This window comes from Pollachius pollachius (assembly GCF_949987615.1).
Source record: "Pollachius pollachius genome assembly, chromosome: 1".
NCBI lineage: Eukaryota > Metazoa > Chordata > Actinopteri > Gadiformes > Gadidae > Pollachius > Pollachius pollachius.
In genome coordinates this window covers 44638797-44746497 of record NC_136934.1, presented here as the reverse complement: position 1 = coordinate 44746497, position 107701 = coordinate 44638797, and the positions used below count along the sequence as shown (strand labels likewise).

At 44.1% G+C, this 107701-nt stretch overlaps 8 protein-coding genes across 15 annotated transcripts; 2 read left to right on the top strand and 6 right to left on the bottom strand.

Moving 5' to 3' along the window:
• Positions 1 to 6031: 6031 nt before the first annotated feature.
• Positions 6032 to 9177, bottom strand: cUnh8orf76 (chromosome Un C8orf76 homolog). 2 transcript variants are annotated; one of them, XM_079738719.1, is made up of 8 exons: positions 8993 to 9177; positions 8555 to 8716; positions 8315 to 8458; positions 8053 to 8103; positions 7587 to 7731; positions 6986 to 7127; positions 6499 to 6631; positions 6032 to 6349 (listed from the first exon to the last, which is right to left on the bottom strand). In XM_079738719.1, the coding sequence occupies exons 1-8, from the start codon at positions 9095 to 9097 to the stop codon at positions 6158 to 6160; spliced, it is 1074 nt and encodes a 357-aa protein (XP_079594845.1). In that variant the 5' UTR covers positions 9098 to 9177; the 3' UTR covers positions 6032 to 6157. The 2 variants fall into 2 exon arrangements, with proteins under 2 accessions (XP_079594845.1, XP_079594846.1); XM_079738720.1 differs by having other exon boundaries at positions 8615 to 8716.
• A 2095-nt stretch (positions 9178 to 11272) lies between these two features.
• On the bottom strand, positions 11273 to 23825 carry zhx1 (zinc fingers and homeoboxes 1). The gene is made up of 8 exons (XM_079738751.1): positions 23405 to 23825; positions 22153 to 22524; positions 21146 to 21717; positions 18822 to 19046; positions 17761 to 17976; positions 16818 to 16982; positions 15415 to 16644; positions 11273 to 14444 (listed from the first exon to the last, which is right to left on the bottom strand). The coding sequence occupies exons 2-8, from the start codon at positions 22385 to 22387 to the stop codon at positions 14157 to 14159; spliced, it is 2931 nt and encodes a 976-aa protein (XP_079594877.1). The 5' UTR covers positions 22388 to 22524; positions 23405 to 23825; the 3' UTR covers positions 11273 to 14156.
• A 515-nt stretch (positions 23826 to 24340) lies between these two features.
• Positions 24341 to 41667, bottom strand: atad2 (ATPase family AAA domain containing 2). 3 transcript variants are annotated; one of them, XM_079729055.1, is made up of 30 exons: positions 41351 to 41667; positions 40589 to 40749; positions 40297 to 40352; positions 39648 to 39831; positions 39142 to 39229; positions 38777 to 38864; positions 38078 to 38299; positions 37810 to 37930; positions 37467 to 37481; positions 36815 to 36928; positions 36443 to 36551; positions 34836 to 34951; positions 34370 to 34544; positions 34084 to 34172; positions 33548 to 33707; positions 33047 to 33137; positions 32211 to 32388; positions 31858 to 31994; positions 31003 to 31129; positions 29494 to 29680; positions 28945 to 29130; positions 28552 to 28687; positions 27900 to 28096; positions 27284 to 27443; positions 27074 to 27196; positions 26531 to 26704; positions 25863 to 26420; positions 25594 to 25757; positions 25090 to 25218; positions 24341 to 24866 (listed from the first exon to the last, which is right to left on the bottom strand). In XM_079729055.1, the coding sequence occupies exons 1-30, from the start codon at positions 41543 to 41545 to the stop codon at positions 24825 to 24827; spliced, it is 4482 nt and encodes a 1493-aa protein (XP_079585181.1). In that variant the 5' UTR covers positions 41546 to 41667; the 3' UTR covers positions 24341 to 24824. The 3 variants fall into 3 exon arrangements, with proteins under 3 accessions (XP_079585181.1, XP_079585183.1, XP_079585182.1); XM_079729057.1 differs by having other exon boundaries at positions 25594 to 25727; XM_079729056.1 differs by lacking the exon at positions 37467 to 37481.
• Positions 41668 to 42105: 438 nt separating this feature from the next.
• On the bottom strand, positions 42106 to 45455 carry psma2a (proteasome 20S subunit alpha 2a). The gene is made up of 8 exons (XM_079734983.1): positions 45383 to 45455; positions 44777 to 44853; positions 44479 to 44611; positions 44160 to 44282; positions 43576 to 43657; positions 43314 to 43387; positions 42970 to 43027; positions 42106 to 42680 (listed from the first exon to the last, which is right to left on the bottom strand). The coding sequence occupies exons 1-8, from the start codon at positions 45421 to 45423 to the stop codon at positions 42564 to 42566; spliced, it is 705 nt and encodes a 234-aa protein (XP_079591109.1). The 5' UTR covers positions 45424 to 45455; the 3' UTR covers positions 42106 to 42563.
• Positions 45456 to 45753: 298 nt separating this feature from the next.
• On the top strand, positions 45754 to 47181 carry mrpl32 (mitochondrial ribosomal protein L32). Its single transcript, XM_079729462.1, has 3 exons — positions 45754 to 45895; positions 46251 to 46450; positions 46676 to 47181. Exons 1-3 carry the CDS (start codon positions 45799 to 45801, stop codon positions 46922 to 46924), a joined length of 546 nt encoding a protein of 181 aa, XP_079585588.1. The 5' UTR covers positions 45754 to 45798; the 3' UTR covers positions 46925 to 47181.
• Positions 47182 to 47312: 131 nt separating this feature from the next.
• LOC307070725 (coiled-coil domain-containing protein 127-like) lies at positions 47313 to 50652 on the bottom strand. The gene is made up of 4 exons (XM_079729338.1): positions 50604 to 50652; positions 49784 to 49915; positions 49211 to 49455; positions 47313 to 48808 (listed from the first exon to the last, which is right to left on the bottom strand). Exons 2-4 carry the CDS (start codon positions 49905 to 49907, stop codon positions 48365 to 48367), a joined length of 813 nt encoding a protein of 270 aa, XP_079585464.1. The 5' UTR covers positions 49908 to 49915; positions 50604 to 50652; the 3' UTR covers positions 47313 to 48364.
• Positions 50653 to 50950: 298 nt separating this feature from the next.
• sdha (succinate dehydrogenase complex, subunit A, flavoprotein (Fp)) lies at positions 50951 to 58961 on the top strand. The gene is made up of 15 exons (XM_079749099.1): positions 50951 to 51037; positions 51416 to 51499; positions 51643 to 51804; positions 52033 to 52176; positions 52403 to 52567; positions 53179 to 53327; positions 53667 to 53791; positions 54552 to 54720; positions 55227 to 55422; positions 55813 to 55984; positions 56348 to 56466; positions 56908 to 57019; positions 57162 to 57292; positions 57760 to 57873; positions 58135 to 58961. The coding sequence occupies exons 1-15, from the start codon at positions 50972 to 50974 to the stop codon at positions 58219 to 58221; spliced, it is 1995 nt and encodes a 664-aa protein (XP_079605225.1). The 5' UTR covers positions 50951 to 50971; the 3' UTR covers positions 58222 to 58961.
• A 541-nt stretch (positions 58962 to 59502) lies between these two features.
• Positions 59503 to 99502, bottom strand: LOC307076630 (uncharacterized protein). Of its 5 annotated transcripts, none has more exons than XM_079737697.1 (3): positions 99183 to 99502; positions 98542 to 98817; positions 59503 to 60125 (listed from the first exon to the last, which is right to left on the bottom strand). In XM_079737697.1, exons 1-3 carry the CDS (start codon positions 99336 to 99338, stop codon positions 59979 to 59981), a joined length of 579 nt encoding a protein of 192 aa, XP_079593823.1. In that variant the 5' UTR covers positions 99339 to 99502; the 3' UTR covers positions 59503 to 59978. The 5 variants fall into 5 exon arrangements, with proteins under 5 accessions (XP_079593823.1, XP_079593825.1, XP_079593822.1 ...); XM_079737699.1 differs by lacking the exon at positions 59503 to 60125 and adding an exon at positions 63982 to 64281; XM_079737696.1 differs by lacking the exon at positions 59503 to 60125 and adding an exon at positions 66661 to 67502 and having other exon boundaries at positions 99183 to 99501.
• Positions 99503 to 107701: the final 8199 nt, after the last annotated feature.

The window sequence follows — 107701 nt, the reverse complement described above, 5'->3', positions numbered from 1 at the left end:
GAACAGTTTGGGAAAATCGCTCACGAGTCTCCATGTGCTCTCTGATGGACTAACAGCAGCACAGGATTCAGAACCTCAAACGGAATAGGCCTATAATCAAAAGGATCAGCTATTCCCCTGGATCACAGCCACAGGGTCTTCTACTCTATACTCAGCACCAGTGTTTTGTCAATGGAGGACAGCACGCATCTGAAGACCCCTGATGTAGGCTGAACGAAGGACTCCAACCAGGACAGGAAATTGGACACGTTCAACTGTTGTTTTTCCTCTCTCTCTCTCTTCCCCCCCCCCCCCCCCCCCCCCCCCCCCCCCCCCCCAGTTTCCATCCAGGAAACCCCTTTATTGTCCCAGCGCTTCTTTGGGGGATAGGCTTAAAATAACAGTGGGGCTTCTATCTGGTATCGTTCTATCCATCGTTTCAACAGACAGCCATGGACCCACACGGCCTCTCCGTGCTGTCCCATCTGAGGGCCAAGCCGGTTGGCAAGGTGAGGCGAAGGGTCCGGGAGCTCCGAACCGCCACCGCCTACTATGGTGAGGGAGGTGGAGGGGGTCCGCCGACCCTGGACCTCAGCCACAGCGAGAGCCAGCGTTTGGCCGTGGATGCCCTGATGGGGGAGGGCGGCGTGCAGGGCTACCGGGCTCTGCTGACCACGGAGGGCGAGGTGGACTTTCTGTCGGAGCGGGAGAAGAGTTACATTCTGACGAATCAACAGGATGGACGCGTGGGCGGAGGTGCGTGACGAGTTTATTTTGTGTTTTTGTCGAGCGAATGAATAGTCTCCCCGTTGTTAGATATTTTTACGGAACGTATGAGCTATTGTCCTGCATCTGATGGAAATTACATTAAACAGAAAGCGACACGGTAGATGGCGAAGATGAAGACGGGACGTCCCAGCCGTGTCGGGGGCCGCTGTCTCTCTGCCGTCTCTCTGCTTCGGAGGAGTCCGCTGATGAATGCGCCACCCTGGAGCCCAGTCTGCCCCTCGGGAGTCAGAATGGTAGCTAACCAATAGTAGTACTAGGCCTATATGAATTGACTCTGAAATTAAACAAGAAATAGGATACATTAAATAGATGAAAATATTCATAGTTATCTCCCAAAGCTAAAAACGATTATGGCTTAACTAGTTGAAAGGCTATTACATTTCTCCCAGCTTTAATCGGAGCAAAAGTTTCTTTTTCCTACACGTTTCGCAAAGCACTTTTCAAAATAGTCTAACCAGATCAAACTAAATAGGCCTGCAGAATATAGAACACAAATATCCACATTTTAATAGAATAACTTAACTAAACATCTCTGCATTATGAGCTCCTCTTAAGGCAGCATGCCGTCTACTTCAGTCCTTTGAATGTCCTCATTTTCCCCCACTGAGGCGTGGAGCCGAGTGGATCGGACCAGCAGAGCCAGTCCAGCGTGGAAGTGTTTCTCCAGTCAGACATCCGGGAGGGCAGCATGAAGGACCTGGTCAGAGAGCAGATCCGAAAGGCTCACACGGTGTGTGTGTGTGTGTGTGTGTGTGTGTGTGTGTGTGTGTGTGTGTGTGTGCGTGTGCGTGTGTGTGTGTACGTGCGCGCAGCCGCGCAAACATTGTTCTTTTAGTAGCAAGTCTGGCGCTGTCTTTTCTGAAAAATCGGCCCCTTTAACCCCACAATGTTCCAGTTTTCAATCTTCTTGGCCAAATTACAACAACATGTGCTCTGGTATGTTCCTGGAAATGAAAAGAAGATTGCGGCTATCAAAGTTTGTAACAACAAACCCATACTTCTTTGGGGTCTGACATCCTCAGGCCCTGGTGGTAGTGGTGGATACCTTCAGTGATGTGGAACTCTTGTGCGACATTCTGGAGGCGTGTGCCCTGAGGAACGTGCGTGTGAACGTCCTGCTGGACCGCCTCAACGTGCAGCAGTTCCTCGACATGTGTCTGACCTTGAATGTCAGCGCCAAACACTTCCCCGTGAGTCTCCGCCTTTTGGAAGCTAACCACCTACTTGTGCAGCTGTTCAAGTTCAAGTTCAAGTTACTTTATTTTGTAACCAAAGGTAGATTTTGTCCTCATACACACTAATAGGGAAAATACACTTTTCTAAACTAAACGAACTAACTATTTATAAATACTCTTTCCAAACACAATTTATTAGAGCCCGACTGATACTGGATTGTAGGGGCCGGTATCGATATTGGGGAGTAAATAATTATCGATATCGATATATCGGTGATATTCAAAATATAAAAATATCGGCCGTTATTCTATATATATATGGTATCCCAGGGGTGGAGCCAGTGTTGCCGCCAGGGTTACCAGACTGGGCGGGAAATCTGGCCCAATCTGGCAACACTGGGTGGAGCTGGTCCCTGGGATTGGCGGCTCACCCTCCAGCAATGCTTTGGGCGACAGCAACATCGCATTCAAACCATTAGCTAAAGGAACCAATGACCTGTGGTGTGTGGAGGAGCTACTAACCATCACACAGAACATGATGTGAAAGTGTTAGTGTTGGGAGTGTGTACATGGACAGAGGTTCAACCACCACAGTAGAGGGTTTATATAGAGGGAGTAACACTTTTAAATTGACACCATTTCAAAACTTTTCCTATCAGCAAACATACGCTGATATCGATGTATATGTTATAGGTCAATATCACCCATTAAATATCACCCGATATATAGGTCAGGCTCTACATTTTACACAGATGAAGTGCCTCAAATTGTACAGTACACATATAAAAACGCTCAAGTACTTAGTAAACTACTAAGTAGTTAATAGTAGTAGAAAAGTAGAAAATATAGTAGAAAATATGTTTATGCACAACATCAATGCAGTTAGGGCAGTGGTGGAGGATGGGTGAGGGTCATCTGAGGTAGTGTGTGTGTGTGTGTGTGTGTGTGTGTGTGTGTGTGTGTGTGTGTGTGTGTGTGTGTGTAGAGGCTGTCAGTGCGTAGTGTCAGTGGCCAGGGCTACTGCACTAAGACAGGGAGGTGGCTCTGCGGGCAGATCACCCAGACCTTCATCATCAGCGACTGGACCCGGGTGCTAACCGGCTGCTACAGGTACGAACGAAGGTACTCCTGTTTCGGAGCTTCAGGACATGGTGTGACGTTCAGAAAGAACTTTGATAAGTGATATTTATGTGTACTGGAACTTGTCGTAGCAATTTCCTTTAACAGATATTGCGTCTAGGAAAGATGAGATTTCTTAATGCAAAAAGCACACACTTGTAGAACAAATAGAACCTAGGTTAAATGCATGCATACATTAGACTCCTCTCTAGCAGAGGGAGTCCAGAACACAGGTTGACAGAGCTTTTTATACAGTTTCAGATCCTCCCCACATTGCAGATGTCAATAATCAAATCAGGTAATGTTTACTCAAGACACAGAGTTGCCTGTGTTCTCATCGAGCAGAAGAGAGCACAAGGGGATGCCCTGTGAACGTTTTGCCCAAGTACGAAGGTTAACATCACGATTGATTTTTAGGAAGGCAGGCCGGTTACCCATAGCAAAGGGCTTACATTTAGATGCCACTGAGGAAGGTGGGACAGCTGACCAGAGCGCAAGGGTTAACATTTTGATGACATCACTCCCTCCAGCGGTGAGGTGGCTGAACCAAGCATAAAGGGTCAATACATAGATGGCACTGAGGAAAAGCAGGGTGGCAAGACAATACACGGAATGGAAAATAAAGCCTATATGACTGAAAGGTAGCAACATAATAGATTTTTCCATCACATACTGTTCACAGAACCACTAAGAAATACTAAACTTGCATTTCTGATTCCTATACTCTGTCCAGTTCTACTTACGTGAAGCTAGGTTGTGCAGGACAATATCTTTTTTGGTAGCTACTCCAAGTTAGATTGTTCTCTGCCTGACTCGGATAACCAGTGTCAAGTAAAAGTGTTCAATTTTTAATGTAAACACTAATTAATACAAGCAAGCTTCAAGGGACTCCAAACGTGTCACTTGAAGCTTCTCGAATGAAATAAGACCTTCATAAAAACATAATGTTAAAACCACTTTAGTGTTGTTATGAAGCTCTTTTTTGAGATGGTGTCATAACCTGTGTGTGTGTGTTCCCCTCCGCAGTTTCTCCTGGCTTTCTTGGAAGGTCAACCGGAACTTTATTGTCCTCCTGGAGGGTGGCTCGGTGACGTCCTTCCGTCAGGAGTTCCGCCGGCTCTACCTCAGCTCCCAGCCGGTCCCCCCTCTCTTCCCCACCGCCATGACCCTGCCCCCTTCTGCTCCACGGCCCACCCCACACCCTAACACCTCTGACTCTGGGCTGCGGAGCATGCTGAAGAGTCAGAGGTGGGTCAACACCGGCGACCACAACGGGACCACAGACAGACAAAAAGCAGAAGCGGCAGCGGAAATCCCAACCGCTGCGGATCCGACCCATTTGGCCTTGTCCGAGTTAGAAGTCGAACACGACCGCGCGGAAGCGTATGTGATGAGTCTGGCACTGGACGAAGCGCCGACACAGACGCAGGCGGAGAGCCTGTCTCGATGGCACCGAGAGATGCCGCAGCACCTTGGCAAAGCCGAGGTCGACCACCACGGCCTTAACGTCAGCGCGGGGCGACGCTGGCGGACGCTGCAGGCGTACGCGGCCCACGCCCCGCCCTCCGACCCCATCGGCCCGGCGTTCTCCCGCTCCTACAACGTCACCGGAGTGGACGCAGCGCGGAGCCCACGCGGCCCGTCCACCTCAAGGACGCCGATGAGTCCTCGAGCAGGTACGACGAAGCCCGCGACGGGGGGCGGGCGCCTGTACCCGGATTACAATAGGAACCGCCGAGCAGCCATGGAGTCGGGGACGGCCGCGGTGAACCTAGACACGCTGAGACGGTCGCAGAGGACGGACCACAAGGCCCAGCCGAGTGACGCACAGCCTCTGCACAGGTCTCTCTCGCAGCGAGTGCACCATCAGGGAAACACACAGGGCTTCTTTATGCACACTCAAAGACAATGGCCCGCGGCCCAGCCGTCGCCACAGAACGCCGGGTGCCGGACACAATCCCCCAAGCGTCTCATATCCCCACACCCCCATCATCTGGGGCCCGGAGCAGCGTCCAAAGATACGCAATCCTGTCGATCTGACACCAAAGCCGATTTCAGGACTCCGGTGAATCAGCAGCCGGAATCTGGGTTTTCCGTGGCAGCTACTAAGGGCCCCCCTCCAGACCACCAGAGCTACCTCGGACAGCAGTTGGTGCCGTCTCAAAGGTTGCATTGGATATCCCAGTTGCACTCCAGGCAGGTGGTGCAGAATGGGCCCGGGGTCAGCGGGACGTGGGGGCCTAGGAGGGTGATGGAGGAGCCCGGACAGAGGGGCGGCCAGAGTGGCGCTGGCACCGGGGCGCGTGGTCGGACCAGCGGAGGGATCGGCAGACCAGCGGCGCTCCGAAGAGGAGCCTCCTTCAGTTGAAGGCTGGAGGGGGATCGCTCGATGGGACTCGGGGGCCAACAGGGCCGCTCAGGGCCGCTCAGGGCCGGTGGGGCCGCGCCTGCTGTCGAAGCTGGTCACTCGTAGCGGGATTCTGCACCACCGTTTACATTTACATTTAGGGTATTTAGCAGACGCGTTTATCCAAAGCGACTTACAAGTACATATGTCATAAGAAAGTGAAAAAATATATCGCTGTCGGTACAGTGAGGATGTCCATAGAACCGGGTGCAAAGCACTAACAGTCGCTAGGTTAACCCGTTCCCTGTGTACAACAAAGATAGCTAGGATTTTGAGCTCATGAATGAGCTTAAAAACAATGTGCTTGGCATGAGGTGTGTTTTGTTTACAGGGTCACGTATTCTCAGTGCATGATGAAAATGACAGCCATTGAACAAAATACCCTGCGTTTTCGTGCTTGTCTTATTTAGAACTGAATGAGTCGAGACGGATCTGGTTTACAGTAAATAAAGTATGCTTCATGAACATAGTTACGTCTGACTGTTTTGTCCAGAAAAGCTTCATGTTTTATTAACAAATAGTTTCACAATAAATATTCCAAAATAAAAATGTAACTGTTCATTTTAAGGTAGGCAGGTTTTTAAATTGTAATATACATTCTTATGGACTCCCAGAAAGATGAGGTATTTACAATGTTCCACTAAAGGTACAATCCTCCACTAAATCGGTTTCCCCTCTCAATGTTAAGTCAGCCTTCTAAATCTGTTGTGGCTTGGCATCCATCTACGGCTGGTCTGTATTGGTCTGCTCCTGTGCGCTGGCTTTCCAACACCTTGTTCCACCAGCAGTCCCTGAAGCTCAGTTCACCAACACTGGCCAGACTCTCACCATCCTGGCTGTCTTCCCTCATCTTCTCTGTAGCCAGGTCCTCTGACAACACCTGGAAGCCAGACAGTAAGGAGATTACTCCACTTAGGATGAAAGAACCACAAATGTACCTTCCAGACCAACATATCCACATCCTACCCAGTATTCATAAAAACATTTTTTAAATACATATGCTTTAATTTCCTTATCACGAGCCCTCACCGCAGTCAGCGTCTGCAACGTCTCCTCCGTAGGGTTGAGCCGCTCTAGTGCCTCATCCGACCTGCAGAGGGCGCTCTCGCTGCGCTGCAATACAAAGGAGGACTGCTGCGGGCGAAGCATGCGCAGTAAGAGTCTGAAAGGTGGAGAACATTTAATGGTCAACGATAAATAACAAAACACACATTATCCCGTACAATGTAATTCCATCATTAACAACTAAAAGTAACTATTGGACTCAATACATGCATCTTACCGCCTTGAATATTTATTATGTTGAATCTTCTATTATATGTAGGCCAATAAACAGTCGATTAAATCAAAATGGAGAAGACCCCAACGGAGAAAATGAATGGTGCAGCGAAGAGCTACGGTCCAGTGTGGGCGGGGCCTTTAGAACATCGGTGGAGATCGTTTCTCTGTGTTTCATCATCCGTAGCCGTGGCGGCGCTCATAGCAAATTCCACATTGGCTCCCCATGCTCCCTTACCGTGTTCTGATGAAACACACGCAGGCCTCCAGCCAGGCTCGGTCCTCTCCCCCCCCGTCGCTCCCCTCTCCTCCCTGACCTTCCTCCATCCTGCTGCCATCAGTCTCGGCTCCGGCAGCTCGCTGCTGCAGGGAACAGGGGCCTGCTTCCGGGACACAAACACATTGACATCCAAGCTGTAAAAGGCATCAGGTCAGAGCAGCATGCATTAATAGGTGTATTTTTGCAGTTGTATCTTAATGATTGATTGATACCAAATCCAAGCTGAAAGTGATCCAAAAGGTGACCTATATTTATACCACCAGGTGTGAGTGTGATTAGCCGTTACAAGCCGTTTTGAAAATAGGCCTCTTCTGACATCACAAGTGGGCGTGTCCCCCTAGATGTGTGCCACCCAGTGCACTCCAGCAAACGCTGCTCATCTATCCGCCATACATCTAGGTGGACACGCCCACTTGTGATGCCGGCAGACTTTCAGAACAGCTTGTAATGGCTTTCACACTCACACCTGGTGGTGTAATAAGTTACCTTTAATGGAATCGGTACATCGCTAGATGCTCACAAACACTGCACTGACTTCATCGTCCACCTCCAGACGTACCGAGTGATGCATTGGCCTCTAGCTGCTGTAGGCAGGTCTGTCCCAGGTTGTACCAGTGCCAGGGGTTATAAGGAATCAGGCTGCACAGCTGCTCCAGTGCCGCCGTCTTGGCTCCAATTGTTCCAGAATGCTGATGGATGCTGACCTGGTCGATTCATTTACTGTTTAGCACTTAGTGTTGTACAAAGAATTATCTTTCGCTTTGCTGCAATCCTGAACAAGCTTTGATCTTACAAAGACATAGGATTAAGAAGGTGTGAACTATGCAATATACACGAGTACTCTGTACAAAGTAAGTCACTTCAAATTACATTTGATTTTACATTTGATTTGTACATTCACCTTTACTGTGAAAAAGGTCCATGTATTTACTCTTCTTTATGTGATTATTTCTCAACATTAAACCTCAGTATATAGAGCCCTTGCAGTGGAAGAAGACAGGCTGTGTATCTGTTCTGTTGCTTACCTTCAGTAGCAGCAGGCTGGTTAAATGGCAGGTGTTGGAGGCTTCTTTGCTCTAGGGAAAAGAAACGTGCAGACATGCAGTGACACTCTTTTACGTACTGCGTTCTTAGCTGAATAGAATGGCAGCATTAATCCAAACAGTTGGTCAGGGTAGCCCTAAATAGTGCACTATATAGGGCACAAGTTAACCATTTGGAACACTTCCACTATGTGGCTCAGCGATGTAGTGTATGACTGAGTGTTGGGTCTGTAAGTGGACATACCAGTAAGTCAGCAAGCTCCAGGGCTCTCTCCCATTGTCCTAGGTTGGAGTAACATCGGGCCATTCCTTCCCACACATCTCTTCGGATCGTCAAGTTAGTGTCAGGGACCCATTCGAGGCAGCTTTTGTACGCCTCCAGGGCTTCCTAAGACATTGCAGAAACAAGAGGGTTGTTATCTTGCTGTATACTTATGGGAGCGTGTTTTGTAATAATGGGTTTGAATTGAGGTGATATAAACACATGTAATAGATGAGATTCTAGGTTAAATTTAGGTAATGACGGCGGGCCACTATTAAATACTTTGTAGTTCCTCTGCCTGCAGGCGAGATCCCCTCGGAATTTAAAGACCTTCTGCTTTTCCAACGAGTCTTCTGTGTCAAGAGCTGAACTCTGACAAAACCACTGGGGAAATAAACACAAACTTACATTGATATTTTGAAACAACCAATTTATGAATAAGTTGTAGTGGGGAAAGATTCGTGTTGGCATTCATGTCAGTGGGTAAAATAACCAGTATAACCAACATATTCACCCTAAACAGAAAATATACCACGCTGTCAATTCGTTTTGTTTGCTGCTTGTGAGGCCCGATTTTCAGACTAAGAACTGAGATTAATTATTTTGTATTTACTGATCAGATGTCGTGCAATTTGTGTATTCAACAGCGGAAAGTCTCACCTGCGATTCACATAATTTCGCTTTGTAGGGTAACAGACTGACGGACACCTTGTCCTTAGTTTCGCCAAACATAGAATCATCAAATGCACTTCCAAAAATCTCCATGTTGAATTACTTGTGCCCAAACCTTATCCAATTGTTATTTACGAACAAGAATGCTACAACTATTTGACGTTCATGTTGCGCGCGGCTATGTCGGCATTCAGCACATCAGTAAAACACCTCGAGTAGAATCATGTAGGAAAACAAGGTTCCGCCTAGAGGTGTTCCTATGCAGCCTTCAACCAGGGCGTTGAAGGGGGGGACAGGAGAAGTTCCCTTATTTCTCTAGAGGTAAGTGATTTGGAACAGATTAAAACTCAATAGACCCATTTGCCTTTTGTTATTATTATATATCAATGTATCATGTCCTGGCTAAAGGAGCACACTTCGATTGAAAGAGAAGACAATGAACGTGGAGATATTAATGAGTGCATGATGAAATAATCACAGAATTTTAATTTTTTATTTATCTTCTGAAATGTATGCTGAAAAATAAACAATCTAATTCAATAACAAACTATCCACACATCCTATTGTGTCTCATGGAAGGGCAATGAAATACCTCCTCTAACAATGAAGGAATATCTACTTCTAGCTGGAAATTCAAAATATTGGATTAAAAGAGACAACATTCAGGTAAAACAGATTTACTTAAAATGTTACTTGTTGCAATGTTACCGGTTGTAACAACAAACAACAGACTCATAGCAAACACTGGACTGGTCCACCACCATCATCTATCAATACAATGTGAAAATCACTGGGCCGCAGCAAATGATAGGGAAAAAGAAACAGAAAAAGTGTTTGAAATGTAGGAATTGTCACTACTACTACTAGGCCTTTACCTATCAATACAACATCCCAAACATGTATTACAAAATCCCAGTTACGGGCAGGAGGACCGTGGAAGGAAAAGCCAATTGTATATGGCTGCGGATTCGATCAACATCTCAATTCTAACATTACTATTGTCCATCAACATTCAACCGTCCAACATACTGACAAGTGTATATACACAGAGAGGACTATTGCGATAACAGCCAAAGTATAAGCTAAAGGCCAGCGATAGAACAGCAGGTCAATCACAATGTAAACTTAGTTATACTGCACAGGGTTAACTGGTTTAAATGACAATAGCAATCAGCTCATTGAACAGATATATCACTACAGCAGACCTAGCACAACTTAGAAGGAGCTGGAGCATCTCATATTTCATCTCTATTATTGGTAATAGTAACAGAATTTAATAATACCGTATAACAAGGCAGAATATTCAGTCACACACTCTTTGGTTTTTGGGTCATAGGTCATAACTCCCAATTCTTTTTTTTATAAGACTTGACTATATATTATTTTAACTGTTACATACAGACTAAAATGAAAATACCATTGGCAAACATAAGCTGCTATCGTTTAATCGTAGTCGATACTTAGTAGAACATCAAAAGTCGGCACACATTTTCCTCAAGGAAACAACAGAATGCATGTTGATCCCCCTAAAAAAAACAGACACACTTTGCAACTTTTGTTTTATTGGGTTCTGGCTAGGAATATGTTGCACAGAAAAGACTAAGTACCGTGACGCTACTTGGGCGGCCCTGAAAAACTAAAGCAAAACTGAAAGCAGAAAAGAACACCACTCCATTGTACATACTATGTGTGTCTGTAGAACTCAATCCAATGACATGTGGACATTTCTGTTACCGATGTTATCCCTTAAATAGAAAGATATGAAACCATAAACTATGGGACCGTCTAGACTAGAGCATTTTGACTGGGGCTGATAAACATGTTGATCCTAACAAGGGAAAGACTTGGCATGTAGCTAGGTAAAACAAGCAACACTCACATTAAACCACAGGACAACATAAAACACTGATTTCTGATCTGATTAGACTTGTGCCATTGGCTTAGCGGATAAACTCACTTACTTCCACCCGCTAGGACCAGCATGGGCAATAACCTGTGTTTTACCAGGGACAGCACTGTCCCTGCGCTGTGATTAACGTTTGGTCATTCTTGAATATAAGACAATACATTCATGGAACCGGCCCTTGGTGCTGAAATACACATAGAGATGTGGGTCAAGTCTCGACTGAATCAGCCTATATCCTGCACCAGGCAAACTAACCCCAAATATTGTATGTACAAAATGAAAAGCTGTTTGTCTTTGTTATTGCATGCAGTACAAGATTTACGGGATACCTGGCCAGATACAATTAACATGTTTACAAGTAACATTGCAAGGCACTTTACACATTATGATAAACAATTGTACAGTTGAACACAACATCAAATTATTGATTGTTAATCTACAGTAGTTTTTTTGGATTCCAGATTGAAATTGAAGATAGCTTTTTGGATTATAGCTAGCAATTTATGTTGGCTTAGAAAAACAAGATAGAAACAAAAAAAAGTTTGTTTTTTTAAACCTTTTCTCAGTTCAAAATATTAATTTTTCAGTTCTTCCTTAAAGTGTGACAGGGCCTAATGTAAATTCACCACAGTCCAAAACATTTTTGAAAGTCAGACACGTCGTGTCCACGAGAGACACACAGCCACTTAAAGAGTGGGTACCAGTGGAAATAATGCAGCACTTGGTCATGCATCGCAACTTTTGTTTTCAGCCAACATATACAAAAACGTGTGAAGTCTTTCACAGTGTCCTCCTCAGCATGTCTGAAACCGCTGGCGATCTGGCCAATCAAGAACGTAAGCCACAAGGGCCCACTGTAGGTTCATCTAGTGAAAGATTCAGCGGTAGCCATCCATTGCAGACAGAGAGAAGCAGAGGTGAGACTCGGTGATGGCCATCTTCATACAGGAGAACATGGTGGCATCTTGAGGATCTCCCATCACAAGGTTTGTTTAGCGCAACACCAACAATGCACAGTGAACAAGTATTTTCTTTTTACATGGAACGTGCACCCAAGAAAGTCTGAAGTCCAAAACATGTTAGCGGGAGTTAGTTTCGATAAGCCGCTGTTCTAAAAATCAGCCTGCCCCCTTTCTTTAACCCCCTTCTCGAGTATGTACAAAATGGGTGATTGGTAGAGAAAGTTGGCATAAATAACACAGAAGCCCACAATACAGATGAGAAGAGCCTTAAGGTAAAGATGTCATGGACAGGGAGGGTAAAACAGAACCGATGCAAGAAGAATGAATTTTGTATCACAATAGAAAAACAAAAGAACAATCAAGCATTTCTCTCTAGCGACTGAGCTTGTAAAATAGCACTCAGATTGTGCAACTTTGAAAAACGAAAGTGACGGATGACCCAGAACAATTGCTAAAAGCGATAAAAAACACCCAACTCTTGGGTAATACATATCAATAGAAAAATGAGACAATTGGTAGGATTTCTCCGTCTTAAAACACACCAAGTAAAAAAGGCAAATATTTGTTTAGACAATAGTATACAAAACAGATTTGGTCTCACAGAGCCATTAAATGGTATAATATGAGATAAAGGTGCCTAATGGGGACTTACTCCACGACTTACAGAAGTGGATAAAAAGTGCATGCTTGCTTTACTCTTTCACCGTCAGTGCAAAGCACTAGCCTATTGGAATACCGAATGGTTTTTTAAAATCAATTAATTAGCACCTATTTCTGTATTTCATAATTCCAATAGCCTTGAACAACAGTAGTCTCAAAATCCTCTTCCGCCTTAGATAGAAATAAAAAGGATACATGAAATAAAAAATAAAAAAAATCCAGATTTTTGGTAGGCTTCGAAAACATGTCAGGGGCCTTTCTCCGGGAGAACATTCACAATAGGGGTCCACTCTGGCTGTCAGTCTCCACACTCCATATTCGACCAACATACCTTGATGAGTACACCGGCACAGTGTGTGGAGAGAGTAGGGCTGAGCCACATGTTTACGTCCTATACTTTGGCACAGGAAGAGGCCTCCATTTTAGTTACTATCTTTCCAATTTGGTTTGAAACAACATATTTGGTTGGGCGTTTAACCAATCTTAAGAAATGTAATAAAAAAGAAAGGAACTCGAAGGCATGATTGTTTTTCGCATCATAATTCAGATTTGTGTGTATGACTTTTCATATTATGAATATATCACCAACAAATGAATGTATGTTCCAATAAAAAAAAAATGGGAAGACTCATCGGAAATAAAAGGAAGAATTATGCATTCTGCATCATTATTATTATTAATAAAATCATTATTATTATTATTATTATTACACTCAGAGCATACATTTCCACTAAGGTGCTTTTCCTCATCCATTCCACGTACCTTTGGGAGTCAACCACACGTTCCTATGACTGATTGTACATAAACATAATACAAAAATGTCAGGAGCCTTTTTTAACACAAGGCCTGAATCAGATAGATGTCTTTCCAATGGATTCTCAACTTGTATTAAGGCCTTATTTCTCTCTGTACTAAAAGTTACAACCAGGTGCTACATTTAAATGTTGCGTCAGTCTGCTATGCAAATCGACATAAGCCAGTAGTAAAGAAAGGTGCACATGCTGTGGTTTGTGTTCGTTGGAGAGTTGAGCGCTACGATGAAACCGCCGCTGGATCAAAAGCCCCTCAGACGACCACAGCAATGTCTGCGGGGCGAAATCGAACTTGCCGCCTTTTAGCAGAGAGGCAAGTGTGTGCTGCCAATATAACCATGGAAATTGTTTTGGCAGCGTATCTTCTAAAATAGGAAACTGGGCTATATCAAATCCCTATGGATAAAAAAGGCACACTTTTCTAAAACATGTTTATAATAAAATATGTGGCAATTTCTAAGGTGTGCTGTTTGGGGTCGTACTGTCCTGTCAGAGACCCTGTTCATCAGATCTCTTGTCCCCTTCCCTACGGTCAACAAGCATAAGGACAACGAGTCAGTCTCTCAAGCCTTCCTCTACCGTCACAACCGTTGCCAACATAACTCGACCGGGGGAACGCTATGAAACTCGTATCGTATGTAGACATGAAAAGATCGTTCACATGTGTCTTGACAGTATGGTTTCGATTCATATGACGAATCAAAAGACATGCAAAAAAACCCCCACAGCTAGGAGAGCGGCTTTAGCTGACCACTGCATGCTCACACTAGGGACTATATTTACATGCGGGGTGGCCCGGGGACGCTCCACCGCTAGTCCTCCGACCCCGACAGGGACTTCCTCACGCTGCGGGACGGCTGCCACACCTCGCTCTCGTCCGATTCGTCTTCGTCCTCCTCTTCGTCCTCCTCGTCTTCGTCGTCCACCTCGTCCTCCGTTGTCATGGCGGCGGCGGCCTGCCCCCGGCTGGGCGTGGCCGGGCCCCCCACGGGGGACTCCTCGTGGCCCTCCTCGGCCTGGCCCGTGGGCTCGCCGTGGTCCAGGAAGGGGTCCAGGCCGGCGTCCACGCGGCGGTGGACCTCGGCAAACCACTCCCTTACCTGGACGGGGAGGAGGGGGCCGGGGACACACGGCGTCAGATGATACTTAAGGGGCCCATCTCGAAGATGTTCATCTCAATAAATGTCTGTTAAAGGTGATGCATTACACCACCAGGTGTGAGTGTGATTAGCCGTTTCAAGCCGTTTTGAAAATCTGCCTCTTCTGACATCACAAGTGGGCGTGTCCACCTAGATGTGTGCTGGATGGATCAGTCTACCCAGTGGACTGTAGCAAACGTTGCTCATCTATCCGTCATAAATCTAGGTGGACACGCCCACTTGTGATGTCAGAAGAGGCCGATTTTCAAGACGGCTACGGATAACAGCTAATCGCACTCACACCTTGTGGTACAATCTGTCAACTTTAAAGGGCCCATCTCGATGGTTTTCAAAATAAATGTCTTTTAAGTCACGATCTGTTGTTGAATGCTGAGGTAACACGATGGTGATTCATTCCTGTGGCCCACTGAGGAAAGCTAGCAAGCTATTCAAGTGTTTTGGGGGAGAGTCGTTGGCAGGAGGTCTGAAGGGAGGGGGGGATTCTTCAGTTGGATACATGAAATGTAGCTTACTCAGGCTGGTTTCTCCAAATTGCCTACCCGAGCTTTAAAAAAGGTACAATGTGCAACATTTTTACGTTTGAAATGTGCTGTCCAACCGATTCTATTATGTAGACACTAACTTAAAGGCTACACGGATCTACGTTCATAAATCCGACTCTGGAGCAGCGTAGAAACGCTTATTCAGGGCTTGAAGAGAGTAGGGAGAGGGAGAGCTGAATAGCACAGTATTTCTATTGGTGTGATCTTTACAATCTAGAGTGTTGTTCTTGTGGTAGATTAGGTTTACGTTGATTGCTTATAAATTGGTGATAGTAATGATAGTGATGATAGTTACATCATTTGTTAAAACCGCTGATTGAGGAGAGAGAGATAAACGAATGTGATGAGTGTAAGCCTTTGAATGGTACCTGTTCGTAGCTCATGTTGCTCTTGGACACCAGCTCGTCCAGATCCAGCTCATTGAGGAAGCGGTGCCTCAGGTAGTACTCCTTCAAGATGTCCCGCCCACTCTTGAACTTCACCAGCGGCGGGGACCGGTCCAGCTCCGAGGCGGACCTCTTGGGCTGCTTCCTGGTGCGGGAGCGGCCCCAGCCGCGGTTCCGGACGCGCCTCTTCCGTCCGTTGTTCCCGCCCCCTGCCGCCGCCGCCGCCGCCGCCGCCGCCGCCTTCCCGCCGGCCCCGCCCGCTACGCCGCAGCTCAGCGCGTCGCCGCCGCCGCCCTGGTACTGGAAGAACCACTTGAGGTTGCCGTTCTTCCAGGAGTAGCGCGAGTCCCCGAACCAGTTGACGATGTAGGAGCGGGGCAGGCCGCTCTCCTCGGCCAGCCGGTCGTACTCCCCCGTGGCCGGCCACTGGGTGCGCACGAAGGCGCTCTTCAGGATGTGCAGCTGCTCCGGGGACTTCTTGGCCTTGTCCCGGCCGCCCGGCGGCGTCTGGCCCCCCTTGCGGAACAACGAGGACGAGGAGGGGGACGGCGTGGGCGAGCTGGGCTGCCGCGGACTCGTCCTGACGCCTCCGTCCCCGCCCTCCGCCTCGGCGCGGCCCGGGTCCGGGGAGCGGCGGGACGACACGGCGGTGGCCGGCGGCGTCTTGCGGCGCTCCGTGAACCAGGCGTCGATCTCGCGGCGCGTCAGCTTGGTCTCCGTGCGCAGCCGGCTCAGCTCCTCGTCCGCCGGCGTGCCGCTCTTCTCGAAGCTCTCCTCCAGCAGCACCAGCTGCTCCGGCGTCTTCTCCTTGAACTTCTGCAGCGTGAAGTCCGGGAAGGCGTTCCACGTCTTGGGCACGCGGGGCTCCCGCGCGGGGGGCGTGCGCGGGGGCGGCGGCGGGAGGGGCGACGTGGGCTCGTCGCTCGAGTCGATGACGATGGGGCCGCCGCCGCCCCCGCCGCCCGCCGTGCGGCCGGCGCCCTCGTTGAACACGATGACGTGGCTGCTCTTGGAGTTGCGCTGGTTGTAGCGCGTGTCGCTGAACCACTTCTTGATCTCGCCCTTGGTGAGGTTGGTGAGCCGCATGAGCCGGGCGATCTCGGCGTCGCTGGCGAACGTGTTCTTGGTGTAGCTGGCCTTCAGCTCCGCCAGCTGCTCCTTGGACTTCTTGGGCCGCATGCCGAAGGTGTCGCAGCTCAGCGCAGAGTTCTCCTGCTCGTCCGGAGAGGGAAGAGTGACGGAGGTATGGATTAGGATTGGATCCCGTAAATCATTGTTTGGACGTTTCTTAAGCGCCGTTCAGAGACGGAGAAGACGCTTGCGAACAGAGACGGCCAGCAGAGAACCAACGAGTGCGCTGGATGCAATACAAGAGGACTGCCCACCTGCGGTGAGAGGGATGGGGGCTGGATGGTGGTGGCCCTCTTGAGCTCACTGTTCCCTGGGCTGGGCTGACAGGAGAAGCCCTTGGCACTCTGAGACTGGTTGGGCATGCCGGCAACGGTCAAGGTGATGGGGCTGGTCACTGGCAGGTTGCCCCCTGGACCCACCTACATGGAGCCAACACTGACACATTTAAACCCTGTTTCCCTCCATGAAAATGCCAAGTAAAAATAAAGAGGGTCAGAAGTTTTTGTGAAACTAAAATGTATGAGATAATTTGATGCCTAGTAAGAAAGGAGAAGCATGGGATGTGTGAATAGCACAAAATCACATATAATCATCACATAATGGGGAAACTGTAGAGTGGAAAAGGCAGACACCTAGGACGTCAGCATGTCGATAAATGCAGACAAAGTTCGGTCAATATCGACCAATCTAAAGGGCTGAATATGGTTCCACGTCGACGCAACGCAAGGACCACGGTCCTGCTTCGGTTTGAGAGAGCGGACCAATCACAGCCATTGCTGCTGCGTCGCCTCGACGCAAGGTTAACATTTTGAGGGCGTGCACCTCAGGCCCTTGTGGTGGACGCAAGGAGGGGCCGCAAGGACGTAACGGGTCCCTAAACCCCCATGGCATGCCACCAGGTGTGGTGTGATCAGCCGCTACAAGCTGTTTTGGAAATCTGCCCCTTATGACATCACAGGTGGGCGTGTCCACCTAGATGTGTGACGAATGGATGAGCAGCGTTTGCTACAGTCCACGGGGTAGGCTGGTGGACTGATCTATCCAGCACACATCTAGGTGGACACGCCCACCTGTGATGTCATAAGGGGCAGATTTCGAAAAAAAGGCAGGTAGCGGCTGATCGCAACACACACCTGGCGGCATGCCATGGGACCTTTAACTCGTTGCGGGTCAGAGCCCTGGTCGCGCCGGGCCCACCTGGGTGAAGAGCAGGCCGTGCTGGCCCACGATCTGGCAGGTCTGCAGGATGGACTGCAGGCCGTTGGCGGCGGCCGACAGGTGGTGGGCGGGGATGACCGTGATGGTCTGCGGCACCGTGTGCACCGTGCCGTTGAACTGCTTCCTGCGCGCTTCCTCCACCTCCTCGGGGGTCCAGCTGACGCCGTGCTTCAGCCGCTGGGCCGAGAACCATACCTGGGAAGGGGGAAGTAGGTAGTAGATTCAAGGTTCAAGATTCAAGATTCTTTATTTGTCACATGCATAGTTATACCTGTACAACAGTGAAATGTTGTCCTGACTTCCCTCCAAGAATGCGCTGACACTCAATTTGATAGTTTAAGTAAAATATTAATATAATCAAAAACAGGTTTAAAAAATACATAATAATCATAACATAGTCCAACAAAGCCTAGACTACTAAAAGTGCTTGCTTAAAGTGCAGGGTGCAATGAACAGTTTGAATTCAAAGGAGGGGTACGTTGAGTGGTTTAAAAGCCTAATGGTTTGTGGATAAAAAATCCTCTTAAGTCTCTCGGTTCAAGCTCCTGTAGCGTTTGCCTGATTTCAGAGGCTGGAATAGGCTGTTGGGAAGAGTCCTTGCCTCTCACCATGCAGTAGGCTAAACTAGTGAAGATAACACATCACAAGTGGGCGTGTCCACCTAGATTTGTGCTGGATAGATCAGTCTACCAGCCTATCCAGCACACATCTAGGTGGACACGCCCACTTGTGATGTCAGAAGAGGCCGATTTTCAAAACGGCTTGCAATGGCTAATCACACTCACACCTGGTGGTATAATATATCTCCTTTAAGGTTAGGGTCTACACGTGTGTTAGTCCTGCTATGATAGCGCTGTGAAACAGATCTACCGTCAGTGTGTTGTTTGTTTTCACTAGTTTAGTCTACTCCCCGGGCCCTGGTACATAAATGCGGCAGACCCATAACTAGCCTTCCCTGTACTTCCTCTGCGGTGGACTATTGCAGAAAATGAAATAAATGCGAAGCAAAACAAAACAACACCCAAAAACGGAGCCTCTACCTTAATCTGCTCCTCTGTGAACTGCGTCTGGGCGGCCAGGCTGGCGATCTCGGCCATGGAGGGGTAGGGGAACTTCTTGTAGGTGTTGCCGAGCAGGGCGTTGTTGTCCATGGCCGCGCTGTAGGAGGGGATGCTGGTGAGGGGGACCAGGAGCTGGGGCTGGACCACCGCCGCTGCCGCCGCCGCCGCCGCGGAGCTCTGCTGGGCCTGGAGGGCCGACAGCACCTGTGCGGACCCGACGGACCGCCAGGGGAGGACTGAGGTTAGCAGGGGCTCAAACGTACAGACACCAACACATATCAATCCAGTGGACAGCAATGGTTTCACTATCAACCCAGTGGACAGCAATGGTTTCACTATCAATCCAGTGGACAGCAATGGTTTCACTATCAACCCAGTGGACAGCAATGGTTTCACTATCAATCCAGTGGACAGCAATGGTTTCACTATCAATCCAGTGGACAGCAATGGTTTCACGATAATTCCAGTGGACAGCAATGGTTTCACTATCAATCCAGTGGAAAGCAATGGTTTCACTATCAATCCAGTGGACAGCAATGGTTTCACGATCATTCCAGTGAACAGCAATGGTTTCTCGTTAAAAGATCAACCAGGTAAAGCCTGATAATGATTTTCTAATTAAACTACGGGTTTATGTTCGGGAAATGTTCATTTCAATGGTCAGGATTGCCTCTTAAACATACAAAATGTATAATGACGTATGATGTTTGTATCTTTCGTACCTGGTTAGGTTAGGACAAAAGTTAAACAACGCTATTCTGAAACTAGTAGTGGGAGCAGCACTGTTACTACTCATACTGCATTTGAAACATCACACTAAAGTAATTAGTCCTACACTTGCAATTAATGCTTATTTATGATTCATGCATCTATGCTTTTCTCCATATCCAAACCTATGGCCACACATACAAAGACAATTTCTAGAGTAAAAAAGATAAGAATATATATGAATATTGATTATAATATATTAATAAATATATACTTGATAATATATATTTATAATAAAGGCTAGTAAGTAATTCCTAATAAACAGCCCCTGATGCATGTGGCAGTGGCACTGACTTAAAGAGATATTTGGTCAGTACATTTTTGAACCACAATCATAACCCATTAAACCAATGAAAAAACACATGTGCCAGCGACAAGAAATAAAGTACACATTCACGAGTTAATCAAACCAGGCAGCTTGGCAGTTGGAAAATGGACTGTGTGCACCGTTTGGTAGCATTCCTCTCTAAACTGATGTTAATTGTGAACTAATGTACCTGAATAATCGTTTCACAGCTGCAACAAATTGTGAAACATGCTCGCTTAACATTCAGCCTGAGCACTTCTGGCAGTTTGTCTGACTAATTAGCAAACCTGAGTCTGAATGGGAATGTGTAAACTGATGTTTTTGAACGTGAACTGTTCCATGTAGATGACCGTGAACTGATAAATGTGTTTGAATGGTAACTGATCAATGTGTCTGAATGTGAACAGATGAATGTGTTTGAATGTGAACAGATGAATGTGTGTGAATGATAACAAATGAATGTGTTTGAATGGTAACAGATCAATGTGTTTGAACGGTAACAGATCAATGTGTTTGAACGGTAACAGATCAATGTGTTTGAATGTGAACAGATGAATGTGTGTGAATGATAACAAATGAATGTGTTTGAATGGTAACAGATCAATGTGTTTGAACGGTAACAGATCAATATGTCTGAACGGTAACAGGTCAATATGTCTGAACGGTAACAGGTCAATATGTCTGAACGGTAACAGATCAATGTGTGTGAATGGTAACAGATCAATGTGTGTGAATGGTAACAGATCAATGTGTGTGAACGGTAGCAGATCAATGTGTGTGAACGGTAACAGATCAATGTGTGTGAACGGTAACAGATCAATGAGTCTGAACGTTAACAGATCAATGAGTCTGAACGGTAACAGATCAATGTGTGTGAACGGTAACAGATCAATGAGTCTGAACAGTAACAGATCAATGAGTCTGAACGGTAACAGATCAATGAGTCTGAACGGTAACAGATCAATGAGTCTGAACGGTAACAGATCAATGAGTCTGAACGGTAACAGATCAATGTGTGTGAACGGTAACAGATCAATGAGTCTGAACGGTAACAGATCAATGTGTGTGAACGGTAACAGATCAATGAGTCTGAACGGTAACAGATCAATGTGTGTGAACGGTAACAGATCAATGAGTCTGAACGGTAACAGATCAATGTGTGTGAACGGTAACAGATCAATGAGTCTGAACGGTAACAGATCAATGTGTGTGAACGGTAGCTCCTCACCTGAGCCAGGCCGGCGGGCAGCACTGAGGAGCTGAGCGCTGACGACTTCTTCCTCTGCTGCTCTGAGGGGGGAGTGTTCCCCAATAGGCTGCCCCCCCCAAACCTCATGGAGTCCTGGAGGAGCATCTCCACGGGGGTCATGGGCCCCAGCGGGGCCTCGATAGGCTGCTCCTGCTCCCCTCCTCCCTCCTCTCCCTCTCCTCCGCCTAGCCCTGTCCCGAACACATCGGCGGCCTCCTCCCGGGACTTGAGGGACACGGCTATGCGCTTGGGCTCCGCCTTGCTCTTCATCCTCATGATGGGGGTCTTGCTGAGGGAGATGGCTGCGACGGCGGCGGCCGCCTGGTCCTCCACGACCTCCCGGTCCTGCCCCTCCTCCTTCTCCTGCCCCTCCTCCCTCAGCAGGGGCAGGGCTCCCGGCCCGGGTACGGCGGCACAAGACGGCTGTTCGGACAACACGGCCGACTCTCCGTCGCCACACAGGACCTCCTCTAGAGAGGGTTCTGCTGGGCCTGGCTTCAGCGAGGAGGGGGGCTCTCTGTGGCCTTCCACAGGGGGGAAGGCAGGCTCATCTGCAACAAGTGTTTGGTTTACTTCTTTTTTTTCCCCCTATTTTAAGTCAAGTGACAGAATTTGCCAAGGCTCGACTAATGAGCCAAAGCCTTACTTTGTAAACGCGGGATGTTCCACTAAATGCGATACACTCAATTTTGTATGATCATCCGTGGGGACTTTCTGTTCTGGCATCATTTATTTGAGTCAAGCACTTGCAAATTAAATTCAACAAATCAGGAAGAACAATCAAGGTTTAGCTTATTATGGCTCTCAATTATGCACAGATGTAAAAACATTTCTAAGAAAATTACACACCGTGAATTGAGGAAAATGATAGAGTTAAATGATATAGGAACTATAGAGTCTGTCTGGGAGACTGGAATGGGTGTAGATAGCATTCAGCCTTCTCAACGGGTATTGGGGTATTTCAGGCCACACGTCTACAATCTCACCTGTGTCGGGCGGCGTGGGTGCAACCACCAAAACGGTCTCTCTCATCTCCTCCAGAGCCACCGCCGCTCCCTCCTCATCGTCCTCACAGCTCTTCTTCTGCCCCGCCTCCTCTACCTGGACCACTTCCTCCCCCGTCAGCTCCTTCCTCCCCAACTCCTCCTCTTCCTCCACCTGCTCCACCACGGTGGACGGCAGCACCATGCAGGGCGTGGTCGACTTCCGGCGGCTGGACATGGCGGTGCCGAACACCGGAGGCTTTGGTAACGGCTTGAACCGGGGGACAGGCGGGATCCGCGGGGTGAGCGGGCAGTGGTCTGGAGGGACTCGAACAACACGGCTGTCCCGTGCTCGAGTCCCCGATGGGTGGAGGTCTATTGAGGGGGAGAAAGGGGTGAGCTGGCCGCACTACAGCGGTGGGCCGATGGATCTTTGATGTGGAACACAGACAGGGGTTTGTGTATATACTTGATTGAAGCCAATGAGACCGCCACGGTCGAGTAGATGGGCTATCGTATTCACACCATCATCCTTATGTTTCAAATGATTCACACCGGGTTCGATTCCTCGCGACATATAAGGACAGACCAAAAGAAACGGTAGCTAAGAGAAGTATTTGAAATGATTGAGCAATCTTCACTCGATTCTGTTTAGTCCCAGAGGTCTGTAATCTTCCTAAATAGCCAAATAATAAACACATGTACATAAGGAAACATTTTTTTCCCATTTTGATTCATATTTTGTGTTAGGATTCTTATCTGTAGAATAACACATAAACGTTTGGGTTTTTGTATGTTTATATCAATTGTTAACATAGCCTATGTAAAGAAAATAATATAATAAATCATTCTGTTATAAGCTATTGTCATTATCCATGTGGGTTCAAGGGAAATGAGCTGTGGGCAATAGTAATAACACAGTAGATGATATAACATTATCTAGAATTTGGTTTCTAGACCTCCTGATTTTAAAAACAGGATGTAGGCAGACCAGTGAAGAAATCTCAATTCATTTTTTAAAAAAATTTTGGCAGGTGGGCTACAACTTTTTCTTAAATTGGCATTTAAAAAATGCTCGTACAATGTTTCCCAATAATCAAGAGCATGGTTGGATTTATCCCCGCTAATTAATGTTAACAGTTGAATATAATTAGATATCTAGCTTTTTAATAGCATCTAGCCTGCATGTATGGTGGGCTAAACTAGCCAGTTAGCTGGGCCACTCATTATTGATTATGTCTGGTGGTAAACTTACTGTAACAACTAAATGTGCAGTACTGCCACCAGGCTATTGTGATGAAAAGTAGTTTCTGAGTCAGGGCAAAAGAGCTTTCGGGTTCTCTTTGTTCGTATCGCTTAGTCCTTCCTACCCTGGTTGAATCGTGCAAGCCTAACCCGGCCGGGACTGCAGTATTTCGGCTTGCGGGTCTCCCAAAAACAGCGGAGGCAGACAGACGGACCGACGAGACTCCCGTCTATCGCTTCTGTCTGCAGATGCTGAAAACATGAACCATCTCTCGCTCTGCTCACACTTCGCCTTCCCAAGCGCCGCTTTAAAGTTCTTTGAACATTCCCATCACCACGATAGTTTCGCCATGTCCGCGGGTTTTGTGGCGGTTTGCTGACCCATTTCAGTTATTTTATAATGGCAGAATTTCTTTAATGATCAAACGGCGTCATTATTCAATGTGATACGTCCTGACGTCATTCCTGGGCGACTGGCTGTGCGTTTTTTGCATTTTCAAACTTGTCGAGATTAAATGTACAGGGGTTTAAATGCCTTCGATATTAAACCTTATTAAGTATTATATACACACGCATACAAAACACACCCACCCACCCATGTGCTCTGCTCTGAATACATGGACGACGCTGGAACTATCTGCCCGCAAACTGAACCAATGCTGCCAAAATGTCCTCACATGACCCGTCATTTCAGAACGCTCGTGAGGCACCAGAGGCTACTTGAGGACACCATTAGACATGTACCATGACTGGCAATGCTCTGATTTTATACTGTACGGGGTTGTATTTTACCACGCTTAAATAAATCCCGATTATAAAAAAAATCTATATCGAAAATAATGCATCTCTATTAATATCCGCAAGTGCAACGATGTTAGAATACATACTGTTTTTATTCACCACAAAAATGCGCCAAAGGTCTGTCGTTTTATTTTATTGTGTCGTTTTTAAGAAAAAAAACAAAAAACATTCACCTCTTACACCATGGAACATACACAATTGCTCTTTGGATTGATGCTACTCTGTATATTAAGTCATTCAGCACAGGTCCGTAGCCGTTTTAAATGCATCTAGACACTTTTGGAAACCACTGGAGACCAGATGCAGAAGCTCATGTTGTGATACTAAACAGGAAGATCTTTAAACATGCACACATGTTCCATTCCATTTATGAAACATGTTTTTTATTTTTCCTTCAGCAAACAAAAGAAATACATAAGAATTAGGGGGGGATCTATTTAATTAAATATACATTAGAAACTAGTTTTTAGAATAAAAAACTATTTGTAGTCCTATAAAAATAGAGTTGTATTGCTTATTCTATCCAACTAAATAAGGAAAAAAACAACTACAAAGGGAAACATACTAATCAGTCTCACAACACAATTCACACAATGAACTAATACAGGTCCACGTGTTTAAAAGGATGGTCAAACCGTTGCAGTCAAGTCATCAATCTCTTGTTCCATCTCCTGCAGACAAAACACAAAGCACATTGTGTGTTGAGTTATTTCAAACCACATAGCATGCTTATAGAACGATTAAACAATACAAAAAGCCACCTCCCTATGCAAGGCTTTTCAAAGTGTTACCTGCATTATGACATGAAAGTATTTTGTGCCGTCATTCTTTCATTGACCATCACTCTTGTCCTCATCCCGTCACGTTTACCCTCCTGTTAACGGATGAACTCACCTTCAACAGCGTGGCCTTGTTGTACTCCTGTCGGTGTCTGTAGATGCTCTGGCAGAGGAGGGCGTAGAGCTTCTGCAGCTGCCGGACCTCGTAGCTCTCCGTCCTCAGCACAACCTTCTCCAGCAGGTCCTGGTGGTGAGGGGAGTACCAGAGCAAAGGTGTTTAACCACCTCTTTTGTTATACCGCCGATAAAGAATACTAGTGTGGGCCTCGATATAGATGGTAAATGGACTGCATTTATATAGCGCTTTAGTCCAAAGTGCTTTACAATATTGCCTGACATTCACCCAGTCATGCAGAAATTCACACACGTACATCCGTGCAAGGCGACAGCCAGCTCCTCGGGAGCAGTGAGGCGGAGGTGCCTTGCTCAGGGACACCTCAACACTCGGCTAGGAGGAGCTGGGGATCTTACCAGCAACCTTCCGGTTACCAGCCGACCAGCTCTGAACCTCCTGAACTACTGCCGCCCCCACAGCCTCGACATAGACCCTGTGGTATACCTTGAGCTTATTTCTGTCCACCTCCAGCGGAGGAGTCTTCTGGACCAGCAGCTGCACAGCTGCGTCCGCATCCACCATCTGCTGCTGCTGCACGGCCGTCTTCAGCCCTCTCGTCACACGTCTCACACTCGACTCTGGGACGAAACGCAAAGCCGTTGATGCATCTGTCGGGTGTCAACAATCCACACATTGCTCTTACGTTGAACATGAAAATAAACAAGCAAACATCATTCGTTGTACATCCCCCGCGTAAATAGTGGCAAACAGACCTGCATGTGAAACCTCCTCTATTTTCCCCGCTGTGTCGTTGTGGGTAGGCTGCCTAGGAGGCACGCAGCCATCCGAGCCGGCCACGCTGCCCCCCTCCCAGCCCGCTACATCCATGGGCTCTGCTGGATCCGTCTCCTGGGACGGAGCGAGGTCTCCCTCTGCTCCAGAGGTCACGACATCGCTCTGCTCCTCCGCGGACGCTTCTTCGAGATCAACATTCTGGCCACCATTTCCGCTACTTTGTCCGCCCGCAGGGTGGTTGATGCTTTCGTCGATCGCCCCCGTGTTGTTTTGTGTCGGAGGGCTGTTATTGGGCTTCGGGGTTGCGTCCTGTGGCCCAGCCTCTGTGGGAAGTCCCCCCCTACGCCCGTCTTCTCCTTCCTCCTGGGCGGACTGGTCCATCTCTCGCTCTCCTGCAGAACCCTCGTCGCTCTCCGTCCCACCAGCCTCTTCCTCCTCCTCTTCCTCGTCCTTGGGGGTATGAGGGGAGCACGTGGACTTCTTCTTTGAGGACACGCCCTTGGACCAGCGGCTCCTGCGGCGTTTCTTCTTCTGGGCTGAAAGGGAGCAGGAGGGAGAAGATATCTCAACTCTTGATGTGTTCCATGACCCATTACGTCTGATCCGTTTAATCTGTCATACGTCTAGCTGTTTTGTGGGAACTGACCTGTGTTTTTGGGTGTAGTGTTGACAAAGGGACTGGACGAAGAGTTGGCGCACGCGGGTTGGACGGGCTCCAGAGCTGGGGCTACGTCACAGGTTTTGGCCTCCGCAGCACAGGCTTTGGGCTGCTTGGGAAGCACATGGTAGAAGGACGGGGCCGAACGAGACGTGGACCAATCTGCAGACAGGACCAGACACAAAGAGTTTGCTCAAGTGTTCCTTGGTCAATAAAAAGGCAAACACTTCCGTTGATCAAGAATCCAAAAAGGCAGATAGGCAAGATTCAAGAGCTTTTATTTGAGTGTCATTTGTTAGAAATGGCCTCGCCATCCGTTGGCTATTTGTGAGGGGAATGCGCTTTGAGAAATCCGTTTGGAGATTACTACGCCGGCCTCTGAATGACAATTGTTCTGCCACTCTACAATTGAGAGTGGCAGAAAAAGGTAAATAGGGAGGGAGCAGAGAGGGTTTCGTTTCTGCACTAAATAACTCTTGAATCTTACCAAAGAAAACCTCTAACAATAATGTTTCTTTGTTTGTCATTCACCTCTTTTACTGCGGGACTCCTTGATCTCCTCACAGATCTTTTCAAAGTCTTCGTCCAACTCGTGTTTGATGATGGCGTGGACGGTGTCCTTCAGAGCACAAGCCCTGTGACGGATCTGACGGTCTACACACACACACACACAATGAAGACTTGGTCTATTTCCAGTATATATATATAAATAAATGTATGGTATTCATGTATATTAGTTACCGGAAGGGTCTCGGTCGGGGTTGTACTCCAGGCAATTCTTCCAGATGAGGTCGACATCATGGAGAAACTCCCTGACCGTACCGTACTGGTGGCGATCGATCTTTGAGAGAACCGTCGCCAGGTCCATAGGCTCCTTGATGACCTCAGCATAGTCTTCCACCTGCAACACCACACGTGGAATGGTTGCTAGATTTTAAACACAATAAGCGCTACCACTGACTATTTACAATTTTCTTATACAACATATCACAAGTTATACACTACAGCACAACGATGTGTTGTTTAATTAGGCTAAATGTGCTGTAGGTAAGAAAGAGATAGAATCTTTGTTCGTTTTTATAAGGGATGCCATGTCCATGTCTGTGCTTAATGATTTGTGAGTGAAATGCTCACAAATCAATGGTTTGTGAGCCATTTTATTTTTTGTGACCTTCTGGCTCATTTCTGACCAATCAGGGCATCTCTTCTCTGATTGGTTTGCAGTCAGTCACATGCACGCACAAAGGATTCTCCTTCTGTCTTTTAAAATCTTTCAGTCAGTTCCATTTTCTCTAAATCTTGCTCCTACTCCTACTTTAAGCAGACAATGATCTTTTGGTGGAGAGAACAAGCCTACCTCCTCTAGATCCACAGGTTTTGTGAAAGCCTTAAAGCGTTTGTCTAGGGAAAGGCGGTTGGTGACATCACGCAGGAAGAGGCGGAGCTCCCTCCACGTGGCCTCCTCCTGCTCCTCCAATCGCTCGGCCTCTTCCTTGGTCAGCTGACGAGGGGCGGAAGGCGGGGCCACAGGCAGCACCTCCAGAGACTGGAGCACTGAGGAGGGGGGGAAGAGATGGTCAGAGTCCATTAACTAGCCTATCAAGGAGATCTGAGTCAAGTAGCAGCTGTCAAGAACCGTTCAATCCAAACAGAGTCAAAGGGAGACCTGGCAGCTGGTTTTGACTGTGGGTAATAACTTACCGTCAATTGTATCATCATATTTAACATAACAAATTAAACATGCTTGTCATCGCTTGGAAAAAATAGTCCAGCACTGACATAAGAAATTAAGGTCTTCTCAATGACAACTGAAAACATCCATCCACTTTCCATTCTTTCTAAGTCCATTATTCAAGAGCAGACCCAAGAGGAAATATATTAGCTCTAATAAGCAATTTATAGCTCAGTCAGCGAAACACTACTACAACATCAGTGACATTTCTTTAAAAATATATATATTTTTCAAAATTGTATCAATATTTTTACAAATCGCGAATCCCGTTTCTTACCAGCCTTTTTCTTGGAAGCCGGGGCCTTGGCTGCCTGGTTGAGGATCAAGTCCTCAAAGAAGGTCCTCCTCTCTATGCTGCTGGGCGCCGGGACGTTAAACACCTCGCCGTAGTCCAGACAAAACAACTCCTTCAGCTGGAAAGACAGGAGTGGAGCACTGTCAGCACTGTAAAAGGAAAGCACTCTTGCATCACTGCAGCATTCTGCCAGGCCGCCCAAGCAACCTTTAAAATAAAAGCGGTAGGGGACATAATAGATTAAAAACATTATATGCGGACAATGTACAGATGGTTTTGCCTGTTTTTATTGGGGTACAGCATGGCTTACAGCTGGAGGATTATTATTATGAAAGAGCTTTGCGCAGCAGTTTGCTGGGGGGTCTGTCCGTGTACCTCTGGACTGAGTAGGTGGTAAGGCAGGTTACAGGTGGCCAGCAGCAGTATGGGGGAGAAGGAGGGGATGGAGCGCAGCAGGCTCAGGAAGGTGGCCCTCAGGGCGGGCCCCACAGCCTCCCACCACTGGCCGATGTGGGGGACGTACAGGATGCTGGGAGAGGTGCGCTTCGCCTCCAGGAACATCTGCAGGAAAAACATTCGGTGCCACAAGGTGAACGCCTTTTAAAAGTACGGCTGGATTTAGAGGTCTTTAAAGGTCCAGAATGATGGACAGGTAGGGTAGTTAATGGCCCCGACCAACGTGGGGTTAAAATTATTACCATTAGCGATGCAATTCTGCTGCTGAAAACGTTATCATGTCAGATACAACATACCGTAGCCCAAGAAAAGATCCAAACAACAAAGACCTAAAGTGAATATGTTACGAATTGCACAGCCCAAGAAGTAAACCAGCGCGTGTGTGGAGCCTCCCCGTTCCCTTCAGTGCCACGGTTTATCTTTAGCGCCCGGCCGCTCAACTATGCCCGGCTGGACCCTGGCTGATACCTGAGCACAGGTCTCCTCCGGCGCTGCGGCGCTGGCTCCAAACAGGACGGCCACGTCCAGGGTGTAGACGGTGAACTTCTCCAGGGCGTGGAGCGCGGCAGGGGCCAGGTGGGAACTCTGCCCGGAGCCCGGCCGGCCCTCCAACAGCAGCCGGGGCCGGTAGGAGGTGGGCTGGCTCAGCGCCGTGCTGGAGTGGGAGGCAGGAGAACCAGGAGGATGGGGGATGGTTTTAACTCAGAGTGGGGACAACAACCAAGAATAGACAAAAGAAATTCACTTCATTTACAAAACAGGGCAGGACAAAAGCGTATCTTTCGGGCAGCAAGTAAGGAACAAGTAGCAACTAGGGGTCTTCACGGGTCCAACCAAACCCCAGGATCTACTGGTAAGGGTCCACATTGTGTTAAGGTCAATTGGGTCCGGGTCCGGTCCTGTTCCATCGCTGCAGGTCCTGGGTCCCTTTATCATTATGTGTAATGCCTGAGAGGAGCCGAGAAGACCCGTGATCAGCACTGACCACGGGAGAAACGCAAAGGAAGGGCTGGGTGTCTTGGGTATGCTCAGGGAGACCATGAGGATCCGATCACAAGAGTGGGATATAAGGTGATAAGACCACAGGAGCGCGAAATAAGGGGGAAAAGCACCAGCGAGCTCAGTCAGAGCAGAGGACAGACGTACGGTGAAGACTGGATACCTTCTCGACTAAGGGAAAGATAAGCTCAAAGAAAATGAATATAAAAGGGGTCAAACCTAGGGGCAACTCTTCTGTATGGGCCGCCTTCATGCAAATTATGGACAAGGAGGAAAATAAGCGCCATTAGGTGTGATATGGGTGGTGGACGGTTACGGGTCGACTCATTGCATCTTTAAAAGTCTCCCTGGAGCCTATTCATGGTAGGGCATTCTGTTATTTTGATCCCCTTGCATAAGGCTATCATAAGCTGATTCTGACATGAGACATTTTCAGTAGAACTACATTTTTAGTAAATGGTAAATGGACTGCATTTATATATAACTTTCATCTAAAATCGCTTTCAAATATTGCCTGACTTTCCCCCATTCATGAACACATTCACACACCAGCAGCGGAGTCTACCATGCAAGGCGACAGCCAGCTCGTCGGAAGCAGGTAGGGTTAGGGGACTTGCTCAAGGACACCTCGACACTCGAACCAGCAACCATGCGGTTACCAGCCAACCCTGCCAGCTATTGCTGCTACTGCTGAGCTACTGCCACCCCATGGCATATCTATTAGCCATTTTAAGTTCCGGGTTTGTCAGGTCCATAAAATACCCTCCCGGTCACAGAAACCAGTTCTCCCTCCTCTCGGACCGAGAGGAGTTAACTCGGTAAATAACGGATCGGTATGTGTATGATATTTCTCGAAGTAATCGGATCCAATTAGGTCTCAGAGAGTATTTCCCGGGTCGATCATGTTTTGGGTCTGTCATTTTAGCCCTGTGAAGACTGGTTACACCACTTGCTCTTCTGAAGATCAACGCAACATACCGGGTGAAGTCCCGGCATCCCTGCGCATCGGGGGTCTTGGGTTGTGGCCGAGAGGCGCAATAGGACAGGCCCTCTTCATCCTCACTGAGCACCTCCTCATCGTCTTCAGGCACCCCACAGGGGAGATCTGAACACAAACACTTTACAGGTTATTCACTTCCTACTCTATAGTGTTCTGCCATGTTGTGATCAGCGACCAGAACCCAGGCTTTCCATGGTCATTACTGCGTTGTCGTGCATATGATACGATTGACAACTTGTGACAGACAGGATGTAACAGACGTATTCAAAAGCATGAGTCAGGTCTGTACGGCTCAGTAAATGTAATTATATCAGCGTCATGGACCCTTGTCTCGTCGTAGGACAAACACAGGCGTGGCTCATAACAGTCATTGTGGGTCTGCGTACTGTATGCCCCAGGGGACTGGTCATAGACTCAACTATGTGATGAGACCTTTGTGAATACTGTCCATACGGAGACCAATCTGCAAGTGAAAACGAAGGCTGTAGTCTATGTTTGCTCTAGCTTTCTGCTAAAACTTTGTCTAAAATGCTTTTATTTTATTGTTTTACTTTGCCTTTATTTTCTCTTACCTCTTTCGTGTTATTGTACATTTGCTTTAGCTTTCAGCTAAATCTTGAATACATTGCATGTTCTACAATGCATTTGTTCACTTTGCCTTTGTTTTCCTTTACTTCTCCATTATATTTTATTTTTTATTTTATTAATGACGATGTTTCTCTGTGAAGCACTTTGAGTCTGCCTTTCGCTATATAAATAAAGTTACCTTGCCTTGCCTAAACCGCTCCCTTCAACAGTTATAAAGGCAAAGGGCCAACGGAAGGAACAACTACCTGTGAGCGCTCTTTTCTTGAGCCCCAGCTCCACGTGAGGGAAGACCCGGGCCAGCGCGTCCAGGAGGCTGTGCAGGGAGGCCCCCAGCAGGGGGACCAGGGCCGGGATCAGAGCCCGGGCTGGGGTCACCACCGCCCTACAGCCACAACGCTAACAGTCAGTACGCACACTTTGAACCAGGCGGACGTCAACACTGTTCTGGACGATGAGATACAGACGCAGACACAAACCCTGACCAAGCTGGTAAATGAAGTTACATGACTTACTTTTCGGATTACGAACCGATTAAGCGGTCGCTCTCAACACAACGCCCGGGTTTTCCAGAACCAGATAAGCTCTCGGAGCGGGTTACCTCTGAGCGGCGGGCACCATCTTGGTCATGGCGGACAGGAAGTCCCTGCTGCCGATGGTGATGGAGTCGACATCCAGCAACAGCTTCTGGGACGAGGAGTAGATCTGGGGGTAGCGGCGGCGCAGGGCGCACAGCGCAGCCTCGGAGCACACCGCCTTGATGTCCGCCCCGCAGTAACCTAGGAGACAAGGCTCACGTTAGGGACACCGCCTTGATGTCCGCCCCGCAGTAACCTAGGTGACAAGGCTCACGTTAGACCAAAGACCGAATTCAAACAATTAAACTTAGACCCTAGACTCGGTACCCCCAGCCCATTCTAACGGCGATTTGAATTCGCCCTGAAGAAGGGTCTGGAGAGGAGCAATACATTTCTTTCTGCTTCTGATACACTTTTGTGGGAGCCGATCACCAAGCTGGCTTTTACCCCTGGCACGCTAATGGCCCGGTTTAACACAGGGACGACAGGGAAGCGACGGAAAGCAGCCAATTGAGTCATTTGAGCTAGGCCTGTAGATCACGCCTCTTGTGCTGAAGAAAATGACAGCAGCTTCCCCAGACCAAGTTCAATCTACGATTGAGCTTGGTCTGGCAATAGCCAGCCTATTTAGACCCGGCAAACAATATTTTATCAAGCAAGCTAAAAGCAATTCATCGAAGTGGGTTTTTGGTACGTATAATGCCAATCTTTGACAAACATTGCAACAGCTATGATTCATTAACAACACACACCTGTGGATTCTACGCTTGAGTCGTCCCTTGGCAGGCATTGCCTCATTGATAGGATTCATCATGCCATCCTTGTTAAGTGTATATAAGGATAAATAAGGTATGCATACCAACACATTTGTCAGCCAGTTCCTCCAGGAAGGCATCACAGGGTGGAGGAGACCACTGTTTGGTGTGAATCTTCAGAATGTCCTTCCTGGCCTGAAATGCAAACATTGAAAAATCATTCACTAGAGCAAAAAGCAGTGAGCCTGTTTGCGTGTGAAGGCTTTTTATGAACAGCTTATGCCAGTCTGCTTTTGATTTGTGTAACATTATGACGGCATAGTAACAATGAAGAGTGCAGATGTCGTTGCAAGTGAAGTTCTGGGTCAGACTCTGTTCCTTCATTTGCTCTGCATCAAGACAAGGCCTCATGTAGTGTGATTGCCCGCTACAGTCACAAGCATGATGCACACGTAGACGCATGTTGACGTGGAGATGTCTGTTTGGGCCTCAGAGGGTTAGATCAATGGAGGAGGACACATAGACACATGTTGACGTCTGTTTGGGCCTTATAGGGTTAGATTGGTGTAAGAGGAGGAGGAGGAGGACGAGGTAAGGACTCCTACCACTCTGTCCGGGAGGCCGAAGAGGTATTCCCGGTCGAAGCGTCCCGGTCTCCTGAGAGCAGGGTCGATGGAGTCTAGTCTGTTAGTGGCTCCGATCACAATCACCTCCCCCCGGCTGTCCAGCCCGTCCATCAGAGCCAGAAGAGTGGACACTATGGAGCTTTTGGGGGGAAAAAAAAAAACATTTAATTCAGAGGGTGTGAGAGGACAGATGGTGCTCTAACACATGTCTCACATTCCCATTCAAGGGACATTTAACTGTATTCAACTTCTGGGATAATTTTCACATCCAACCAGGCTTGTGTTTCTGCCCTAGACAGATTTTAGGTTGCTTGCCTCAACATTTTGATACTTTATACCAGTGCGGGCAAATTTAAAAAATTCCTTAAATTGATCTTCAAGCATGTTAACTATCAGGAGAATCAAAATATATCAAAGATTGCCAATTATCTTCAGTGAAAGTAGAGGTTCAATGTGTCTTTTATTTGCTATCCTCCATGTGTATCAACAGTCACATAATACAAACAGATGCTCACCTGTGGATCTGGTCTTGCCGACTGGACCGGACCGGGGCCAAGCCATCAATCTCGTCAAAGAAGATGATTGCTGGACGCATCTGGTACGCCTGTGGACCCATTCCACGGGGCACCAATTATCTTACTGACCTTCTCCAAAACAGCTTAGGTTTAAAGAATTGGCCTAACAAAGGCAAATGGCTGGCTACGTATAATTTTGTGACAGACAATAGTTGAATAGCATTTCAGAGGGACTTTTATTTGTAACACATTTTGTTGTGGCTGGTGATGTGATGCAGGAACCCACCTGGTCAAAGAGCAGTCGTAGCTGCCTCTCGGACTCGCCCACCCACTTGCTGAGGCAGTCGGCCCCCTTCCTCATGAAGAAGGCCACCTTCTTGTCCCCCTGGCTGCACTCGTTGGCCAGAGCTCTGGCCACCAGGGTCTTCCCTGTGCCGGGAGGGCCGTAGAACAGGCAGCCCCTAGTCACGCCAGGAAAAACAGTTGAAGACGGGCTGTCTTCTCACACATGTTTTGTGGTCGGTACCTCCAAAGCTGGTTCTATCTGGTTCTATCTGGTTTCAATACAACTGCCTTTCAAAAAGGTGTCAACACCAAACAGTGGTACGGACAGTTTTTATGACAAACGGTTTTCAATCTAATATCAATCTGTAGTAGGCTGTTGTAAATCTACTAGATCATTTCATATAAGCTAGACAGAGGATATACTTCATCTAGTAAAAAGTAAAATAAAGAATTCAAACACAAACTACCTGGGTGGTTGTATCTTGAACTTTTCAAAGACCTCGGGGTAGAGAAGAGGAAAGACAACCATCTCCTTCAGGGATGAGATGTGTCTTCCCAGCCCCCCGATGCTGTCAAAACACACCTGGAACACAAAGACACGGTCAAACACTTCTCTTCAGCACGTCCTTCTTCAAAAACGTTCTCCTTCCAAAGGCAGCTTTCTAAGATCATCTTTGGTCAGAGAACCGAACATTTATTTCAGAAAAGCGCTTATAACGCTTATTAGAAAAATTACATTGTGCAAACAAAAATCAAATAAAAAAAAATAGCGCTGTCAAGTGATTCAAATATTTAATCGCGATTAATCGCATTAATGTCATAGTTAACTCGCGATTAAGCGCACATTTTTCTCTATTCTAAATATCCCTTCATTTCGTGCTGCTAGCCTTTTAGTGAGATCAGAGAGTGTTGAGAAGGACAGTAAGAAGAGAGACCCGCAGTGGTAGGCCTATCGTGATTAATTTGTTTCAATCACTGATCTTTCGAACAAAACTCTTGCTCAGCAAAGATGGGAAATACTTTAACATTTATTATTTAAACCAGTATGAATATTCCTACCATACGTAGGCGTATACACATTACCATGCTATTGAATAACGCCTACACACACACACACACACACACACACACACACACACACACACACACACACACACACACACACACACACACACACACACACACACACACACACACACACACACACACACACACACACACACACACGGTGGCGGAGTGGTAATCGGGAGAGTCGGGAGAATTCCCGGTGGGCCATTAATGTTTCGGGGCTGTCATGCTGATTACTGCGGGATAACAATGTTGCGTTTATAAAAGTTCCTTGCAGCGGCGTCCAGCAGCCTGAGCTGTGCGCCGAACCTCTCACTCACTCAACAGACGCAACCAAGTCGATTTTGTCTAGAGGGGAGTAACTGAGCGGCCCCTCCCGAAGTGGTACAGCCCAGGTGGGCCTTCAACTGCGATTGGTCAGAAAGACGTAACAGCATTGAACTCTCGTGCAGGCTCCAACAGAGTGAGACGCACGAACACACACGCACACGCACACGCACACGCACACGCACACGCACACGCACACGCACACACACACGCACACACACACACACACACACTTAAGGAGTTTTTCATCCACTCCGTATCCTTGCTTGCCCCAATAAGTTTGTGCGGCATGCTTGTTGTTTTGTTTCCGGTGTAGCTGGATCTGGTAAGGTGTTGTAGTCTTTCTAACGTGACTTGTTGTTGCTAGACAGCAGGTGAAAAAACTACAACGTTTTCCAAGCCAAAAGAGCGTTAATCGCGCGCTAAAAAACCTAACGCTGTTAAAATTGGTTTGCGTTAACGTCGTTAATAACGCGTTAAACTGACAGCACTAAAAAAAACTGTTTGCCATAGTGTGAACGGTTCCTCATTCCAGAAGAGCTCAGTCCCGTTCATTCTCAATCTCTGAATCTCAGCATGTTCCATTGAGCTGATGTTCAATGACAGGTGTGCCTCTGATCCATCCAAGACTCTCCAGTACATGATTAAAGATGGAGAGGTTCTCCATAAAAGGTCCTACCGTCTTGTCTATCTGCATGGGGTCCACATCGGCCAGACTTGCCCCGATCTTCATTCTGTCCTTGTGGATACCCAGTAGGTCTTCCTTCACTAGGTTCATGGGTAGACATCTAAATCAAAGAAGCGATTATGTTTGTTAAATTAATTCTCTCTCATTTGAGGGGAGTAAGGCTTTGGATACTCATTTCTGAATGCTTTCTGAATGAGTACATAAATATTCATTCTCAAAACCACGTAAACACTAATATTTAGGTTTACATGAATTAGGTAATCAAAACTATGCTTATTTTGACGTTATGGAGGTCACAGACAGTGTTTGGGCTAAGGTGTGCAGGTCACTAGCACTCTGAACAGGGGTGCTGAGCCGACTCACCTGTTGACCGGTTTGCTCCTGGTTTTACTCCTCCTCCTCTGGAAGGTCTCCTCATCAGAGGAGGAAGAGTCACTGCTGAGCGTGGAGTCACTGCTGTGGATGGCATGCCTCCTTCTGATAAGGAAAGGAAAACATGCTGCAATATCTGCCAGTGGATCCATTACTACATGCACCCTCTGGGGTTGCACCCAAACCCCACATAACAAGGGCTTTTCAGGGAGAAGACAGACCGCTTTAATATTAAAAAGCCGTCTATTTTAAAGGCTAAAGCTTTAAAGAAACTTCTTGCAAAACCAGGATTTGGGCAGATTTACAAGGGAAGCGGCCAATTTATGAACTATAGTTCAATGATTATTTTCAATTAAAAACTACCTTCTGATGTTGATATCAGCATTGTATTTAAACTATACCTTAGGTTCAGCAAGAACCCAACTTATTACCACATTTGATGTGCAGGGATTTGCCTTTATAAAATACTGAACACCACCAGGAGAGGTGTGAACAGCATAAGGTTTACTTAAATTAACTGATTGTATGATGAATCAACACCTTCCCCAAGGCATGCCAAAAATTGTAACGAACAGTGCGACCCTGAGACACAAACAGAAAGAAAGAGCAAAGGAACTGAATTAAAGAACAGAAGCTGTCTTACCTGTCAGAACTACTCCTAAGGATACAGCAGAAAGAAAGAGAAAACCAGAAATAGAAATGAAAAGTACGTACATGCATTAATGCAAGCTAGGGCTAGAACATTCAAACGCAGATGGCAACACACGCTTTAAAACTTGGGGGACTTTAGCAATATTCTGGGACACATTTATGACTTTTGTCCTGCAATTTTCACACAAAATGCACCCTACACAATTGCTGGTTTGTAGACACAAAATGGCACATTGAACATAGGTGGCCACGCTCACTGGGACAGGGTACCGTGCCTGCTTCAGTCGTTGGGGCAGAGGATGTTGATTGGCCGGTGGCTGGGCTAGAACACTAACCTGCTGCTTCTCCGGTGGCTGTAGGGGCTTCTTGGGGCGTTGGCGTTGAACCTAAACCTGCGTCTGGTGGGAGAGGAGTGGCTCTTGAAGTACAGCGAGCGCTTCCGGGTCTCTTTGGGCTCTGGCAGGGCATACAAGACATGGTTGATGGAGATGAGATCAAGGGGGAACAGCTAGAGAGAACATCAAGAAGAGAGGCGCATTTTCTGTTATGCAGAGGGAGCAGTGATTAAACAATTTTGATTTTACCAGAACCAAAGCCACCTACCCTTCTGTGGGGCTTGATAGCGATCCACAGCCTTTCTCTTCCGGAAGTCGTAGCGTTTCTGGTTGTCTCCTTCCTCATCCTCGCCCTCTTCATCATCATCATCCTCGTCACCATCTTCCTCCTCCTCCCCCTCTTCCCCTTCATCCTCGTCTTCCCCCTCTTCTTCCTCCACCTCCCCCTCCTTTACCACATTGTCGTCTTCGTCATCTTCTTTCTCAACATCTGTGAATTGTTTAATAAAAGCATGAACAATTATGAAATTAACCGTAGCCAACAATATTTGGAGTTGAACAAAAATGATGGATAGAAATAATCTTTATTTAAACAAGCAGATTTACACCACTCTTTTATTATTTTTTTAAAGATTATTTTTTGAAGGTTTTATCCTTTTTATTGCAGAGTAAGATAGACAGGAAGGTATAGGGGAGAGAGGGAAAGACATGCAGCAAAGGACCTCGGTCAGGCATCGAACCCGGGTCGCTGCGGTAAGGACTGAGCCTTTAATGGTACGCGCTCTATCCGCTGAGCCACCGGGGCGCCCTGATTTACACCATTCTTGTGAGAAACTTTTAATTAAAATGGCGTTCAGAGTATAGTTGAAATAAATAAATAATAAATAAATAAAATTCTATAATTAATTATTAAAATTATGATTATTTATGCATTTAAAAGTGGAATGCATAAAAATGTCTGTCTCACCTTTACTGACTTTCTCCTGGGCATCAATGGTTTTCAGAGCCGTCCGTAGTGAATGTCGCCTCCTGTCATCTGAACTGTACATTCCAAGCTTCAGGAATAGAAAGCCAACAAGAGGAGAATGCATTTAGTTTCACTGTTACATATATGGTAGTGCAATTTTCTGCAAAGCCCAACACTCTCCAATAGTACACAAGAGTTGCACAACCAAAGCTGAGACCTTCCAACATGCTAGTCTCCGTTTACACCAAATTCTTGCATGCTGTATAGTAAGTGGGGCAGGCACACACACACACACACACACACACACACACACACACACACACACACACACACACACACACACACACACACACACACACACTCACCTCTTCTGTAGTGTCTCTATCTCTGTTTCGGACTCTGCGTCTCATCTTCTGCATGTCGTCCATCTTCTGGAGAACTGCTTCAGCAGTGCTGTGAGATGCAATTAGATTAACAACCGATGACCAAACTATCACTGCGTTTGCTCGACACCCCTTCATGTGTCATAAAAGTAATTTAAAAAAAAAAGTAAAAAACAAATCCCACTCATTGGTATTATTATGTTAAATTGATGAATACAATGTTTTATGCTCATGACATAATGTTAACATCAACAGGTTTAAAACATCCTTTTTTTGTGGGTTTTCTAGACAGTACGGTTTCTCAAAATGTTTTGAAATGTGTGTATAGTTGTAGTTTGAGACATAACCCAAAGAAAATCATAATCTTTTTATGCCTATGCATTATGCATCTATTTTGAACCTTTTCATATTTTGTTATGTCGTTCATGTAACGCCAAATTATCTAAAATAAATTCTGCATCTGCGTGACGAGGTCCGACCGGACCTACTTTGTGATGAGGCGGTCGTAGAGCACCGACTGCTTGCGGGAGTCCAGTCTGGTGATGCGTGAGCTTCGTCGCACCGAGTGGTCCTCCCCTTCCTCGTCCTCCTCCTCCTCATCCACCTGCTGGCTCTGCAGACTGAAGCGACACCTTTTCGGGGTGGAGGAGCACTCCACCTCATCCGAGACATCTGAGACACACACAAAATACATATTAGGAAAAACATGGAGTTAAGCATCACAGTTCATGCTTTTTTTTGTAATAGTTTGTAGCTTTTTCATAGACATGCTTTTCAGGATTTTGGGGCTTTTGCCAAATGCCAAATTTCTGAGGCCAAAAGTAAGAGAGTAAATTAGTAAAAGCTAATTAGTATTATTATGTATTTCATAATTTGGTATGACTTAACAATTTGCCTACTTTCGCTGGACTTATCACCAATTGTATTATCAAACTGTGCCACAGTACTGGAGGAATAATGTTTTAAAATAACATTGTGTAATAGATTCACTGAAAACCCAACATAAAAAAGGCAAACGAGAATGAAATAAAATTACTTTCAGAAACAAGCCATTTGAACATCACAACTCACCTAATAACATATATTTACTACATTTACAACTACAAGTCAGTGCAGGCTCTTTTGTTTTTGACCTACCTGCTTGCTGCCTTCCACTGCTTGCTTTACCTTCTCCCTGCAGACGAGGGGACTTTCTGTTGAAAGAAATCATCAATCACCTCAAATCCCAGTTCTAACCATCAAGAAGAATTGACAAATAATTAGTGTTTCCATATGTGTCATGCTTGAATTTCAAATAGTACAACAACATGTTAGATCGCTTTAATGACAATGTGCATGTGCATAAAAGCATAACGGCACTGAATGAATGAAGCATGTTTTTCTGACTGCTTTAACACATGACATGTATAACAGGGCAGGCTGTTTTAACCTGGTGCAGTGTACGCCGGCCTTGTCATCAGTCAGAGATGGGCTGGTTGTCCCGTTCATTTTGGAAAAAGATGTCTCCAGTTTAACTCGACGGTTACGGGTAAAGCTGGTTTCTTCCTGTGCCTTCTTCCCCTCAGCTCTCTCCATGACAACAGCATGACCCTGTTGATATGACATTAGCCAAATAAACTCTTAAAGTTTAACGTTTGAGATGACAAATACAAAGAGACTTGTTTACCTGTGCTCAAAAAACGGTCAAATTACAGCATTATTAAGAAACGACATAGAGCACATGTGGTTAACGTTGTTCTATAGACGCTGTTTAATGTATGGGAATGGTATGGTACTTTGATCTCGAAAATGTATGGACCATGACTGCCACTGGAGATCACTTGCTAATGTATTATTATATGTTCAAGGCGCAAATCTAGTATTGTAGTTCAGGTAACGGATTTTCTACAGAAACAGGACGACATAACTTTTTAGAACTTAAGATACGTCACATAGAAAGTCAACACAAGAACGATATAGGGCAAACTTCCTTTTCAAATATTATATTTTCGTTACAGAAGAATAACAACATCTGGAGGACAGATCGCCAGTCAGGAAAGTGAACAGACAATTCGGAGAGGGGCTACTGTTGTGATGCTGGCTAGTTAGCCTGCTAACGCGGTTAGCTACTTCACCCGCTCCGTTAATTAGTTGTTTATCTGGGTCAAACAGCTGTCATTCGGTAAATAACTCTAACGTTACCCATACATACATTTGTGGCGATGTCGGTGCCGCTATTGGGGCTGTCATCTGGGCTCCGGGTAGACCTGGTGGCACTTCGGACGGACCTTTTCTCAAACGCGGGAACCAGCGACAGAAACTCGGAGCTAACGTTCAGTTCGGCTGATCTATTGAAGCTCGTCGCCGACTTTGCCACGCCACTGCCACCGCTTCGTAGAAAGACCATCTCGACTCACAGGGTTACTTTACTCGGCATCAATGACAACCGAAGAACCTTGATCAAAAACAATGCTACGCCGTTAAAATAAGTCAGACAGATGTAAATAAGCCATAGGACACACACCCTCTTCTTCCAGTACCCCTTGATTCTGGCGCCACAAACGTCATCGGATGTCGAGTGGTAGCGCGGGTAAAAGAAAATCCGATGGGAGGTACATGTATGCCGCGACCATTGAATAAAAGAACAACCGATAGATAAATTCTACTGGATATGAGCAATGGAAGTCCAGCGGATAATTACCTTACAACATCAAAAGGGATGAAAAAAAACAACTTTTAAACAGCTCTAAGATGACATACGCGGAACGATCTATCGTTCGAAACAACGTTCCGGCTATGGTAGCGCGCTACTGTTAGTACTTGTTCGCGTTCAAGTGCACAAGATGTGATGAGCTAAATAAGAGGCAAAAGAAAGAGTCCGCGTCTTCTCTAAATCATGTAGTAGCCAACCACGCACTGAATTTAACGTTTTTTTCCTTGATTTTAGAGAAGATCAAACACCAAATGTGACATGAAGACCTTTTATTAAGTTGAACAAATCAACGTACAGAGAAAGTAAAAAGTGTATAAACTGGGAAAATACTTGAAAAACCGCTACACAATGATTGTCAGTAAAATCTCAAGATCTTCCTTTATTCCCTCTTGTGTATGTGCGATGGGATGCATACACTGAGAACCAATCCATGAACTCCCAATTCCCGCTATGGTTATAATCGTTTTAGTTGCATTATAAATCACATTTGGTGTATTATATTCACATGTACATTGATTCAATCAAGGGAATTATGTGTTCAAAGTAGGAGAATGTTGAGATTTTACTTGAACCATAGTCCACCTTCTCATTCAGTTGAACTGCAACAAGCGGATAGAGATTCGGTTTTTACAATGCCAATTGGTGTAGTTATACACTGCCATGTCTTTAATTGAAAAAACAGGGTCATGTAGACAGGAAAAAAACAAACAGTTCACGCAATGGCTGCCAGGTAGTCTTTGACCTCTGCTGGGGTGAGCCGTCTGAAGCCAGCCTCGTTGCAGATCCCGACTTCGATGTTCTCCTCCGTCATCTGGCCCTCAAAGCTCTCCTGCAACGTGAACCGTGGAGAAGGAGGAGGTCAGGATCCATTTTAACAAAGCTTTGTTGAATACACGTTGACCTGACGTTAACTAGGTCAACGTCACGAAACAAACCCCTTCAGTTGATGCACGGCCCATTCGCCAACACCCTTTCAGGGTTTATTTCACGATAATGACCGGCTTGCTTAGTAACTGTCCACCATCATTGTTTACAAACAGTGTGTGGTGTCCCTGCTAGTTTGGAGTTAATATTAGACATAAAGGGCATATGAATGTGGAAATAAATCCATAATATACCTTCAGTGTCAAGATCGCAGTGTGGATGGCATCTTCCAATTCCAGGTCATTGTTGTACCTTAAGGGAAAGGGAAAATAAACGCAACGTTATTTTATCTTCTCATTCCATAATACCTGGTGATAGTACCACATCATCACCTCATCTCTTTTCCTAAACCAATAAAGTAAATATCCAGTATACATATGGTTATGTCAGTTTGTAACTGGTTTCTACCAAAAATAATATCATTTAGTTGACTTTGATGCCTTCAGTTATATGAACAGTTCAGAATGCCTTCAAAATAATTAAGATAGGAAATGTAAAAAAAATATATTACAGTTCATAAATTGCAGTTTCACAATACCTTTTTTCTAGGAATGTTTTGCCGTTTACATAGTTCTTCCCCATGGCTGTGGCCTTCCATGCGAAGTACGCTCCCTGTCAAGAGCAAAAAATAAGTTGATTTGGATGAACTTGAAACGGTTGGTAGGCTGACACGGTAGTAATAACAGATTAGCTAAACAAGTACAAGCCATGACATTTCAACAAACGTGATGACTGCAGTACAAGTTGTTAAATGACCCTTTATATCATTCACTTAAATGACTTTGATAACCGACACTTACAGAAGGATCAGACTGGAACAAGTAGGGTTGATCTTCATCCCATCCGGCAATCAGCAATGACACACCAAATGGACGCACCCCACTAGAATATTAAATCAAGCATTTGTAAAACAAATTGCAGTAGAAAATGAACCGTGTGTCTGTTTCTCCAAAGTTTTCTATTCCAGGCACATGAATAGTACAATATCAGTGTCACTGAATGACTAGAAACACGTGGTAAGAAAGGATCACTGTGCTCAAGCAGTACACTGCACAAAAAAAAAATTGAGCTTTTGCCGTTCCGGGAAATTTGGAACATCTTTGAAGTTTACATTCACAATTCAATGTGTATACTAACAATTTGCATACGTTACTATGATGATATTAAGTTTGGACCATTGGACATATTCAACCTTTTTGTTTCAGCAATACCAACAGGTTCAAAATATAATGTTTTCCAGGTCTGTGCTCATTTGCTTGATTAACAATGAAGCCCCAATTATAAATATGGATACCCAATTATATAAAAAAACGAATATGTTAACACATTATCTAACTTGTACATTCACGTGTTGGTACAATGTTACACATGACCCACAACTTACCCAGACTGTGTATATTCCTGCATGACAGAGGCAATTCTCTGAACCAACTGTCCAGTGGGGATGGGCTCCTGGTAGACCAAGAAGTACTGTTGGGCCAATTTTCTGGCTCGACGTACCAAAACTCTAAAGGGCAGATTGAAAGGTTGCGTGAGTCATGAACTTAATTGAGCAATTCATAAAATTGCTCAAAACATTGCCTCGGCTAATGAGGCCATTGCAGAGTCCTATTCAAGAATGTATTATCACAAGTATTACCATTGCTATACATCACACATGCAATGGTAAAGATTGTTACATTAGTGTGCAGACACATACACACCTGTAGTCAGGCCCCATCCCACTGTACACCATCCCTATGTGCTTGGTGATGGGTTCCACCTTATGAACACTCTGCTCATCGTAAAGGATGGACTTCTGTTTCTTTTCTGTTGCGAGTACCACGCCATTGGATGCTGGAAAACAAAGACAATTGAAATAAAAATGTGTTGCATTCAATGATCCATTAAAAAAAATGTCACTATACCTCCAACATTTTCCTCAATTATCATATCACTTTTAAGTGGACATACAGAAGAATAAATTGTAGGAAAAAATAACACTTATTATTTGGTTGTTACCTTTGATCCCGACTGAGGGGGCTCCTGCTGCTACGGCTGCCAGGGCATACTCAATCTGGACCAGTTTTCCCGAAGGACTGAAAAAGAACATTCACATTGAGTTGAGGGAGTATTATTAATACAAACAGAATACTCCAATATAAAGATGAGAACCTGAACTTTTGGAGATAATTGGTCAAAAATGGCAATGCGTCAGTTTATAACGAAAACAGAAATGAAACCAAAAGTTGGCTTGGCAAGCGCACTTAGCTATCATTGCTAAGAATGACAGTTAATTGTGTTCAGCATCCACAATATTGAAGCACAACTTGATTTATATTTAGTGACAAATAATAGGTCCATCGAGCATTCATAATGTCGCTACAAATAAAATAAAGTAAGTGTTATTCCAATCTATCGTGCTTTTAGCTGGCGTGCTAACGAGTCCATTCATAAGTACAGGGGGATGACAACGCATCGTCAAGGTTTTTACGGTATTACGGCAACAAAATAAACAGTCGGAAGTCTGCAGTGGCCACGAAACAATCGATTTCAAACCATGAACCGATCAATACAACAGGTTAGTGCCTGATTACCACAGGACGACAGTATTATGTTTAAGTTTACCTGAATGTGGTAAGAGAAAAACTGTATCCACGTTCCGCCATTTTTGCTTCTGCAGGTTCCTTCAGTCGGAGCAACAACGCTGGACGTGATTGGTGAATATACGTTTCCGGTGCAAGAGGTTGTGGTCAACTTGTTTATTAATGTTATTAATATCAACTATAATTTTTTTGTGTAACACTTTGTATTATAAGTTTGGTTGATTATTTATGTTTAGTCCCATGTTTCCAATAAATATATATTTGCTTCTTGAACTCCAAAATGCTGACATTTTATATTATCAAAAAACTACAATATCCATCGTGCTACCTTTTATTGGCGCACATCAATGACGTTTGACGTCCCAATGACCGTGAGCTGCGTGACACCCCATTCTGACATCCATGCTTTAGGATCAAGCATACGCAAAACCAAACACAATGATGAGTTTAGCGGGTTTATTGCATAGTCTGAGACGTTCATTGCTTCATTTAGAAGGAAAGATTCTACAGTCTGCAGGATTTGACGGACATTTGGGTGAGTTTTTGCCTTGAACACCGATTATCTAAGGGGGCTAAGGACTAGTACCATAGGCATATTTCTCTATGTGTAGTACTTTCCCAAGTTTGGTTTGCAATGCTAGCATTTGGCCTTCTTACCTTGTTGTCAGATTAATGTGTTCACCGTGTTAATGTGTTAATTAATGTGTTGTAGGGAATGGGTTATCCTAACAATTGTTAGTGTCTGTCACTTGGTTCTATTAACATCCTTACTGTACCTACATCGATATATTGTTTCTCTTTCTTCTGACAAATGTGCTTCTTGTGAGTCATTTTGGATAAAAGCGTCTGCTAAATGCCCTACATGTGAATGTTATGTATTTTTCTTCTAGCACCTGCGCTTGCATTGAATGGCCCTAGACTGCAGGTCCAACCCCAGCAGGACGAGTATCTTGATGAAGAGCAGCAGAGCCCAGAACAGCCCCCTAGCATCCTGGACAACATTATGTGGATGGCAGCGCCTAAGAAAAGACGCTCTATAGAAATCAACCGTACTAGAAGAAGAGCAGTCGAAAAACTTATAAAAGTCAAGGTATGGGTAAAATGTATAAATGTTGGGCGTTGATATAAGAGAAATTCTATTGACATCTTATAACATGAGTTTATTATTTTAAGTAATTCACTATTCTTACCAGCATTTACACGATTGGCTTGATTTCTTCCCTTTCTGTTTATGTCACCGTCTACACCTGTCCCTTCCATTTACCACGTGTTCATTTAAACACCCTACTTTCAAACACTCCTACTCAACTCCCAGGACAACGTGGTGCCGTGTTTGGAGTGCGGCCACCTAAAGCAGAAGCATGTCCTGTGTGGGTTCTGTTACGAGAAGGTACGCAGAGAAACGTCTCTCATTCGCATTCAAATAAATGCCCAGGAAGGAGGCCCACTGAAGGCTCCAGCCACTGAGACGGTTGTCCTGTATGAGGGAGAGATGCCGGGCGACCAGGACCAAGACAAGAGGATAGTGGAGAGAGCAAGGAAACGACCCACCTGGTTCACTTAATGGGATTAAACGTCGGATTGTGTGTGAACACATTAAGACACACAAATATATTGTGCGTATACAAACAGCTGAATGGCATGTTTTTTGCCATTTGGTTTCATGTACTTTATTTGTATGTTATGTCTATTGTCTACGGCTGGATTTCAAAAGCAAACTGTTGCATTGTGTTAGTAATTATTTTACAATACACCATATGGACAAAACAAGCAACTCATACAAATGATTATGTAATATTTTGCTAATAAAAATGATCTCTAGCCATGTTTCCGTAATCAGATCATTTCCAAATGACGTGAATGGAAGTCTGAAGCTATTAGTTAAACTTCTGCTCTAGCCATCAGAAGTTAAATTTATTATTTATTCCCAAAGCAGAACAAAATGTCTGAAACTTTTCTTAAACAGGCAATGACCATAGGATGACACTTTCTATGTGAATGGTATGCTCTGAAAAGTTATACTCTTGCAGTTTCAAGGTTTTAAATGCCATTTTTTTTGTGCAATACTTACATCACAGCAAACAAAAAGATGGCCACTAAATGAAAGACGTGGCAAAACATAACATGCCATTGCATTTCATTCATATCTTGGTACAGTAGTGTTGCACATAAAATAAAACATGAATGCTTGCAAAAGGGTGAAAGTCATTTTACATACAAACTTATTCACACAATTAAATTATGGTGGCGTCAATGTTCTTTATATTCCCTGAATTTAATAAGTGTCATGTCATATCTTTAATAAGAAAGTTTTATCTCATCCTCAGGAGGGGGGGTTTAAGGGTTTTGTTTTCCAAACATATTTATATTATGACAGCGAAACAATATAAATAAACACTAATTCAGAGAGATGCTTACTTCACATACTCATAGTACTCATGGAAGACCTCTTCTGGACAGAACGTCCATACAGCATGAACGGAAGAAAAAAAATATGATCTGATCATTAGAATCAATAAAAAAAATAACTGTTATAAGCTCATTATTAACAATCCTCTCAATAGGATCAAAGGGGAATCTCAAAAATGAACACAATACATTTATTTTAATTTAAATCCTAATCGAACAAAGTGCTAGTTGTGAGACCCTGATGACAAGTTCACAAGTTCAGTTTCTCGCTGAACATCAGTCAGGCCCATTCGGTCTCCCGTTGAAACCAACTTTCCAAACCCTCAAAGTGAACACACCAATCAGTGCTTGGGGCTGAATACTGCCCAGCCATTGCTTGACTAGTTATGACCTAAAACTCCCTCCTTATAGCGCTAATTGGTGCGTCCAGTTTTTTAGTTTTGAAATGTGTTTTCAGTGGAAGCGAGGCCAGACCGATCTTGGAAAGAGAAACTGAAATGAGATGTCGGAGATCAGGATTGTCTCCTGGATCTGGACGGCCAGCAGTTCTCCCAAAAAGCCTCTTCCACGACCCCGATCCCACTCGCCAAGTTCACTAAGCACGAGAACCGATTTCCCCACTCAGAACGGCATCATGGGCCCTCTTGTGCTGCTCCACCGTGACCTGCAGCTGCCAGTATTTCAGATACACCCACATCAGGCTGCCGTTCTTACGGTCGTCGGTGTTCAGCACATCAGCACAGTGCTTGTCCTTCCTGAAGATGTCCTTCAGATCCCTCTCCAGCTCCACGCCCCGGCCCAGGCCCGCCTTCACGGCGTACAGCAGCATCTCCTGCTCCATCTCCTGCCGCTGGGCTCGGGGCCTCAGGACGGAGCAGTAGGCGTTCTGCCGCTCTACCAGGCGGGCCTCCAGCTCCCTCAGGGCGGCCTCTGCCCTCCGACGCTCTGCCCTCCCCTGCTCAAGGGCGTCGCGCAGCACCTCCCCGGCCGTGCCACACTGCAGCATCCTCTGCTTCTCCTGCTCCAGGCCATCGCGCTCCTAGTTTGGGGGGGGGGGGGGGGGGGGGTCAAGGGTTCAAGAGAGAAGGTTGAATGGCAGACGGAGAGGAGGAGAGCTTGTTCTGTTTCAAGGCATCACACCGAACAGACGTCATTATGTGGAGAACCTGCAAGAACTGTATAATGCTGGATGGAAACCGTAAGGTTTCAGCTTACGAAGGAAATTCGTAAGATGAAGACAATAGTCTGATGCTATTTCCTTCAAACCGGAGTGAAGAAATACTATGACAGAGTGTGTTGAAATGGTTTTAAATGTTACAACTGTACATCAAACTGCTGTGAAGAGAGCAGCCCAAATAAATGTTTGTAAAAAAAGAAATAAGCACAAGTCATTTACAGTTTGCGAAAGTGTCACTTTTGAGAAGGAGAAAACGTTATTCACCTGCTTTAAGTGTTTCTTTTCATCCATCATCTGCAGCCTATGGGACTGCATGGCCTTCTTGTAGCCCTCGACCCTTTGCCTCTCCGTCTCCACCTGTATCTCCAGCAGAGCCGCGGCCTTGCGCACCTCTACCAGGGAGTGTCCGTACTTCTTCTCCATCTCTGTCCTTATGCTGGAGACCTGCTCATTATGCCGCACCTTCACCTCATCGATTTCCCTTTGTGACTCCCTGCTCCAGATCCAACCTTGTTTTGAGAGGGGCAGTTTCAGGTCAGGAGGTGATTGGAAAACAAGCTGGAAACTTTAAATTGCTTTCAAGTTTAAAGGGTCACTGTACAAAGGACAGCTTGTTTGCATCGGCTGCCACATAAAAGGAACAATCCACCAAGCACTGTTTACTGTGAAATATGCTTATGCTGCTCATCAAATGACAAGGCTTTGTCTTATTGTGACCATTTCACGAATTGGATTGATAATATTTTTCATACATTGAGAACCCATTCAATATTTGTCTCTCTGTTTGTCTGTATCTCGTGCAAACGTCCACAAATATACATTTAGAAATGTGCTTACGGAAGGCCGCCAGTCCAAGCATAGGGATCAATAGGGCGTAGTTCCATGGGTTACCATTACCACCTCTCCTCTCTCCTGGGTCTGGGTCAATGTTCCATCTGGGGGGGTCGTTCAAGTTGTTCATGGAGCTGACTGTAAGAACCAAAAACATGGTACTTGTATCTATATTCATATGTAGAAACATACACTTGAAATTAGGAGACTCTTAGATAAAGGTTCAGCAGATTGGGGACACGTCCAGTACTTATGAGCGGGGAGCGAAACGCCATAGCCTCACCCCTTCACTGTTTCTTTGTAAAGGGGAGAGGAAAGGCACCAACACTTCTGCAACTACTCTTATTTTGCGTTCCTTCATTGAACACATCAGCAATTACCCATCCATATGTATTATCAATAACAAATTATTTGGTTGTTGTTTTTATTGTTGTTATTGTTTCCCGTCATTTTTAGCAATTGATAATCTGGGGAAACCGGTGACACCGGTGGCTTTTATAAATACCTTTTCCTATTGTAACACCAATGGCTGCGTTTGATGTACAATAGTTGAAAACTACAAATTGGTGTATTGCTAGCAACGGTTAGATGGTTACAACCAAGTTTCGCTCACTACATGGCATGCCAGGGCAAGGATCGGGAGCCACATTGAAGGAATGGAGTGTTTACATTTTAGCCGTGCAACCTCACCAGCCAAAATACTTCTACAATGCTGATGCACGCAGGGTTGCTTTACATAGGGCTATTTGCTTCGCTATTCACAAACATTGCACAACGAAAGTATTTACCAACTCGAATTTTGTTAAAATGAGGTGTTTTGTCTCACCTTGAAGTAAAAGACTAGGTCACGTATACATTTGTTCCTTCACGTCAGGTTATACAATTCCCATTAAAGTTGGTTAGGTAAACCGAATGAGTCCAACTGACACATTTTGGGTGATCATATCAAATTACAACACAGCAAACGTTTCTCTTTCAGCCAAAATTTAAAATTTCAGCATTCTTTATTAAATAGAAACTTATATAAATACAGTCTGATGACGATATCTCGTTATACATTATAAAAAAATACGAAAGAACGTTCAAAGATTGCCTCTGACCCCTCACATCGGAGTTGGTTTGCTCCAGCTGGTGTGTACAACCCGAACAAGGGTCCCCTCGCTGTTTCCGCCAAAGCTGTCCTTCACATGAAACATGGCTTCTATACGTTTGGCGTCAAGTCTCCTTTCCAAAAGGATATTATCCTCCAAAACTAACGCTGTAAGTAATAATCTATTCATTTCGTGATGAGTGCTCTGGTATATATGTATTTGAATTGTATGTGTGTACGTCTAAACCCAAATAATTGTGCACTTTTCGTTTCATAACCCTGAGTCCTTGACTTGCGTAACTGCCTTGTAGTTACAAGGCTTTGTGTTTTTAAATGTCAAATCATTAATATGCTACATAAATTGCCTTTGTTTCACTGAAAGCACCTTGAATTGTTTGTGTTGTATAGTACATTTCCACATTTTTTCCAAAAATCTATACGTTTAATGCCTTCACATCTCATTGTCCCTATAGGTGAGGCATACGTGGTGAGAATATATTACATTTGTACATTATCGTAATTCTGACTTAATATTGTTTTCATTTCAGGCCTCTCTTGGTGCTACCAAATGTTCCCGGGACTTTCATTTTTCGATTTATGGCAAGAAGAACAATGCCAAAGTGTCAAATGATGTAAGTTGGCGCAAACATGTTTTTGTCCTATGGCTTTTATAAGTGTACGTTATCTATTCGTGTCTTTGTGTTTTTATACGCATGTGTGTTTCTTGAAAGAAAAATTATGTTAATACTGATTTACTTCTGGTCAATATGCATAGATTTCCACCCAGTACCCTGTGGTAGACCATGAATTTGATGCTGTGGTCGTCGGGGCCGGTGGAGCAGGATTAAGAGCAGCCTTCGGTCTATCCGAGGCCGGGTTCAACACAGCCTGTATAACCAAGCTCTTCCCCACCAGGTCGCACACAGTTGCTGCACAGGTATGAGCCTCCCCCATTACTGTTATTTTTACATTTTGTTGCTTATAGGTCATAGCGTTATAGACAGAAGTTTTAGTCTTTGAGCTCTAATTAACTGTTTGCATTACTAGTTCTTAGACAGGATCTAAACTTCACATCTTGAGCCATTCAGTGTGATTTGTTCTGAAAGCAAAGTTGGCTTTTAGCGCTGTTGTATGGTATCTATTTCACATGACCTTTATGTTTCAGGGTGGCATCAATGCAGCTCTGGGTAACATGGAGGGTGATGACTGGAGATGGCATTTCTACGACACTGTAAAGGGATCCGATTGGCTTGGAGACCAGGATGCTATTCACTACATGACAGAGCAGGCCCCTGCTGCTGTAGTGGAGGTAAACACACAAACTACATGCTACACACACACACACACATGTATCCATAAACGCTCTCTTTCATTTTTGGGCTTCACATCCTTAAGTCCACTCGTCACTCCTCAAAATGACCCTACATTTCCTCAAACAACCCCTCGCCGCTACATTATCATTGGAAATCATTTGTTTCGGAAGTTCCGCTGCAGACCAAGTAACCCGTGGTTTCCCCGCACACTCTCCCTCTCAGCTGGAGAACTTCGGTATGCCGTTCAGCCGTACCGAGGATGGCAAGATCTACCAGAGAGCCTTCGGGGGGCAGAGTCTCAAGTTCGGCAAGGGAGGCCAGGCCCACCGCTGCTGCTGCGTGGCCGACAGGACAGGACACTCCCTGCTGCACACGCTCTACGGACGGGTAATCACACACACACACACACACACACACACACACACACACACACACACACACACACACACACACACACACACACACACACACACACACACACACACACACACACACACACACACACACACACACACACACACACATCAATTCCTGCGGTATCTCCTGCATCAGCCGTTAGCCATCTTACATTTACAATAGTTGTTTGTCAAATCCTGGACGTCCGACGTCCGTAGACTCTGTCGCTACCCGATCTGTAGCTCCTGCCGGGTCCGCACCTCCGGGTGCGTCCGCCGCTGCTCACGCGCGGAATGTTATGTATGCGCCGCTTTGGGGACTGCCTTGGTCTCATGACGGTAGGTTAATTGGTGACTCGCTTTGCTACGTTGCCAGTATGGAGAATAGACTCCACACATTAAATCGGTGTGAACAAAATCAATAGTGAAATTTGACAATTTATAATTTTCATGGAACAATACTTTTCTGTTGCTTAATGACCACTCTGGTAACCATTCATAATCAAATATTTTCTCTATGGAAACTACGACAAACTAAAGTTCTCTTATGACAGTTCTTTTAAACGTCTTTGGCTTTTGTCTTGCCCCCCCATGTCTCTCCAGTCCCTGCGTTATGACACCAGTTACTTTGTGGAGTACTTCGCCCTGGACCTGCTGATGGAGGACGGCGAGTGTAAAGGCGTGATCGCCCTCTGCATGGAGGACGGCTCCATCCACCGCTTCCGCTCCAAGAACACCGTCATCGCCACAGGGTGGGCAAACTGTCCCTGTGGTTTCTCATTGTTAATATCCAGCTGATGAACCTATCGTACTCTCTGGAGCACACGGTTTCAATCATGTAGCTAACCCTACTGTCAATAACTGTCAATTTATGTTTTACATTTATTTGTCTATCTTTCGACTTCTCTTATTGTGTGAATTCTACAACGTTCCTGCACTTTGTACTGTGATACCCTCATTTCCTGTCTGGGATTAATAAATGACAATCTTATTCTTATCTTATGTAACGGTACCCAATAGGGTAGGTCAGGTTACAAGGGTTAACACAAAGCCAGTGGTGACTGCAATAACTCCTGTCCATCTCCCTACAGGGGTTACGGTCGTACCTTCTTCAGCTGCACCTCCGCCCACACCAGCACAGGAGACGGTAACGCCATGGTGACCAGGGCTGGCCTGCCCTGCCAGGACCTGGAGTTTGTGCAGTTCCATCCCACCGGTGAGCGGAACAGACAACCCTGTGCCCTAGGACCAATGAAAACGCTTCCCGCTCAGTTCAGAATTGGGACAGTGAAACATCAATGCAGTGAATATTTAAAGGGGACAGACAAGCTTGGCTTTTTTATAATATGAGAGAGAACTGTAATAATTGCGTGGGAAAAATGACGGTGAAGTTGGGCCCTTAAAACTCCTTGTCAACAAACCCTCATGATGGTGCTTTACTCCAGGAGTTAGTTTAAAATGGACACAATTGGAACAATTGGCAATACTAGCATTCTGGGGAAACAGTCCTTCAGACCTCTTTGGACTGTTGCTTAGTTTAATCTAAGTAAGCAACAGTTCTTTTTTGTTGTTTGCTATCATTACTTGTAATACAGGCTGTTGCAATTCAATTGGTGTTGTTGTTTTGGCAGGTTGTTTATGTCTTGAACTTAAATAATGAGTCCAGTGGAGAGTTGATGTTTATATTTGTCCTTGCTGGACATCTGACACCAGATGGAATTTGTAAGACCTTTCCATAACAGATCTCTCACTTTTTGTTTTGAAGCAGTTTAAGAAGGTTCTCAATTGAGTTCGGTTTTTGTCCAAAAACCACAAACACAGAAGTGATCCAATTTCCTGTTTTATATATATTCTGGTATTGTTGTGCATTGTTAATTCAGTGGGATTTTCCAATATTTTATAATAGATGTGTAGCAGGGGGGGAAATAAAACTTGAACTGATAAACGGTTATTAACAGATCATCCTTTATTTCTAGGTATCTATGGCGCGGGCTGCCTGATCACCGAGGGTTGCCGTGGTGAGGGCGGAATCCTGATCAACAGCGAGGGGGAGCGCTTCATGGAGCGCTACGCGCCCAACGCCAAAGACCTGGCCTCCCGCGACGTCGTCTCCCGCTCCATGACCATCGAGATCCGAGAGGGCAGGTGTGTGTGTCTGTGTGTGTGTGTGTGTGTGTGTGTGCGCGATGGCGTGTCACGTGCTTCGCCCATATGTCACTGTTCCTCAACCCTATAGAAAGCAAAATTCTCTGAAGCATCCCAAACTATCGTGCTGTGCCCATTGTTGTGATAATTCAAACCCCTTGCTTTGGTATGATTTAAACATGATCCAAAGCAATGTGACCTCGTAGACCCTGGTAACCATTCTGAGATTGTGGCAACGGCTAGATTATGTGCGTGCCCAATCTGCACGAGTCTTGCTTTATCTCTGATTAACTGGCCCTCTGTCAAAACGGGCGTAGGCAGGTGTGCCCCGTGTCAACACCGGGGAGTTTTCTCAATCCAGATAAAAAAAAAAAATCCCTCGAAGAAGGACGTGGAATCTAGACAATCCCTCTCTTACACCTCTCTGACTGTAAACCGTTGGCGTACCGTACACCGACCCCCTTGGTAAGACAACCGTTGTTCCCTCTACGCCTCTTTCCTCTCAGGGGGGTGGGACCCGATAAGGACCACGTTCACCTCCAGCTGCACCACCTCCCCCCCCAGCAGTTGGCCACCCGGCTGCCGGGCATCTCCGAGACGGCCATGATCTTCGCCGGGGTGGACGTCACCAAGGAGCCGATCCCGGTGCTGCCCACGGTGCACTACAACATGGGCGGCGTGCCCACCAACTACAAAGGACAGGTGCGTTACGTCGGGCGAACGCATGCGTCTGCCCGTACGGGGACCCGGGATACACTCGAGGACCGCCGGCCGAGTCTCTTTATTGTCATTGCACGTGGTAAAAACGAAATTGAAATGCTATCCAGACGGTGCGATTCACAACAACACATTTTCAATGTAAAAGAAAGGAACAAATATACCAATAACTAATAAAGATTTAAAAAAAATATACAGATGAATAAGAACAGCCGCTGAGGTTAACGGGGTAGCGCGTGAGTCCAGAATTGTACTTTTTTTTTGCGCACATTAAAGATGCTGAAGATGAGACGTGTTTGAACGTAAAACGTAGTCGTCCTCATTTTGCATCGTTCTGATGTGTGCGCTTATGTGCCGCCGCGCCCCCCCCCCCAGGTAATCACCCACACCGACGGCGTGGACCAGGTGGTGCCGGGCCTGTACGCCTGCGGCGAGGCGGCTTGTGCCAGCGTCCACGGGGCCAACCGCCTGGGCGCTAACTCCCTGCTGGACCTGGTGGTGTTCGGCAGAGCCTGCGCCCTCACCATTGCCGAGGAGGACAAGCCCGGTGAGCCCCGACATCCCGGCCGACAAGCCCCTGAGGCCCTCTGCCCCCCCCCCCCCCCCCCCCCCCCCCCGGTCTGTGTTCTGGAAGACACTACAGTAGAGCTTCCAGAATGTTGCCCCGGCGACGTTTCTTGGAGAGACAACGGCGTCGGCCAATGAGAACGACACCACATCGGCGAATCCGGTTGATTTGTATGCTTTACCACCGTGGGTTTATTGAAGCACCTGAATAGCTTTATTTTATTTTTGTGTTGACCGCTGAGCAATTAGTTATGAATCCCATGAGTGAATATTGATGGATGTGTGTGCAGTGGGGACGGCGCTGCATGTGAGGCTGACCTGTGCCTGGTTCTTACCTCTCCAGGAGAGCAGCTGTCCCCACTGAAGCCCAACGCAGGGGAGGAGTCCGTGGCCAACCTGGACAAGCTCCGCTACGCCGACGGGTCCATGAGGACGTCCGAGATCCGGCTAAACATGCAGAAGGTGTGGGGGGGGGGGGGGGTCCTGCCGCCCAAACGGGCCCTTACGTGCCGTGCTCCCTTCAGCAGGGGACCGCCGACGTTAGACCTGCTGACCCCCATGCAGGCTTCCACAAATGTAGGGAAGGCAAACTCCACTGGTGCTAATTGTTTTCTTGGTCTGATCCCTTTCCTCCCCGCCGTCATTTGAGGCCTAAGACTTTGAGTTAATAAGGGTTTTCTTGTATGTTGTTTGAAACACTGAATTGCTAATCTTGGAAAGGGCTCCCTAGAAAAAGAGGCCTTGTCATCTCAGTGGGACTTGCCCGGTTCAATAAAACACATACAGACACCTTACGGTGGACGGACGAACAGTAAAACGTGGGCCCTCGCCAATGTCTTCCTGTAGTGTTGTCGGTGAACTCTGGTGTCATTCTAACTGGCTTCCTCCCTCTGCCCCCTGCAGACCATGCAGAACCACGCGGCCGTGTTCCGTACCGGCTCCGTTCTGAAGGAGGGCTGTGACAAGCTGGACGCCGTGTACCAGACGCTGGACGACATCAAGACCTTCGACCGAGGTGCTGCAGCATTGTGTTATTCATTCACTTCACTTACACACCTGTTATACTCGCCTCTCCCCACACGGTTAGTTTTTTTCAACCTCAACAAGTTTCTGATCAGTTCTCTCCGTTGTTTTCCCCTCCCTCTATATCCATCCAGGCATCGTGTGGAACACAGATCTGGTGGAGTCCCTTGAGCTGCAGAACCTGATGCTGAACGCCGCCCAGACCATCCACAGTGCCGAGCAGAGGAAGGAGAGCAGGGGAGCGCACTCCCGAGAGGACTTCAAGGTCTGAGCTCCTCTCAAGTCCGTTGGCTGGGCTTTGCTCTTCTCGACATCTCTAAAGTCGCTCTGTGCTTTTTCCAAAGAGCACAGATGTGTCGGGACAGATGCAAAAATAATGGATTGAAATGATTGCTCCAAGCATAGTCCACCGCCACGCAGTGCTCTGTGAGCTTTGCTCCGTTCAAATAATAGGATTCTACAACTAAACCAAAAGTCTCGCCCTAAGCTATGGGCTTTAAGATGAAATATTATACCGCCAGGTGTGAGTGTGATTAGCCGTTACAAGCCGTTTTGAAAATCTGCCTCTTCTGACATCACAAGCGGCGTGTCCACCTAGATGTGTGCTGGATACACCCGCCTGTGATGTCAGAAGACATCACACCTGGTGGTATAATATATCAGCTTTAATGCTTGTTTTTTCTTTGCCCCTGTTGTTCCATTAAACCTTATTTTACTGTTGTTTTCGCCCAGGACCGTATGGATGAGTATGACTATACCAAGCCCCTGCAGGGCCAGGAGAAGAAGCCCTTCGAGGAACACTGGAGGAAGCACACGCTTTCCTACGTTGACCCAAAGACTGGCAAGGTAGGAGTCTCCTCCCTCCATCCAGCCGTCTGTAAGGGCCTATTAAATAGACAACGAATGGAATGCTTTACGAAAACAGTGATACAATGAGATGGATAACTATGTTGAAGATCATATAAGACATATAACCCTTTTAAAACAATGAAAAAATTATTTTAGGTTCACTGTCCTTTTTTAAGTCCATATCTTACCCTGTTGTAAACATAAGGTCCCATGTGTTTCTAGGTGTGCATGTGTTTGACACATTTCCTTCTATCCCAGGTCACGCTGGAGTACCGCCCTGTGATTGACAGCTCCCTGGACGAACAGGCTTGTGCTGCCATTCCCCCCGCCATCCGATCCTATTAAAGCCCCCCCCCCCCCCCCCACACACACACACACACATCATCCCTCCGCTCTGTCCTCAAGCACAGCATCTCATAACTCAACTACCTATTCAGCTATTAAACGTCCCTTTGGAAATGTACTCCTGAGCTAACTTGTGATTTTGCTTTCATTTTTGCTCCTACTCTTTGACGGTTTGTATCATTCTGATATATATGCCTTTTTAATTTAAAAGCTTTCAGCGGCCGAGACTGAAATGATTGTGGCTGTACCCCCATTCTAACGGTAAACAGTGGAACGGTATTCATCTTTGATTCATTAATCTACCATTGATCATGAATGGTAGACACATCTGCTGTTTTTGTAAGGTGTTGGTTTCCTTTGATTTGCTGTTTCATGGACAGGGATTGCTAATAACATCTTGCCAATGATTGTTCTTTGAAATGCACGCTGATGGTGTTGTGAGTATTGTTGATTTAGTGTAAATATCTGACATAGGGTCATATGACAATGTAGGTGGTAGAATTCTCTCAGTCACTATTGCCTTCTGTGCGTTGTGTAATGCAACAAATTGCTGTGCATGCATGCTCTAAGGGACAACAAGCTCATTGTTGTTATTTATATATATAAAATAAGACTTTGTTTTGACATTATATAAACAAGTTGTGTTAATGTCTGAATTTAACTTTTTTGTCTGGCATGTTGATTATTTCTTTGCAAATATTTGTACTTAAATGTTGAATAAAGGGAAGCCTACGCTTTGAGGTCAAGGGTCGATATGACTTGTAGTACACGCACATATCACAAGGGGCCATCAAATAACAATTGGTTTGTCATGGTTCCCTAATTTGACCGCCAAATTGCGTGTCTTCTCCTTTGGGTCTCATTTGTTGACCGATCCATAATATAATCGCACAGGAAGCAGGAAGATGAGAACCTTGCACTTCAGATTAGGTCACCACTTTAGGACTAATCTCTCACGTTAAGGCCAGATGTTAAAATGATTGTTTTTAAACCACACTCGTCGGCAACAAGTACATATTTTAGATGATCCAAGCCCAAAGTGTTAGCCGGCTCCGTCAAAGAGATGATTTCCCGTCCGTTTGTGTGTTAGTTTGAGTCTGCCCTCGCATGGAATTTATCGTTTCGTTACAGAAGGAATTTCTCTTGCTTAATGGACTGAAAGTACCTCGCTTGATAGAATGCTAGGACCAGGCGGTGTCGCTTTATGGAATATCTCAAATGGTCGAGTATGGACCTGCACCAAATCTCTTTATTATTGGCAATGTAAAAGCTCTAAACAGTCGGCAGGGGCCGTGTCACAGAAATATGCATAACTTCCTATCCGATTTGCGTAACGCCCTCAAAAAGATACTAAAAGGTCACAAAATCGGTCTGTCTGTTAACAATAGTGCCTACCAATGTTGGTTACAATTCAGGGTTGATTGTTAACTAGTAGTCCTAATTGCAAGTATAATAGCCTAAAAGTATAATTATAGAGTAAATTAGGGTACTCTTGACGCCAAAACATGACAAAGAAGGCTATTCTCTTAACTTGTCTTCATGGGGACTTTGAAGAACACAACATTCACATGAATTGCCATTAACGAGCATTCCACGCATACGTTTTTTAATAGTAGAAAATGTTGGTGAAAGCAGACATTAGAAAACATACCCCCGCCCCCTTAACTTGGTAGAAAAAAACCACAACCACCATTGAAATATAAAATATTGAACGGACGATTACTGCTGAGATGAATCAAAACGAGATCACCGAGGCATTATCTGACCAAATTGAGTAGGAAGAGGCGGCCGCAGAGGACCGCGAGGATGAGCCCGATGCCCAGGGCCGCGTCGTTCAGACGGCGCGCTACGGCGCTCTTCGCCCCGGCAGCCTGCAAATCACCACGCTCTATCGCCTTCCTTGTCTGCGAAACACACACACACACACACACACGCGCGCACACACACACACACACACACATCAAGGGGGTTGGGAGAGAACAACAACCGTGACTGGCACGAAATCAACCCAACTCTGACCTTTTTGGCCCAAGCCTCTGAAGAATGGTAACAATTATGTGGGAAGGCGCTGAAGCACTGGTGCGCATAGTTCAAACAAAGATGGGAGTAACAAACGATATGACACCATGGATACTTCCTCTATATGCATTGTTGGGAAATTATGAGTCATCTTTCAAACCATACCGCTTCCAACAGCTGCTTTGCGTTAATCCATTTTAGATGAGAGACTCAAAACACTTTCATTTTCTCAAGCTGCAAAGTAGCCCAAGGCTAAGTGCAAACAGCCACAAAAAACAGCACTTTTATTGTTAAGGCGAACTTTGTGTTTGGTGTATGAAATATTGATTTTTCCGGGCAACATGCGAGGACATTTGGGGTGAGATGAGAGTGCAACGAAGACGGTAATGAACCAAGGGGAGATAATTCAAGCAATAAGAGGAAGTAGATAGGTTACAGTGCCATGGCAATTCAATTATACGTAATGATTCATTAGTTCACAGGTCATTATCTGCTATAATCCATGAATACTGGGGACAAAGCAGCAACAGCAATTGGGAGACCTACAGGAAATAGAGATAGGAACAGTTTGGCACAAGAGTCATAAACAACTTTATAGTTGTTTATAGACAGCTATGTATAGAACTTCATAAATGGTTATACATCAAACCTATTTTTATAAATGTTATTAAATAAGCAACTTGAAGATGGTTTATGTGACTCTCAGTTTGTGGAAAATGTAAAACCCTTCGGTCTTACTTCTCCTGCCCAATTACCTTGAGTGTTTGCGTGTGTGTGTGTGTGTGTGTGTGTGCGTGCGTGTGTGTGTGCGTGTGTGTGTGCGTGTGTGTGTGTTTCTTTTTTTATTCTATTTCTCTGTAAATTATTATAACAAATAAATGAGTGCAAAGACCACATTTATTAAACACAAATGTTTGTAACTTTATTAATGCATAAATGTGATATATTTATCACAAATGATGTACGAACATTAATACATCATACAACATTTATTTAACGACCCTGATTGACAACCGATATATGTAAAAATCTGCTAGGTTAAAGATGTGTATGTTTAAATGGTATAGAATGTTAGGATTTCTTAGTGTAATACAGAATATAGTAAATATGGAGGAAAGCATAAATGCTTTGCAGGAGTGACACAATGCAATTTATTTTTGCATAACTTTCGGATGTCCACGTGTTCTGCGTGCAAAGACAGAGCAGAAGAAACTTAAGGGAACACTAATTGGCAAGAGACTGTAAAATTATTAATTTTGCTTTGATATGATCAACATTTTACAGGAGAATCGACATCAGTAATGGACGTCGTAGTTGGAAAATTGATGAATACGCACAAAACGTTCAAACTTTCAATTATATTCCTTTGTTGGTTTCGACATTCTGAAACTTTATAATTCAACTTAATATATTTCTTCGGAAAAGTGCTGCAGTGTAAAACACATAACGCCTAATTAGCCTATGCTAATAACGCTACATAGTTAAAGACGTAAATGTTGAGTAAAATACCAATGATAGGCCTACACCAACAGCGCAATCTTAAACCTTAAAACAAAATTACTTAATTGGATCAAAAGATCAACAAACTTAAATTGGGGCTGATTAGCCAGTATGGTATGACCAGAGTGTTAGATATAACAGAGTGGCGATCACTTCCATTGGTCTCCGTTGTAGCGTTTTTTGCCGCCTACTTCCGAATATGGAGCCTCGCATAGTTCCAAAACATCCATTTACGGCGTAGGAGGTCATTCATTTCCATTGCTGGCCGTCGAATAACTTCTGAGGTAAGTGCATTAAATAGCTACCTCTTTTGAATTGTCAACTGTCTATATTGTATCAGAGGCCCTTTATGATGCATATACTGATATTTATTTGTATATGCACAGCGTAATTATATATATTTTTATCTTTGTAGACGACCGATTGCCTGCTAGTTTGTTTGCTCGATTTCGCCAGCTGTGAAGGTATCACTGCACCAGATGTTAGGTAGTGAATCTCTGACAACTTTTATTTAGTTAGTTATTTATGTAGGATTACTAGGATCAATAAGGTTGATTAACGACGGGGTTAACTACGGTGTTGGAGTACTGTGTGTCTGATGCTATAGCTAGTAGAAATAAGGTTGCTTTTGTTTAATTATACCCTTGAAAAGGCTGTTGAATTACATATATGAATACAAATTATTCCACACAAAAAATATAAGCCATAATGACGAGCTTTCAAATGTTATTACACAGAAAGTAGTGTCATTCTTTTTTTTCATAATGTAACATTCTGTCCACCCCTTCCCCAACTTGGCAGCCATTTGGCCATGTGTGGGGAAACTCATTGACCTACAGGCTATTCAAGGTCTTGTCCGAATATTTTCCCTCTCCTGCAGGGGGTGGCTGCTGCTGCTGGTGGATGCGGCTAATGGTGGATGCTGCTGATGGTGGATGCGGCTAATGGTGGATGCTGCTGATGGTGGATGCGGCTAATGGTGGATGCTGCTGATGGTGGATGCTGCTGATGGTGGATGCTGATGGCGGTGGCTGCTGCTGCTGGTGGCTTGAGCTGGCTGGTGCCGGCAAACACTGCTGCTGCAGGTCGCTGCTGCTAGTGGTGGCGGCTTGTGCTGGCAACTGCTGGTGGTGGTGGCGACTGCTGGTGGTGGCGGTGGCGACGGCTGCGATTGTTGTCCTTCCTTTCGACCTGATGCACTTTGCTATCCTTAACCTCAGCCTGATGTATGTCGAGTATTTTCTTTGTTTATTAATAACTTATAATATTCCTCCCTGTTCCTTCACTTTGTTCTTGTTTTACAAGTTAGATATACACGCACACCTGTTTACACATTTGTTATTCTTGTTCCACACATGACTTACTTTGTTTTATTTATTGATACCTCCTGGCTCTACTTTGCTGTTCTTGTTCACACTTACTGTATGTTTGCTTTATTGTTCTTAGTCCTTGTTCCCACTTGTTTTTGGTTCCACAAACCTCAGCCTGATATATGTGGAGAGGATTTTTTTCTAAACACTCAGCATCTCAAACACTGGGTCCAGCTTTACATGGTGCATACTCCTTTGCAGTGTGCAGATGTTAGGCAGTGGAATCTGCATTTGCTGGAGGGTTTTATAACCAGTGGTCCATTTTATTTGTATTGCTTTTTTAATTGTCTCCTTTCCTCACCGTATTCCTCTCTTGTTAACACTTATATATACAATATTCATCCCTGTTCCTTCACTTTGTTCTTGCTTTTCAAGTTGGATACACACACACACACACATTTCTTGTTGTCTCACCCATTGTCTAATAAAAAAATATACTATTTCATTCATCCAAGCGTAATGATTTGTTATTCTTTAATATATTTGATACGTTGTGTATCGCTTAGTCTTAAAAGTATTATGGTTGTGTGGTTAGCTCCTGCCTCATCAGAAGAAGTTGCCTGGAAACTAAATGCTAAATGGACTGTTGCTACTCTGCTTTCTCAATAGCTCTCTGACCACGGGTAAGTGAATCGGAATTACAAGCAAAATCAAAGAAATCGAATAGTCCAGTAGCCTAGTGCTACCCATGCAAACACGAACGTGAAGCTTTCCCTCAAACTTAAAAACGTATCTTAGTAGCTTTCAGTTGTCACCCTACCACTCCAAATGTAAAACTGACATTTACAAATATGCAACAATAGTCAGAAAAGTTCTTGGTTATGTGTTTTTTTTATTTATATTTACCATTCAATATTGCAATCGCTGCTGTCAGTCCCATAGAAGAACATGACAGCGCGGCGTGTTTTGGAACTATACAGGTTTACATGAACCACGTGACCACCCTGCCGGCGAGATCAGAGTGTCGCAACTCCTCTCTCTGGCTCTGGGTATGACTAAACCGAGATAGTCCAATTAGATTAATTGGCGGCTACTAGAACGAATATTTAATGATGATGTACAGGAAGAAGCAGGCTAGTCCCATTCCCAGAGCCACGATGTTCAGCGTTCGGGCCGTATTGCTCTTGCTCTCCGCGGTGATCTGGTCGCCGGCCATGTTGGCATCACGGGTCTAAAGGAGGGGGAGGATGGGATGGGTGGGGGTGTGACACATGAGGGGCGTAAGGAAGGAGGAGAATAGCAAGACAAAGTGCGAGATTAGAGCAAGCCCCCGAGAGCACTTTAATCATGGACCTATCAAAGAAGATTTTAATAGGTCCATGCGGGAGCAGTGCATACTTCCGCAATCCACCGTGCTCAGCGGCCAAGCCTGGTATTGCAGCTGTTTAAGCGGGCTGTGGACGGGTCCCTCGATTCAAGGGGCCCAGAAGTAGACCGTTCCCTCCAATGCAAGTGGGGAACAGGAATGTGTCTCCCCAAAAAATGTCTGGATATCAATCAAAGGCTCATAATTATCTTTATACCATGTACTAATAAAATGTAAGTTTTCTCTTTTCAAAATGCCACCTCAAGCGTTTTATTAGCCGTTTTATTTTTTGCAGGAGAATGAGGGGTAGGCAGCTGAAGAAGTCGTAGTGAAACAAATGTTGTTTCGGTTTTCTAATCTATGAATAATAATCTAATGTACAAAGATTGATCAGATAATATTTGTGGCTTTAGATCGATGGCTAACGTGAGCTAATAAACGTTAGAACGGGGGGGGGGGCTTTCATCATTATAGGATTAGTTTTGTAGGTGATAATTACTTTAACATATGGGAAAACAAAAATATATGTGTTATCGAGCGTTTTATTGTTGCCTATACTTGGGTAATATATGAAAGAAGAATTGGTTAACTCCATTCACTGAACGGGGCAATCCACTTTATTTCCAGCGCTCCCAACACAGAGTCAAAACAGCGACCCACCCACACGCAGACACTTCCGTTCTCCTCCTTCAGAATAAGAGTCCCTAACAGGAACTGGGTTACATATGCATTCGTCAGTGCTTTTAGACGCGTTTCCAATGGCTTTGTTTGTGTGAAAGAACGGGCTGCGTTCAATGACATCAAAACCAAAACGGATTGAGCCTTCTTTTTATGTCCATGATTGAGCCCCGTTTATAAACAACCCTTCCGGGTTTTGTCCGTTGGCTAGTGTCGATACATCAAGTGTCGATACGTCATCTGTAAGCGCAGGACCCCAAGTCGATCTGGCAGCCGAGTCAATCTGGTACCCACACACATCTGAGAGGGCTCAGTGCCCTCCGTTAACTTCTCGTGTCCAAGGTTTTTCCTTTTACTTAACATGAATGACGTTGATGGTTTTTAGGCACTTTGTTGACTTTTTATGGCTTAAACTTACCGAGGGATGTGTAGACGGACCTCTCGATTATGATGCTAACAATGCTACACACCGAAATATTTCTGCATCCGGCACTAGGGCGTGGCTGGCTCCCATGATGCGGAAGCAAATCTCTCCCTGATGATGCCCTGCGCCTTTAAGCAGTTTTCATACAAATGAATAGGCGCCATTTTTTAATCCGCTGTCCTTTCTTTAATAGGTCCATGGATTAGAGGCCCCCAAAAAGATTAAAATAGTTCAGCACAGCCAATGAAAAGAAGGATTAGTTTGTGACGGAGTTAGAGCAACATTAGCGAAGATTGAAGAAGAAGAGGAAAAGTCGATGGGCGGAATAAAGGGTGGGGCGTAGATATTGTTATTGAAAGGCTGAGTTTATTAGACTTGGGCGGTAGGTATTATACCAGGGTTTTAGAAATACAGACTAGGGCTGGGCGATTAATAGTATTTTGATCGCGATTTCGATTTTAGCGTAAAACGATCACAAAACTAATATAATCAAGTTTTTAGACTTTTTTTATTTTATTTTTTATTAAATGTTTTATAGAAAGTGCAGAACAGCTGGATACATATCTGTTCATTATTTTAGATTTGAACATGTTCTTTTTGACCATTTTGTGTACTTTTTTTAAGGCTGAATTTCACAGTTCTCAGTTACAAAGTGTTTTTTGGGATTTTTTTTGAATATATACATCATGTTTTCAAACTCAAAAATAATCGTTTGTACAATCGTGATTTCAATATTGACCAAAATAATCGTGATTATGATTTTTTCCATAATCAAGCAGCCCTAATACCAACGGTATTAGGCCTATCACCAGCAGCTCAGCTTTGAAATTACATGGGTGAGAATGAAAAACGAGATGCCGCCCAAGCCTCGAGCTTATGGATAAAAAAGACACATACCCAAATGGCAGTACTTAGTAATCAAGTGATACCACAGGAAAAAAAAGTTACAAATGCAACTTTCTTGCATTTTCAATCCGCACAAACATTTTCAAACTCCATCTTTAAGATGAAAAGAAGCGTCTCTGCTGCTTTTCAATTTATTGACCGGCTTCTCGTGCACCTTGTCTACAAACCTCTGCGTGTGTGTGTTTCTTTTTTGATTCAATTTCTCTGCAAATTATTACAACAAATAAATGAGTTCAAAGACCACATTTATTAAACACAAATGTTTGTAACTTTATTCATGCATAAATGTAATATATATCCCAAATGATGTATGAAAATTAGTACATCATACAACATTTATTTAACAACCATGATTGACAACCGATTTATGTAAAAATCTGCTAAGTTAAAGATGTGTTTGTTTAAATGGTATAGAATGTGAGGATGTCTTAGTGAAATCAAGAATATAGTAAATATGGTGGAAAGCATGAATGCTTTGCAGCAGTGACACAATGCTGAACTTATTTTTGCATAACTTTTGGATGTCAACGTTTTCTGTGTGCAGTATCAAAGACAGAGCAGAAAAAACTAAAGGGAACACTGATTGACGAGAGACTGTAAAATGATTAATTTTGCTTGATGATTTTGCTTAATAGCGTTCAATTATTTTCCTTTGTTGGTTTCGAAATTTTGAAACTATAAAATTAAACTATCGAAATATATTTCTTCGGAAAAGTGCTGCAGTGTAAAATGTCTAACGCCTAAGCATATGCTAATAACGCTACATAGTTCAAGACGTAAATGTTGAGTAAAATACCAATGATAAACCGACAGCACAATCTTAAACCTTAAAACAAAATTACTTGATTGGATCAAAAGATCAGCAAACTCAGATTGGGGCTGACCAGCCAGTATGGTATGACTAAACCAAGATAATACAATCAGATTATCAAGCGCTTGCTAGTACAACAACTATGACGATGATGTACAGGAGGAGGAAGGTGAGGCCGATCCCCAGAGCCACGTGGTTCAGCGTTCGGGCCGTATTGCTCTTCCTCTCCGCGGTGATCTGGTCGCCGGCCATGTTGGCATCACGGGTCTAAAGGAGGGGGAGGGTGTGGTTGACAAATGAGGGGTGCAAGGAAGGAGGAGAAAAGCAAGACAAAGTGTGAGAATAGAGCACCCCAACAAATTTTGAAAACAGTTCAGCACAGCCAATGACAAGAAGGATTAGTTTGTGACGGAGTTAGAGCAACATTAGCAAAGATTAAAGAAGCAGAGGAAAAGTCGATGGGCGGAATAAAGGGTGGGGCGTAGATCTTGTTATTGAAAGACAGAGCTTATTAGACTTGGGCGGTATTCCGGAATTAAACCAGGGTTTTTAGAACTACCGACGGTATGAGTTAATACCCTGACAAATACAGAAGCTCCTCTTTCTATTCAACCTTCAGACATCTTATGAATACATTTCTTATTTTGTGTATATGTTTTGGCGAGGATTTGAAGCATGACCTATCATTAAAGCCAAAATCAGTTTGAAAGTAGAAATTTTAGGAATTTAGAAAGATATTGTATATTCAACAGATATTCCTGGGCCCAGTTTCCCGAAAGCATCGTTAGCCTAAGTGGTTCGTGAATTGCGTCGTACGAGCATCGTACAGTTTTCACAACGTTTCCCGAAAGCATTGTTGGTAACGAACGTCTTGAAAACGCTCGTAGCTAACGAGGGCTCCAGGGGTACTCGTAGGATGCTAAGAGCATCGTTAGCCTACTATAGCCTCAGTGGCGTCACCAGCGGACATTCCGTGTATTGGATGTGTTTTAATCAAACACATACACAATACCATGGAATGCCCAGCTGGCACTATTTCGCAACCAAAAACAGTGGTTACCGCCGATATATTACTCATAGACTACTGTTAGAGTTAAACAGCAAAGATAGAGACATGTTAGAAGTCAACAACAACATAATTTATTGCAGCAATTAAAAATTTCAAAAATACATGCGCAGCCGAAATGTACCGGTGAAACGCCACGTCACAAGGCACATAATAAAATCTAATGATTCCATTGCTCTTGTGTGGGAGGTCGCTTTCGAGCTGCACTTGCTGTCTCCCTCTGATTTTAATTCAACCATCGTGATTAAAATGTCCTCATATTGATCAATGACAGAAGACATAGGCTACTGTAGACAGGAATCATGCTGAGTCCAGCGGGTGTCGGATAATATCTGCAGGCATTTTGTTGCGATTGTTTGCATTTAGCACTGTAGGCACTTCGGTGAGGCTGTGATAAAGTTCACTGTTTATTGGACCATGTCTAGACAGTAACGAACATCCCTGACCATAGTTAAACTGCTTTTGTAGTGTACACTCAGACGTGAACTCATTATTGCATGCGGGTGTCTTCATTCATAAAAAAATTAAAACATTCGGGAGTATGCAATAATACAAATTATTCTAAAGAGGTCAGAGACTCCGTGCGCAGCCCCGCCTTCCCCAGTGAACCAAGAAAGCCCGCGTTGTGACGACCGGGGTTTGACCCCCTCGGTTTTACACAGGAAACTTGAGATAAGTCTCTTGAGATCTTCTCGCTCTCCTTACTGGAAAGTGGGACCATGGATGACTACATCAAGGATGCCCTCTCCACTGGTTTTATACGCCCCTCCATGTCCCCTGCTGGTGCAGGTTTTTTCTTTGTGGGGAAGAAAGATGGTGGTTTGCGTCCTTGTATAGACTACAGGGGTCTAAACAAAATCAGCATATGCAACCGATACCCCCTTCCTTTGATCTCCACAGCTTTTGACCTTCTAGAAGGGGCCACCATTTTTTCTAAGTTGGACCTCCGCAATGCTTATCACCTTGTCCGCATCAGACAAGGTGATGAGTGGAAAACAGCTTTTAACACCCTCTCTTGACACTATGAATACCAAGTGATGCCCTTTGGACTCACTAATGCCCCAGCTGTTTTCCAAGCCCTGATAAATTATGTTTTGCACGACATGATTAATCATTTTGTGTTTGTTTATTTGGATGACATTTTGATTTTTTCCAAGTCTCGTCACAAGCACTGCCAACATGTGTGTCAGGTCCTCCAGAGACTTTTAAAGAATCACTTGTATGTAAAACCAGAGAAGTGTGAGTTTCATGTCACTGAGGTGGCCTTCCTAGGGTTCATCATCAAACAGGGTCAGGTTCTGATGGACTCAAGGAAGACTCAAGCGGTGCGAGACTGGCCCATTCCTAAGACTGTGAAAGAGGTCCAGCAATTCCTTGGATTTGCAAACTTCTACAGGAGGTTCATCAGAGGTTTTAGTTCAGTGGCTGCTCCTATCTCTGCTCTCACCAAGAAAGAAGCAACACCTTTTGGGTGGACTCCTGATGCAGACCAGACATTCCGAAGACTCAAGGAGCGCTTCTCTTCGGCTCCTATACTGACAGTGCCTAATTTATTGTAGAGGTGGATGCCTCCAGCGTGGGTATTGGAGCTGTCCTGTCTCAGCGCTCGACTAATGGAAAGCTACACCCATGTGCCTTTTTGTCTCATCGCCTCAGTCCCACTGAGACAAGGTATGATGTTGGTGAGAGAGAACTTTTGGCAGTGAAGATGGCTCTTGAAGAGTGGCGCCACTGGCTGGAGGGAGCCCAGCATCCTTTCTTGGTTTGGACGGACCACCGGAATCTTGAGTACCTCCAGCAAGCCAAACGCCTGAATCCTTGGCAAGCTCGGTGGGCATTATTCTTCGGTCGCTTTGACTTCACCTTGTCCTATCGACCCGGTTCCAAAAATGGAAAACCTGATGCCCTATCCAGGCAGTTTCTGCCTAACAACCGGGAAGAGGATATAGGGCCAATTATCCCACCTAAGAGAATTGTTGCACCTGTCCGTTGGGGAATCGAGACGGTTGTCAGACGGGCTCTTCAGCACCAGATGGTAATCTGTTTGTTCCCGGAAGAGCACGGTCTGAAGTTCTCCAGTGGGGTCATTACTCGCACCTCACAGCACATCCAGGTGTCCAAAGAACTCTGGAGTTCCTCAGGCGTCACTTCTGGTGGCCGGAGATGGAGAGGGAGGTTAAGGACTTTGTTGCAGCCTACTCCCAGTCGGCCCTGGTCGCACCTGTCCATGGATTTTGTAACTGGCCTACCCGTCTCAGAAGGTAACAGTGTCATTTTAGTTATTGTTGACAGGTTCTCTAAGGCCTGCAGACTAATTTCTTTACCTAAGTTGCCATCTGCACTTGAGACTGCTAAGCATGTTTTTCTCCATGTGATCCGAGTTTTTGGTCTGCCGCAGGACATCGTCTCGGACAGGGGTCCCCAGTTTTCCTCCTGTGTATGGCAAGCCATCTGCCGACTCATAGGGGCCACTGCCAGCCTGTCCTCTGGGTTCCATCTGCAGTCCAATGGCCAGACAGAGAGGCTAAACCAGGAGATGGAGGCCACCTTTCGGAGCTTGGTCGCTGACAACCCCTCATCTTGGAGCGCCAAGTTGCCGTGGGCAGCGTATGCTCATAATACCCTCCAGTCCTCCTCCACAGGTCTATCCCCATTCCAGTGCCAGTTTGGGTTCCAACCACCCTTGTTCCCAGAGCAAGAGAGTGAAGCAGGGGTGCCATCTGCTCTGTATTTCGTGGGGCGGTGCAGACAAACATGGAAGAGGGTTCGTCAGGCACTGCTTCGCACGGCCAAAAGGAACCGGGTGCAAGCCAACCGTCACCGGACACCGGCTCCTAGCTTCCGCCCGGGACAGAAGGTCTGGCTGTCCGCCAAAGATCTACCATTACGGGTGGAGTCCCGTAAACTTGCCCCACGCTACATTGGCCCTTTCAAGATTACCCACCGGGTCAATCCAGTCGCCTACAGACTCCAACCGCCCCGGTCCATGAAAGTCCACCCAACTTTTCATGTTTCACGTCTGAGACCCGTGCTTACCTCCCATTTTGCCCCTGTATTGGATTACCCTGTGGATTTGTCTGCTCTCTCTGGATTGATCTTGTTGCCAACCTTTGCCTGTCTGTTTACCCTGCCTTTTGGATTACCCCTTGGATTAACTGTCGATGTGCTTTGCCTTTTTGGATTCTGGGACTGAGTTTTTTGTGTTTTTTGTTTTTGGATCTTCTGAGCTTTATTTGAACTATATTTGCCTGAGGAATAAATACCTTAAAACTTATCCTGCTTTTGCTTCGCACTTGAGTCACCCTAGCTTTCTGTGTACCAAACCGTGACAATAAGAAGGTGAAATCGGGCATGCCAAGCTGTGACCGAACCGGCTTGGCAGTGTAAAAAGACCTATAGCCAGGGTTCGAGTTAGGTGGGAGCCAGTGGGAGCTGAGCTCCTATAGAGAGAGGTCTGGCTGCCATGAAAGCAGCAAACTCAAATATCTGTGGGGGTCTCTGAAAATACAGCAGCATAATATAATATATAATAATACATAATATAGTAATATTGACGTTAAGTAAGGGATAATAGAACGCTGGTCATTATCGGGAAAATAAGCCCAGAGAGGGCGCACCGGACACCGACGCGAAACGGCGGTGTCTTGCTTCAACCTGAAGGGGCTTATTTTCGATAATGAGCGGCTTCTTACCAAACCAAAAAATAACTTCACAAGGTGTCTTTTTACAATTTATTTGTTACCATTTGTAGTGTTGATCAGAAGAGAAATAGTTAGCCAAAGACGTTGAAGTCGCTTAGCTACCGAAGATTCTGGCGTTGTTGTGAAGCTTCGTGCAAGTGAACGGAGCGTTCCACGGCATTGAGAAGAGCCGTGTCATATAATATATTTACTTCCTATATTTACCCCCCCCCCCCCCAATCCCCCCCCCCCCCCCTCCACAACTTCAAGAGACCCCCACCAAGATGGAATCATAACTCGAACCCTGCATAAAGCCTACTTTATCCTGCCCAACAATATGGGCAGGATCTAGACCAAGCCCTCCTAATCAGGTCATCAATAGCCGTGTGTCAATGCCTAGCCTCTGCGTTTGAATGATAATGAATGAATGGAACGTTGCATTTTTAATGTCTACAAATATTCTAGACTAGAGAGCCAATCAATGAAACCCTATGCGGATCGAAAAAGTCAGATAAAGTCAGCTCTCTTTGCCGCGCAAAGTATGTTTCAGAAATCAGCACAATAATGTAATAAATGTAGTTGTCACACAAGCTATTTTAGATTTTTGTAGTATGGAATTATTTCGGGGGGGGGAAATGCCGTGAAAAAATGTATGCACAGTGCGTTCAGGATTAGGACTGATATAGCATATATCGGCCTAGGCCTAATCAATTGTGTTTTAATATCTTTAGCATTCATATTATTGCAGTCTATTCTTTTCGTAGGCTACTCTGCTGTTGGCCTTGATAGGGAGATATTTTAACCCTTTTTAACCCCATTTTCCTGCGACATTCCTGCGTCTCCCCCTGCGTCATAGCCCGTTTCAGCACCGTGTCAGTGGACAGGTACAATCCTACGAACGTCGTGAGTGCAGTGAACGCACGTTCATGTTAAGAGGAGTTTCGGGAAACAATGAAAGGCCTATCACCAGCAGCTCAGCTTTGAAATTACATGGGTGAGAATGAAAAACGAGATGCCGCCCAAACCTAGAGCTAATGGATAAAAAGACACATATCTAAATGGCAGTACTTAGTAATCAAGTGATACCCCAATCTCAGTTGTGAAATCAAAGGTTATGATTCCAATTTATCAAAACAATTATGTGAATCAGGCATTCTTGGACAAATGTTTGTAACTTTATTCATGCATAAATGTGATATATTTATCCCAAATGATTTATGAACATTAATAGATCATATAACATTTATTAACAACCCTGATTGATAACGAATATATGTAAAAATCTGCAAGGTTAAAGATGTGTTTGTTTAAATGGTATGGAATGTGAGGATGTCTTAGTGAAATACATAATACAGTAAATATGGTGGAAAGCATGAATGCTTTGCAGCAGTGACACAATGTTGAACTATAACTTTTGGACACGTGTTCTGCGTGCTGTGTCAAAGACAGAGCAGAAAATACTGAAGGGAACACTGATTGACAAGAGACTGTAAAATGATTAATGTGCTTTGATACGATTAGCTTTGATATGATTTTGCTTTGACATTTTACAGGAGTAAATGGACATCATTGTTGAAAAATTGATTAATATGCACAAAACTTTCAAACAGCAATTATTTTCCTTTGTTGGTTTCGAAATTCGAAATTTTGAAACTATAAAATGAAACTATAAAATATGCTTATAACGCAACATAGTTAAAGACGTAAATGTTGAGTAAAATACCAATGATAAGCCAACAGTGCAATCTTATACCTTAAAACAAAATTACTTGATTGGATCAAAAGATCAACAAACTCAGATTGGGGCTGATTAGCCAGTATGGTATGACTAAACCATGATAATACAATTAGATTAATTGAAGCCTCGCTGTATAACAATTGTTTGGACGATTGACATGATAATCATTAACAGGAAGAAGGCAAGGCCGATTCCCAGAGCCACGTGGTTCAGCGTTCGGGCAGTATTGCTCTTCCTCTCCGCAGTGATCTGGTCGCCGGCCATGTTGGCATCACGGGTCTAAAGGAGGGGGAGGGTGTGAGATTAGACTACCCCAAAAAATAAGAAAACAGTACAGCACAGCCAATGGACAAGAAGGATTAGTTTGTGACAGAGTTAGAGCAACATTAGCGAAGATTGAAGAAGAAGAGGAAAAGTCGATGGGCTGAATAAAGGGTGGGGCGTAGATCTTGTTGTTGAAAGAGATCTTACCAGGGTTTTTACCACTACCGACGGTATGAGTTAACACCCTGACAAATACAGAAGCTCCTCTTTCTATTCAATCTTCAGACATCTTATGAATACATTTATTAGTCTGTGTATATGTATACTTTGGCGAGGATTTGAAGCATGACCTATCATTAAATCCAAAATCAGTTCCCTCTTGTAGTTTGAAAGTAGACATTTTAGAAATTTAGAAAGATATTGTATATTCAACAGATATTCCTGCTTCGAATCACGAGGGCAAATAAAGACACGTCCGCAGGTCTGAGCCCTGCGTGTCTAGAGAGGTATACCTGACCAGGAGATAGGCGGGTAGCAGCACTCCTCTCTACAGAGCCACAGTTTGGGATTGAAAAAGCTTGTATCCAAATGGCAGTACTTAGTAATCAAATGATACCACATGAAAAAAAGTTGCAAATGCAACTTTACTTGAATTTTCACTTTGCACAAACATTTTCTAACTTCTTCTTTAAGGTGAAATTAAGCGTCTCTGCTGCTTTTCAACTTGTTGACCGGCTTCTCGTGCACCTTGTCTAGAAACCTCTGCTTTGAGATGCAGAGCCAAGCCCTGCTACAGCCGTCTGCTACAGTTGTTGTTACGCAAATGCTTTGGTATTGCGAGATTGGAAACAGGTGTGGGCCTGCTGCCGTACATGGCGTTGTTGTGCTAAGAAACCAAACCAGGGCCCAGTTCCCCTCCAGCACATGAGACCTCACTAACATGGCTGCCCAATCAAGCTGACTCCAGCTGTGTGGCAGCTTTTCTAACCAAATCCATCATGTGCTCTAAAAGAAACTGCACTGTTTCCTTCCACCCCACAGAACGGGAAGATGCTTTGATTGATGCTGTGTATAGAGGCTTAGGATGCATATATGGACAGGATAGCATTTTAAATGATCTCATAAATACATAAAAGAAGGTGTATGAAAAGAATAAAACACAAGGCCCTGCGTCATTATCAAACAACCGTCACAATGAACCGGTCTTTCAACATCACCACCCGGAGTCCTTTGTCTGGAGAAGCCAAGTAAAAGTCCCCTCGGTGGAGTTTGGCACAGGCACTGCAACGCTGGTAGGTGCGGCTCACCTGGCCGTGACCAGGTGAGGCTACTTAAACCAGCCATCATCCACACACACACATTACTATAATGATGATAATAATAATAGATTTTATTTTACAGCGCTTATCTTGGTAATCAAAGACGTTTTACAAAAAGGAATACATACAGACAGTGCAGACACTCAAACTAGAGGCAAATAAACAAAACTACAACAATAGACAACACATTAAGAGAGAGAGGGTGGAAGATGGCGGAAGATGATTTGTCAGATGTTGTACGTGGTCCTGAAGAGATGGGATTTAAGCTGACTTTTCAGCAAAAGCAGTGTATCAAGAGTTTCAGAGGTTCATTATACCTCATGTATTTAAGAGTACTTAAAGTATAGGGTATTTTTCTGTTCAATATTTAAATGAAGTCAAAATGGATTTGATAGATCCATAAAGCTTTAACAAAAGGGGCAAGAAAAGTGGGATGAAAGTAGGGCTGCTCGATTATGAAAAAAGTCATAATTACAATTATTTTGGTCAATATTGAATTCACGATTATTCAAACGATTATTTTTGTGTTTGAACACATAATGCATTTATTCAGCATTTCTCCCCCAAAAAAACCTTGTAACTGAGAACTTGGACATTTCTAACCAAAAAATACACAAAATGTTAAAATAGAAAATGTGAAAATCTTAATAATATATAATATCTATCAACAAATATTTTATTTATTGATTTTAGTTTGGAGATCGTTTGACCCATAAATTGAAATCACGATCAAAATCAGATTATTTCCTAGATGAAAGTATTTTTTGTTACCACCAATCGAACCATAATTTCACTAGAGTTAAACGATCAGACCAGCGCAGCTTCATAGATGAATATAACTTGGTTCGCGTGTAGTGGGTTGTTATCAATTACGGCCATAGGCTTGGAAATTGGCAACACCTACCACACAGTTTTGCAAGTATACCCAATGTGTTGTGGAAACTGTGTTATCTTAACCCCTCCAAGCATCTGTTTCTGGGGCTTTTAGATATGTTTTCATGACATTAATCCACGATTCCTTTCAGGTGCCTCTCCCCAACTCTTGGAGACACTTAATACACTGTCAGTGTACTCAAAATATATAGCAACATTATATTATTAGTTCTCATGGGATGTGTGTCCAGAGTCAAACCAGATTATTATAAGTATTACGAGTTTTCACGCGCGCAAAGCGCGCGCGCTCAACCTCTAGTTATAATTAAACCCATAGCAATAATGTGGAAACCCCAGTCGATAATGTAACAAATTTCTGAGCGCATAATATAATAATATTTTGCCTATAATGTTACAACGTATAACATTCGTTCACCACAAATGACTCTTAAAAGCAGTGCCAACATTTAAATATTTTTTAACCATTCAGCAAACAAAAGGCAACAGGCTGATTATCATTTAGGGGGCCACTCAATGACATGCAGAAGCATCCTCAACACGCCCACTAAAGTGGTGTGAGAAATACTGACATTTCACTCCTCATTCACATAAGTTAATTTACATTTTCTACGGAGAAAATATTACCTCACGGGTAGTATTATTCAGGAGATTTTCAGGGTACAAATGTCAGGATATATTATTCACACATACGGCCCATCAGGAGAATATCAGGACTTACACGTGTGTCAGCAGGTTCCTCATTCAGAACTGGCATTTAGGACGTGACAAATACGTCTATTGCGTACATCTGGCACGTGTGACCCACAGCCACAGCTTTACAACTGGCTCTGTGTGTATATAGATGGTGGGGGGACATTCACAAGGGTCAACAGCCCGGATGCAAAGGTCCTGCTTATCTGTGAGCAAAGTCTAGATTAACAGTTCTGTCTATTTTTCTAATTTGTTGTTATGTTATGATTGTTATGATATCAGCAACCTATCCAAACCATAGAATCAAGATAATGATTGTATCACATCCTATATGTCTATGTGTATCTGCACTACCCCACCCACGGCTGGCATGATTGTGTGAGAGAATTCTAAGGAGTGACAGAAAATGGGCCAGCCTAACTATGCATGTGCTGTGGACAGGCACATAGTCCTACATGGCTATGGTATATATATACTAGTGAACACTACTCTGTCACTGAGAGAAGTGACAGAGGTGGTGTTCCCTGTGAAACAACCTTTCACCTCAAACACCTGCTGGTACTGGTTTACAAAGCTCACGTGGGGCAGATGCATTAAAGGCTGCCCTTGTCATTTATTATATTGCAAAGCCCAGAGAGTACCTAAGTTCTGTTATATTGGGGTCGCTCTTGGGCTGATACACCTGAAAATTAATCCACAGAACGTTCCGAAACCTCACCGATAGAAGTTCATTGTTTGCGTGAACTTAAGAAAACCACCGGAGTGGACCAATGATAACTAACTAGCACACAGTACTTTTGTGTGTTTTCACAACAATGGAATCATTGTAATGAGCAAGGAACATCTGATCTGTAATTCAGGAACCCCTGACTAAACAGTAATAACAAGTTGCTTCATAACATTACCTTTGCGACAGAACTTGATTTATCAATAACCAACGCTACCACTTAACTTTGTATGGGACGCAATAAACCCCAGCTTTTGCTGTGGGACAAAAGTTTAACTTGGTTTAACGTCCAGCTAAAGCATTTGACACAGTGCAGGCATGTGGGGCAGCTGGAGGTCTTTAGGGACGGTTGTGTTTTATAATGTGCAATAAATACTTGTGGTTTAGCCTTGCTTTTAGAAGATGCTTTGGTTCTTCTCTGAGTGCATAGTTTTGTACCTTCCCTAGCCATGCTTACATAGAATCTTTCAAAAAAACCTAGCCTCAAGGTATAGTTTGTTAGGCAGTAATATATAATAAACAAACTATAAAGGAATCTGGCTTTATCCAATTCATGAATGTGATATTGATATCCAGACCACAAAAGGTTTTGAGGACACAGTTATGAATATTAAGCCTGGGAACCAGACGAATCTCACAAGCTCATGTTTCATTTGCTCTGCAGATAGGTCAGTTTCCGCTCCCATACAAAAGTATTTTCTGCCGGTTGTGATTGGACCATATCTGCAGAACAATGAAACATGAGCTTGCAAGATTCGTCTCATTCCAAGGCTAATGAAAATCTATAAGGTTGCCATTGTACTAGATCATAGCCCTCTTGCCAACTACTGGGTAAGAGGGCTAGCATGAAAAGACAGGTATATCGGGATACTGATGACATAGTTGAAGTAGATATGGATTCCAGCAGTAAGAAATAAATATAAATACAGTAAAACAAAACAGCAAATGGGCACATACACACGAACACGCACAAACATACAATTCAGTGTTTCCCCCAGCACTGTATGGTTAAGGTGGCCGCCTTAACAACAATAGGGCCCCGCCTTGACTACCAATGTATAAAAAATTATATATGTATTATTCAATTTTTTTTTTATTGACAAAAAATAAAGATAAATAGTGCATCGGTAATACTGTTCACAACAATAGTCCTGCCATAGAGCTTTTTGAATGGAATTGAAATGGCGGCATCAGGCGGCAAATACACCTCTTTCCTTACCCCCTTGTTTCAGCTGTTTTGCCCTCTTTTTCATGTTTCCCTGCCAACTCCCAATTACCCAGATCCAAACCAATTCTACTGTGCTTCCTTCAAAAAGCAGCCGTCTTTGTGAAGCAGACAGGCTGGGAATGTGGCTAACTTTCTCTTTCTTTCTCTGCCCCCTTCCAGTGGACTCAACTTGTGCTTATTTTAGTTTGAGAAAGACCAAAGCAAATGACCCAGTATGAACCGAAATAATTATAAGAGTGCCAAGAGATGGAAAAAAACATTGATCGTCATTTCTGCAATCCATATCAGTCTGTCGTCGCCACTGAACAAGCAGCCCTCTGTGGTGTGGTGGGCTGTCTGCATACATCATTCTATGAACGGGATCAGCAACATTCCAGTGTTTGCTCTCAAATGCAATGACTTAGGCTACACATCCTGAGCCATAAGCTAAACTCAACGCGGTATTAACAAACTATATTTAGTTATCATTATTATTCCAGCCATAACAATTTATTTTTAGTTCTTATTTCTTTCAGAGCTTAGTCTCAAGTTGTAGCCATATGATATAATGTTGACTAAATGACCATTAGCATATTAATATGAATATGATATTACTTAACATTACCAACAAAGGGAACAGAAAGGCTCATGTAAAGGAAAAGGCTTCATTCTTTTGGCTATATAGCTCAATAGTTGGTACAGTATGCATCTCCCTTCCTGCCTGCTGCAACAAATGGATCTAATAATGTTATGGATCTAAAGCCGTTACTGTTATCCATCTTAGTCTTACAGTATGTAAGTAAGAACAGAGTACAGCTCTCAGCAAGAATCTGAGTGTGGCAACCACTTTCCTATTGTTGCTGTGTATAACTCATTAGCTATCATCAGATACCATACATCTTTACATACAGTGGTTAAGATTACGTTTCCATTTTTAAATATCCTTTTTTTAAATTGGTAGCTCTGCAATTCTACACCATGTTAAGGCAACAAGTCTATATTTCATACACATGATGTATTGTGAGCACTCTCTCATATTAGATAAAAACATGATAATAAAGTCACTAGACCCTGGTTGCCTAGTTTTCTATTAATTTTTTAAACAAGAAAACCTTCAAGCAAACTCGATGGAAATTGTCCCCGAAAAAAAAGGGAAATGGTTTCGGAGGATACAACTTTCTTTTAAGGTAAACAATTTTCCATTGTTCTTCACAATCTCAGCGTGCAAGAGTTGAGCCGCAGGGCAATAGAGCCAAACAGAGAAACAGGGAGATTCTGGTAGGAACCACAGAAGGCGGAAATGGTTCAACCACCGTTACGATGCCAGATTGACTTCCAGTAAACCCAGGAAGACAAGACAGAAAGAGCAGACCCACTGAGGATCAACAGGGTCCATCAGTTGTGGGATTTTAAAAGCTATAATATAAATTGCCACTTTATTTTACACAAACTTGCATTTGAATGAGATTTTTTGGAAACTCTTTTTATTGCTGAACTTTATCCATACAAAATGTAAACCCCTGGATTTTAAACGTATACCTATCCTTGCTGTTTAAATGGGATCCTGTGAGCCACTGCTGTAAATGAGGAGCGGATGTCAGCTTGTTCTCCACAAATATAACCTAAAATACTTTCCATTTGTGGGAAATTGGGTTGGGTGAGGCTCAGCTTGGTGACTGCAAGGAAAATAACACTTATCTTTTAAATTGTCCAGCCTACGCAACACCCCCTCTCTCTTTGATTCTGGGAAAACGATCCATTTCACAATACAAAAAGCCTTTTGACAAAAAGGGAAATTCATCTCTCAAGCCAAGTTACAGAATGAAGAAACCGGAAGTTACGGACAAGATTCCTTTATTAACAGTCAGAAGTGAACAGTATGACAGAGTGCAAATATAGCAACGCAATCACACCTTTTTATCACAGACCTCTTTTAAAAAAGTATTTGTAATCTAAAAACCTTTCCTCATTTTGTTTTGCCTTAGTTTATTTTCAAAACATTTAATAAAAAAAAATGGAATAATAGCCAATACAAGCTGAACGTTTGAAAAACTGTGGACGTAGATAGGTGGCAAGGTTTGGGAGGCATAACAAAGAACAAGAAAGACTAAGAACAGGTGAGCGAGCATCGCAGTAAACCGAGATAATAAAATTGGATTATCGCAAGAATATGAAGACCAATGAGAGAATGGATAAAGTGAGCCCGATGCCCAGAGACACGTGGTTCAGCACTCGGGACAATCTGCTGTTCTTCTCCGCGCTGATCTGGTCGCCGGCCATGTTGGCATCGCGGGTCTAAAGGAGGGGGAGGGGGGAAGTCGTGGGGATGACCGGTGAGGGGGACGCAAGAAATGAGGAAAAGAGCAAGACAAAGTGAGAGATTAGAGCCCAATAAAAAGGAAAACAGTTCACCACAGCCAATGGCCCTTTCTCTATCTGAGTTCTTGTCTGATCTTGTGTTATTGTGTCCTTGTTAAACGTCCTCTTATGTTTGTCGAGTACTCCCCCAATTAAACAAGTTTGCCAAGAATGGTAAAAATTCCCAGAAGTGTCATCTAACCCTTGGCTGCGTTACAAATCCCATACTTCTTCTTTTTACTTCTCAGTACGTCCTGCATCTACCCTTACAAAGTGTGTACTGTTGCATAAAGAATGCAACCACAATTGGGAAATACTGCAGGGGATGTCACTGATTAGCACACCTGTGGTGAACAAAAAACATGCTGGTTTGTACACTGAGAAACGCGACCGGATGTAGCTCAACATCCTGGTATTTTTAACATGCTGCATTTTCCATTCTATGTATGAGGACATACTAAATCTGTTTCTTGCATACTAAATTAGGTGGTTATATTTGTATGGGGATGCAGGGAAAGTTACCTGGCAGCACAGATATCCCAGAAGTCATTTCGCCATTCGAGCCAGGAGGGGCAAGAGGCAGAACTTGCAAACAATGGAACTTTTTTTTGTTTTGTGAATATACTATTTCATCCCTAAAGTCACATCTGGTCATGTTTTAGGCAAGGAATCAATTGCGTCGATTTCGAATGTTGGCAGTTTTACCGGAATTGATTCGGAAATGTCTGTCAACGATTTGGGAGTCAAGAAGCTCCATACTCGCCTGCTGGTAACATTAACGCTCACAGACCCCTCGGAACACGGACCACAGCAGCCATCAGAAAGGATGGTGGAGAACAACCAGGCCAACTTTTAATTGAGAAAGGCCACTATGACAAGAAGGATTAGAGCAAAGGTAGCGAAGAACGAAAAAGATTGGAGAAATCAAGGGTGGATCAGGGAGCTCGTGATTGAAAGATGGAACGTACAAGGCTTGATCTTAATTAGACTGGAGATGGTCTTTAACATTCTTTGTGTATCCGAAATACTCCTACATTGACGACTACAGGTGATTTTGGGGTGGATACAAAGCTTCAATGATTGGTCCCCCAGACTGCTATTGTAGTGCGTCCCTCCTCAAACTGGTTTGAACTTCTTTTTTGTTCTCTCTGCAGGTTGTGCCAGCAACTTTGGTTCAATTTTCCTCACTGTGCAAAAAAAAATGCAATTAGCGCAATATCACCTTTTTAAGAGCCCAGATACACTCGGTGTAGCTTAGGCTGGTTACCAAACGTACCAAACCATGGGGCTCTTATATCAAGGTAAATAATGAAACCGGTTAAGTGCTGCCCTTCTCTCTATGGAGCCATTGTTTGGTCAATATTTACACACAACAGGGCAATTAAAAAGTACCCTGCCTTAAACATAGCGAAACTTAATCAAAATTAACCTGGATACGTCTCATGATTCAAAATGTCTGCAATAGACCTAATATACCTTTAGCTGAACCTAAATGCAAGTCCAACTTTAATTTCATTTAAATTCTACAAAATTAAATCGTTCAATTAAATGCTATCTCTCAATATAAAATCATTTTTTTAATAGCAGCAGTTACCTACCGTTGGACATAGGTGCAATATAAACTGCGAAAAGTATCTAACCCAAAGATGTTTTACCCCATCCCAAAATCTTGTGTGTTGAGGAAATATTATCCTGCTCCACTAATGTACTGATCATGTACTTTAATGAGTACCTCAGAGGCTTTCAAGAGATGAAGAGCAGTGCAGCAGAAATGCCATCATACAGTAATATCAAAGCACATTATGAATTGTATGCATCATGTTGCCATGCAATGCAATCTATTAGAAACGAAGATGGACATTTGGTTTGTTACATTGTCTTTTTTGTTTTGTTGGAGGACAAAGATGAACATTTAAATACCAATTAAAGAGAGATAACTGGCCAATTGTCTTATGAAAGCTGCTATCCAATACCATCCCCCATTTGGAAGTGGCCTGTTAATCGATATCAGTCTCCCTGAGCCAGACAACTGATCACAAGCGTACCGCCGGTTTACTGCAAGGTTAAGAAACCCAGGATCAAGGTCCCTCAACCACCTGACGATAGCTGTATCAATCCATTTCTTAAAGGGGACATATTATGAAAACAACACTTTTCCTGGGATTTGGGGTGATGTTTTTGGTCTGTGGTGCTCCCACACGCATACAAACTTTGAAAAAAGTCTGTACATGATTTTTTGAGTGAGATATGCATTTCTGAAAGTACCCCGCCTACAGTTACCAAACGAGCGAGTCCGTTTTGGCGCCCCCTCCTACGTAGGAAGGGGTAACATTTGAATATTTCCTCCCACTTCCCCACTCCCCTCCAATCAGAGCGTAGCTAAGATTTTGTGGACCAGCGGACCAGTGCTTGGCGGAGATGTTCGAGCATTTCAGAAGCTGGGATATTCCATACAGTTTGCCATGTGACTGCCTGGCAGGGAGTCCGGCACCTCCGGCAGGGGAGCTCGGCGGAAGTCCGTCAGCTCAGCTCCGGAAGTACAATGCCTTTCTCCACCGGAAATACTGGACTGCCACTGAAGCTCTTGCGGCAGTCCGGCAGGGGGAGCTTGGCGGCAGTCCGTCAGCTCAGCTCCAGAAGAACAATCTCTTTCTCCTCAATGTCGCGGTTCAATCTGGACTTCAGAGAGTCAAGGCCAAAGTTCCTTTCCCACAATTCTTCTCAACCATGGCCAAGATAACCCCCACTACGAGTCTTTACTTGTTATGGAAGTACCAGAGACGTCAGACGTAGTCTTTATCAGGGATCGACCGATTATCGGCCGGGCCTATATTCGGCATTTTGACGCATATCGGCATCAGCCTTTTTTTTTGATCCGACGGCCGATAAGAGATCAATTTAAAACTGGGTTATTTTGGCTCTGATGCAGCCGCGCCTCTCTGTCTGCTGTCACTACGCTGTCTCCAGCATTGTCCCACCCGAAGCACCATCTGATTGGTTACACGCTCTGGTTACACGCAGAGCCACGACGGGTAACAGCCAATCAGCAGTGAAAGCTGTGCATGCACAGTGCTCACACACACGGCGGAGAGGAGAAAAGGTTTTGTCTGGTTTGGTTTCGAGGTAAGTTAAGGCAGCAGACTCTCCCGAAATTGTAATAAACATCCCAGTCCTCTACAACTCACAACTACTAGTAACATTACTGTGTGCCCATTAACGTTGTATAAACATAAGCGGCAGCTCTGCTCGCAGTCCGGCGTCCAGGCATGCCTGTTAATCACTCGAAACAAGGTTGCTGATAATATCAATATTGAAATAGTCTGTGATAGTAGAAGTCTTTGTGTGAGTGAGAGTAAAAACTTAATAAACTCAATTCAGTCCAGTTTTGTTGCAGGGAAGCACGTTAAGCGCTGGTTATACTTCTACAACTGTGTAATGCGCTATCCAACTGCGTAACCACGGAGCCCCTCGAGCCCTTAGGCTTTAAGGTGAAGGTTGATTAGCTTTTAGCGTAACGTTAGCCCAGCGGTCCGCTTTCTCCTTCTCTGGCTCTAGACGCTCAGCAGACTGTAGCGAAACTCTACAACCCACGACTACTAACGTTACTGTGAGGCCCAATACGTTAGCAGCAGCTGTCTGTTCCTATGATAAACACTGATTATTAAAGTGAAGATGCTCACTCATGATCACTTGAAACAAGGTTGCTGAAATATTGATAGGGAAACAGTCAGTGATAAAAGTAAGAAGTGTGTGTGTGTGTGTGTGTGTGTGTGTGTGTGTGTGTGTGTGTGTTTGTGTGTGTGTGTGTGTGTTTGTGTGTGTGTAAGCCGCATGAGAAGCTGCAGAAACTGACATCAAAGCACCGTCTGTCTGAGAGAAAACTGTTGGGCAATAATGGCTGTTTAACTAGGGAACTATTTATTTATTTAAATTTTTAGTTAACTTCATGAGAACACCCTGCACTTTTTGTTTTTGTTTGAACTTAAAGAAAGATAAGTAAAAAATGTATATTTCAGTTCAGTTCAGGAAAATTTAGTGAGCCATTTATTTGTTTAAATTGTGTTATGTTGCAAATCTGATAAGCTGTTGTGTTTATTAAACAACTTCATAAATTAAGTTAAGTGTTGGAGTTTGTATTATTCAAAATTTTGACGCCAATCTTTTCCCTTTTTCTGTAAATGAATATCGGCTCCAAATATCGGTTATCGGCCCCCTTTACTACTAATAATCAGTATCGTATCGGCCCTGAAAAAACCATATTGGTCTATCTTTAGTCTTTATTATTCATAATATTATCCGAGGCGCACATAGCTTTTGGCCGTGATATTATATATAATATCATATAAATACCAATATATTATATTCTATTTTTATCATTATATTATATAGATATAGGGTTATATAGATATATATTCCGCAAACGGCAACCATCACTTGTCCTCCATGCTGTGGTTCAGTCTGACAGCTCATTGGTCAATGGGCAGCAGCTCATTTGCATTAAAGCTACAGACACCAGAAACAGCACATTCTGAAGGGACTGAAACAGAGGGGAATAGCAGTAGGCACGATTTTCTTTTTTCATACCAGCAAACACCTTCAAAAACATGGTTTCGGGAACTCATATACTATGTTTACTTGTTGGGAAAACACCATAATATGTCTCCTTTAAAGAAAATCACAGCAGCGTAACAGGTCAAAGCAATTTTACCTAAAACCCCAAAGTGTTCAGGTAAACCACACAAAACTACGTCTACGTAGTTGTGGACTGCGGTGTCCGAGAGATGCGTAGAACGCAACGGTGTGTGGCACATTTCATATACAACATCGCCCATCATGATGTTCATACAGAATGAGAGTACATAAAAGGTATCACGTTTCTGTGGGTCGCTTGTAACCACGGAGTTAACATCCTTCTTCCTAGAACTCTCAACCTGAATTTTAAAAAGTCATCAAATCCCAGCTGAAACACGTTTTTTTTGTTTGATTGTTTTCCAACTGCTGGTTTTATGTTCATGTCCCTACTACCAACTAGACGAAGATGGCTGAGCGTCGTAACACCAACCAATAACCTCACCATTATATTTAACACAATTTCAAACGCCAATCTCGTAGCATCTCAAGTTATGTGTGTTTGCTACAGCCGTTGTCACACAATGCTTTGGTATTGCGAGATTGGAAACAGCTGTGGGCCTGCTGCCGTACATGGCGTTGTTCTGCTAAGAAAATAAGCCAGGGCCCAGTTCCCCTCCAGCACTTGTAAACGATTATAAATGCTTATATGACTTTAAAAAAAAGTACCCTGTATGATCACTTGTTATACTTACATACAAATGTACACTATAATTAAAGTCCTTAAGTGGTGAAGTTGTAGATTGCAAAAATACACTTAATGCAAATATTAAAATAGTACACTATGCAAAGAAGTATGCTTCTTCCAGGTAGAACTATACTATTTACAGTATAATTTGAATAACCATTTTAAGTTCACTGGATGGTAACTTTTAAACACATACAAGTTAAGTTATTATGAACACAAAATAAGAATATCCTTTCAGTGATTTCTGTCCGAGGTTAAATATAATAATGTGTGTGTGTGTGTTATGTATGTGGTATACCCACATAATGAAGGAACTACTTTTTGTTGTATGCGTTGCCTGTTCTATGTGTGCGCATTGATTAATGTTCCCAGTTCCCCCACTGTTCTCCAGTAAAAACTATGTTGACTACAACTCCTGGTCTAGACATCCTTATTAGGTTATAATTATGAAGTAATACATAACAATTGGCGACGAGAATCGTGTTGTATCCCCGCGGTGCAATGCTCCATAAGACAGGTTGAATGTGTCTTTGATGGCCGTCAGGATCACGTTGTTTACCCACCCGCATGGTGGCTGTGTTAATGGAAACGCTACGGAGTATCCTACGGAAGAAGTGACCGGATAAAAGTTTCACAGTGAGTGAAGAGCAACGAAAAAAGTGAAAATGAATATTGGACGGATGGATTGTTTTGACAGTACTGTAGAAGATTGGTCGGCTTATGTGGAAAGACATGAACAATACTGTGTGGCAAATGACGTGGAGGAGGAGAAGAAGGTTGCGGTGCTTTTGAGTCTGATGGGAGCTAAAACATACAATTTGCTACGTAACCTCACAATACCGGATAAGCCGTCTGAGAAAACGTTCCAACAGAATGTGGATTTGCTAAAATGCCACTTGAATCTGAAGCCATTAGTCATAGCCGAACGTTTCCGATTCCATAAGAGAGATCAGTTAAAGATGGAGTCTATAGCTGAATATATGGCGGAGCTGCGGAGATTGGCTGAACATTGTGACTTCGGGACGGGACTTTTGGATGCACTCAGAGACAGGCTCGTATGCGGATTGGACAATGACAATACACAGAAAAGACTTTTGACGAAGAGAGATCTAACACTGGATATGGCATATGACATCGCCGTTTCAATGGAAACTGTTGCAAAAGACGCAATTCAATTGCAAACGAAAAATATGGGAGAATGCTCTGTGAATAAATTTCACACTAAACCAAAGGACAGAACACAGTCATGTTTTCGGTGTGGGAAAAATTCACATGACCCAACTGATTGCTGGTTCAAAGATAAAGACTGTTGACAGTGCAACAAACCTGGACACATACAGAAAATGTGCAGGTCGAAGCAAAGTGATAACAAATCATACCAAAGGAAAATAGGAAAGAGGGACAGAAATGTACATCAGGTCAGTGAAACTGATTCAAGCGATTCAAATACAGATTTGTCATGTCTGAAAATTCATTCTCTTAAAGAGACAGATCGTAACATCATATGGGTGACACCTGAGGTAGAGGGAGTGAAATTAAAGATGGAGTTGGATACAGGATCTGCCCTCTCAATCATCTCCCACAAAGATTATGTGAGTACATTTCCAAAGGTGAAACTGAAACCAACCTCAGTAATGCTGAAAACATACACAGGGGAGAAAATCTCACCTATGGGAAAATTGAAAGTTAAAGTGAAACATGGGAAGGACAAGCAAAAGTTGGAGTTGTATGTGCTGCAGAGTGAGGGTGTCCCTTTATTTGGACGTGAATGGATGAGAAGCATTCATCTCAACTGGCAGTCAATAAAGGCAATACAGATCTGTGCCCTACGCCATTCGCCCAAAGGTGGAGGCGGAACTACAGCACTTGGAGGATCAAGGTATTCTTTCCAAAGTCGACTGGTGTGAATGGGCAACAACAATTGTGCCCGTGGTCAAGAAGACTGGTGCTGTACGAATCTGGGGTGACTTCAAGGTCACAGTGAATCCTGTCCTGCATGCAGACCAGTATCCCCTCCCACGCATTGATGATATATTTGCGTCCCTGGCAGGTGGAGAGCATTTCTCAAAGATAGACCTTGCTCAGGCATACTTACAGATGGAAATGGAGGAGTCTTCACGAAAGTATCTGACGATAAATACCACAAAAGGCCTTTACCAATACAACAGATTGGTCTTTGGTATATCTAGTGCCCCAGCGATATGGCAACGCACCATGGACCAAGTACTCCAAGGGATATCGGGAACCCAATGCTATCTGGATGACATCATTGTCACGGGAGTTGATGATGAGACACACTTGACAAACCTACAAAGAGTTCTGTTGAGATTGGAGGAGTATGGATTGAGGGCCAACAAGGACAAATGTGAGTTCTTCAAAGTCTCAATTGAGTATTGTGGTCACATCATTGACAGACATGGACTCCACAAATCTGAGGACAAAATCGATGCTGTTCTGAGAGCACCGAAGCCGGAGAATGTGAGCCAGATGCGCTCATTCTTGGGCCTCATCAATTACTACCACAAATTTCTGCCAAACCTCTCCACTGTGTTGCACCCTCTACACGGTTTGCTACAATTGGGCAAGAAATGGAAGTGGTCCAAAGACTGTGAACGAGCGTTTAAGACTGCTAAACAGCTCATCACATCGGAGGAGGTCTTGACACACTTTGACCCCAGTCTCCCCTCTGCGCCTTGCCTGCGATGCTTCCCCGTATGGTATCGGCGCTGTACTCTCACACAGAATGACTGATGGGACGGAGCGGCCCATCGCTTTTGCATCAAGATCTCTAAACGCTGCAGAATGCAACTATGCCCAAATTGACAGAGAAGGCTTGAGTTTAGTATGGGGGGTGAAGAAGTTTAACCAATATCTATACGGAAAGCATTTCACATTGATCACGGACCATCAACCCCTTGTGTCGATATTTAACCCTCGAAAGTGTGTTCCAGCAATGGCAGCGGCACGCTTGCAACGATGGGCTCTGTTTCTAGGTGCTCACACCTACACCATTGAATTTAAAGGAACAAAAGAGCACGGAAACGCGGATGGACTCTCACGCCTCCCACACGAGCCACACCCGGTGGGGAACATGACTGATCCAGCTGACGCGTTCCACTTGACCCAACTGGAATCACTTCCGGTCACAAGAGCTCAGATACAAAAGGAAACCAACAGAGATCCCTCAGTATCCAAGGTATATGAGTTGACGTTGAATGGATGGCCAACTCATGGCTACCCCCTGCTACCTGAGTACTCCACCCGTCGTGACCAGCTATCAGTGTGTCAAGGCTGTGTCATGTGGGGCTCACGTGTCATTGTGCCACCCAAGCTGCGTTCAAGAGTGCTGGAGTCACTGCACGAAGGGCATCTCGGTGTAGTAAAGATGAAAAGCCTTGCTAGAAGCTACGTCTGGTGGCCTGGCATAGACAGCCAAATTGAAAACCTCGCTAAGACCTGCAGTGGGTGCCAGCAGATACAGCGCCAGCCCCAGATAGCACCCCTCCACTCATGGGAGTGGCCCACTACTCCATGGCAACGTATTCACATTGACTATGCAGGACCCTTAATGGATCGGATGTTCCTCATTGTGGTGGATGCCCACTCAAAGTGGCCCGAAGTATTCACAGTGAAACAGGCCACATCTGCTCAAACTGTGGACATGCTGCGAACACTCTTCTCACGCACGGGTTTGCCTCAACAACTGGTGAGTGACAATGCAAGCGTATTCACTGGGGAGGAGATCCAGAAGTTCATCAGGAAGAATGGTGTCAAGCACATTACCTCAGCTCCTCACCATCCTGCAACAAATGGATTAGCGGAGCGCTTTGTACAGTCTTTCAAACAGTCGATGAAAGCAAGTGGGAAGGAGGGAACGTTGTTACCACAAAAAGTGGCAAACTTCCTGCTGGCTTATCGAAACACAGCACACACTACAACGGGACAGACACCAGCGATGCTGTTCATGGGCAGGAACCTGAGATCGCGTTTGGATTTGCTAAAGCCAGACATTCGCAAACATGTCCTGGAAAAACAGTGTACAAGTGGACAAACACGAAAACAACTGAGAACCTTCAGTGTGGGACACCAAGTGCTTGCCAGAGACTATAGAGGTAAAAAACAGAAATGGCAGCTGGGGGAGATTCTGTCACAGACCGGACCACTGACGTACACCGTGCGTGTAGGGCCTGACATGGTCTGGCGCAGGCATGTTGACCAGCTACTGGAGGCAACGGCTTGCAGTACCATGGCTAAGGATTCAATAACACGTGAAGACTCGGAGGAGGTTGCTTCAACAGCACCAGAGGACTTTGATGATGACATTGAATCCACAGGGGCTGCTGAACGCCAACCAAGTTCCACTGGTTCTCCACCCAGGCGTTACCCTGAGAGAAATCACAGAGCACCTCAGAGACTTGATTTGTAGTCATGACTGACTACCACCCCTTTGTTGTTGTTGTAATCAAGTGATGTTTGTTTGAAGATTGATTAAGTGTCTTATTTCTGTTATAGTTATAGTTATCTAACACAGTACTTACCTTCTGATGTTTACAGGTTAGGTCAAAGCTGGAAGGGAGGAATTGTTATGTATGTGGTATACCCACATAATGAAGGAACTACTTTTTGTTGTATGCGTTGCCTGTTCTATGTGTGCGCATTGATTAATGTTCCCAGTTATGTAGATCCAGTAAAAACTATGTTGACTACAACTCCTGGTCTAGGCATCCTTATTAGGTTAGAATTATGAAGTAATACATAACAGTGTGTTATCATACTATAATTACACTACAGATAAACAATCATACCAGCGCTATGTCATAGATGCATATAACTTGGCTGGTTTGCAGCGTGTCGTTATCTACAGCAATTGAACTTCAAGTATTATATATATAGCCCATAGCGAAACTTATATAGTATACTATATAGCCCACTTAAGTATATTTACACACTGATTATAATAAACACCTTATACACTTTCAGTGTACTCCAAATATATTGTTCAATCAAGTTATTAGCAAACTTGGAATGTGCGGGAGGGCTGTAACTATAAATTATTGTACATGTAATGTACTTTAATACTAATTTAAAAACTATTAATATACACAAAAAATCATTATTCAATATTTCTTACGAATCATTAGAAAGACAAATCGAGTATGCATTCATGAAACGTTATCAGTCTCATTTTTGAATAATAAGTTCCTCATTCAAAACCACCGTTAGGGAAATGAAAAATGGGTATTTTTGCATTTGTGTTCCTGTTCGGCTCACAGCTGTTTCACCACTTGTACAGCCTCTTGGGACCAACAGTCAACTTTGCTCTTGACTGGGTATATACAGTATAGATGGGGTCATCGCCCCTGATGCCAAGGTCCAGTTTGCATGTGAGCAAGTGTAGACAGACAGTTCTACCTATTTGCCTAATATGTGGTGATGGATTCTATCACATCCTTCATGTGTATGTGAATCCGCAGCCATAATATCCCATGGGCGGGCATCCCATTGTGAGAGAATACTACAGTAAGGAGTGGCTTTAAGGGATAGCTCAAGAGGAAGCGCTAAGGAGTGGTGGAGTCTACGTTTATGGAAAACGTCCACGGCTAAGAATCATCATCTGATGAAAGTAATTGGAGAGAGAGGGGAGGATAATATGGAATCATTTTGAGTTTTTCTGGACTCACACACACACACAGACACACACACAGACACACACACACACACACACACACACACACGTCTCTGTGTCCCCTTGTTACTGGTGAGGTCAGATATAAGGAGCAGCAGTCTGCAGACATTCCCCTACACTATGTGTGTACGGTGTGAAAAGGCTGAAAGTCCTACATGGCTATGCTATATATACCGCTGGTAGGAATATGCCACACCTAGGCACACACAGACACACCCATACACATACATACAAACACACACACACATGCTGAAACGAGTGACAGAGGTCAGACCTGTGCCACTTCAAACACCTGCCAGGTACTGCTAAACAGAGCTCCTGTCGGGCAAATGTATGACAGGCTGTCCTTATCATTTTTAGATTGAAAAGCCCTGAACTACCTATGTTCTGTTGTACTGGGGTCTCTTTGAGGCTGATACACCCGAGAATTAATTCACAGAACATTCCAAAAACTAGAAGTAGAAGTTCACCCTTTGCATGAATTTAAGTAAACCACTGGAGTGGACCAGTGTTAACTAACTAGCAGACTCATGTTTGCCGTTCGTGTAACGATCATTTTAATGAACAAGGAACTTATGTACTGTAATTCAGCAACTCAGACTAAAAAGTGATAACCACATTGATTTCCTAATTACATTTGCGACGGACCACGATTGATCACGAGACAAGGCATCCCGTTCACTTTGTATTGGACGGAATAAACCCCATCTTGGGCTGTGCTGACAAGTGTTGCGTGATGGTAACCTAGCCTCAATGTCTAGTGTTGCAGGGAGCAATATAATCTAGTAGGATGGAAATTTACCTGTGTCCATGACAGAAGACTGTTACTAACTGTTAGAGGAACACCAAAGCAAAGTACCCAGTATGAACCAAAATAATAAATAAATATAGCGTGAAGAGATGGAAGAAAACATTCAGGAAGTAATTTCTGAAGTCCCATCTGTATCTGGCGTCATCAAACAAATGAAGAAAAAACTTCAAGAGAAAACATTATCATTTCAGCCATAAAAACATTTTGAGCTGCTGATTTCTTTCAGAGCTTGGTTTCAAGTTTTAGTCATATGATATAACGTTTACTAAATGGTCATTAGCATATTACTATGAATATGATATTACTTCAAATTACAAAGAGAAAGGGAACAAAAAGGCTTACGTAAAGGAAAAGGCTGAATGCTTTTGGCTATATTGCTCATTGGGGTTGGTACAATATGTAGCTTCCTTCCTGCCTGCTGCACCAAATGGATCTAATTATGTTCATGGATCTACAGCAATTACTGTTTCTTTCCATCTGTGTCTTTACAGTATGTAAGTGAGCCCAGAGTACAGCTCTCAGCCACAATATGAGAGTGGCAACCACTATATCTAACTGTAGCCTTCTTCAGACTCCATACACCAGTTCAGAAACGTCAATTTCATCTTCCATTTTACAAATTAATTATTTAAATGAGTGTGTCTGAAAAAATAAACATGATAGCTTTAGCAATTCCATACCATGTTAAGGTCCCAAGTATATTATACAAACACGTTTTTAAATTTTTTTTGTATTGTGGTTCTACATCCTGTTGACTCAAGATGTTCCAGAGCGGAAACCCACACCAGAAATGCTCTGACGCAAAACAAATAACAATAATTCCACAGCAGAACAGAAGCAATTTTATCAAAACAGTAGATACACCTTTTATTTATTCCAAGAAAACCTAATTCCCCCAAAGAGAAGGCAATTTTTTCAGAGGAAACCACTTCAAGTGCCTTGCTTTGGGCAACCAAACAAAAGGAAAGAGCGAATGAAAAAGAAGGGAGCGAGTGAGGGAGCGAGAGCGAGAGACTGGTAGGAAGAAACTGCTTTGTACCAAAGAAGAAGGTGGGAATGTATCAACAACGACTGGAATGACTTCCAGTAAGAACAGGAAAAACAGAGCCACTGAGAGTGTAATGGACCCATTAGTGTACTGGACCCATCAGCTTTTCAAAAGCTGGAATATAAATTGCTTATTTTACACAGACTATGTAAGTCTGTGTATAAAGTTATTATACACAGACTTACATTTTAATGATATTTTGAAACTCTTTGTAAGCACTGAAATTTGTTCAATGACATAGTGTCAACCCCCTGTGTTTTGAAAAGACTAATCATCTATTGATCTGGTAAACTACTATCTGTTTGAAATGTGTTAGCCTGAAGCGGTGCTATGAATGAATAGGTGGGTGGTGTGGTGAGTGCAAGGAAAATAATACCTATCTTTGTGGGTTGTGCAAACAAGCATTCTCTCTCTCTCTCTCTCTCTCTCTAAAGAAAAATCTGCTTAGCATGACTGCATGACTACCACAGCATGACTGCGGAAGACAGCATAACAGCATGATTGAGTGTGAAAATGAATCTTAGTCCCTCTCCTTATCACAGACCTGTTTTGAACAGGGTATTTTCCGCTTGAGCCATGTGGTAAAAGTAGCCGAAAAAAACGTTACGCAAATATTGTATCAAACTGCTGGAATACAAACAAGCGATGCGGATCTCAGCAGGCCGCTATGTTAATCCCGATGGTATGAAAACAAACAGATCAGCACATCAGTGTGTTCTGTAGCGAAGTGATCAAACAATATGAAACACAAAATATGAAATAAAATATCAAGAAAATACAGATTCAACAGTATTTTCATTTAGAGCATGTGACCTTTATTTAAAAAGGAAAAAAAACATCAAGTTATATTACTTGGTACGGTAGATTGTAACCTAAGCTGGAATCTACTTACTGTTGGCTTCCGTAAAAGGAAGCTTTCATTCAGTAAACAGAGGCTGGTCATGAAGTACCCTGCAATCTGCGTGTGGAGACGTAATACATAGACTCATTGTTTCCGACACATTGATGAGACTACATCTCGTGAAATTAGCCTATGGCACCTCAATAGTCTATTTTTTGCGGCCAAAGTATCAATATCAAAAAATAATAATAAAAAAAATAGGGAGAAAAAGAAAAAAAGGTCAGAAAACGCATTAAAAATGAATGGGGGCCCCGTGGACCCGGTCCGGGAGGGCCCGCTCTTTCTCTGGGGGGTGCTGGTCGGTGTCTGGGGTAGTACGGGACCCGACTCGGGTCGGGTCACCTCCGGCCTTGTGTGCAACAAACACACTCAAGAAAGTCTGAGTTCCTTTGTTTGGGTTAAACCCAGCAGTCTGTATTAAGGGCAGCTGTGTGTGTATGAGTGTGTGTGTGTGTGTGTGGGGGGGGGGGGGGGGAGTGAGAGAATATTTGGTATGCACAGAATTTAATAGTATCAATAATAATAATAATAATAATAATAATAATAATAATAATAATAATCTAGTAGTATAAAGGCTCAGCACTGTGTTTTAGTCATTTTTTCTTAAATGCTTTCTGAAAACTCCTCAACCCTATTTAGTATGAACCTTTATATTGTGTCATCGACATTCATATCAGTACCAGCAGATCGCAAGTAATTTGTCAGTAATTGATATGTCATATTTTTGTTCTCAAAATTCACCAGTTTGGTGATCTAAATGAGGGGGAGTTTTGTGCAGGTGGTTTCACTACCGGATCCTTCTGTTCTGTGGGGGACTTGAGCCCTGGGTAAGGGATTCGGTACTGGACGAACTAAAGCTGTTTGAAAACATCCCTTATCCAACTGGAGGTACCAGCTTCCTCGATAACCTAGTGGAGACTTTCCCGTCTTGAGAATTGAAAAACTATTATTTGTTTTTCAACATATGGCCATTTGGTCTCAAGGCGCTATAGATGCAAACAAATCAGCATCGGCGTCCACTGGCATCTCAATGTCCACACCAACCAACTCACCACACAATGGATTGCGCAGGGGTGTGTCTTTGCTGCTCCATGTCGCGTTTGCTATGCAGTTTAGTGTTTAGCTACTCAGTTACTGAGTAGTGAGTACCATGGAACATGGTAGTGAGTACATTGGGAAATGTATATCTGTACATTTTGATGCAAAGACACAAGACAGAGTAATCTATGAAGTAAAATCCCAAACGGAAGCAAGTCTCTGCCAAAGTCCATTTCAGATAACCTATAGACTAAAAAGCAACAACGCAATAGGTATTCTTTCTGTTCTGAGTCTGAATCGTCTTCAACCTTGTATTACTTTGGATTTCAGCCACATTATACTAAGGAATTCAATTTCATGGTAATTTTGAGCAGGAAAGGTCATTCAAGATGGTGCCTTTTTTGGCTCACCATCAAATGTGTTTTTCCTGTTTTGACTACATTTAAGAATGGTCATTTGATGATGTCACACGTTGGGAATTAGCCAAACTTTACTCAGTTTGGAGAAATATATATATATATTTCATATAACATATAAGCATCATCGAAACACTGATAGCCACACCCTAGCTTTGGAAAATTATCAAAACCATTTGGGAAAAATATAACAGCGGCCAACCCTAGCTGAAACCTCTCTGATAAACATTCCCTCCTCCCCTCTCCTTTCCTCCCCTGATTCCAGGAATCCACTTCTGCCTTCCTGTGCGTGACTTCTAGGACATAAACACATTTTCTGTTGTTTATCGGATGGGCTGGGAAGCGGGATTCAAGTGTTCTGGGCTTAAGCCTCCCTCATACTTTGTGAAAAGTACAATTTTTGTGCTTTTGTTGTGCAGAAAGTGTGTCTACATGGACAGACCATACAAAAGCTACAATTATTGACAACCAAATCAACCAACCTAAAATCTTTAAATAACCTTAACAAATCACAGAGGGATGTGGCTACAGACAGTCCTAATTTCATAAAAAGTGTATTATTTTCATGCATCTCAGAGTCAGCTAACAAACGCAGCTTTGGAAAGACTGTATTGTAGGATTGTAGGGGTGTGTTCTGAATCCCTGCTTTTGTATTTCCTCAACATCCAAAAAGCTAAATGCACGCAGTAATGTGAGTGGCCTGACTTGGCCACATGAATCGACTGTCAATGGTCATTCGCTTGGCTACTTAACAAGAGGGAAGATAAACTACACACATTACAGGAATGGAAGGGAATTGTACTTTTTGTCATTTGTTGAAATGATCTGGACATGCCGACAGCAGTCAATAAATCCAGAACTTGCACCAAAAAAAGGAAGTGGTATCTGTAGATGTCGCAGGACAGTACTATGCCCATCCAACCATTTCATTCAGCCATAATGAAATGGTTGGATACCTGTCTCTGTACCAACCCACCGGCTACCTGCGGTATCTCTGCCCATGCCCTCATTACAACTGACCAGTCTTCCACAAGGCCATGCAGACCTATTTCTGAAGGTAAAGAACTAGTCATGTGTTTTGGGGGAGTGGCTTTGGAAAAAGGCCAGAAGGGCGGAGTTAGGTTTTTTCATTTGGAGACTAAATCTATCCTCCATCCATCCAAAACACTTTCACATTTTTGTAAGTTACGTCTAACATTGATTTATTAATTCTGCCAGAGGTGCATTCCAGAACACACAAAGGCTGTTTTTCTGTGCTGGCTTCGATCGTGTCCCCCTCGCCTTCACAGAAAACTCCCAAGTCCCAACCGGGAAAACAAAGAAACCTTTCACAGAGTTGTGGCCAAGGGTTTGGTGAATATTTCAGAGCGCAGCTATCACTGAGGCTGACAAGTTTAGGCTCAAAGACAAAAAAGGGATATCTAATGAAACTGGTGTGGGACAGCGTTTGGAAAACCCAGAGGCATCAGCCAACGGGGCTGCCCACTGCCCTGGTGGGTTCTGGCAGCCAGAAGAGAGCGAACCGGCGGGTTAAGAGGTTGACCGGTTAACAGGTTATCAGGTTAACAGGTTAAAAGGGTTAACAGGCCCAGGCCAGAGGAGGCCATACCTCTGCAGCTGTACGGAGATCATAATCACACCCCAAGTCCGCAAAGGAGAAGTGCATACTAGGTTAATGAGTACGTGGGCGTCCTCTGACTTAATTATATACCTCCGCATACGTGCAATATGCACTGATTCTGAGACAGAAGCCCTGAGTTGTTTTTGTCAACTGGTAATAGACCTAATATCTGATACTTGATGATTATTGCTACAATTATTTGAAGACATACTCTCCTATTAAACCCTATTGTAACTTGCCTCTAACAATGGCAGGCCATGCAAAGGCCGGCTGAGTCCCCTCAAAACAGGTAAAATATGAAGCAAATGTTACTAACTGTTAACCAACTAATGCTAAATGATTTTAAGTAACTTCTAGACTGCTTGTCGTGGATAGAGCTAACCTTGCCTAACCTAAGCCTTTGTTAAACTTTGGTGAACACAGACTCCTCGCCGACTTGGCAAGGGGCCATTTAACATGCAAAAGTTTGGTGGCAATCAGAGGTTGATGAGCACTACATTGGACGAAACAAGACCCTTCACTTACTGAAATGGAATATATGAGGGCTGCTACTCCGAGGGGCAGGCAGCAGCAGAGCATGGTGAAGATGGAGTAGCCGAGGTAGTCGTTAGCCGGCTGTGCCAGGGGAGCCCGGTGCACAAAGACAGTGGGCTGGACCACCACAGACCCTGGCTGGGCTGGGTACTGCTGCCCAGGGCTCATGGGGTAGGGCTGTTGTCCGTACGCATTCTGGGGCGGCGGTCCATAGCCCTGAGGGGCAGCTGAGTAGCCCTGAGGGGCAGCTGAGTAGCCCTGAGGGTACTGGGAAGGAGATGGGTGGGTCGTGGATGGGATAGGACAGAGTTAAAAATCCAAGTTGGTGACAACCTCCAACGTAAACTGAATATAATTATTTTTTATATTTATATTTTAAAGCATTTAGAAGGATAGCCCTAAGTATTATAAAAGAAAGGGCTCTTGATGAATTTACGAGAGAAAGCTCAGGAAACCACAGTTATGTTAAGCGATGAAGGCCTAGATCTTGAAATTCAAAGCACTTAAATAACAAATATGTTAAAATTGTTGGTTCTTTGTTTAACATTGTCGGACTGATATAGTGATGGATTTGTGCCACTAAAACATCTAAGTTAACAGAGATAAATCACATGAAATATGTGTTGGCATACCTGGGCTGGATATCCAGGTCCGGGCTGAGGAGGGTAGCCTGCGTTGGCGTACTGGGGGTGGTCTTGGTAGGGTGGAGGGGCCGACATGCCCTGAGCGTTTTTCTCCCCAGGATTCCACCCTGGTTCAGGGGCGCTCGCTGCCTTGTTGGGGTCCATCGGTTTTCAAAGTTTATGGATTGTTCCACGCGAAAACTTGGCTAATGGACTCGACTTGAACGGTATCTAACCAAGGGCTTGATATGATATTGCAACGTCCTCGCTTCCCCTCACCCCTCGAAGTATTTTAAGTGAGGAAATTTACTGGAAATGATGTTGGGGGAAGCGTTTGCAAAGGGCGGGGCGACGGTGAGGGAGGGGCTGATGGCATAGTAGAAAGCGTGGGGGGGGGGGGGGGGGGGGGGGGGGGGGGGGGGGGATTGACTGTTGATCCCAGCGGCCGGTCGAATCCGGCAGGGGGTGGGGGAGGGAAAGGGTGAGGGGGGGAGGGGCGGTGACCGCGATAACAGTTTCCTGACGTCCACCATGGACGTGGCCAAGTGAACCCTTGTTACCGTAATACAGCACACAAACAGCCAAAAGGTCGTGCGCAAACCTGTGTGCGAACCGCTAGGCAAGCGTGAGCGTTTTTTAATCCACATGTGGCCTCTTAAAATAACGGTCACGCTTTTGCTGGGAAAGATGATGACATGTCCTCACCTTCCGTCCATAACGAGAATTACACACATTTATATATTTTATACGAATAATAAGACGAGCATGAGGCATATTCTTCGCAATGCGACGTAGGCTTTATATTGTAGAAGCGCGTAGGCCTACGTGAGTTTCTAAAGTTACTGATAGTTTATCCCCGTTGTTATTGTGATGATGCCCTCCTACCTCACTGCTTGCATAAACTGTTAAGACCGACGTGATTATGTTTCCATTCAGGAAGCAGGAAAGACCACGATTCCTCTATGAAATCCAGGACCAAGACCATGACCAATAATGATATCATCCTACATTGAAATATTGTACAACTTTTCCAGTGTCACCGACTCCTACCAACATTCAAGCAGGATCACAATGCCCTTGAGTCTGGTCCTCTAACCAGGGCCGGCGATTGGCATAATCGCCTAGTGCGACACATGTGTTGGGGGCGCCCTCTAGTGGTGCCCTTAATTAATTAATTACATTTAATTAAATTAACCTCTTAACCCATGCAGACCGGATCACGCATCTGTGCGTGTTTACCTTTAAGACCGGATTGCGCATCAATGCGTGTTTACCATTAACCCATTTGTACCAGCTGCTGCGCGGAGCAACATTGTATCTACTAGATACAGTGTTGTATCTACTAGATACAATGTTGGGCCGCACAGCAGCCGATACAAATGGGTTAAACTCGAGGTCCCCCAGATTTGGGAAGACCGCGATCACTCTCACAGTGAAAGGCATACAACACTACCCTTTTTATGTAGAAATAGTCATATCAAAGTAAACATGAGAAACTCCGCTACAAGCACATAAGTCATTTTTTACACACACCAAACACAAAGCTCAAACACCAAGCATATTAATTAGACAAATTAGACAATTAAAAATAGGCTGGAGCTTAAGAGCTCCATACCTCCTCTCCTCTAACCTCCTCTCCCCTAACCTCCTCTCCCCTAACCTCCAGGTCTCCTCTCCCCTAACCTCCTCTCCCCTAACCTCCTCTCCCCTAACCTCCTCTCCCCTAACCTCCAGGTCCCCTCTCCCCTAACCTCCTCTCCCCTAACCTCCTCTCCTCTAACCTCCTCTCCCCTAACCTCCTCTCCTCTAACCTCCTCTCCCCTAACCTCCAGGTCTCCTCTCCCCTAACCTCCTCTCCCCTAACCTCCAGGTCTCCTCTCCTCTAACCTCCTCTCCTCTAACCTCCTCTCCCCTAACCTCCTCTCCTCTAACCTCCTCTCCGCTAACCTCCTCTCCCCTAACCTCCTCTCCCCTAACCTCTAGGTCTCCTCTCCTCTAACCTCCTCTCCTCTAACCTCCTCTCCCCTAACCTCCTCTCCCCTAACCTCCTCTCCCCTAACCTCCAGGTCTCCTCTCCTCTAACCTCCTCTCCTCTAACCTCCTCTCCTCTAACCTCCTCTCCCCTAACCTCCTCTCCCCTAACCTCCTCTCCTCTAACCTCCTCTCCTCTAACCTCCTCTCCCCTAACCTCCAGGTCCCCTCTCCCCTAACCTCCTCTCCCCTAACCTCCTCTCCCCTAACCTCCTCTCCCCTAACCTCCTGTACCCTAACCTCCTCTCCCCTAACCTCCAGGTCCCCTCTCCCCTAACCTCCTCTCCCCTAACCTCCTCTCCCCTAACCTCCTCTCCCCTAACCTCCTGTCCCCTAACTTCCTCTCCCCTAACCTCCTGTCCCCTAACTTCCTCTCCCCTAACCTCCAGGTCCCCTCTCCTCTGAACATCCAGTCCTTTTAACTTTTCAGAATCAAACGCCTTCATTAAGCCGACTTTCGAGTCAGACCCTTTTATCAGGAAAAGCAGCATTCAGCTAATTACTATGCCTTTACTTTAATGTTTGTTGGATTTATCAGGTGCCTCATGCATAGGAAGGATGCCAAAAGCCACAGCAATTGTACCTACCAATGTTTCTAGCAGTACAGGATGTGATTGCAGGTCTCTAAGTGAGGTGTCAGTGAATATTGGATTGAGCCAAATATGCTAAATAGGTGACGTATTAATTTGGTCTTCAAGACTCAATACACAAAGCTTGTAGGCCTACTATTGAGAGATCAAAGCCAATCAGTATAGACCAATGCAGTGGTGTTTCTACATTAGGGGCAGGTGGGGCAGTGCCCCACCAGACCCACGAGATGGCGCTGTTGAGCAGAAGGCTCAATCCATTCCTACTTCGTGGCAAACTATACATATATTTTTATATGCAAAGTAGCGTACATATTTGTGTGAATAAACTTGACTCACAAGCATTATTGCCTTGTTTTGGAGTAATTTGATTCGTGTGTTCTACTGCCTGTGTGCTTGCTTGAATGAACGTTATGTCTATATTTCCGTTTCCTGTTTCCGGAGGGGCAAAGAACCACGCTGCCCCACCGTTACCATAGAAACACCAATGAGTGCGAACCACACCGGCCAAAGTTAACATTGAGGCTAGGGGCAATTTCAAATTTGCCCCTAGACGTTAACTGCGTAATCTACGTATTCTACGTAATGTAGACTGGGATAATACGAAACCCGCGAGAACTCTACCCCGAGACTAAGAAAAAAAACATACAGTGAGAGTGAGATCAGGAGTTACAGGAGACTTACAGAAGAGTTCGCTATCGGTAGATTTTCCTCAATTTTGAAAGAGTTTTTTAATTAATGAATAACAATGAATAACGTAGATTATTTGCTGAGGGTGCAATTCAGCACATTGCCGCAGGAAGAAAAAATAGAAATAACACGTTTGGGACCACACAGACCAGACGACTTCATTCTGAACCAGCCTGGTGAGAAAACGAACCGAAATTTCAAGATGGAGTGGTTTGAAACAAAGACATGGCTAACTGCGAGCACAACAAAAAGAGCACTGTTTTGCTTTCCATGCCTTCTTTTTGGAAATACCACTAACGCAGACTCAGTTTGGACCACTGATGGCTTTAAAGACCTGAAGCATCTGGCGGAAAGAACGGTAAAGCATGAAAGTAGCAAAGCTCATATCAATTGCGCCATGAAATTGGGACTATTGGGACGGGTCAACATCATGGCACAGCTGAAAAGTGCTTATCAGCGGAGCATTTTAGAGCACAACAAGCAGGCGGAGGAAAACCGATATGTACTGGGGAGACTGATATCGTGCCTAAAGCTGTGTGGGAAGTGTGAACTGGGTCTGCGTGGTCACGATGAGTCAGCCGACTCTGTAAACCCAGGCATTTTTAGGTGCATCACTACGATTCGGAGTCTACGTTCAAGGGGACATCAAGCACCATTCAGAACGAACTCCTGGATTGCATGTTTGAGGTCTACAGGTGTGAGGTGGCCAAGCAATTGCGGGACACCCAGTTTGTAGCTGTCCAGGCGGATGAGACCACTGATGCCTCATGCAAATCGCAAATGGTCATAGGCCTGAGATACATGGTGGACAGCAGCGTCACAGAGCGGTTTCTTGAGTTCATTGAAGTGAAGGACAAAACTGCCATTGGCCTTTCTACTGCTATGAAACATGTCCTCGACCCACTGGGGCTGACTGACAAGCTCATAGCCCAAACCTATGACGGGGCAGTGTAGGCGGCGTGCAAGTACTTATTAAGGAAAGCTACAAAAACGCAATATTTGTACATTGCTACACTGTAAAACAGGACAGCTCCGTTTAGTTAAGTCCACTTACTTCCTCTCTTTAACACAAAGAGCTCTAACAAGTTTTGGATTTTGAACTCATCTGCGTGAGTTTTAAAAAGTAGAACTTACTGTTATTAATTGTGTTGACTATTTGAAAATGTTATCAGATAAGTGTGTGTTGATTGAACTTGGGTTTCAAAGTTATCAGATGGGGGGGCGGGGCGTGGGGGAAAAGGCGGGAGTGGGCCAATGAGAGCTGCAAAATTAATATTTGGACTTTTGAGTTTAATTGTCTTCTTTAATTCATGGCAAGGCTGAAGCATGAACAGAATAATTTAAACACCGCAGATAAGTCATATATCATATCGAAATACAGACACTTTGTAGTAAATGATCAAGGACTACTTCGACACGCGGGAAGAGACTATGCCTGACAACGGCCTAGAACCGAGGCCGAGTAACACGACGCGGGGACCGAAGTGACGAGTGGTGAACGTGTCGAAGTAGATTTCTTTACACGAGGCTGAGGAACAGCAGGTGAGTTTAGCCTCGTATCTATCTCTAATTAAGTCTTTTAACATTAACCTCATGTGTAGTAACGTAATAACGTTAAATGTGTAGGTTGTGCTTTTTTAATAGCCTGGAAAATGTGACTGCAACATTAGTTTTTATTCGAGCCCGACATGAGTTGGCTAGTTTGCTAGTTAGCCACCTAACGGTTGAGGCTGCGTGTTAGGGCTGCTGTCACTTCGTGCTCGTGCTTTGCTCACTTTGTATTTTATATTGACTAGTTACTCCAATTCATTTAGTAAAGTTGTTTTAACATGGATATTATGCCGATAAATAATAATGAGCAGCATGCGCTGTTTTTTTCCGCGGTCCCCTGTTACCGGTATGTTTTACACAGACAGATGGAGCTTGTGTGACGGTCACGGTAGCGATACGCTACCCAGGACATTATTAAGAGACTGAAGCTGTGTTCGAAATCGTTCCCTATCATGGATGTAGTGCACTAAATAGGGTGCACGCCATTTTCTAGGGTGTTCGAATTCTCAGTGGTCCACTATATAGGGCACTATATAGTGGACTTAAAATAGGGTACATACGATGTTCCCTACAAGTTACTCCCGTATACCACAATGCAATGCGGTTGTATTTTTCCAGGGGAGAAGAAGAAGCCGAATAACCTCGAAAACGAATACATTTAATGATGGAGTCTCCGGCTTTCGTTTAGAAATGTCAACAATTTATTTGGGATATAACATAGAATATTTAACATTCAAAATTAATTAAACAAGGAAATGTAACATTCAACATCAATACAACCTCCAGCTTTCGTCGTGAGTGCCCAGTTTGTTTACTTGATGTGGGCGCATCTGTCTGCGTCACACAAATACCCGGCGCATTTACTGACGCAAATTACGTTTAGAAATGTTCAGCGTAGTGTCCGAATTCTTGTTCCTTATTCCCTATATAGTGCACTATATCATGTACACTATATAGGGAATAGGGAACGAGTGTATAGGGAACGATTTCGAACACAGCTTGAGTGTAAATGTTGCCTGTGTGTTTGTCTATGTGTTCCGTTATCTTCATACTGTTTTCAAATCGTTATCTTCATACTGTTTTCAAATTGTTTATCAACCACGACGCGCTACGGCAGTTTATTATAATCTTGCAAGTACCATCATTACAACTTTCTGTTTAATACCATTTACCATTAACGTCACCTGTTCTTTTGCAATAACCACTCAAACAAGTATGTCGTTGTTAAATTCCATGTCCGTTTATTTAGTTTAGTTACATGTTAACACAGCGTAAATGTTCGTCTCGTCTTGTGTTTGTATTAGGGGTTGCGTGCCGCGTCAACGCGGTTTAAATTCACGTCACGACTGAGTGTTTACCACCTAGTTCAAGTCGCTCGAACACATTTACCCATGACAACTTGCAATTTGATGAATTAACTGAAAATGAACGTCATTTATAGATAAAAAATATATTGTTTTAACTAACGTTAAGTGTCTGAGAACAGTTGAATTATTACTTTGGTTGACAGAGGATTAGGCTGATGACAGAGGAGAGGATATGTGATGGCACAGGGCTGTTTACCAGTTTAAACCATTGAGTTGAACAGATTGTAAAATATATTTATTTTAATGTTTAGTCAGAGAGGTAGGAAAGGAAGGATAGGATATATTAAATGCTTAACTAATCATTATCAACAGGTTGGAGGTTTTAGAGCCTACTCATGTTGGCACTACTGATGAATTGAATAATAATATTGATTTGTGTTTCTGTTTTATTCAGTTTATAATGTACGGTAATATTCAACATCACAATTTACAGTCTTCAAAATTAGCAGCAACACTACTTATAACAAACCCAAACTGAATATTTTAAACACCATAAAGGTTTTAATTCTTGCAGGGTTGTTGAATCATACTGCATAAGTGTTAGCTAAACGTAATCCAATAAACTAAATGTAATTCAAAATAACATAGAATATTGGTTTTGGTTGTTGTTTTTTTGTAGTTAATAGATAACTGTTCTTAACCACTAGTTGTCTAAATAAATGTTATGTTAATTTAATTATACATTTTTCTGTTCACAGAATTCAAGCACTTCCAGTTCATGTGGAAATGTAAGTTTTGCACCTTTTCCTCCAGTGGCCAAGGAAAAATAATGCAGCATTATAAAGAGCATCATGGACATCACCGGAGGTGTTCAGGCCTTGTCTGCATTTATCAAGACTGTTTGAACACATTTCAAACCCAAACTGAACTTAAAAACCACTTGAAAGAACATTCAAAAGGTCATAAAATTGTGACCAAGTTATGCTGTGATTTGTGTACATTCTCAGAGCCTAGTAACATTATCAAATATTGTGCCCATCTGAAGACTCATTTGAGGAACAGGGAAACAGTTAAATGTCCGTTTGCAGGTTGCTCTTTCAAGTCCAATGTACTGTCAACATTTACTTCTCATAGAATTCGCTATCATAGGTTGTCCACCATAAACAGTTTAAGACCAGAGCTTTTTGTACACCATGCACTTACAAATGCAGTGCTAGAAGAGGATTCTGTTTCTGGGACTGAGGCATCAACTTCATATGATTCAGTACCCAAGGGTGTACCTCCTCTTGAAAATGGAGAGTCAATTAAACGTCAGTTGGCATCTTTATTTATCCGTATGCAAACAATTCTGCATGTTTCAAATTCTGCAGTACAGGAAGTAATTGATGAGTTATTTGACATTGGAGACTTTGCCTATAAAAATATTAAAACAATTATAGAGAAAGTTTTGGAGGAAAATAACTGTGCAGCTGATGCCTCTGTTGTAACATCATTGTCTGATGAAATACAATCGTTGAACCCACTCAAATTTCTTTCAAGAGCAGGGCCTTTGGGCACAGAACGTAAAAGGCAGTCATTTTACAGAAAGATTTTTACAGTGATTGAACCGGTTGAATATGTGCTAAATCCACAAGAAAAAAATCATTCATTTGTTTATGTTCCTATTTTAGATTTGTTAAGTAAGTTGTTGGAAAGAAGTGAGATTCTAGAGACATTACAGAGATCCAATGGACAGGAAGGTCATTACTGCTCATTTCAAGATGGTGAATACTTTAACAATGAACATTCAGAAAGGCAATGACAACACTCACTCAATTAATGTCAAAGACATTTGTAGCCTTTCTCTATTAGCCTAGCAGTGATGTTTAAGTCAGTTAAGATGTGTGTTTTTGTCTTTATGTTTTCAGGCTCATGGTGAAACCCTTGACGTGCTAATGAGCGGGATGCAAGTTGGAATGTTGATTGGACACGAAGGCCCTCTGCATGATGCATTTCCATTGGATGTTTTCAACGTGGCTCTGGTAATAGAGGAGAAGATAATCCTACATGACGTCCGAGATGTGTCCACAGGCTTTGCCATGTTACTGGGTGCAATCTACTGCCTAAACCTTGAGTACCCACGTAATATGAAGTATTCTTTTGAGTTCCTTCAGAGGGTTGTCATGAACATTAAACCGGACCAATGTTCAGCCAGAATCCATGGACTCAGAAATAAAATGCTTAGATATCGCATGTAAACAAAGAAATGCACTTGTCAAGCAACTACTAGGAGGCAGCAGTTATCTGGGAAGCTTGCCTTGTTCTTTACACTAGCATACAGGTTTTCATCGGCTTAGTTTGTTCAGCACAAGTCAGGTATGTG

Coding starts and splice junctions, on each gene's coding strand:
- cUnh8orf76 (XM_079738719.1), bottom strand. CDS start 9,097: ATGGAGATTTTTGGAAGTGCATTTGATGATTCTATGTTTGGCGAAACT. Junction 8,459..8,554: donor TAGAATCTCATCTATTACAT/GTGTTTATATCA, acceptor GCAATGTCTTAG/GAAGCCCTGGAGGCGTACAA. Junction 6,632..6,985: donor GTGTGTTTCATCAGAACACG/GTAAGGGAGCAT, acceptor TCCACCTTTCAG/ACTCTTACTGCGCATGCTTC.
- zhx1 (XM_079738751.1), bottom strand. CDS start 22,387: ATGTCCAGCCGCCGGAAGTCGACCACGCCCTGCATGGTGCTGCCGTCC. Junction 21,718..22,152: donor ACCCACGCCGCCCGACACAG/GTGAGATTGTAG, acceptor CACTTGTTGCAG/ATGAGCCTGCCTTCCCCCCT. Junction 16,983..17,760: donor ACGGCCTGCTCTTCACCCAG/GTGGGCCCGGCG, acceptor GGCTCCATGTAG/GTGGGTCCAGGGGGCAACCT.
- atad2 (XM_079729055.1), bottom strand. CDS start 41,545: ATGGTCTTTCTACGAAGCGGTGGCAGTGGCGTGGCAAAGTCGGCGACG. Junction 27,444..27,899: donor AACCTGTGGATCTAGAGGAG/GTAGGCTTGTTC, acceptor GTGGTGTTGCAG/GTGGAAGACTATGCTGAGGT. Junction 25,758..25,862: donor AGAGGAGGTTTCACATGCAG/GTCTGTTTGCCA, acceptor GACACCCGACAG/ATGCATCAACGGCTTTGCGT.
- psma2a (XM_079734983.1), bottom strand. CDS start 45,423: ATGGCGGAACGTGGATACAGTTTTTCTCTTACCACATTCAG. Junction 44,612..44,776: donor CCCCTCAGTCGGGATCAAAG/GTAACAACCAAA, acceptor TTTGTTTTCCAG/CATCCAATGGCGTGGTACTC. Junction 44,283..44,478: donor GGGATGGGGCCTGACTACAG/GTGTGTATGTGT, acceptor TCTGCCCTTTAG/AGTTTTGGTACGTCGAGCCA.
- mrpl32 (XM_079729462.1), top strand. CDS start 45,799: ATGATGAGTTTAGCGGGTTTATTGCATAGTCTGAGACGTTCATTGCTT. Junction 45,896..46,250: donor AGGATTTGACGGACATTTGG/GTGAGTTTTTGC, acceptor TTTTTCTTCTAG/CACCTGCGCTTGCATTGAAT. Junction 46,451..46,675: donor AAAAACTTATAAAAGTCAAG/GTATGGGTAAAA, acceptor CTCAACTCCCAG/GACAACGTGGTGCCGTGTTT.
- LOC307070725 (XM_079729338.1), bottom strand. CDS start 49,907: ATGAACAACTTGAACGACCCCCCCAGATGGAACATTGACCCAGACCCA. Junction 49,456..49,783: donor GCTTGGACTGGCGGCCTTCC/GTAAGCACATTT, acceptor TCTCAAAACAAG/GTTGGATCTGGAGCAGGGAG. Junction 48,809..49,210: donor AAAAGAAACACTTAAAGCAG/GTGAATAACGTT, acceptor CCCCCAAACTAG/GAGCGCGATGGCCTGGAGCA.
- sdha (XM_079749099.1), top strand. CDS start 50,972: ATGGCTTCTATACGTTTGGCGTCAAGTCTCCTTTCCAAAAGGATATTA. Junction 51,500..51,642: donor ATGCCAAAGTGTCAAATGAT/GTAAGTTGGCGC, acceptor CAATATGCATAG/ATTTCCACCCAGTACCCTGT. Junction 55,985..56,347: donor TGCCGAGGAGGACAAGCCCG/GTGAGCCCCGAC, acceptor TTACCTCTCCAG/GAGAGCAGCTGTCCCCACTG.
- LOC307076630 (XM_079737695.1), bottom strand. CDS start 99,338: ATGGACCCCAACAAGGCAGCGAGCGCCCCTGAACCAGGGTGGAATCCT. Junction 98,818..99,182: donor GACCTGGATATCCAGCCCAG/GTATGCCAACAC, acceptor TCTCCTTCCCAG/TACCCTCAGGGCTACTCAGC. Junction 73,999..98,541: donor CCCTCATATATTCCATTTCA/GTAAGTGAAGGG, acceptor CCCCTCCTTTAG/ACCCGTGATGCCAACATGGC.